Source organism: Felis catus, chromosome X, assembly GCF_018350175.1.
Source record: "Felis catus isolate Fca126 chromosome X, F.catus_Fca126_mat1.0, whole genome shotgun sequence".
Taxonomy (NCBI): domain Eukaryota; kingdom Metazoa; phylum Chordata; class Mammalia; order Carnivora; family Felidae; genus Felis; species Felis catus.
The window spans coordinates 125,086,448-125,228,153 of NC_058386.1; the positions used below are offsets into that span (position 1 = coordinate 125,086,448).

Genomic DNA, 141,706 nt, shown 5'->3' on the forward strand with positions numbered 1-141,706 from the left:
ATGTCTCCTAAGACAAGGCAAACAAAAGCAAAATTAAATTATTGGGACTACACCAAAACAAAAAGCTTTTGCACAGTGAAGGAAACGATCAACAAAACAAAAGGGCAACCTAATGAATGAGAGAAGATATTTGCATGTTATATATCTGATAAGTTGGTTAATATCCAAAATATATAAAGAACTTATAGAATTCAACACCCCCTCAAAATAATCTGATTAAAATAGGCAGAAGACATGAATAGACATTTCTCCAAAGAAAATATACAGATGGGCAACAGACACATGAAAAGGTGTTCAGCATCACTAATCATCAGGCAAATACAAATCAAAACAATGAGATACCACCTCACACCTGTCAGAATGGGTAAAATCACAAACACAAGAAATAACAAATGTTGGTGAGGATGTGAAGAAAAAGGAACCCTCATGTACTGTTGGTAGAATGCAAACTGGTGCAGCCATTGTGGAAAATAGTATATAGACTCCGAAAGAAGAAAGAAAGAAAGAAAGAAAGAAAGAAAGAAAGAAAGAAAGAAAGAAAACAGAATTACTGTATTATGCAGTAATTCCACTATTGGGTATTTATCCAAATTAAATTAAAACACTAATTTGAAAAGATGTATGTACCCCTATGTTTACTATAGCATTATTTACAACAGCCATGATATGAAAGCAACCTAAGTGTCCATCCATAGATGAATGGGTAAAGAAGATATAATACACACACATACAATGAAATATTAGTCATAGAAATAATTAAACCTTTCCATTTGCAACAACATGTATGGATATAGAGAGTATAATGCTACATGAAATAAGTCAGTCAGAGAAAGACAAATACCTTATGATTTCACTCATATGTGGAATTTAAGAAACAAAACAAAAAAAACAAAGGAAAAAAGAGAAAGAGAGAAACCAAGAATCAGACTCTTAACTATAGAGAACAAACTGATTGTAACCAGAGGGGAGGTGGGGGGGATGTGTGAAATAGGTGAAGGAAATTAAGAGTATATTTATCATGTTGAGCACTGAGTAATGTATAGAATTGTGGAATCATTATATTGTACACCTGAAACTAATATAACCCTGTATGTTAATTATACTTGAAAAAATGATGTAATCACACCAAGTATGCTCTTCAACCACAATGGCATGAAATTAGAAATTGATAGCAGAAGTACAAGTGAAAAATTCACAAATATGTGGAAATTAAACAACACATTCCTACATCACAACTCAAAGAAGAAATCACAGAGAAATTACAAAATACAGCAAAGTAAATAAAAATGAAAGTACAATATATTGAAATCTATGTGATGCAGCAAACAAGTGATCAGAGGGAAATTATAGCTGTAAACACATATATTAAAAAAGAAAAGGATTTCAAATAATAACCTAAACTTCCACCTTAAGAAACTATAAAAGGAAGAGCAAACTAAACCCAAATATACTGGAAAGAAGGAAATAAAAAAAAATAGAAATAAATAAGGAATAGGAAAACAACAAAGAAAATGAGCAAAACCAAAAGCTGTTTCTTTGAAAAGATCAACAATATTGACAACCTTTAGTGAGACTGGCCAAGAAAAAAATAGAGAAGTCTCAAAATACTAGTATCAGGAATGGAAGAAACATTACTAGCAACCCTGCAAAAATAAAAAGGATCATAGGGAATACTGGTGAAAAATTATATGCCAACAAATTAGATAAGCTAGATGAAATTGAAAAATTCCTAGAAAGACACAAACTGCCAACACTGATTCAATAAGGTATTAAAAATATGAACAGAATTATAACTGGAGATTGAGTTAGTAATCAAAAAACTTCCCACAAAAATAAAGCCCAGAACCAGATGGCCTGACTGATGAATTCTAACAATTAAAGAATAATTAAAATGACAACCTTTTCAAATCCTTCCACAAAAATAGGAAAGAACACTTCCTAACTCATTTTATGAAGTCACCATTATCCTGATACCAAAACCAGACACAGACATCAGAAGAAAAAGAAAGAAGAAAGAAAGAAGAAAGAAAGAAGAAAGAAAGAAAGAAAGAAAGAGAAAGAAAGAAAAAGAAAGAAAGAAAAGCTACAGGCCAATTTCCCTAATGAATATATATATGAAAATATCCCCAACAAAATACTAGCAAACTGAATCTAGCAGAATACAAAAAGATAATACATGACCAACTGGGATTTATTTCAAGAATGCAAAGTTGGTTCAACATACAAAAATCAATTAATGTAATGCACCATATTAATAGAATAAAAGGAAAAGCCTATATAATCACCTTAATAGATACATGAAAATCATTTGAAAAAGTCCAAAACCATGTCATGATAAAAACAGTAAAACACACATACACACACAAACTAGAAGTTGAAGAGAACTTCCTCAATTCAATATGGAACATCTAGGAAAAAACCCACAGCTTACTTCATACTCAATGGTGAAAAACTGAAGGCTTTTTCTCCAATATCCTGGAACAAGGCAAGGATATTTGCTCTCATAACTTCCAGTCAACATTGCTCTGAAGGTTCTAACCAGTGAAATTAGACACAAAATGAAATAAAATATATCCAGATTGGAAATGAAGAAATAAAACTATCTCTACATGTTTATGACATAATCTTATATAAGGAATACAAAAAAACCTAATAGAGCTCATAAATAAATTCAGCAAAGTTGTAGGCTACATCAATATATAAAAATCAGTTATATTTCTATACACTAGCAATAAACAATATGAAACGAACTGAAGGAAACACTTTTATTTACAGTAGCATCAAAAAGAATAAAATACTCAGCAATAAATTTAATCAAAGTGAAAGACCTGAACCCTGAAAACTATAAAACATTGTTGAAAGGAGTTAAAGATCTACATAAATAGAAATACATCCTGTGCTCATAGATTAGAAGACTTAATATTGTTGATAATATTATCCAAATTGATCCAAAGATTAAATGTATTCCCTATAAAAATCCCACTGGCTTTTTTTTTTTTTCAGAAATGGAGACACTAATCTTCAAGTTTGTATAGAACTTCAAGGGACCTCTAATAGCTCAAATAATCTTTAAAAATATGAACAAAGAAGACTCAACACTCCCTGACTTCTAAACTTAATACAAATTTAGAGTCATCAAGACTGTGTAGTACTGGCATAAGGGTAGACATATAAATGGAATAGAATTTAGAGTCAATAAATAAACTTATATGTCTGTGGTCAATTGATTCTGACAAGGGTGCCAAGACCTTCCATTAGAAAATAATAGTCTTTTCCACAAATCGTACTGAGATGACTGGATAGCCTCATGTAAAATAATGAATTTGGACTCCTATCTCACCTCTTATACAAAAATTAACTCAAAATGCACCAAACACCTAAATGTAAGAGCTAAAATTATAAAACAGAAAAAAAAATAGGTATAAACCTTGTGGCCTTTGATTAGGCAATGTTTCCTTAGAAATGACACCAAAAGCACAAGCAACCAAGGGAAAAATAGATAAACTGGACTTAATCAAAGTTTAAAACTTTTGTGCATCAAAGAACACACATCCTCTAAGGATACTGTATGTGCTGATGGCAGCAGCCAGTGAAGGACAAAGGCAGATATTCTTCGGGCAGTCTGGAGTCTGGAGGAACATCTTTGCCTTAGCCCAGGAAGAGCTGCACTTTTGCCACTAGTCTCAACAGGGGCAACATTAGCAGCCAAATGATCTGCCTTTTTGTACAACCCCCAAGAGACAGCCATGGGGCATTTCCTTTTGAGGACTGCTGTGGTGAATTCCTAGCTCTAGGAAGCTTATATTTACTATTTGCCATGGGTAAACTGTGAGAATCCATGTCACTATACTGAGTTACTACATCTACTTATTTTTGTTATTATATCGCTATCCACTGTGTTTCCTATTTCTATCAATTGTTTTTATTACTTTTTCCCACATGCCATCTCAAAAGCTGTGATGGCACTACAGAACATTCCCCCAAATGATCCTAGGATAAAACACGAAATGTTTTTGTGAACATAAATATCTCACAGTGATGCTGGTCTATCATCATGTGATACATCCAGGAGAGACTGATAGAAATGTTGTGAACAATTCGTATAATAAATATGGATACAAAATACCTTTTTGCCTTAGAAGAGAACAGTCATTTGTTAAATACTCAATTTCACCTTGTCTAGTGAACCAGCATTAGGTTCTCAAGTCTGGCTTTACAATGTCCCATTGTTCTAGCATTCTACATAAAAATTTGAGAAAACTGTTGGGGCACCTGGGTGGCTCAGTTGGTTTAGAGTCTAACCTCAGCTCAGGTCATGATCTCTTGGTCCATGAGTTCGAGCCCCACATCAGGCTCTGTGCTGACAGCTCAGAGCCTGGAGCCTGCTTCAGATTCTGTGTCTTACTCTTTCCCTGCCCCTCCCCCATTCGTGCTCAGTCTCTCTCTCTCTCTCAAAAATAATAAACATTAAAAAATGTAAAAATTGAGAAGACTGTGAATAAGAAGTGTGGGGTGGAAAAATGAAGACTTTGACACTTATCTAGGTGATAGGCTAATAAGAGTCTCAGAAAAATAGCCAGTGGATATCTTTTCCATTGATAAATCTGGTGCAGAATTATGTATACTTGCGACTAGCATAGCCAGGGAGCAAAAGGAAGCCCCTATTACTAATATCCATAATTCAACAGAAATGGACCTTTGGGCAATTATAAATCCATCAGGGTCCCCTTCCGTCTCGTGTCAAAAAGTCACACACACTGGATACCCCAACTACCTTAAGCAGTTCTAGTATTAAAAGAGAAATTATTTAAAATGTCTCCAGAGAAAGAAGTACCTTCTTCATGGATCTGGAATAAGCTCGTTCTGTCTTCTGGTTAGACTGTACATCATGACAGAGCATTGATCCCACTGTAACAACTACAAGAAATCAGATGGTCAAAGAAAGTCACATATTTTTAAAGGACATTTGAGAGTTCTGGGTGTAATGAAGTCTAAAGTAACTAAATTCCAAAGAGAGACAAGCACATACCAGGGGCCATTGTCCTCTCTGGCAAGAATTGGCTTGGAAGTGAGAGAATTGGGTCAGTCATGGGCTTAAAAAACTGCTAGGATGAGGATCTGGTAATGACTGTGTGGCCTGGATAGACAGATTGAAATCTGAACAAGCCCCAAATGCATAGCTAGTTCTCCCAATCTATGGATTCTCCCAGTAGGTTTTTTAAATATATAGTGATATAAGTAATATAGCAAATTAATGTCTCTACCAGAATTAGGGGTGGGGGAGAAAGTTGGAGTTAAGTCTATAAAAGCAGAGAGTTACACTCTGTCATCTCAGTCGATCCTTGTGTTTCTCAGGAAAACAGTTCCAATCTTTCCCTTCACATCCCCTTTTTCCACACCAATGCTTGCCTCACCACATCCTTCTATTCCTACATCATTGTGTCCACTACTGGAAGATTACCATGTGTCCAGTTTGAGGTAAAGCTCCATGAATATGCTGGAAGAAGAGTGTTCTTTAGTTTTTAAAGTTTGTTTATTTAAGACAGGCAGACAGTCCAGTCTGAGGTAAAGCTCCATGAATATGCTGGAAGAAGAGTGTTCTTTGGTTTTTAAAGTTTATTTATTTAAGACAGACAGAGTCAGTGTGAGTTGGGGAGGGGAAGAGAAAGAGGGAGAGAGAAAATCCCAAGCAGGCTCTGTGCTGTGGCATGATGCAGGGATTGAATTCATGAAACCGTGAGATCATGACCTCAGCTGAAACCAAGAGTCAGACGCTTAACTGACTGAGCCACCGAGGTGCTCCTGAAGAGTGTTCTTATTGTCCAATTTACAGATGATGGAAAGAAATTCTCAGTAATTTGTGCAAGGCCACCCAGCCACTAGGTGAATCCAGCTTTGCCTGATTCCAAACCCCACAATCTCCAATTCAGGGCCTGCCTAAGAGGTGAGAGCTGGTTTTGCAGCATAAGAAGCTGTAATTAGGCCTTTGAGTTAGGAACAGCCAGCCTGTGTCTGTTATTGATGTTTCTGGCATGATGGGGTTAACCTGTGAATGCAAAGTGGCACGAGGGACATTGGCACCCAGCTAACCACCCACTCCCATTTTCCAGGCCCCATTCACAACCATTGAATTTTCTCTCTACTAGCTTCACCCAACCTTACCTTCCCACACCCCTATTAAACCATTTTGTAGCTGGAGGGCCAAAGGGTGTGCCTGTTGCTTCTGGAGGCTCCAAGGCTTGTCACATCAAGCCCTAACCAAGCAGGTCCCGTTGTCACGGCAACACGGATGCCTCTTCTCCTGCTCTCCTGATCCTGGCATTTGCCCTGCACTGAGATACCGAGATCTTGTTCCCTCATCCACCTGGGGATTCTGGGAACACCGGGAAGCCCACGTGGCCTTAGTACCGAGGACTTGGGAGACCGGCTGGACTGTGCAGTCCTGGGCAGTGCAGCTGAGGTGCATTCTTCTGATCCTGTCGCTCCAGGGCTTTGAGGTGGCCTCCAGAGTCGCCCCACAGCTCGCAGGTGGCGTGTCCCTGCCCAGCAGCGCCTGCAGAGTCAGAGAAAGTGAGCCGGAGACCAGGGGCTTTGCTCCAACGGGACCCTGGAAGTACCGAGCGCCTTGGGTAAGGGCTGGATCTCTGCCAAGGAAGGCAGTGGGGGCAGGAGGCGGAACCCAGTCGGCGCTGGAGGGGAGGGGTGGGAAGAGCTCCTGACTGCGGAGGGCGGCTCCAGTTGCAGAGGGGCAGGTGCTGGTGGGAGAGGGCGGGACCCGGTGTCTAGGTTGCCCAGGCAGAGCAGGGGTGCCCTGGGTCCAGCCCTAAGAAAGAGAGGATGGGAGGGCTCCTGGCTGTGGGGATCAGGAAGGGAGGGCTCCCGGCTGCTGCGGGGTTGCAGACGATGGTGGGAGGGGCTCCGGCTGCAGTGGCCCCAGCAGGCGGGGCCTTGTCGTGTCGGACAAGGCGAAAGGGGACCTTCTCCTTGCAGAGGTGAAGGGCTGCATGGTGGGGGTTCTGAGTCGTGGCCTGGAAGACGTGAACTGGCCAGGGAGGAGATCCAGGTCGGTGTGGGGGGCGGTGCGGTGGGCTGTCTGGCACCAGTGTCCCTCTCTCCCCTTTGCACCCACAGGCCTCCCCTGCAGAGCCTGCGACAGTCTGCGCGCCCCTGTGCGATCGCGCCCCTCCCCCGCAGGTATCCGCGATGGCACTGGCTATGCTTCGTGGCTGGTGCAGGTGGATGGGCGTGGATGCTCAGCGCTCGCTGCTCATCCTGGGCATTCCCCACGACTGTGAGGACCAGGAATTCCAGGAGGCCGCGCAGGCTGCCCTCCAGCCCCTGGGCAGATACCGAGTGCTGGGCAAGGTGTTCAGAAAGGAGTTCAGATCCAGGGTCGCCTTGGTGGAGATGGCTCAGTATTTAAACCGAAGTGTGATCCCCCGACAAATACCAGGCATGGGAGGACCCTGGACTGTGGTCTTCCTGCCCCAGGCCCCAGAATCAGAGTCACAGGATACACCCAATTTCCTTGCACAGACCCAGAGGCAAGCAGGGGTTGCCCTGGCAGGCGAGGCAGGAGCTGGGGATGGGGCAAGAGCTGGAGGCAAGGCAGCTTCTGGAGGCAAGGAAGGAGCTGGAGGCGGGGCAGCGGCTGGAGGCGGGGCAGGAGCTGGAGGCGGGGCAGCTTCTGGAGGCAAGGAAGGGGCTGGAGGCGGGGCAGCAGCTGGAGGCGGGGCAGGAGCTGGAGGCGAGGAAGGAGATGGAGGCGGGCAGCGGTAGGAGGCGGGGCAGCAGTTGGAGGCGGGGCAGGAGCTAGAGGCCAGGAAGGAGCTGGAGGCGGGGCAGCAGCTGGAGGCGAGGAAGGAGCTGGAGGTGAGGAACGAGATGGAGGCGGGCAGCGGCAGGAGGCGGGGCAGCAGTTGGAGGCGGGGCAGGAGCTAGAGACCAGGAAGGAGCTGGAGGCGGGGCAGCAGCTGGAGGCGAGGAAGGAGCTGGAGGTGAGGAAGGAGGTGAGGCAGGAGCTGGAGGTGAGGAAGGAACTGGAGGCGAGGCAGCGGCTGGAGGCGGGGCAGGAGCTAGAGGCGAGGCAGGAGCTGGAGGCGGGGCAGCGGCTGGAGGCAGGGCAGCAGGTGGAGGCGCAGAAGGAGCTGGAGGTGAGGAAGGAACTGGAGGCTAGGCAGCAGCTGGAGGCGGGGCAGGAGCTGGAGGCAAGGCAGAAGATGGAGGCGGGGCAGCGGCTGGAGGCAAGGAAGGAGCTGGAGGCGGGGCAGCAGCTGGAGGTGAGGAAGGAACTGGAGGCGAGGCAGTGGCTGGAGGCGAGGAAGGAGCAGGAGGCAGGGCAGCCACTTGGGCCAGGCAGGGCCTGAAGAGGAAGCAGGAGAGTCAGATGAGGAGGGAGCCGCTGGGGACGCAGGAATTGCAGGTTTGTTAGGATCTGTGAGTGTGGCAGGAGCTGCAGGTGAGGCGGGACCTGCAGGTGAGGAAGGAGCTGTGGGTGTGGCAGGAGCCATAGGTGCGGGAAGATCCTGGACCCAGCCTTGGAGCCCGGTCTGGCAGCCTGTGCTGGAAAACAGGGCCTCTATGAAACTGAGAACCTTTCCTGGAATGGAAGAGCCACACCGAGAAGAAGAGTCCTTTGAGAGCTGGCTGGATCACGCCAGAGACACGCTGTACCTGTGGTGCCACATCACAGAAAGGGAGAGGAGGAGGAGGCTGATGGAGAGCTTGGGTGGCCCCGCACTGGATCTCGTGTGCGGCCTCCTGGCAGAAAACCCTGACGTCCCTGCACAGGATTGCCTGGCCGCGCTGGTCCAGGTGTTTGGGAGGAAGGACACCCCCACGACCGCACGGCTGAAGTTCCTGACCTGTGGCCAGCGGCCCCAGGAGACTCTCTTTGTCTATGTGATTCACCTGGAAGGCCTGCTGCAGTCGGCCGTGGAGAAGGGGGCCATCCATCCCAACCGTGCGGACCAGTTACGCGTCCGGCAGGTGCTGATGTGGGCCCGCCCCAACGAGATGCTCGAGAACAAGCTGAGGAGGATGCGGCTGGACAGGAGACCACCTGGCTTCCTGGGGATGCTGCGGCTCATTCAGGAGACCGAGGCATGGGAGGCCACCGCAGCTAGGAGTGAGCACTTGCAAGTGGAAGAAGGGGCCCGTGTGGGCACCGGAGGCCTGGCCGCTGTCTGGGCCAGTGGAGAGGTTGCCGAAGCCTCCCCAGCCAGGGAAGATGCTTCCCAGGCTGCCCTGGCCAACCTAGGGGCCAGTGAGGCCGTTCCTGGCAGTGCCGAAGCTGATACGGCTGCTCCTGAAGCCCATGATGTCGCCAGGGCAGCCCTCGTCCCTGAGGAGGCCCCCAAGATCTTCCCTGCCATGCAGAAAGATGAAAATGCTCCCGCCTCTGCGGGCCTAGATCAGGCAAGGCCCTCAGAGGCCCCTGGGGGCCCCACCCCTGCCCAGATGGGCAGCGCTTCCAGGGAGGGCCCGGGAGGTCCTGGCTGTGAGCCGGAGGGCCTCGCCCAGGCAGGAGACCAGGAGGCTGGGGAGCCCCTGGAGGAGGGGCCCAAGCCCATCCCAGAGGAGTCGGAAAACGAGGACGGGGCTGGGGAGGTGAGGCCCCCCAAGTCCTCCTCGGGCAAATAGGCTCAGAAGGCCCAGGGGCCCCCTCTCCTCTCAGGCAGCAGCGCTCTGGAGGCAGGGGGAGGCCACGCCAGGGCAGCAGCCTCTCCCCACATGGAGGCAACAACCCACCCAGCCCAAATTCCCAGGACCCCATCTTCCCAAGGCACCCTGGCCACCACCATCAGCCCTTCCAACGGACCAGGATGACCATACTTGATGCAGAGTGGGGCAGGGAGAGGTGCCCCCTCCCATGGCAGCTCCACCCCAGCCCCAGCCCCAGCCCCAGCGCGAAACCCTGCCAGTCCAGGCAGCCAGCCTGGGAAGCACCCCTGAGTGGCTGGCCCTAGCCTAGGTGAGGGGCACCTGAAAATGTGTGCCACCCACACTGGCCTGGGAGATGTTAGGGGCCGTCTCAAGGGTGCCGGCCCCTCGGGCCGCCCAAGAGGGGGACCCTCATTCACTGACCCGTGGAGCTCGTCACTCCACGCTCTGAGAAGCCCACTTGTGCCTCTGTAGGCCCCTTAGTGACCCCCCCCCCGTGTCAAGTGGCACCCCCAGCTCCCCCTACACGCACCCTAGTTACCATTCCCGTGCAGAGCCCTGAGGTGTGCAGGAGCCCGCGGCGGGTGTCCTGGCCTGACGCAGCAGCCACCTCTCAGCCCCGGGTGTGTGGCACGAGCTTCAGTGCGAGCCCAGGCTCTGCTCGCTGTCGTGCGGTGTCGTGAGCTCAGCCCATGCTTCCTCGGTGTAGGTTTAGGCCAACTGCTGCTTGTTCTTGTGGAGATGTGTGTGTGTTCTTATCTGAGCAGCCGCCCCCACCCCGCCCCGGAGACCTGTCGAAGCCCAGTCCCAGGAGATGGCGGGAAGGACAGAAGAAGGCATGGCTGGTGCTGACCCCGCGACCTCAGGAAGGAGGCACTGGACCAAGGACAGAGGTGGCCTGCGGGAGTCTCCGTGGAAACCGTGCTGTGATGTGCCACTCTCTTGTTACTTGTGACTGAGTTTCTTTGGCTTGTCCGAGTGCCCCATGCTGCGTTTTGCAGCGTCCTGTGGCTGTTCTGTGCAGGCCATAGGGCAGGTCCAGGCCCCAGCATGTCGGCCAGAGGGGAGAGTGCCCTGGAGTGAGGGGCCATGGCCAGCGTCCGTCATCCTGGCCAGAGGCCGATCGTGGGGCCCTCAGGAAGGGAGGCTATGGCGGGGGGGGGCACGGTGTTGGGGGGAACAGGGGCACCTCATTTGGGACCCCAAGAAGGGGGGGGGGCTGTGACCTGTGGGCTGTAGTGGCTGTTCGGCGTTCCTGTCTGTGTTGTCCCTGCTTCTCTTCAATGGTTTCAGCAAATGTTTCTGTTCAATAAAGTTCATTGAATGTTTCAGCTGAGTGCTGCCTCTGCTGTGGGCAGTCGAGGAAAGGGTCACCTGGGGTTGGGAGAGGGAGCCAGAGAAAATATTCTTGTTCGGCACCCATGGGAGGCTTCTCCAGTGACAGGGTAGGGTAGGCACTTTGACAGGAAAAATAGGATGTTTTTGAGGGCCGTTCTATTTTACAGGTGAATTACAAAGTTTTGCGGTCCCATTGGTCTTCATCTTGGGATGATCCTGTCACCTTTGAAATTGAGCGGAAGTAGTCATGCTTTTTCTTCCCTTGACTATGCTAAGGGAGTCACTGGCATCCAGTTCCTGGGATTGAATATTGCTTAAGGTGTGTGATGCATGGAGTGGGGCCATGCGACCAAGAGCTGTCGTGCTTCCAAAGCCTATAGCATCCTTGGTGAGAGTGCCAGCGTTCAAAAGTGATAGGATTTTTGGAAAAAAAAAAAAAAAAGAAACCCAAATGTATTTTAATTTGAGGTATTGTAAATGTGAAAATCTCAGCATGCAACAACATTGACAATACTTACTGAGCAACCGATTAGACACTTGTGGGGTTTCTGGAAAATGGGTACATTTTCCTACCCCCTCCACCTGCAAAAAGACTTGCTCTCAAGGCAAAGAGAAAGTTGGGGCCGCTGGGATGCACAATGAAGGAGGACCCACACTAGCTGCGGGCGGGGAAGGCTTGCTGTCTGCAGGGGTCATGTTCAAGGATGGGGGAGGGCGGGTAGTTGGGTTTCACACTAAGGGCAGTGGGAAGCCGTCAGACCATTTGGGTGAGCCCGGTGTCCCAGGAATTTGCCACTGGATGTGCCAGCTGTGAAAGGAGCAGAAAATGCCAGGTTGGCACTCTTCCAGCCTCCCTTACAGCTAGGGCCTGGGCCCATGAGCAGGACCCATCAATCAGATGAATCTGGGGCCAGAGACGGGAACGAGTCGGGGCCCCCCAGATTGGTCTCAGGCGGGCTGGTGGCAGTAGGGGCAGTGAGACCTGTCTCCCGAGGAGCAGCCACAGCCGTAGGTCTCACAGCGGCATCCACGTCCGGCATCAGGGCCGCAAGTCACAGTGTCTGTGCCCACTGCCACAGGAGTGCCTTCAGCGCGGCCCAGCAGTGCGATTCAGACCTTTGTTCCTCTCTGCAAAGCCCCCAAGCCTGGCTTTCCAGCCCTCCGCAAACAGCCGCGAGACACCTGCTATTCAGCTCATTTGTGCTGCCATCAGCTGCAGTGAGATGCGATTGCTAAAGACTCCGCGTGGTACGGGAGCCCCCGATGACACCTGCTAGAAGAGCATCCAGTGTCCGCACAGGAGTAGGTGTTTGTATTGCAGTTCCTGCTGGGCAGCTGGCAGTTGGGGCCATGTCTCGTGCCTCCAGGGCAGGTTGGGGGTAAGCAGGGTGGGGGAGCGCAAGGTGTTGGCCCCTGCCCTGGGGTATGGGACAGCGTGGGTGGGCCTTGGCCTCTTGTGCCTTGGGGCTGAGTGCTACAGCTGACGTCCGAGGGGGAGCCAGTCTGGTGGAGAGCGGGGAGCCCCCGGTTTGGGGTGAGGGCACACGTCCCTGCCTGAGAACCCCTCCCAGGCCCAGGTGAAGTTTGTGTGTGAATTAGAGGAAGACTCCATTGGCTGACAGCAGCCAGCTGAGGGGGCCGAGCAGCCTGGTTGCTCGGGGGAAGTCCTGACCCCAGTTCCCCGGAGCTTCCGGTGCTTCACTCGTGTCCCAGATGGGGTGGTCAGGGACATCCTCACAGGCCTCGATAACATCTTCCACGTTTCCTTCTCAGTTTCCTTCCTGTGCCCTCTGTCTGGCCCACAGTGCAAGTCCGTGTCGGTCTAGCCCCTTCCTGTCCCTGCCTGTACTCTGGGGCGGCTGGTAGAGTCCTGAGGAGTGCGGGGTGGGGGGGGTCCTCTGCCCCACCCGTCACACCCTTTCCAGGTGTGTGTGTGGGGGGCAGATCCATGGCTGACAGTTGGCTAAGGGGTGGCAGCTTGGAGAAAGGACTGCCCTCCCTGAAGCCTAGTGCAGACGCTGCTGACACCCCCACCTGGCCCCCTTGCCTATTCCAGTCCCAGCCCAGCTCCTGTCTGTACAGGGGGTGACCGTGTTCAGCAAAGGACCAGTAAGACCCCGCTATGGAGTGCCCTGAGCAATGAAACAGAGGGAAGCCTGCTGGCTGCTTGAGTGGGGGGTGGGGGGACGCGGCTTTGTGCCCCTGGAGGGCACTCAGGAGCTGGCCTTGAGCAGCTCCCCAACAGCGGCTTGGCGTGGGGGGCCGAGTCTTGCTCTGCGCACACGTTCTGGTGGCCACACGACTTCAGGGGACAAGTCCACCAGGGCGGGGCTCCAGAGACCGTCCTGGCAGCCAGGTGCCCAGGGAGCCAACAACTTCCGGGTATGCGGGGATCTGGGCTGAGGGTGGCTTGAGGGAGACCTCGGTGAGCCTGTGCCCAGTGGCCACGTCGCGGGCCCCAGAGCCGTCTTTTCGAAGGTTTAGGGCTGAGACGCAGCGCACGCCTGTTCCCGTGGTGGCCAGCTTCCCTCATCGTCGTGCTAAGTTGCCGCTCTTGCCGTCTGGTGCGTTCCAGATGTGCTGGGATCCAGGTGGCCTCGGGCAGCTTGCCAAGAGGGCTGCACCAGGAGCTCAGGCTTCCGCTGGCTCCAGCGGTGCGGCGGGGGCAGGGGCGGCGCTGCCTAGCTGTGCTCTCCATGGGACTGGCCCTGGGCAGGTGCCCCTCAGGGATCCTCTCTCCCAGCCCCGCCCACCAGCACCCGAGGAGACAGGCGCCCACAGCACTGTGGGAGGCTCAGGGAGCCAAGGCACACGTCCCTCGGAAACAAAATGGGTGACCCCTCACCACACAGGGGCGTGTTGTGGAGGGGCAGAGGAGGCAGGGAGGCACCCCCAGACAGAGGACAGCATTTATGAGGTTTACCGTGTCCACTGGGCTAAGCTGCAACTAGTTCTCCCAGAATTCCCTGCCCCGTATGGTCCGGTCCGGGTTAGGGTTGACCCCAGGAGCAATCTGCACAAGAATTGGAAGGGAGAGATGAATGAAGCAAGGGTATTTACAAACATACTCCTGAGGCCAGTATAGCAGTGAGGCCAGGTGTTATGGCCCTGCTGCTGCCACCGAATTGCCTCCTTCCACTTCTCCAAGTGCTGGGCCAGGGGTGAAGTGGTGGGACACAGATGTGGCTTCCAGTTTGTTCTTGACCCCTGCGGTGCTCACCCTCTCTGCTTCCCTCACGCCAGCTCTGCTGAGATCAGGCCCCAAAGGAGCGGCTCCCCTGACCGAGAGGGGTGTAATCCCTGTGCCACATCATCTGTATCCCTTAGGGAGTGCGTTCTGATCTCGCAGGAGCCTCAACCGGCAGGCACACCGAGGCCCGGCCTTGAACCAGGCCCTCATCCACCCGGCTCACGGAGAACTCCCTGCCTGGGGGCTGCCCTGCCCTGGCTGCCCCCAGCCCATGGCTGCTGGCTCCTGGTTGCCCCTTGCTCCACTGTGTCCTCCCGGGGCATGCTTTCATGCCTCATTGTCCTTCTTACTTTTGCCTGCCAGGGGTTGCTTCTCTGTTAACTTATTCCGAAGTGAATGAGAAGGTCCACAATCGAATGCCCTGCTGGGTCCTGGTTTAAGAAGAGCTCAGACTCAGGAATTGCCCAAGAAGCCTTATCTTGCCCGTCAAAAGGGCCAGAGCCAGTACAGAGCCCCCTGGTGACCAGCCAGGGGTGCTCTGCGCTCATGCCTAAGTTTCAGCTGCCTGCAAAAGATACCCACTTGAGAAAGGAAATTCCTTCAAGGCCTTGGGCTCTTTGCCTCTCTAGTCGTACAGAAGAATGATGGGCTGGCTTCGCTTCAGAGACAGCTTCAAAGAGAAAAATGGCATTGGGAACCGCAGCAACTCCAAACCACAAATTAGGACGCTCTCCAGGCAAACACTGCTATGTCTGGACGGGGTAGGGAGCCAGCTGGGTCAGCGATGCCTCCTCAGGAAGGGAGCAAGAATCAGACTGCTCGCGAGTCAGGGGTCACAGTCTGCAAAGTCATAGAAAAATAGAAAACGAATCTCTGGTTCGAGTGATGAAACTGAGGGACAGGCCGCAGGAGTGTGGAGCGTCACTGCGGAGACCCAGTCAGGTAATGTGGAAGCTAGAGACGGTGTGGACGTGTTGGCAAAATCAAGCGTGTTCACAACCCATCGTGGGTCCTATACACGAACTGGCAACAGCAACAGTTACACACATAGTAAGAGGAGGAAAGGAACAGAAGCAAACAGCAGATGAAAGGCACATCACAAGGGGAAATTGCACAAAACATACAGGAGGACTCGAGACAAAACAAAACACAAAAAACCTCCACAGGTGCAAAGCAATTCCAGAAAAGATGATTTCTCAAAAGAAAAGAGAATTTATTTTTTCAATTTACTTATTTTGAGAGAGAGAGAGAGAGAGAGAGAGAGAGAGGAAGAGAGAGAGCGGGAGAGAGAGAATCCCAAGTAGGCTCCGTGCTGTCAGCACAGAGCTCCCTGATGTGGGGCTAGATCCCAAGACCCTGGGATCATGACCTGAGCCGAAATCAAGAGAGGAACGCTTAGCCAGCTGAGCCACTCAGCCGCCCCAGAAAAGAGAATTTAAAGAAATGATGAGAAAATAGAAGGAAATGAGAGGAAGGTAGCAGTACTCAGAAAAGAATTGGAAGAGGGAAATACAAATATTACTGAGATAAAAGCCACACTAAGAGCAATTCACACTTGGAGTAAATACAACCAAGGAGACCACATACACAATGGGCACCTGGAGACATATTTGTCTTGTACAAAATGAGAGCAGAGGCTTGGAGAGAAGCTAGGCAAGGAAATATACGTGTGTGTGTGTGTGTGTGTGTGTGTGTGTGTGTGTATACATATACACACAGGCAAAAAATTGGTGTTTCTATAAAAGAGAACAATAAAGAGACATGATGCAAATCTTAGAATTCTTGACAATATAAAAGTCATCATGTAGCACAAACCGGAGGTAGAAAACTGAGGGGTGGGAGGAAGAGCCTGGGATGATTTCTTTACCTGTTAGAGCAGAGTCACTGGATACTGTGCTGGAACATGAAATCAAGCATAATGTTTCCAGTATTTCAAAAAGCTTAGTGTTTTCCATAGTTTCATTCCGTAACTTTTGTGAGATCTTTTAGGAGCTAAGACTTCTGGTAAAGAAACATTTATTACAATTTCAGCAATTCTTTTCAGCTTGTTTTTTCCTTTGTTCGCAAACGCTTGTGTATTTGTGTGTAACATATTTATTTATTTATTTATTTATTTATTTATTATTTATTTATTTATAAATGTATTTGTATTTAATTTAAAATTTTTTTTTTAATGTTTATTTATCCTTGAGAGGGAGAAAGAGAGACAGAGTGTGGAGGGGCAGAGAGAGGGACACATACACACACACACAGAATCTGAAGCAGGCTCCAGGCTCTGAGCTGTCAGCACAGAACCTGATTTGGGGCTTGAACTCATAAACCATGAGATCATGACCTGAGCCAAATTCGGACGCTTCACCAAGTCGGCCACCCAGGTACCCCTATGTATTTATATTTTACAGAGAGGAGAGAGAGAGAGAGAGAGAGAGAGCACTTGAGCGGGAGAGAGGGAGAGGGGGAGGGAGAGGGAGACGGAGAGGGAGAGAGGAAGAGAGGGGGGAGAGGGAGAGGGAGAGAAAGACAGAGAATCTTAAGCAGGCTCCAGGCTAAGTGTGGAGCCTGACACGGAGCTCCATCCCATGACCCTGGGATCGTGACCTGAGCCGAAATCAAGAGTCGGACGCTCAACCGACTGAGCCATCCAGGTGCCCCTTGTGTGTAATACTTCATATTAAACAGTGCATGTGTCATGACTCCATTTTTACCGAGATATAATACACTTACCCTTTGAGTGTACAATTCAGTGTATTTAGTGCTGTATATTCACAAAGCTGTATGGACATTATCTCCCTTGACTTCCAGGACACTTCCATTGTTCTAAGAGGAGACTCTGTGACCATTATCCGGCACTCCCCATTCCCTGCTGTCCCAGCCCCTGGAACTTACTGATCTATTTCTGTCACTGTGGATTTGCCTGTTCTGGACATTTCCTATCAATGGCATCATACACCATGTGGCTTTTGAGCCTGGCTTCTCTCACAGAATATACTGGGTGATCCTATTTTGGGGAAATAGTTTTGTCTCCCCTACCTCTTCATGCATCTGTGCATCTTTCTATCATTGCACATCTGGGGCAGTGTTAATGATGGGAATTTCTGGGTGCCAGGATTTGGGCTGGATTCGATCTCCTCTCTGGACTTTTCTGGAACGCTTGACTTGTTCCGCCATGAACGTAACCTCTTGTTTCCTCTCCTTGCTAGTTGCCTCATGGTGATCTCTGTCTCTTGCTTATTTCTCTGGGAAGTATTTCCCGTATCCCTTCTATATGCACTTGTCACCTTAATGAGGACAGGGCCTGGGACACAGTAAGAAGCAGGGAGAATGGAAAGGGGTAGGTGGCTGGACTGGGAGTCCGCCAAGGTGCTGAAATAACAGCACTTCCTGATAGATTGGTGAGGGACGTGAGCTTGTGGTTGGGGGAGAGAGAGGCGTGGATGTGCTCCTAACCTGGGCTTTTCTCAAGTTGTGAGAAGGAAGGGCCCTGGGCTAGGGGCACCAGGAAGCCATTGGGCCAGAAGTCAAACAATGCCTTACTCAGCGTGCCCTGCTGGAAATGGCCTCTGCCACCACACCGGCATGTATGGCCACAGGCTCATCGGGTCTGTCTTTGTAGGCTCTTTTCTAGATCAAGGTGGCTTTTGTGGCTGGCCTGGGAAACCAGCCCTGAAGGAGCACATGATTTCTGTGAGGAAAGAAAGAGATTGGAGTCTCAACAAGCTACTCTTGTGTCAATCTGCACTTGGGGTGTGTGTGTGTGTGTGTGTGTGTGTGTGTGTGTGTGTGTTAGAGAGACAGAGAAAGACAGACAGACAGAGAGAGAGAGAGAGAGAGAGAGAGAAGAGGGAGAGAGAAGAGGGAGAGAGGAGAGTGTGTGGGAGCTTCCCATAGATGGATCCAGGCACTCTCTATGGCAAACCAGCACTTTCCAGAGCCCGGTGGGGCCCTCCCACAATGTCACGCCTCATCAGCTCTGGAACTGCATTGGGTGACAGAACACGCAGGAGGCCAGAGTTGTTATTGCTCCATTCCCCAGCAGCCTCCCAGTAAGAGACGGGAGAGGGCTCTGCAAGCCCCCTCTGCTTCCAAACAACAGCTGCACAAGCTTGGCTTGGCTTGAAACTTCCCAATGTGTGCAGAGGGAAGCTAGCGCTCTTCCCTTTTCTGTCTGTCTGTCTGTCTCTCTCTCTGCGACACACACACACACACACACACACACATACACACAAACACAAAGCCTAGAGACCCTGGAGGAAAGCTGAGACCCCACTGGGTACAAAGTAACCTTGTGTGGCTTTTAGTCAAAGCCAAGAATGATCTAGCCCTTCCTGTTCTGTTTCCTAGACAACGCGTTTTGTGTAATCATGGTCAAGGCAACGTACATTTCTGCTCAGAATCAAGGTCGCAGTACAACACTAATTCACCACGGCAACAGCAGACTGCTCCTGTGACATGGGTGATGGGATTTGCAAGGGAAAAACCACATGCAGAGAGCTGCTTCCCAGCCAAGTGATCTCGCCTTTAGGTACAGTGAGTCTGCACCACGCAATAGGCTTTACTCCGGTGGAATCTGGAATCCACAGCCTTAAAAGGCACAGAATCCTTTATAAGTTCAACGGAAGTAATTGGCCTGAGAGAGCCAGCCAGGCAGACGGTGCCACTGGTAACCGACATGTCACAACAGGAGCCATCCTACCTGACCTGGCTTTAGGCGTTTAGTTCCATCTGAAGATTCATACAAGTCACCTTGGCCTTTGTAAACAAGCCTGCGCTGCTCCCGGTCAAGTTAAGCATTTGATCAACTCTTAACAGCAGTTCACTGTGGGACTAAAGGCACCCGCCCTTTGTGGGTCTCAGACGAATGAGTTCTGACAGACAGTGGTTCTAGAGCAAAACGTTGTAGCTTAAGATTTGATCTCGCTCCTAATTTCTGGGCCCAAGGCCAATTGTCAGTCACCACCTAGCTCGCACTTCTCTTCTCTGGCCGTGTGTTCTTTGTTTTGGTAAGTGTGGGTCTGGGGCCACTATGCAGTCTGTGGGCCACCTGCTTGGATGAGGGAGACAAGGACGAGCCGGGGAGTCCCACAGGCCTGTGGAGTCACAAATATCACCTAGAATGGTCTCCTGTGGATATGCCTCAAACCCACCCCCACCCCAATGAGGAGATCTCCCTCCCCTCCCCTAGGAGTAAAGGCTGAAAAGAGAACATGGGCAGGAAGGAGGGCCACCTGGGCATGAGGCTGGCCACGCTAGGTGAGGACTTGGGGACTATGGTTGATGTGCATGTGTGTGTTGCATGTTGGGGAATCTGGTGGAGGAAGTGAGTGGCTTTATGTACTCTCGATGTCGCTGATATTAGAACTAAGGACAGCAATTCTCCGTCACTTCTCCTGTCTGTCCCAAGGCACTCCAGACTTTTGAACTATAATGGGGTCCTATGGCAGTGGCATTTCCTTTCTTTCTTTCTTTCTTTCTTTCTTTCTTTCTTTCTTTCTTCTTTCTCTCTCTCTCTCTCTTTCTCTTTCTTTCTTTCTTTCTTTCTTTCAATCTTTCTTTCTGTCTGTCTTTCTTTCTTTCAAAATGGTTTATTTATTTTTGAGAGAGACAGCGTGAGTGGGGAAAGGTCAGAGAGAAGAGAGCGACAGAGGATCCAAAGCGAGCTCTGTGCTGACAGCAGTGAGCCCGATGCGGGACTCAGACTCATGAACCACGAGATCATTACCTGAGCCAAAGTCGGATGCTCAACCGACTGAGCTACCCAGGCGCTCCAGCAGTGGCATTTTCTTAAAGACCCCCACCCCCACCCCCATCTATTGTGGCCAATGAAAAGGCTCAGGTAGCCATGTTGAATTAGCGAGCCCTCAAAAATACATGCGCATGACAATCCACAGATATCAGGGTGGGTGTCCCTTGGCCCTGATTCAAGTTAGGATCTGAGGGATGGAGGAAAGCCATTTCTTTGGTGCCTAAGGCATGACATGTTTCTCAAAGCTGTACTACCTGAAGATGAAGTGAAATGTAGAGGGTAGCAGGGCTCCCACGCTGCAGCGTCCAAGAAAGGGGGATTGTGAGGGCTATCTTCTCAGGGCTCCGGGGGCCCTGGGTCTTGCCTGGGGCTTTGAAGGCCAGTTTTAAGTACCCCCTCCAGGCAAGGGCAGGCTACGGGGTATCTGAGGGACCTTTGGAGGCAGAGAAGTGGTAAGAGGCGTGGCTGCCTTCTCTTTGCATCTCCAAGTGCCCCAACTGGAAAGAAGGTGGCCCAGAGGAGGTAGCTGGCACATTTTGTCAGCATAATCACGCAGCCCAGCAGGCTGGCAGCCCCACTGGCCACCGGTGCCCTTGCCTCCTCAGGCTGGGTCATTTTCCCACATTTGGGACCCCTTCTGCCACAGACACCCTCTCCAAAGTGTCTCCCGCCTTGCCTCTGTTACTGCCTGCAACATCGTGGGCCACCTGTGTCTCACTCGCTGTCCTTAACCTCCTTGGGAGCTCCTCAGAGCCCAGGTAATCTCTCTTCCACCTGGAGGCACCATTTTCAGAAGCCTTGCCTTGGTGGTTTCTATTTCAGGACCCCGAGGCTTCAAGGTTGAGAACTGGCTCGCAGTCAGTGAGCACAGTTCCAAAGGTAGCGGGTGGGAGAGTGGCCACTGGTGACAAGATCTTTGATCAGCAGCTTGGCTGATGGAAACATATGTTCTAACCTAGAAAGTCCCGTGACTCAGGCCAGGGTGGCCCAGGAAGGGCCAGAGGCAGCCTCTGTGGCCACAGGGTCGAGTGATTAAAGCCACCCTGCTGAGAAACCCTCTCAACTCCATTGCTTTGGTTACCAACTTTCCGAAAGTTACATTCCGTTCAGATCTCACGGTTCAAGGAAATCCCGAAAGCACTTTGTAGCACTTTTCCACATTTCGCTTTTACAAGCCCTCCCTTTACTGATTCTGCCTGTGGGTGGGGCTTAGAGAAGGCCTCTGAGCAGTTGACCTTGAATCTGAAGCCTGAAGGATGAATAGCAGGGGCAGGAGAGGATCCCGTAGAATTGGGATGCGCGTGCCAAAGCCTCATGGGTTGCATACGCGGGGCCGCAATGAGGCATACGTTAGGAAACTGAGGCTCACGTCGGTGAATGCTGTGCCCGAGATGGTACCATCAGGGAGTGGCTCTGCTGTGTTGGGTTTTGCGACAGAGTCCTGCTCTGCTCAGAGCCTCTGTCGCCAGCATCATTACTTCATGACCCCACTGTCTTCCTGGAGAGATGCCCCTTTTACTTTTGCGACTGTAAGCTCGGCGAAGGCAGGGAATGCATGGCCCCCTAAGGCACCCCCAGCTCCTAGCCATTTGTGTCCTCAGGCTGGCTTGCATAGTAAGTATCGTTCAAAGACACTGACATTGGTGGGGCATCCGCTTTGGCCAGCCTGGGCTGGGGATTTGGGGCATAGACGTGGTGCTCGGAGTTTGGTGGGAGAGAAGGACTCTCTCAGCGACTACAGAGGTCCATTGGGAAATCTTGCCTGCAGTTGACTGTATCAGACTCACCCCCTGACTCCCGTCGGTTGGCACTGAGATGCTGGGCACCCATCCTTTCCCCACTCCCTCTCTGCACTGGACCTGCATCACCTCCTTTGCTCTTGTCCTTCCCGGGCCTTCTGCCGTGCCGATTACCCTTGGCCTTCGTACTTCCTTCTCCTCCACCTCCTACCTCAACTGAGGGGCCACCACCTTACGCTCCATCTCTTGCCCCACGTACCATGGGGGCAAAAGAAAGGGCTGGTACCCTCTTTGCCCTACAGTGTTACTTCCTGTACCTGCATTCCTCCATCCACGTGTGAAATCTGGCCCTTCTAGGCTCACCTCATCTAGCTAAATCCATCTTGAGTGTCCCTGTTGTTTGTGTCTAGCCTCCCCTCCTACAGCTGCCTTGCTTCCCTGCTGTAAAGGGCGCAGCCCTGGGCCTACCGCCCTTCCCCCACACCCCAACCTCTTCTGCCTAGGTGCCTTCTCTGGGCCCATACCTCCTCCTTCCACCCTCCCACTCACCCTTGCTCCTCTACAGTCCCTTGAGCTTGATGTGAGCCGGTGCCAGTCCCTGCCTCCACCCACCTTTGCCCAGCCCTTTCCAGGCTCCCTTTCTTCACTGCCTGGGATTCCAGGGTTGCTTCTCTGACGACCTCCTCAGCATCTCTGCCTCCCATGTGCCTGGTCATTCATCCCAGTGATTGAGCACCAACTGTGTGCCAGGTGTTCTGCTCGCTGTTGGGATACAGCGGGGACCCGGGATCGATCAGCTCCCTGCCCTCGTGGATGTCATAATCTAGACATTGAAAAGTAAGCCCACAGTTACATGTATGGTTAGAAAGGGTGATAGCTGCTATGTAGGAAAATGCCAGGCACCTGAGATTAGAAAAGAGTCCAAATGTAGCCTAGGAGAAGAGGGAGGTGAAAAAGGGATGCTGAGGAAGTGACCTTTGTGCTACAACCTGCAGAAAGGGGAGGAGAAGCGCCCCCATCTTTTGAGTATGAGCCTGCTGGAGCCATGTGCTCAGCTGTCTCTAGCCAGGGGCCAAATCATGATTTGTATTTTGTATTTTTGTAGCCTTTTGGTACATACCTAATGGTGCCATTGCTGGATCATAGAGTAGTTCTATGTTTAGTTTTTTTTGAGAAACCTCCATACCGTTCTGTAGAGTGGCTGCACTGGTTTGCATTCCCACCAACAGGGCAAACGGGTTCTCCTTTCTCAACATCCTTGCCAACATCTGTTGTTTCCTGTGTCGTTAATTTTAGCCATTCTGTCAGGGCCTCTTGGAATGTCACTGACACAGGAAACTACTCATGAGGGTCTCATTCGGTGTGCCAGTGGGTGGTTTAGGCATGGGCGTGGGTGGATGCATGGTCTGTGGGGGTCTAAAGCTTATGCAGTTTGGAGGGCCTTCTGTAAGAAAAAGAATGTAAAATTATAGCGATGAAATTGTTAGGGCCCATCTCAGCACCTGGAGCTTAGACAGTCGGCAGTGGAGGTAGTAGGAGTTCAGCCTTACTAGGCCAAGATCCAGGTGTTGGCGTGGCCACGTTCCCTCTGGAGCCTCTAGGAGAGAATCTATTTTCCCGGTCTTTTCCAGCTTCTGGAGCCACATTCCTTGGCTCGTGGCTCCTTCTTCCATTATCAAAGCCAGCAGCAGAGCATATTCAAATCTCTCTCTGCTTCCATCACGTTGCCTTCTTACTTCTGTCTTTCAAATCACCGTCTTCTAAGGTGATCCACGTGGTTGCAGTTCGGGCCCACCTAGATGATCCAGGATCACCTCCCCATCTCAAGTCCTTAATTCAATCACATCTTTAGTGCTTTTTTGTTTGTTTGTTTGTCTTTGTTGCCATCTAAGGTCACATTCACAGGTTCCAGGGATTAGAACGTGAGGATTTCTGGCTGGGCGGAGGGGAGGAGCTACCACATGTTTACTGGCCTTGGCCACACGGGCCCTGAGCGTACAGGAGGGACGGAAGCTTGGGCGCATGGCCAGGGCAGAGCCTGCCCCCTCTGGAAAATTCTGCTCTCTGCCAGGATTTACAGCACAATTCAAAAGGAATGTAAGAATTGGGGAACAGGCCGAGAAGATTTAATCCCTGTAACAGCTGAGCCCCATGTACCTAGAAGTTAATTATGCATATTTGGGAATAGGGAAGGATTGGGAAGGCCCTGGCCCAGCTGGAATCCAATGACCTCAGAATCACATTCCATGGAAGGAAAGGCCACTGCAGTCACCTAACAGGGATGAAGTTGGTGAACGGATCAGTCCACTGGGGACGGCTTAGGGGCTCAGACAGGCTTGGGGGAGGCCTCTCGTAACCGGCTTATTACCTGTTTAAGTTGCTTTTCCTGCTTCCTTGGGTTAGTAAGCATTAAGCAATGTCTACTTGGGCACCAAAACGGAGGCCCCTTTTTGATCTCAAAAGGGCTCTGTGCACCCTCTACAGTTTGTCCCCCCTGTCAGCTTCAGGTTCTCTCTGTCACCCTGGCTCAAGGCTTGAGGGTCTTTTCTCCTACCTCCTTTCCTCTTGCTGTTTGGCTGATTCGCCTTTCCCGTGTGTCACCCTCTCCATCTCACTTTGCTCACATGTCCCCCCTCTGTCCCCCGGACCACTGTGACGGTCTCCTCTGGCTTGCCTAGCCTCCAAGGTCAGTCTCCCTCAAAGCCCTCGCCGCCCAGAAGCAAAGAGGTCCTTGACAAGTGTGAGCCGCATCTTGCCCTCACACTTAAAGCTGCCCGGTAGCCCCTTGCTGCCGCCAGCAGAGAGGCCAAGGCTGGCAGTAGGACTGGCCCCAACTCCCCAGCTCTGGAGGCCAGAAGTCTGAGATTGACATGTGGGCAGGGTTGGCTCCTCCTGAGAACTTTGAGGGAGAATCTGCTTCTCCCTGTTTGGGTGGTAGCGGCAATCCTAGGCATTCTTTGGTTTGTGGCCATTTAACTCAACTCTCTTGCCCCCGCTTTCGCACCGTCTTCTCCTGCGTTTCTGTGTGTGTCTTTCTCCTCTTCTACATCTTATGTGGACACTGGTCATTGGGTTTATGGTCCACCCTAATCCAGAGTGACCACATATTGATATCCTTTACTTAATCACATCTGTAAAGACCGTATGCTCAAGTAAGCTCACATACACAGCTTCCGCGTGGACACGTCTTTGGGGGAACCACCCTTCAACTCTGTCACAGGTGTGTGAGTTTTCTGATCTGCATAACAAATTACCAAAAACTTAGTGGCTTAAAACAGCACACATTCATTATCTCCCAGTCTCCCCGGCGTATAAGTGTGGGTGTACCTGGTCCTCTGCTCAGGATGCCATCAGGCTGTGATCCACCTGCTGGCTGGCCGTGTTCTCATCTGAATGTGCAGGCTCAGTGCTCCTGGAAGCAGCCCCTAAGTAAGGATGGATGGAAGGAAGGCTGAATTTTAAAAAAAATCACCATTAAAGAACCTAAAGCAGTATTCAAACGTTTCCCAGAAAAAAAAATAGGCTCCAGGTATTAAAAAAAAAAAAAAATCCCCGAGATCTCAAGGATTTCCTAACTTGTACAAACTGTTCAAGCTACAAGAAAATGAGGGAAATCTACCAATTCTTTATGTTTTATTTTATATTTGAGAGACAGAGAGAGAGAGAGAGTGAGAGAGAGCACAGGACGGGCAGAGAGACAGAAACAGAATCTGAAGCAAGCTCCAGGCTTGGAGCTGTCAGCACAGAGCCTGACGCGGGGCTCCAACCCATGAGCCGTGAGATCATGACCTGAGCCGGAGTCGGATGCTTAATGGACTGAGCCACCCAGGTGCCTCCCAAAATGTATTTTGATGAATATAGTATGACATAAAAAGTATAGGAAGTGTAGGAATTTATAGGTAAAAAATGCTAAAGAAATTATTAGCAACTTGAATTCAGCAACCCAAACCACCGGTTTGTACATTTTAGAAGGATGGCTTGTTTGGTGTATGAATGATATCTCAATAAAGTTGCTATGAAAACATTGAATCCAGAAGTATATTAAGCACACACACGCGCGCGCGCACACACACACACACACCCACACACATTGCACACACACACGCACACACACACACATTACAACTGAATAAGATATATCCCACGAACACAAGGATGGTTCAGCGTCAGAAAAAAATATATCATCGTCATTCAATGAATATCAAATTAAAAGAGAAAAATCATATTACCATCTCAATAGATCCAGAAAAGGGATTCGATATAAAACAATACTTATACCTGATGAAAAGTCTTATCAAACTAAGAATGGAGACACCTTCCTTAACCTAATAAAGATTAGCTACCAAAAAGCCGACCGCAGCATCGTCCCTGTTAGAGAATAAATTCCCTCTGTCTGCTATCACCGCTGCTGTTTGCCTTTGCACTGGAAGTACCAATGCAATGAGAAAAAGAAATGAGCAGGATTTACAAAAGGAGACTAAATTACCAGCATTTGAAAACTATTGAATTATTGGAGTCTATATTACAAAAAAGACAGAAGAGAATCAATCGACAACTTGTTAAAATTAATAACAACTGCACCAAGGTAGCCAGATAGAAGATCAGCATATATACATCATTAGTATTCTTTTTTTTTTTTAATTTCAATTTTACTTAGTTAACATACAGCAATATTGGTTTCAGGGGTAGAATTCAGTGATTCATCACTTACATACAACACCCGGGGCTCATCACAACACACGTGCTCCTTAATGCCCGTCACCCATCTAGCCCGAGATCTCCCACCCACCTCCCTCCATCAACCCTCAGATTATTCTCTGTCATTAAAAGTCTCTTGTTGTGGCCAGGATCAAAGAGGTTTTTGCCTGCTTCCTCCTCGAGGATTTTGATGGCTTCTTGTCTTACATTTAGGTCTTTCATCCATTTTGAGTTTATTTTTTGTGTCTGGTGTAAGAAAGTGGCCCAGGTTCATTTTTTTTCTGCATGTCGCTGTCCAGTTTTCCCAGCACCGCTTGCTGAAGAGACTGTCTTTATTCCATTGGATATTCTTTCCTGCTTTGTCAAAGAGGAGCTGGCCACATGTTTGTGGGTCCCTTTCTGCGTTCTCTATTCTGTTCCACCGATCTGAGTGTCTGTTTTTGTGCCAGTACCATACTGTCTTGATGATTACAGCTTTGTAATACAGCTGGAAGTCTGGGATTGTGTCGGCTCCTGCTTTGGTTCTCTTTTTCAAGATATCTTTGGCTATTCGGGGTCTTTTGTGGTTCCATACACATTTTAGGATTGTTTGTTCTAGCTCTGTGAAGAATGCCGGTGTTATTTTGATAGGGATTGCACTGAGTACGTAGATTGCTTTGGGTAGTATTGACATTTTAACAATATTTGTTCTTCCTATCCAGGAGCATGGAATCTTTTTCCATTTTTTTGGTGTCTTCTTCAATTTCTTTCATACGCTTTCTATAGTTTTCAGTGGATAGAGTTTGGTTAGATTTCTTTGGCTAGATTTATTCCTAGGTATTCTGTGTTTTTTGGTGCAATTGTAAATGGGATCAATTCCTTGATTTCTCTTTCTGTTGCTTCATTGTGGGTGTATAGGAATGCAACCGATTTCTGCGCATCGATTTCATATCCTAGAACTGCTGAATTCATGAATCAGTTCTAGCAGTTTTTTGGCGGAATCCTTTGGGTTTTCCATATAGAGTATCATGTCATCTGTGAAGAGTGAAAGTTTGACCTCCTCCCGGCCAATTTGGATGCCTTTTATTTCTTTGTGTTGTCTTATTGCAGAGGCTAAGACTTCCAATACTATGTTGAATAACTGTGGTGAGAGTGGGCACCCCTGTCTTGTTCCTGACCTTAGGGGGAAAGCTGTCAGTTTTTCCCCACTGAGGATGATATTAGCATTGGGTCTTTCATATATGGCTTTTATGATCGAGGTATGATCCTCCTATCCCTACTTGCTTTGTTTCCCTTTCTTTTCTTCCCCTCCCCTTCCCACGTGTTCATCTGCTTTGCCTCTTAAATTCCACATATGAGTGAAATCATATGGTAGAGGTCTTTCTCTGACTGAGTTGTTTCATTGAGCATAAGATAAATCATTCATCTTCTTAAATACTACCAATCACCTAGTAGAAAACGAGACAGAGACAAAGGAGATACAATTCACAAGAGCGATACCAATGACAAGGTATCTGGGAGTCAACCTAACAGAAAATGTGCAACACCTTCATGGAGGTAATTATCAAAATTAAGTGAAGGATGTAAAAGTCCGCCTAAGTAAATATTTGAAGAGACATACTATACTCATGAAAGAGGAAGCTTGGCGTTGCAAACATGACAATTTTTATCCAAATTGATCTCTGAATTAAATATAAATTCAATAGATTTGTGGGAAGCTAACAAACAGATCCTAAAATTTATATGGATGAGTAAAGTGGTAAAGATCGTACAGAATGTTTTTCAAAAGAATGAAGAAGAGTATTTGCCTTACCAGATAGTAAGAAATTTCTCAGCTCGAGTAATTAAAGCAGCCTGGTATTGGCTCAGAAAAAGGAAGAGACGTTTCCATACCTTGTATATGACAGAGGAGGCATCAAGAGTAAGTAGGGAAGGAGAGTGTCCTCAATAAACGATGATGGGACAATTCAGTGCTCCACACGGACAAAAAATAAAACACATTCTTCTCTTACTCTATTGTCAAAAATCACTTCCAGAGGAGTTAAATATATAAAGGTGAAAACCAAAATTCCAATACCATTGAAATAAAATACAAGACAGATGGCCTTGTAGTAGGAAATTTTCTTAAATGAGACATAAGAAGCACAGAGGCAAAGAGATACATCTCACTATGTCAAAATTAAAAATCGTATTGATGAAAGTCACCATTAACATGGCTTATAACCAAATGACAGACTGGAAGAAGACATTACCAAAGTATACACCAGACAAAGAATTCATCTCAAGCCTGAATGAAGAACTCCTACAGATCAGGAGGAAAGTGACAAACCATACAATGGAAAAAATAGGCTAAGATATAAGCAGAAAAGTCACTGAAGAAGAAATGAAAATAGCCAATACATCTGTGAAAAGATATTAGATATGATTAGATATCATAGGAATATAAGTTAAAATATGAACAAGTTACCATTTGTATTCCCTAAGTTGACCACATAAGTTTCTTTTTTTCAAATTTTAAGTTTATTTTTAAGTTTATTTACATATATTGAGAGAGAGCAAGCACAAGTGGGAGAAGGCCAGACAGATTGTGACACAGAGAGAGAGAGAGAGAGAGAGAGAATCAGAAGGAGGCTCCTTGCACTATCAGCCCAAGCCCTATGCAGAGCTTGATTTCACAGACTGCGAGATCAGGACCTGAGTTGAAACCAAGAGTCTTAAATATGGAGAACAAACAGAGGGTTACTGGAGGGTGGGGTTGTGGGAGGGGGGATGGGCTAAATGGGTAATGGGCGTTAAGGAATCTACTCCTGAAATCATCGTTGCACTGTATGCTAACTAACTTGGATGTAAATTAAAAAAAAAAAAAGAGTCTGCCACTTAACCAACTGAGCCACCCAGGTACCCCGCCGAAAGAAATGTCAAATGCTGGCCGAGTGCATGGAAGATGGCATTTTCTTACATTTCTGAGGGAGGATGTAAATTGATAGAACCATTCTGGAGAACAATTTGACAATAAACAGTAAGATAAGAGCAAATGCTATGATACACACTTGAGAAACTCTTGTCCACTTACACATGGAGACATATGCATGGATTTGCACTGAGGCATTTTTAAAATAATAGGGCGAAATTGGAAACAATCTAAACATCCGTCTGGAAGAGAATAGATGAATAAGACATGTTTTAATTATATGATGAAATGCTGTACAGAGATCCATTCGTTCAAGTGTATTCCAGTCAGTGAATAAAATAAAGTCTGTGTCCTCATGGAGCAGATACTCTGAAGGAAGGAGGCAGACAATGAACATGTATGTATAGATTATCAGAGGGTGGTAAGTTTATCCTTCAAAGCAGCAATCCCACTTCTAAGGATGTACTCTTAAGATCGGCATTTAGCGATATGAAAAGACATATACACAATGTTACTTATTGCAGCTTTGTTTGTACTTGAAAAATATTGGAAAGTTGGAAACTACCCCCATGTCTAAATACGGAAGAGCGATTGAACAGGCTATGGTATATACATGCAATAGAAGACTGAGCAGCTATAAACAAGAATGAGGAAGTTCTCTGTGAATTGATATGGAGTGGTTTTATAGGGGTCATCGTTGAGTGGAAAGGGCAAAGTGGAAAGATCATCTATAGTGTGGTGTCCTTTGTGTAATAAAGACGGGGAAGTAAGGAAAAACACACACATCCGCTAGCCATTACAAAAAGAAACACGGAAAGGATAACCCAGAAAACAAAGAAGTTGGTTACCTACAAGGGATGGGGAAAATGGAGCAGGAGTACAAGAGGGAGTTGTATTTCTCCGAGTATGCCTTTTTGATTAGTTTCGACTTTTGTGAGCACGTGAATGTTCTTCATATTCAGGCAGAAAAATCAATGGGAATGGGAAGGGGAAAAAGCTTAAAACGGCAAGCAAATGAACCTGTCTATCGAGTGCAAACTATAATCACATTGAAAGGGAAAGAAAACACCAAGCAACTCGTAAAAGCTATTTTTGAAAACTCTTTTCTTAATGTGTATTTATTTTTGAGAGGGGAGAGGGGCAGAGAGAGAGAGAGAGAGAGAGAGAGAGACAGAGGATCCATAGCGGGCTCTGTGCTGACAGCGAAAAGCCTGATGCAGGGCTCAAACTCACGAACCGTGAGATCATGACCTGAGCCGAAACCAAGAGTCGGACGCTTAAATGACTGAGCACCCCCCCCAGGCACCCCAAACTCTTTTTAAAGCTTATTTGATGACCTACTCTCAGTCTTGGGCAAGGTCGCAGAGGCAAGGGGGACTGCCCAGAGATTCCAAGCTCTTAGTGGGTTTGTTTTTGGCACTGGGGAGTTTGAAGCAATTTTGAAACTATCTCTGATGTATTGTAGGATTGGGCAAGTGAGTAAATGTTGGGAGCCAGGGTTCTCACGGGGGAAGAATGGAGATACAAATATGAAATGGAGGAAGACAAGAAAGAAGCCTGTGGACATATATGTTAACTAACTAGAATTGAAAGAAAAACTTGAAAACAAGAAAAAGCCTGTGGGGAGGGCTTTGGAATGAAGGGATAGACGTGTATGTGTGGATATGTGCATATGTATATGTAAATGTAAATAATGTATGTGTGTATACTTTGAGGTACATGCATACATTTCTCAGCTCCTGCCGCTGAAAAGGCCCACCCAAGCAATCACATCTTGGTCCCTATTACTACTCCTCACTGAAAGAAACCAGGGATCCTCAGAAAAATGGCTAATCTCAGAACTGGGGCAGAAAGTACGGAAGGGCTCAAAAAATGCTGGTGGTGTGTAAAAGGGACACTGGAAGTAGCTTCAATGAGCTTACACTGGCTAAATCTGGGACAGTTTGAGCATCAGATAATAAAGGACAGTAATGAATTACAAACCATTGAAAAATGGAAACTTCTGAGTGCAAACCAATAATCAAGAGATAAACGAATAAATGAATGCTTATTCTTGCTTTTGTTTCCCTTGCCTCAGGAGACACCTAGAAAGAAGTTGCTGTGGCCACTGTCAGAGAAATTACTGCCTGCGTTGCTCTCTTCTAGGAGCTTTATGGTTTCAGGTCTCACATTTAGGTCTTTAATCCATTCTGAGTTTATTTTTGTGGCTGGTGATAGAAAGTGGTCCAGTTTCATTCTTTTGCTGTAGCTGACCAGTTTTTCCAACACCATTTGTTGAAAAGACTGTCTTTTGTCCATTGGATATCCTTTCCTGCTTTGTCAAAGATGAACTGACCATATAATCGTGGGCTTATATCTGAGTTCTTTATTCTGAAAAACGCTATTGGTATTTGAATAGAAATTGCGTTAAATCTGTAGGTTGCTTTGAATAATACAGCCATTTTAACAGTATTTGTTCTTCCAACCCATGGACTAGAATATCCTTCCCTCTCTTTGTGTCATCTCCAATTTCTTTCATCAGTGTTTTGCAGTTTTCAGAGTATAGGTCTTTCACCTCCTTGCTTAAGTTTATTCCCAGGTATTTTATTATGTTTGGCACAATTGTAAATGGATTGTTTCCTTTATTTCTTTTTCTGCTTCTTCTTTATTAGCATATAGAAATATACAGAAATCTGTGTATTGGTTTTATATCCTGCACGTGGTCACATTTTTTCCCTTTCTCCTTTGTTTGTGTGCATGAGGAACCAATTGGGGTCCATATGTGGAACGAGATGATTTTAAGTGTCTTTTAATCTGCAGGTTCTCCTTCTGGCTCTACTTTTTTCTTGCAACTTATTTGTTGAGAAAGTCGTTTTGTTTGGACTATAGAGTTTCCACGGTCTGAATGTTGCTGAATGCATCTCTGTGCATGCAGAGTTCCTCTGAACTTCATATTTCTTGTAAATTAGTAGTTGGAATCAGAGGGCTGATCATATTTGGGTTCTATATATATATATATATATTTTTTTTTTTTGGTAGCAATACCAATTCATATGTGGAGTTGGGAGACCTTAATGTACCTCTCTGAGTAATTGGCAGATGAAGCACACAAAATGTCGGTAAGGATGTGAGTTTGAACCATTGGTAGCTTAATCTAATGAGCAAGTACAGAACATTGCACCCAACTGCAGACTGCACATTCTTTTGGGCACACATGGAAACTTTACACAAAACTGACCATGTGCTGGGACCTAAAGCAAGTCCCCAGATGTTTCAAAGGATCAAGATTACTCAGAGCATGACCTCTGACCACAGTGTAATTGAGCTGGAAACCCATGAGCAAGGGGGGGGGAAAGAACAAAACAGCAGCTTCTGACATTTGCATGCTGGCCGAGCGCTCACAGCCAGGTGATGTTGTTCTCGTACTGGACATAAACAATCTCACAGAATACCCAACCTCAGACAAGGTTGCTCTGAGATCATGATGAAAAGAGATGAAGCAAGGCTACCTCGTACATTTTTCTCAGCACAGATGAAGCCAAGGTCAATGTGCACCCCACAAATACCAAACACCTCCCTCCTGCTTGGCTAATATGGCTGCCTGCTGCTGGTGTCCCAATCACAGCTTTAGCCTTGCTATAATCTGCCCTCCCGGTAAAGGAGATTTATTGAGAGCTTCGATCACAGAATTGCCTTTGCTTTCTGACAGCATCTAGAGCAAACCCTTGCCTCCTTGGACTCTCCCCAAGATCACACAAAGCCCAGATGTTACAGTAGGTTCTGTCTAATACACTCTTTCTGAGATACCCCTCGGTTCTGCATGGTGTGCTCTCCCTCAGTGCAGAGTAATTGACCCAACTTGTTCACCTACGGACGGGTTCCCCAGGGGTCTTTGGCAGCAGAGAATTGACACTCATAGCAAAAAGATAACGAGAAAAACCCTCACACGTTTAGAAAGGAAGAAATAAATGTTTAAATAACCTATGGTTCAAAGACAACAACATGATGGAAATTAGGAAATAGTTTATTGAATGATTAAAACATTACTACACACGTGAATCAGTAAGCGGTCTGACAGGAAGCACACGGCACACGCAAGCTAAGTAATTTGAGGAGAGTCACATAAAGGGGTTGGGATGGCTTTGTAATGTGTCAACTGAACTACGCTTCCCAGAATTCCCTTTCGTCTAGGTTTCGGTTCAGGTGGGCCATAGGAGAGATTCTGATGGAAGGTTTGGAGAAGAGAAGGGAGATGCATGGAACTGAGAACGTTCTAATAAAGAGAAGATTGAAGGAACAAAATAACAAGACCAATACAAATAGCACGATATAACAAATGGATCAAAGGCTTGGACAGACATTTTGTTTTGTTTTGTTTTGTTTTTTACAGTAGAAGAAACCCAAATGGTGTACAAATATAAGCGCTCAACTTCATTTATCATTACAGAGCTTAATGCCACCGGGAGATAGTACACACCCACCAGATTGGTGGAAACTAAAAAGTCTGATGATTCTAAGAGTTGGCAAGGCCATGGAACAGGCAAGCTTTCACATACTGCTGATGGGAGTGTGTGTTGGAAAACTGGCTGGCATTTTGTAGAAAAAATGAAGGCGTGCTTCTTCGAGGAGCCAGCATTTCAACACCAAGTGTACAAATTCTGGAGAAACTTGTGTACCCTGGCACCAAGAAGCAAGTGTAAGTGGTTGCGATGGGTTCAACAGTGGCCTCCCAAAAGATATGTGCGCATTCTAACCCCCAGGCCCTGTTAATGTGATCTTATTTGGAAAAAGGGTCTTTGCAGTTGCGATTAATTTAAGGATCTTGAGATGAGATTATCTTAGGATGTGTGGGTAAGCCCTAAGTCCAGTGACAAGTGGATGCCTCACAAGAGAAAGGCAAAGGGAAATTAGAGATAGACAGAAGAGGAGAAGGCTACGTGATCGGACAGGCAGAGGTGGAAGTGATGTGACTTCAGCACCCAGGACTGACTCCCACAGCCACCAGAAACTGGAAGAGGCAAGGAGGGATCTTCCCCTAGATCTTTCAGGGGGAGCACAGCCCTCCTGACACTTTGATCTTGGACTTCTGGCCTCCAGAGCCGAGACAATGAATTTCTGTTCTTGTAAACCACCATGTTTGTGGTGCTTTGTTATGGCAGCCACAGGAAACTAATACAATGGCTTGCCACAGAATTTGTGTGCCGAAAACAGCCCAGATATCCAGCAGGGATAGAATAGATAAATAACACTATGGTAAAGTTATGCCATGGAATACTCTATGAGAACACAAAGGAATAAACTCCCTATACACTACAGCATGTTTACAATTTTAAGCACATACCACTGAGTGAAAGGAACAAGACATAGAAGGATACATGTATTAGAATTGCATTTATGTAAAGTTTAAAAACAGGCAAAAAGTAAACCATGTTATTTATGGATGGATGGATGTTTACGTGGCAAAACTCTGATGAAAAGAAGGAAAGGGTTACCATAGAAGTTAGGGAGTTGATTGTGGGGAGACGCGCTGGGGCTGGAGAGTGGGGCTCTAGTTCTTGATCTGGGGATGGTTACAAGAGTATGTTCTTTTATGTAAAGTACAGGAAATGCATGCAAACCAGATAGGATTTACACCTGTCTCTGCGTCTGTGCTGTACCTCACAATCTGACAGGTTAAAACATGAAAAAGCAGAATTAAAATGATGGCTATTTGCAGATGATATGTCTTCTATATCTGGAAAATCCAATGAGAATCTGCTCTTAAAAAATGTTACAAGGACTTGTAAGAGGAGTACAGTAAGTGGGCCAGGACAAAATCATTGAGACAAATGACAAGTTAGAAGACATAATAAAAGAAAAGTCCCTGCTTAACAAAAAGGAAATAAAGTATGTAGAAACAAGTTTAAGAACTATGCAGGATCTACGTACAGAAACATTAAAATGTTCCTCAGAGACATAAAAAGGCCTAAATTAATGCAAAAGTCTACTCTGTTCTTAGAAAATTGTAGCCTTATAAAGGTGGAAAATCTCCCAACATCAATCTATAAATGAAATATGATCTAAAACATTTTATGACAACAGAGTTGTTTGGAACTTTTCAAGATGCTTCTAACATTAATATAGAAAACTAAAGGCATGAAGATAGCCAGAGATGTTCTTAAAGGAAGACTATGAGAGAAGCACTGGTCCAATCAGATATTAAAACATAATAAAGGGACAGTAATTAGAAAACAGTGTGGTACTGGTGTAGGAATCAAATGACAGAAAAATAGAAAAAAAATAGATACTCTAAAATACGCATAAATACAGACAGGAATTTAGTATATGGTAAAATGTTATTTCAGTTCCCTGGGGGGAAAATGGATTCTCAGTAAATGGCGTTGGGACAGGTGGGTGGTCACCTGGCGAAGTATACAGTTGGATCCCTATTCGCGATATACAGCACACTAAATTTCAGACAAATCAGACTTAAAGATTAAAAAAGTGAAACTATAAAAATACTGGGAGAAACCATGTTAGATTTAAGATATGATGTTGGAGGAGGAAAGACTTTTTAAAGTACAATTTAGGGGCACCTGGGTGCCTCAGTCGGTTAAGCGCCGACTTGGGCTCAGGTCATGATCTCACGGTTCGTGGGTTCGAGCCCTGCGTCGGGCTCTGTGCTGACAGCTCAGAGCCTGGAGCCTGCTTCGGATTCTGTGTCTCCCTGTCTCTGCCCCTCCCCCCTGCCCCCTCCCCAAAATAAATAAACATTAAAAAAAATAAAGTACAATTTAGACCTCAGAAGACCAAAAGAGCAAAGCTTGGTTCGTTCAATACACAAAAACAAAAAAGTTTCTTTAATACAAACATTGCTGTCACAAAGGCCAAAGAAAACGATAAATCAGGAAAGTTATTTGCAACTCATATCAGAGACAAGGGGGCTAAGTTCTCTATGATATAAATAGCTCCTACAAAATAGTAAGAAAAATGCCAACAACTCAAGAGAAAAATGGGCAAAAGCTGTGAATGCAGCTCACAGGAAAGAAATACAGATGACTTCTAAATAAGAGAAATCAAAATTAAGACCACAATGAGATATCCTTTTTTCAGTTATCAGGTTGGCAAAAGTAGAGCCGTTTGCACGTATACATGATTGACAAAGGTGTGGGCAAAGAGAGCAGGCATTCTCTTGCACTGTTAATTGGGGTTGGAGCTGTGGCACAACTTCTATGCAGGTACTTTGGCGACATCCATCAAAATGACAAATACATACACCTTTGGCCCCAGCAACTCCACATCTGGGAATTTATTCTACAGATATAATTGGATACATGTGAAACGATAAAGAAATATTGATAGACACCAAAGAGAATGAAGAAACTATGTACTGATATGGAACCACCCCCATCATACATGTTAATTTTAAAAAGGAAGGCAATGGTGGGGCACCTGGGTGGCTCAGTCAGTCAAATGCCTGACTTCAGCTCAGGTCATAATCTCACAGTTCGTGGGTTCGAGCCCTGCGTCGGGCTCTGCGCTGACAGCTCGGAGACTGGAGCCTGCTTCGGATTCTGTGTCTACCTGTCTCTCTGCCCCTCCCCCTGCTCACGTCCTGTCTGTTTCTCTCTCACAAAGAAAAAAAAACATAAAAAAGAAGGCAATGGAGAAGGTGAATAATGTGCTGGCATTTGTATAAAACAAGAATGTGTGCGTGTGTGTGTGTGTGTGTGTGTGTGTATGCATAGAATATTGATGGATAGTTGTTGAAGCGGGGTGATGCATAGAATATTGATGGATAGTGGTTGAAGCTGGGTGATGGGTACATGGAGGTACCAAATTATACTATTTGCTGTTTATGTGTATGTCTGAAAATTTTCATAATGTAAAGTAAAAAGTACACTTAGAATAACAAAAATAAAAAGAATATCTCTAGAAGGGTACACAAGAAACTAATAACACTGGTTACCTCCACAGGCATTAAAACACAGGAACAGTGATGATGGAATAACAGACACGCAACAGTGGTTGTTTAAACACAGAGTTTATTTTTCTCATGTATTGAGATGTTTGAAAGTAGACTGGCTTAGGTTAGTTCCTCAAGAGCATCAAAAGAAGTCTTTGTGATTCTTTTAGTATTTTCCGTACTGTACCAAGAGAGTTGCTGAAGCTCCAGCCATCGAATATGTGTATGCAGGTTGGGGAAAGAAAAAAGGGCAAAAGAGGACCAAAAGGGGGAAGTTCCCACTAATTCAGATCACTGTAAGAAACTTTCTAGAACCCTTACCCAATGACTTCCACTCTCATTTCATTGGTCGTCCCTATCTAGAAGGGAGGCTGGGAAATGTAGTTTGGAAACTCGGCACATTGTTACCCCCAACAAACTGAGAGTCTTGTTAAAAAAGAAATCATGAGAAGGGTCAAAATAAATAGATTAAAAAATGCTAGAAAAATACTGACAGAAAAAAGCAGGTAGAGCAATACTATCCTGTAAAATAGAATCCAAAGCAAAATTCTTCCTAATAGACAAATACAAATATTCTTGTAAAGAAAAGACATAAGGCCAAAGAAGTTATGACAGGGACAAACGTTTGTGCCCAACATGGCTTCATAATATATGAAGCAAAAAAAAAACTGAAAGAAATTCAAAAAGAAGTGGACGTAATCAGAGCAGAAAAAGACTTACTGTACTCCTATCAGGAATTAACAGACCAAGGAGACGAAATACAAGTAAGAATATGGAAGATTTGAGTAACAGAAGTCATGAGCTCCATGTAAGAGATATACGGTGTATATATATAACCGCCCTTAGAATCAGAGAATACAGATGCTTCTCAGTGGTATATGGAACATTATCCAAGAGTGATTATGTATTTAGTCACAAAGAAAATCCCAACAAGTTCAGAAGCAGAAATCATATTAATTGAATCCAAAACATTAAAGTTAGAAGTTCTTGACCAAAGGAAAGCCACTGACCCTGAAAATAATGACTGATGAAACAAATGCACTGCAAAAAGCTAGAGAATAGTTAAGTAAGCAAAATTTAAAAACGCACAAACTTATGGTAATTTTGGTCAAGAGAAAAGAATGTGAAGAAATGAATAAGTATCGTAAGAAACAGGGTGGGCTATAACTTTAGAGGCAGATACAAGTTTTCTAAACAATTGGAAAAGAACACATATGCATACAGCTTCATATAAATGAACTGGAAAATGTAGATAAGATGGGTACCTTGAGGGAAAATAGAAATGATAATAATAATAGGTCAAGAGGTGTGAGATCAGAATAAACCAATATCCACAGAAGAAATTTAAAGATAGTCAAAGATGTATCCTTTAAAACGTCATCAGGCCCAGGTGGTTTTGTTAAATTCTAGTAAAACCTAAAAGAACAGGTAATCATATTGCCCAAACCCTTGTCTGCACTGGAAAATATGGAAAGCATCCAAACACATTCTTTGAGGCTATCATAACTCTGACTACCAATTGGACGGAGCTAGCAGAGTAAAAGTTCTGTGTAGACCAATCTTTCTTATGAAAAGACACTAACTCATATCCCTTATCATGCCCAAGTAGGGTTTTCCCCAGGAATGCAATGCTAAATTAATACTGACAGAGTTGTTAACGTAATTCACCTTATTACTGGTTAAAGAGGAAACATAAATGTATTATCTCAATTGATGTAGGAAAAACTTTTGAGAAAATTCAACACCAATTCATAGTATCCTTGCTACTCTTCCGTAAAGGAGTCGTCCTGATTACTGTGAAACAAGAAAGAAATACAGGATGAATGTATTGGTGGAGAAAAACCTAATTATTTAGAGATGTTATGCTCATTTGTCTAGAGAATCTTAAAGAAGGACCTGGAAATCATACGAGAGCTTTTCACAAGCAATTAGCAATTAGCAACTGACAAATATGTTATACAAAAACAAAAACAAAAACAAAAACACAAAAATAAAAAACAAAAAAAACAAAAACAAAAACAAAACAAAACAAAACAAAAAAAACAAAAAACCTCCTGATCCCATGAGCAACACAAACTATTGAATGCTTTGGACGAAAATGTATTAAAATGCCTAAGACAGATGTGAAGAACAATACAAAAACTCACTATAGGACATAAAAGCAAGCCTCAATAAAAGACGAGATATATCATGTTCTTGGAAAGAAAGACTCAACTTTGAGAGATGTCGGTTCCTCTGAAATTAAGCTATAACTTCAATGCACCCCAATAAAAATCCCAAGAAGATTTTAATGGAAACTGATAAGCTGGTTTGTAAATCCACTCTGAAGAGAAATGCACAAGATAGGCCCTAAAATTTGAAAGAAAGGTATCAAAACATATTATAATGTTAGAGTAATTGAAATAGCATTGATGCAAGAATCAGCATACTAATTGATGGAATGACAGAAATTCTAGAAATACACTGAAGAAAATTTGGCACTTTAGTGTCCATCCATCCATCCATCCATCCCTTAATTCATTTGACAAACAGTGATTGTCTATGATGTGGCGGATACTGTTTTAGGGGTAGATAGAACAAAACCTTTGTTCTCATAAAAGTGTGGCGCTTATAGTCTACATAATTAATTTGGCATTTTAGTTAACAGGGGAAAGGATGGTGTTGGGCAAAACAGTAGATTCTAAACAGATCCCATAGATGAAAAGAGATTCCTAAGTGATTAAAAAATCTAAACATGAGAAGAACTGTGACAATAAAACTATAAAAAATTATTAAAAAAAAACTAGAGAAATTTATCTTTCTAGTCTTCGGATAAAGAAGATGCTGAAGCGAGCAGACACCATAGAAGAAAAACGCGATACATTTGACAGCATGAAGAGGAAAACTACAACGTTTGCATCGCAATAAAAGCACTATAAATTAAGTTAAAAATAAGTGACAGTGTGGAGGAAAGCATATGCAACGTGTATAACAAATGAAGGATTCAGGTCAAGCATATAAAAATCCCTACAAGTCAATATGAAAAATGACAAAGAATAAGAACAAGCAGTTTGCGGAAGTGTATGAATGAACGATAAATATTTGAAAAGATGGCCACCCCGACTACACTAGTAATCATGAAAAATGCCAATGATGACAAGGAGATATAATTTCTGGCAATCAGTATTGGCTACTGTGTGTGTGTGTGGGGGGGATGGGAACTCTTGTACATGCTTGGTACACACCCTTTTGGAGAGAAGTTTGACAGTATGTATTTTTCAAATGCCTGTACCATTTGAACCCACTTCTGGGTATCTATGGGGGAGACTGTTCATTGTCTCTGTGCAAGGCTGTTCTTCCCGGGTGCTGGGTGGCTCAGCTAGACTGTTTCCCAGGCTCCCTTGGGGGCAGGTATGGTGGCCATGGGAGTAAGAATTCACCAACGGAATGCAAGAGTGAGGGGTGATGTGTCCAACTCCTCCCTCACCTGCTCAGGGGACAAGTGCTCACCCTGGATGCGCACCGTTGTCCTCCCTGCACTTCACAGGATCCAGAGCACAGATACACCTGTGCAGGAGCTGACCCAGCAGTCAAGGCAATGCCCTCGAGCTGAGCTCCTGGGCGTGGTTCCTGGACCACTGCTCAGCCACAAGGTGCCCTTAGGGTCCAGGATGAAGCGAGTCCATCAGGAGGAAGTGTTGTGAAGCTTTTATAGCAACTCAACATCACCATGATATCTTTATTGCATTTTACAAAAGCCTTGGGCAAAATGGATTGGGGGTGGGTGGGTGGACATAAACTGGTCTTTCACCACAAATGGTTTGAGAAGCACTGGGCTTCCTGAGTGACGGCGTGGAACAGAGATGTCCCTTCAACCTGGAGTGCTCGGCTGACCCTTATGAGAGCGAGTAACAATGTTCAGTCTTCTCTAAGCCACTAGCTGCATCATTGGTGGTCTCTTGGTTGGAGCCATCTAGCGCTGCCCTCCCTGACTCAATCTTACAGCAGTGTTCGCGCGTGCGCATGTGTGTGTGTGTGTGTGTGTGTGTGTGTGTGTGATGGGGCAAGAGTGTCCATGCGGCATTGTGCCCATCAGCGGAACCCCGCAGGACCCCTAAATGTGCACCGAGGAGGGGAAGCTGGGAACAAAGTCTGCTATATCCATGCTGTGGAGTACAGAGCTATAATTAAAAACTCTCTCCCAGGCACGCTTCCTTATGGATCTTCTGGGAAAGGGGGAATTGGGAGAGAGGGCAAGTTGCAGAATAAGCGTAGAGTATGAGAAACTCTCCAGTGTGTCCGTACATATATGCATGTAAACATGCAGGAAATGTCGGGAAGGATCTTCCGGGAAAGGGGGAATTGAGAGGGGCCTAGAGAATGGCTAAAAGGAGCTTTTATTTTATTCCTATTTGTTTAATATTTTAAAATGAGAATTATATTCATGTTTTGCTTGTGTATTTAACAATAAATTTAAAAGCATATAAAATAGAGAGTGTTTATGTGTTGTTAATAATAATACGACACAGAATAATTCCTCACTCGCTGGTTTGGTAGACTCGCATAGTGGTTTGGGTTTCCTGCTTTTTAACGTGCCCTCGGTTTCTGGCCCCCTCGCTCCTGCCCTCAGTTTCACTCAGCTGCTCCGGGACCCTCCACTTCCCTGAGGACCCCATCGTAGCACTGAGTAGAACGACTTTCAGAATGGGATGCATCATTCAGTTGTTTGATTCCACGTAGGCCGTGAGTGTTTTCGGAAAAAGTCCTATGGAGAATTCTCATTTTTGCCAGGATGAAATAAAGCAGAACTTCCAGGAGGAACTATGTCCCAACTTGTATACAACTGTTTCTTTGAGAAATCATCTCTGATCTTGAAATAATAAAGAATGTAACACATGAAGAAAGGAACCAAGTTTCAGGGAAAAACAAGGCTCTTAAAACACATTTGATCTCGACTAAACACCCTTCACACCAGACTTTATAACGTGCTTTAGGGACATAGTTGCTGTCACAAGGACTGCTATAGTAACTAAACACAAAGATTTTCTGAGATTTGACCAAACTGTTTATCCTAGGGACAAAGTTCCTTCTGCAAAACATGCTACTGAAACTTTTCTTCCGAAGTCCAGTGGGCTGCTTGAAAAGCGTCAGGCATCATGCAGCTGCTGGCGTAAAGCCTGAGAGCACATGGCGCGGGAACCCGAGAAACAGGTGCCGGCAGCTAAGACCATGGCCCCTGTCGCGGAAGGCCGGCCCTGACAGTCGGAGGGTGAAAGTGGACGACAAAATTATAATAACAGTAGCATTCGGAGACAGAGTTCCAAATTCTTCTTGAATTTGAGAAGTTCACTCCCTGATAGTGACAGTTGGCCAAATGCATCTCCCACACCTTCCTGAAGTTCATCCTCCAGGCACCTGCCAAGTCCGACCATCTCCAAGCAGGATATCCTGCTACCACCACCAAAGTGGCTGTCCTGGAACACACAGAGGCCTGGAAAGAGTTGGATCTGGCCGGGTCTCCTGCTCCCTCTAACACGCCAGGGGCTCCGGCACCCTCCCTCCTGCCCTTGGCGCCTCCCCCCCACCCCAGCTCCCCTGGGCCCTCCTCCTTCCCCAGGGTGTAGGGTCCTGCGCTTCCCCGGCCTCCGTGTCTCCCCATCCGTAAAGGGGACCATCGGCGCCCAGCTGGGGTGGCGGTGGTGGGGCGTGAGCCAAGGAGGTGCTGCAGGGGGTGGGGAGCGGGCGTCCCCTGCTCCCCAGCCCCCCGAGACCCATCCTGACGGCCAGCGTCCGCCTCCCAGCCCCCGGAAACGTCCCCAACCTGAAAGTGCTGCAGGATCCTCTGGGCGCACCAGTCCCCCAGCTCCGCGTAGTTGCCCGCCAGCTCCTCGTCCGCCTCCCCCAGCTGGTCCACGAGGTTGAGCAGCAACATGGGCACCGCCATGGACTCTGGATGCATGGACTTTGGATGCATGGGGGCCAGGCGGGCACGGGGAGCCCCAAGCAGGTGGTGACTGGGGCCAGCCGGATAACGGTGTTATTCCTTGGCCTGCAGGGAGGTCAGGAGGCTGCTGGGACATGTGGCATCGACTGACGATTCCGGAACTGCGCTGTGAACCCTGCATCTGCCCAGTGAGGGTCAGAAAGAACCAAGGGGAAGAAAGTAGTCTCCCTGTGTGTGGTTAGATTATAGAGTTTAAATCTGGAGACAAAAAATGGAGGAAACAGGCCCCCTGCAGCCCCGCAGGCAGTGGGTCGCAGTGAGTCGCAGTGGGTTGCAGTGAGTCGCAGTGGGGGGGGGGCACCCCAGCTCCTTTCTGGATTGATTCAGGCTGCAAAACCAAACGCTCTTCTTCTCCTGGGCCTCTTCGCCTGGCTTGGCTCAAGGAACAGAAACCGCTAAACTCTGTACAGTGCAGCCTTGACAAAAATAAATGAAGTCTCAAAGAGCGCACATACACATTCAAGGATAACGTGCGTCCACCTTTTGGGTAGAAGAGGTCTAGTCAACCCACGACTTTCTATGCAAAAGTACTATGATGGGGGCCCGTGCGGTTACCACTTACGGGTCAATGCACGTATTCTCGGGCTTATGGTAACCAACAAGCGATTCCGTTCAGAGATCCAGTAGCGGCGACTGGACGTGGGTGTGAGGTCCTTACCCAGTGACACCAAATGGCGGTAGTTCTCCAGCAACACTCTCTTGTAGAGGGGATCCTTTGACTGAGGTCCAGAAGCTTCCATCCTGTCTTGATGAAGTACACGGGCACGTCTTCAAACGATACCGGCACCTAAAGTGAGAAATTCCTGGGGCTGCAGGGGAATTCAGCCCCATGGGTCACAGGATGGGCGGGCGGCAGCCAAACATGGGGTGGGGGTGGGGGTGGGGACTCAGAGAACTCAGCAGCTAAGGGGAGACTCGGGGTTGCCAGAGCTGTGAGGCTGGGGCATGATGAGGGGGCGGACGGAGACGGTCAGGCAGCCCCGCTCACCTTGGGTCCGGCCTTCAAGAGAATGGCTGCCATCGCGGGGGTACATACAAGCTCAGGGGATTGGCAAAAGCCAAGTGCGAGATGAGGCCCGCCCTAGTCCAGCACCACCTCATCCAGGTTAGGTCCCAGTCACAGCTGCTGGCGCGCAAGACTCGAACACATCTTTCTTGGGGGACACAATCCAACCCATAACACTTTCCCAGACTGAGCTGCCGCCCTCTCCCCTCACCTGGGCGGTGGGCCGCCAGACAGGGAGTCCTGCCCACCTCCGGCGAGCCTTGGCTTCCTCTTTCTCATTCCTTTCTTCCCATGGGGGCAGGACCCCTGCACCCCGACTTTCCAGCCATCCCCGGAAGCTCCACTGCTGACCCCTTTTCCTCTCAGGTCAGGGTCCTCACAGAAAAACTCCCAACACACACATACCACTCCACCTGTAAACAACCTCAGTGTCAAGGAACAGAGGAAGACCAGGCTAGCGAAACGCGCTATGGAGGGAGCCACGATAGCTAGGGGAGGGGTGCTCTCTGAAGGAGTCACGTTCAGGCTGAGAGCCGAAGGCTGCGGGTCAGCAAAGAGGGTAGCAGGCTAAGGGCATGGCTCATATCTGGCCCTTGGGTGGGCCCAAGCCGGGCGGTCCCGGGGCTGAGACTGGGGCCGGGGTGGGGGTGCAAAAGGGGAGAGACCACGTGTGTGCCTTGGGGACAGGAGGCAGCGGGGGCTCACACCAAGGGCAGGAAGAGTCTGTCAGGGACAGAGCGGGCAGTGTCTGATTCCTCCGCATCGGCTCTCAGTGCCAGGAAACAGCGGGGCCGAAGAAAGTTTGCTCCAAGGATGTGCTCCGCACCCAGCTGGAGGCCAGAATGTGCAATTCCCCGGTGGGGAAGCGGAAGAGCCAGGCAGTGGCTGGTGGGGAGCGGGCCCAGGATGCTTTTGCTGCATGGGTGACTCCAGCTTATTCATGCTACAGGAGAGAGGATGGGGGGACGGGGTCCCGGAGCATTTAAATTGCCGCAAGGTCCCTTATCGCCAGTGACGAGCTGTCAACCAACACTAGCCCAGAAGAAATAAACTCATGCGTCTGATGAAGACATTTACATTAATCAGATGGAAAGAATCCCTTAAGGCGGAGTGGACGCGAAAACCGCCGGGTGACACGCCTCGGAGGCGTGGATAGCCGCACGATGTCAAGATGTCTTCCCCTGCTTACCGCTGGTCCCGAGACAGAAAGCTAAGCGAACGGCTGCTGGACACAGGTCGGACAGCCCTCCTGTGACGATGCCACCCCAGGGAGGGCACAAGGCTCTTGCCAAAGCTGGACCCAATTCTAGTGCAGCCTTGTGCCCCCACACCCGGTTTATAAAGGATACTGGGGACAGAGGGACCACTTAAAGACACTAGCTACAAGGGAGCAACCGGCCCAATCTAGAAGGTGGGCTGTTCCCGGTCCCCTGCGTGTCTCAGCGCCAGGGGGAAAAGACGAGGCCGGGGAGAGAGGCTGCTTCAGATGAAAAGATAACCAGACGGCCAATGGTCAAGTGTAACAAAGTCCTTGATGAGATGCTGGCGTGAAGGAAAGAGGAGTCAAAGGCAGTGGGGGCCTGGAGGGTGACTGTGCAGAGGCTCTCAGACGACAGCAGGAGCCCGCGCCGGGCATGGGTTGGATGGATAACGGCCCTGGGTCATGGGAGGAAATGTCCTTCCTTCTTGAAGCACGTAGGGAGAAAATGGTATGCACGCTTCCTGTAAACTATTTCAGCAGAAACAAAGGAAAGGGAAAAGGAGGGAGAGAAAGAGAGAGCGAGAGAGCGAGAAAAGCAGGGAGCGAAGGATAGAAGGACAAAGGGAGGGAGAAACCGAGAAAGAGAGAAACAAGCAAACAAGGCAAGCTGGAGGCCGCCGCTAGCCCCGGGGGGTGGGCACCTGCGCTGCCTTAGACTGTCCTCTCGATTTCGTCTGTTTGTTTGCTTGCCGGTGTTCAAAATGAAAAGGGAGGGGCACCCGGGTGGCTCAGTCGGTTAAGCCTCCGACTTGGGCTCAGGTCAGGATCTCACGGTTCGGTTCGTGAGTTCGAGCCCCGCCTCGGGCTCTGTGCTGACGGCTCGGAGCCAGGAGCCTGCTTGGGATTCTGTGCCTCCCTCTCTCTGTGTCCCTCCCCTGCTTGCGCTCTGTGGCTCTCTGTCCCTCTCAAAAATAGAGAAAGATTTAAACAAAATTAAAGAAAAAAAAAAAAAAAAAGAGGCAGCCAGTGGGCTTCCGTGCTGGTGCCTCCAGAAGACCAGGAGATGGGGCTATTTCCCCAGGAAAAGAACACAGAACACAAACTCCAGGAAAGGCAGGAGGCGACCCCACACAGGAACTGGGATCAGGAACTGGGGCTTCTTCATCTGTGAGGAGGAGTGGCGCCAGGCCTCTTGCCGTCAGGCTTCTTCCTTCCTGGCGGACTTCCTCTGAGGCCTGGCACTTCCAGACCCCGGCTGCCTCCTCCTGGCTCCGGCAGCCTTCCCTGGGGACCTCAGCGCTTGCAGCCCGCTGGGTGGGTCGGCCCCAGGGCCCTGGGCCTAGGGAGGCCGCAGGTCACCCCAGGGCCTTCCACGCTGCTCCACCCAACAAAGCCCTCTAAGGATCATCTGAGGATCAGCCTTGCAACTGGGGTCTCCCCTGTCCTGGGCGGTGGGGGGCGGGGGCGGGGCAGAGGCTGAACTGATGGTAAACAGGGCCACCTCCTAATGGGGTTCTGTCCTTGCCTGCTCACGGCCCTCCCCGGGGTGCCCATCTGACTCAGAGTAGACCCATGTGGCCCCTCCTGGCCTCGCCCTGCCCCCCTCCCACCTGCTTGCTCCCTCTGCCCCTGCCACACCGTCCTCTGCGCATTCCCTGCCACACACCAGTCCACTCATACCTCAGGCCCTTTGCACTGGTTGTTCCCTCCGCCCGGTACACGCTCTCATCTCCTTCAAGGTTTTCTGAAATACCTTCATCTACTCAGACTTGCGACCCAACCCCTCACCTCCTTCCCTCTGCTCTAGTTTCCCCAGGGCACTTACCACCGATGAACACACTCTAGCATCCTTCATTTAAGATGTTTGCTGTCCTGTCGTGTGCGCCCTGCCACTAGGCCTGGACCCACGTGGGGCGAGTTTTGCCATTTTCTTCCCTGCCATATCGCCAATGCCTGCAGGGGCCTGGCCCGCAGGGGCTGCCAGGCACACATCTGTGGGACTGGAGGACTGCGGGAGCTCCTTCCCCGCTCAGCTCGCTCCCTCCCTCTCTTGATCTTGCGGGCCCTCCATCCCACCCCTGGCTTCCTCTTCTTACACCTTCTTCTGGGGAGCTCCTCACCACCAACGGTCTCACCAAAGGGGGGGCACCACCGCCCCCCGCCCCCTTGATAGCTAGCGGCCAGGACACGTCTGGGACCCTTACCGCCTGTGCCTGCTGAGTTCGCCAGGTGCCCCTGAGCAGGAGTGCCGCCACCTCGAATTGCCGGCCTGCCCAGCGCGCGCGCACACACACACACACACACACACACACACACACGGGCGCAAAATCCAAACTTACCCTTCCGGGGGCTCCCTTGCCAGCTCCAGGATCAGAGGCGAATGGCAGTCGATAAACATAGGCTGCTTTCCAGGGGCCCTCTCCCTCGCCCCATGGCCACCTGCCTGCCGAGACGCCCCCCCCCCCCCCCCGCCTCCGCAGGGTCCCGCTCTGGGCCGCCACAGCCCTGCCAGGCCGGCATACTGGGGCTCCGCGGGCCGCTGCCAGGCTGTCGGTCCTAACCCCCGCCCCCGGCAAGCCCAAGGCCAAGGCTGCCGCCTCCGAGAAGCCCTCGGGGACAGCGGCCCCAGGAGATGGCGGGATTCCCCGCCCGGTCTCGACCTGGTACCTGGGCGCCGCTCTCAGGAGGCGCGTTCTGCGAGGCTGTCCGTCCTCTTCTGTCTAGAGCCAGGAGCAGGGCCTGGAGGTGGGCGGGGAGCGGGCGGGGCCGGGGCGGCAGCGGCGGCGGTGGCGGCGGCGTGGGAACCAAGCGCGGCGGGTGGGGGGCATGGAGCATGCGCGTCGCAGCGGGAGGGCGGCTGGGCCCCGCGCCGGTCCCAGCGCGCCCCACGGGGGATCTGGCCTGATTGCCAGGGCACCCCGGGGCACTTCTGCTTCCCATCTGGGCTGCTTCCAGGACTTGAGTAGCAGTGGCCGGCCCGCCGTGCCCCCCCCCCCCCGCCGCCAAGGGGCCAGGGGAGGGGCGGCATTGGCCGAGCACCTCCCGTGGGTCAGACCTCGGGAGTTTTGAGTCCATCCAGTCATCTGTTCATCCATCTGGGATCCATGGGATGCTGTGGGGGCACCCAGTAAGAGACCAACGCACTTAAGCCAGGAGGGCAAAGAGGAGAAAAGGGGGTGCACTGAGGGGGGACCTTGGGGAAGTCCGTGCGCAGACAGATGAAGGAAAGAGCCGCACCCGTTTTCCATCTGCCGCCCCTGCCCCCCAGACCCTTTCGTGACCACTGAGCTGGGCTGCAGGTTGGGCACCGGGCTCTCCATTTTCCGACAGGTCACCGTCCACGTGGCAGAGCCAGGATTGGAATCCAGGGCTGACTCCGGACGCATGCTCCACTGATAATGGGTTACTTGAGGTCAGGACTATGAAAGAGGCTGGCAAAGAAAAGCAACGAGGAAGAACCGGCGAACTGCGTGTCTCACCCACCCAGCACCCCCCTAACACCCCCCTCCCCGCCCCCCCCCCCCCCCCGCCGGGGCGGGGGGCTGGGAAGTGAGTATGAGGTGGGCACCCTTTCTGCCTCTGAGCGGTACCCCTCCTCACAAAAGCAGAGCTCGGGCATCTCTTGTTTTCAAATGGCCCTAGGCCCTGGCCAGGAGAGCCTTGGTCTGCAGCCAGAGGCCTTCAGCTACTTACCCCTGGCTCAGGGGGAGAGCTGGGACACTCACTCAGGGTACTTGTGGCTGCAGGGAGCAGGCCTCGCAGGAGGCCAAGGGCAACACAGCTTTGGGGGCCCTTCCCCGGAACAGAGGCAGAAGAGTCCCCTGTGGTCCTTCGCTGCGGGCTCTGACCCTCCCCCGGGGAGACTGGCTGGGCAGGCCTGGGCCTGGGCTCTTGAGGTCTAGTTGGGTGTACGGTGGCCCCTGAAAAGATGTGTCACATCCTAACTCCTGGAACCTGTGACTGTGACCTTTTTTGGAAAAAGGGTCTTTGCAGGTGTGATGAAGTTAAGAATCTGGAGGTCATCCTGGGTTCTCCAGGTGTGCCCTAAATCCAATGACACGGGTCCTTGTGAGAGACAGAAGAGACACACGGAGAGAAGCCCGCACGGAGGCGTAGACAGGGGATGGAGGCGTGCGGCCACCAGTCCAGGAATGCGGAGAGCCCCGCGAGACCCGGAGAGGCAAGAAAGACGCTCCCCTGCTCCCAGCTTTTGGAAGGAGCGCAGCCCTATTAACACCCTTAAGTTTGGCCTTCCGGCCCCCAGAGCCACGAGGGCGTGCACTGCTAGAGGTTTAAGCCACCTGGCTCGTGGCAACTCACGGCAGCAGCCCCAGAAAACCCACATCCCAGGGAATGGGCTGAGCCTGCTGAGGGAAAGGGACTGGGCCTCTCCGCCCCACATCGGCTGGCAGTCATTGGATGGCGGAGGGTGGGACAGACTCAGGGAAGGTAGCCCCTTTGGCCCGGAACATTCAACCTTTATGGAAGGATGGGCGTGAGAGCAGCAGGCCAGGAGCAGGTTCTAGGAGTGCGTGCCAGCACCCACTGTGGAATGGTTGTAACAGGGCTGCGAAAACAAAGAAAAGAGAGACGATGTGTCATTGTGTTCGACCGTTTGGGCTTCTCACGTCGGCGGTGGTGGCATTACTACACTTAGCCTGGACAGCGTCAGAATGCCTAAAGCAGAGGTGATAGACCTACGAAGAGAAACTGGTAAGCCCACCGTTGTAGCAGGAGGAAAATTTCCCTTCTAGCCTTTTTTCAAGTTTTTTATTCCCAAGAATTTCAAACACACGCCGAGCCCGAGCCCGGAGAGCGTAATAGGACAGAAGTCTGTGGACGCCCCGGTCGGCTCCAACAGTGATCGGCACAGGGCCGTCCTGCTCCCTCTCTCCTCCCATGTGCCTCCCCTCATTGTGGGAGGAGGGTGAACCTTCCTGGAGAGAGGCAGCCTTGCCCACTGCAGGCAGGGGATGGTGCCCTGAGGGCAGCAGGTCCCAGGGACCCCAGTGGGGAAGGGGACTGAAGAAGGAGTCCAGGGGAATCTAAGTCATCAGTGGAAGTGAGTGAACCTCTCGCTGGGGAGGGTGGGGTCTGAGCCAGGTGCAGGGAGGCCAGGCCCGAGGAGGCCGTGGGGCAAAGTCGCAGGTGGCTGGCCTGGGGTGGTGCCTGCGGGAGGACGCCACCCGTGCCCCCCATGCCACCTACGCTGTGGCCGACCTGCTCTGCCAGCCCATTCCTCCCATGGAGGAAGGCGGTGCGGGGCCCGTGCAGGGCCTTGACACCAACTGAGGGTGACAGACAGAGCCCGGGATTGACATGGGAGGTGAGCTGGTTTGTGGACAGATGGACAGCACAAGCTGTTTCTATGCAGGTCCCCGCACCTGCGCACCCCTGTGGTGAAGGTGGCATGCATGGAGCGGAGCCTGCGGGTGGAGGAGGGGGCGGTCCAAACCGTCCTGCTGGGAGACGGGGCGGGGGGGGGGGCCCTGGGGTGTGCGGTAGCTGGGAATGCGCGTGGCAGTCAGCGTGCCGGGTCACGGAGGCTGCTCCTTACCCGGCGCCAGGGTCAGAACACTGAGTGGCTCGTGCGGGGGGAGATGTTATGTCACATGGGGGGCCAGTCCTCATACCCTTGGGGTCCCTGAGGTTTGATGGGGCGCTCGTAGCGAGGATGGTGGGGGCAGTGGCGTCGGGCTTGGGTGCCAGGAGGGAGCAAAACCCTCCCTTCCAAACAGCCCACCTTGGCCTTTGTGGGCTTGAAGCTCAGGCTGGAGCTGGGGCTTTGCCGATGACGGCATTGCTGCTCTGGCCGCTGAATCTCCCAGAGGGGAGCCAACACTTTTCCTTTGCTGTCCTTCCTCAGTGTGGCCACCACGGTCCCTCAACTGTCCCTTCCAGTATGGCCACCCCGTCCCTTCACTGACCCTCCCAATGTGCCTACTACCACTGTCCCTTGATGCCCCCCCCCACACTCTGTGTCCTTAGGTGCTACACTGCCCCAAGAGCCAGCCTCCTTCTTAATTTTTTTTTTTACATTTATTTTTGAGGGACAGAGGGAGACAGAGCACAAGTGGGCGAGGGGCAGAGAGAGAATGAGACACAGAATCCGAAGCAGGCTCCAGGCTCCGAGCTGTCAGCACAGAGGCCGACGCGGGGCTCGAACTCGTGAACCACGAGATCATGACCTGAGCTGAAGTCGGACGCGCAACCGACTGAGCACCCCCAGGCGCCCCGACCCAGCCTCCTGGTAGCATCGAGTCTTGGCTCCGGAGTCAGGCTGCTCTCTGTGTTCTGGGGAAGGTCTGTCAGCAGCAGTTGGGACCACGTGCTTCCTTGACCCTGCCCGAAGAAAGAGAAGCCCTCCTCCTCACACAGAATGTGAGTCCTCTCCTCCCACCCTGCTGGGCCTTGTGGGTGGTGGGCTGCCCAGATCACTACTAGTTGCCCTAGGGATGCCATGCGCCGCTGGCCGTGGACCAATCAGACCTGCCTCTGGATTTGGGGATTGGGGGTTATCATGCCCTGAGCTGTGTGAGGGAGGGACAGACACTGAAACAAAAAAGGGGGTCCTCAGAGCAAAGAAGTAAGGGCGAATGGCTGCTGGGAGAGCAGCCAGCAGTGTCCTGTCTCCAGGCATTCCTTTGGGCGGCAAGGGCTGTGGCCAGAAGGGTCACCAATCATAGGGACCTGCGAGAGCTATCCAGCTTTTCCGAGGTGTGCTGGCGGACGGGAGGCCCACCTTCCAGCAGCCTAGGGCAGCTACTCAGCCTGAGGTCGACCTGCAGCCAGCTGCACCTCGCCCCCCACTGCCTGTTCCCACTAGGGGCCCGTCCCCAGGCCTGTGTGTACACTTGGGAGGAGGGGCAGGTGAGACACGTCTGTAGGTGGACTCATCCCCGGGCCACCTGGAGCTTTCCATAATGCCCCACTCTTTCCCTAGCCCAGACGTCTCCTCAGAGTCCCTGCCCCTTCTATCCAGCTGCATTCTAGACATCGCCACTTGGATGCGTGCAACTCACATGTCCAAAATGCAACTCACGCTTTTCTGCCCAGGCTGGTGCTCTCCCTGAGCCCCCAGCCACAGTGAATGGAATCCCCATGTGAAAGGCCCAAAATTGAGGATGTGTGCCTTGTTCACCTTGAACCTGGGGCTTGAACTCAGAAACCGTGAGATCATGACCTGAGCTGAGGTCGGACGCCCAACCGACTGAGCCACCCAGACACCCCAGGGAGTCTTTCTAAAGAAACATGACAGTGGAAGGAAAATTTGATTTTTTGGTTAGAGATGAAGAACGCCAGAAATGGTAAACATGTAGGCAACTATTGAAGAATACTTATTTGCTCTCAATATCTTTGTCACACGTATGACCATGTCGAGTAGAAACTATACTAGCGTATTGTAGGCTTTATAATAGAGGTAGACGTAACACATATGGCAACTACAGCATGAGGGATGAGGTAGAGGGCGAATGAATCTATATGGTGGGAAGGTTCTTACGTTTACGTAAAGTGGTACAACACTAACCTCAAGTAGACAAGTGAACGGTTAAGGGTATGCGTTGTAGTCTGTAGAGGAATCACTGTAAAAACAATGCAATGCAAAATGATAGCTGCCTAAAAAAGCCGTAGATAAGTTACGGTGGAATTTTAAATAATTCATTATCTCAGGCAGGAAAAGGGGAACATAGGAACAAAAATAGATGGACAGACAGTGCTACAGACTGAATGTTCGTGTCCTCCCCCAAATTCACATGTTAAATCCCAATCGCAGCGAGTTAGGAGGTGACTTTGGGAGGTGATTAGGTCGTGGGGAGGAGCCCTTGAATGGGGTTAGTGCCATCCATCATAAGAGAGGCTCCGGAGAGGTCCCTCACCCACTCCTGTGGACATGGGCAGAAGATGGCTGTCTGTTAACTGTGAAAGCGGGCTCTCACCCGACACAGAATCTGCCAGGACCTTGATCGTGGCCTTTCTAGACGCCAGAGCTGTGAGAAAGAAATAGTTTGTTGTTTATAAGCCACCCAGTCTGTGATATTTTGTCACAGCAGCCTGATGAGCAGACTGAGACGGACAGTAAGAAGACACACCTAAATCCAACCGTTCAAAAGGTATAGTCAAAGTTAACGGGTTAAACACTGCAACTGCAAGGCACAGATTGTCAGAATGAAGAAGGAGCGAGGATTTTGCTGTCTACAGGAGATGCAATTTGAAAATATGGGGCGCCTGGGTGGCTCATTCGGTCGGGCGTCCAACTCCGGCTCAGGTCATGATCTCGCAGTCCGTGAGTTCCAGCCCCGCATCGGGCTCTGTGCTGACAGCTCCGAGCCTGGAGCCTGCTTCGGATTCTGCGCCTCCCTCTCTCCCCGCCCCTCCCCCGTTCATGCTCTGTCTCTGTCTCAAAAATAAATAAACATTAAAAAAATTTTCTTAAAAATAATAAAAATAAGGACTCCGATATGTTGATAGTGAGAGAATCCCACATTATATAGCATGCAAATAGTAAGCCTAAGAAAGTGGGAATGGCTCTATTAAATTAGACAAAACATATTTAAAGGCAAGACTATCGCCCGACATAAAAGGTAATGATGATGTAAGCATCAATTAATCAGGAACACAGAACTGATAGACTTCCTTGCAGCCAATAAAAGGGCTGCCAAATACATGAAACAAAAGTTGACAGAATCCAGAGAAAAACAGACTTTCCCACAAGTATAGGTGGAGATTTTAACATGTCTGCCTCAGCAGTTGAAACAGCTAGATCCGAAATCAATAGAAATAGAGAATATGTTTGTGACCTTACCAACCACCACAGAAAGCCACCTCTGAAGGAACTCTGCCCGATTCGCCACGATGAGCCCTGGGTCTGCAGGTCTGTCCCTCCGACGCCACCGCCTTGTCGGGAGGCCATCGTAAGGGTGCAAAGTGAAGGCGGGGAGCCTTCTGCAGGCTCCGAGCCTTGGAACCTCGAGCCCCCACGGCTCGCGAGGCCCAGTCGCTACAGTAACATTTTGCCTCCTCACGTGCTCTCCTGGTCCAATCATTTGCTCCGTAAAGAGCGCGTCGCCGAGAACTTTCTAGCTTCTCGGCCTGGGGGCTTCTGGGAGAGCTGGAAGCCCGCGTGGCCTTCGCACCGAGTGCTTGGGAGAGGCGGCCACGCAGTTCCCGGCTCTGCGGCTGAGGCGAGTTCTTCAGACCCTTGTGAGTGGGAGCGTGGGGTCGGTCCCCCAGCTGGAGAAGGTAAGAGGGTGGGCGCGGGCCGTGTTAGCACCGGGGCTTCGGAGTTCCCGGCTGCGTCGGGTGCGGGTGCCCGGGCGGGGAGCCGAGGTGGGTGAGGATGGCCGGAATAGAAGGCTCGTGGGGGGGGAGGGTGCCCCGAATAGAGGCCTCGTGGCCCGAATAGAGGGCTCGCGGGGGGAGGGGGGCGGTGGCCGGAGTAGAGGGCTCGTGAGGCGGCGCCGGTGGCCGGAGTAGAGAGCTCGTGGTTGGGGGGGAGGGGGCGATGGCTGGAGTAGAGGGCTCGTGGGGGGGGCATAAGCCTGAATAGAGGGCTCCTGGGGGGGGCCCGTGGGCCGAATAGAGAGCTTGTGGGGGGGCGCCGGTGGCCGGAGTAGAGAGCTCGTGAGGGGGGGGACGGTGGCCGGAAAAGAGAACTCGTGGAGGGGGGGGTGTGCGCTGGTGTCCGGAATAGCGGCCTTGTGTGGGGGCTGTGGCCGGAATAGAGGCCTAGTGGCCGAATAGAGGTCTCGTTGGGGGGGGGGGGCGTTGGGCGGAATAGAGGGCTCGTGGGAGGGCGTTGGGCGGAATAGAGGGCTCGTGGCCCGAATAGAGGGCTCGTTGGGGGGGGGCATTCGCCTGAATAGAGGGCTCCTGGGGGGGGCCCGTGGGCCGAATAGAGAGCTTGTGGGGGGGCGCCGGTGGCCGGAGTAGAGAGCTCGTGAGGGGGGGGGACGGTGGCCGGAAAAGAGAACTCGTGGGGGGGGGGTTCGCGCTGGTGTCCGGAATAGCGGCCTTGTGTGGGGGCTGTGGCCAGAATAGAGGTCTAGTGGCCGAATAGAGGGCTCGTGGGGGGCGGGGGGTCGTTGGGCGGAATAGAGGGCTCGTGGGCGGGCGTTGGGCGGAATAGAGGGCTCGTGGCCCGAATAGAGGGCTCGTGGGGGGGGGGGCATTCGCCTGAATAGAGGGCTCGTGGGGGGAGGGGGGCGGTGGCCGGAGTAGAGGGCTCGTGAGGCGGCGCTGGTGGCCGGAGTAGAGAGCTCGTGGTTGGGGGGGAGGGGGCGGTGGCTGGAGTACAGGGCTCGTGGGGGGGCGGTTGCCTGAATAGAGGCCTCTTGGGGGGGGCCGATGGTACGAATAGAGGGCTCGTGGGGGGGGCATTCGCCTGAATAGAGGGCTCCTGGGGGGGGCCCGTGGGCCGAATAGAGAGCTTGTGGGGGGGCTCGTGGACATAGTAGAGGGCTCGTGTTGGGGGGGGCCGTAGCCGGAATAGAGAACTCGCGGGGGGGGGGGGTGCGCTGGTGTCCGGAATAGCGGCCTTGTGTGGGGGCTGTGGCCGGAATAGAGGCCTAGTGGCCGAATAGAGGTCTCGTGGGGGGGGGGGGGGGGCGTTGGGCGGAATAGAGGGCTCCTGGGCGGGCGTTGGGCGGAATAGAGGGCTCGGTTGGGGGGGGCATTCGCCTGAATAGAGGGCTCCTGGGGGGGGCCTGTGGGCCGAATAGAGAGCTTGTGGGGGAGCGCCGGTGGCCGGAGTAGAGAGCTCGTGAGGAGGGGGACGGTGGCCGGAAAAGAGAACTCGTGGGGGGGGGGGGTGTGCTCTGGTGTCCGGAATAGCGGCCTTGTGTGGGGGCTGTGGCCAGAATAGAGGCCTAGTGGCCGAATAGAGGGCTCGTGGGGGGCGGGGAGCGTTGGGCGGAATAGAGGGCTCGTGGCCAGAAAAGAGGGCGGGGGGGGGGGGGGGTCCGGAATAGAGGCCTCGTGAGGGGGGGGACGGTGGCCGTAAAAGAGAACTCGTGGGGGGGGGGTGCGCTGGTGTCCGGAATAGCGGTCTTGTGTGGGGGCTGTGGCCGGAATAGAGGCCTAGTGGCCGAATAGAGGGCTCGTGGGGGGAGGGCGTTGGGCGGAATAGAGGGGTCCTGGCGAGAAAAGAGGGCTGGGGGGCTGTCCAGAATAGAGGCCTCGTGAGGGGGGGACAGTGGCCGGAAAAGAGAACTCGTGGGGGGGGGGGTGCACTGGTGTCCGGCATAGCGGCCTTGTGTGGGGGCTGTGGCCGGAATAGAGGCCTAGTGGCCGAATAGAGGGCTCGTGGGGGGGAGGGGTGGGCGGAATAGAGGGCTCGTGGCCAGAAAAGAGGGCCGGGGGGGGGGGTGTCCGGAATAAGGCCTCGTGAGGGGGGGGACGGTGGCCGTAAAAGAGAACTCGTGGGGGGGGGGGTGCGCTGGTGTCCGGAATAGCGGCCTTGTGTGGGGGCTGTGGCCGGAATAGAGGCCTAGTGGCCGAATAGAGGGCTCGTGGGGGGCGGGGGGTCGTTGGGCGGAATAGAGGGCTCGTGGGCGGGCGTTGGGCGGAATAGAGGGCTCGTGGCCCGAATAGAGGGCTCGTGGGGGGGGGGGCATTCGCCTGAATAGAGGGCTCGTGGGGGGAGGGGGGCGGTGGCCGGAGTAGAGGGCTCGTGAGGCGGCGCTGGTGGCCGGAGTAGTAGAGAGCTCGTGGTTGGGGGGGAGGGGGCGGTGGCTGGAGTACAGGGCTCGTGGGGGGGCGGTTGCCTGAATAGAGGCCTCTTGGGGGGGCCGATGGTACGAATAGAGGGCTCGTGGGGGGGCATTCGCCTGAATAGAGGGCTCCTGGGGGGGGCCCGTGGGCCGAATAGAGAGCTTGTGGGGGGGCTCGTGGACATAGTAGAGGGCTCGTGTTGGGGGGGGCCGTAGCCGGAATAGAGAACTCGCGGGGGGGGGGGGTGCGCTGGTGTCCGGAATAGCGGCCTTGTGTGGGGGCTGTGGCCGGAATAGAGGCCTAGTGGCCGAATAGAGGTCTCGTGAGGGGGGGGGGGCGTTGGGCGGAATAGAGGGATCGTGGGCGGGCGTTGGGCGGAATAGAGGGCTCGTGGCCCGAATAGAGGGCTCGTTGGGGGGGGGCATTCGCCTGAATAGAGGGCTCCTGGGGGTGGCCCGTGGGCCGAATAGAGAGCTTGTGGGGGGGCGCCGGTGGCCGGAGTAGAGAGCTCGTGAGGGGGGGGACGGTGGCCGGAAAAGAGAACTCGTGGGGGGGGGGGTGCGCGCTGGTGTCCGGAATAGCGGCCTTGTGTGGGGGCTGTGGCCAGAATAGAGGTCTAGTGGCCGAATAGAGGGCTCGTGGGGGGCGGGGGGTCGTTTGGCGGAATACAGGGCTCGTGGGCGGGCGTTGGGCGGAATAGAGGGCTCGTGGCCCGAAGAGGGCTCGTGGGGGGGGGCAGTCGCCTGAATAGAGGGCTCGTGGGGGGAGGGGGGCGGTGGCCGGAGTAGAGGGCTCGTGAGGCGGCGCTGGTGGCCGGAGTAGAGAGCTCGTGGTTGGGGGGGAGGGGGCGGTGGCTGGAGTACAGGGCTCGTGGGGGGGCGGTTGCCTGAATAGAGGCCTCTTGGGGGGGGCCGATGGTACGAATAGAGGGCTCCTGGGGGGGGCATTCGCCTGAATAGAGGGCTCCTGGGGGGGGCCCGTGGGCCGAATAGAGAGCTTGTGGGGGGGCGCTGGTGGCCAGAGTAGAGAGCTCGTGAGGAGGGGGACGGTGGCCGGGAAAGAGAACTCGTGGGGGGGGGGGGTGCGGGCTGGTGTCCGGAATAGCGGCCTTGTGTGGGGTCTGTGGCCAGAATAGAGGCCTAGTGGCCGAATAGAGGGCTCGTGGGGGGCGGGGGGCGTTGGGCGGAATAGAGGGCTCGTGGCCAGAAAAGAGGGCTGGGGGGCTGTCCGGAATAGAGGCCTCGTGAGGGGGGGGACGGTGGCCGTAAAAGAGAACTCGTGGGGGGGGGTGCGCTGGTGTCTGGAATAGCGGCCTTGTGTGGGGGCTGTGGCCGGAATAGAGGCCTAGTGGCCGAATAGAGGTCTCGTGGGGGGGGGGGGGCGTTGGGCGGAATAGAGGGCTCCTGAGCGGGCGTTGGGCGGAATAGAGGGCTCGGTTGGGGGGGGCATTCGCCTGAATAGAGGGCTCCTGGGGGGGGCCTGTGGGCCGAATAGAGAGCTTGTGGGGGGGCGCCGGTGGCCGGGAAAGAGAACTCGTGGGGGGGGGGGTGTGCTCTGGTGTCCGGAATAGCGGCCTTGTGTGGGGGCTGTGGCCAGAATAGAGGCCTAGTGGCCGAATAGAGGGCTCGTGGGGGGCGGGGAGCGTTGGGCGGAATAGAGGGCTCGTGGCCAGAAAAGAGGGCTGGGGGGGGGTGTCCGGAATAGAGGCCTCGTGAGGGGGGGGACGGTGGCCGTAAAAGAGAACTCGTGGGGGGGGGGTGCGCTGGTGTCCGGAATAGCGGCCTTGTGTGGGGGCTGTGGCCGCAATAGAGGCCTAGTGGCCGAATAGAGGGCTCGTGGTGGGGGGGGGGCGTTGGGCGAAATAGAGGGCTCGTGGCCCAAATAGAGGGCTCGTGGGGGGGGGGGGATTCGCCTTAAGAGAGGGCTCCTGGGGGGGGCCCGTGGCCCGAATAGAGAGCTTGTGGGGGGGCGCCGGTGGCCGGAGTAGAGAGCTCGTGAGGGGGGGGACGGTGGCCGGAAAAGAGAACTCGTGGGGGGGGGTGTGCTGGTGTCCAGAATAGCGGCCTTGTGTGGGGGCTGTGGCCAGAATAGAGGCCTAGTGGCCGAATAGAGGGCTCGTGGGGGGGGAGGGGTGGGCGGAATAGAGGGCTCCTGGCCAGAAAAGAGGGCTGGGGGGGGGGGGGGTGTCAGGAATAGAGGCCTCGTGAGGGGGGGGACGGTGGCCGTAAAAGAGAACTCGGGGAGGGGGGGGTGCGCTGGTGTCCGGAATCGCGGCCTTGTGTGGGGGCTGTGGCCGGAATAGAGGCCTAGTGGCCGAATAGAGGGCTCGTGGCGGGGGGGGGGGGGGGGGGGGGGGCGTTGGGCGGAATAGAGGGCTCGTGGGCGGGCGTTGGGCGGAATAGAGGACTCGTGGCCCGAAGAGAGATCGTTGGGGGGGGGGCATTCGCCTGAATAGAGGGCTCCTGGGGGGGGCCCGTGGGCCGAATAGAGAGCTTGTGGGGGAGCGCCGGTGGCCGGAGTAGAGAGCTCGTGAGGAGGGGGACGGTGGCCGGAAAAGAGAACTCGTGGGGGGGGGGGGGTGCGCTGGTGTCCGGCATAGCGGCCTTGTGTGGGGCCTAGTGGCCGAATAGAGGGCTCGTGGGGGGGAGGGGTGGGCGGAATAGAGGGCTCGTGGCCAGAAAAGAGGGCTGGGGGGGGGTGTCCGGAATAGAGGCCTCGTGAGGGGGGGGACGGTGGCCGTAAAAGAGAACTCGTGGGGGGGGGTGCGCTGGTGTCCGGAATCGCGGCCTTGTGTGGGGGCTGTGGCCGGAATAGAGGCCTAGTGGCCGAATAGAGGGCTCGTGGCGGGGGGGGGGGGGGGGGGGGGCGTTGGGCGGAATAGAGGGCTCGTGGGCGGGCGTTGGGCGAATAGAGGCCTCGTGCCCCGAATAGAGGGCTCGTGGGAGGGGGCATTCGCCTGATTAAAGGGCTCGTTGTGGGGGGGCTCTTGGCCATAGTAGAGGGCTCGTGTTGGGGGGGGCGGTAGCCGGAATAGAGAACTCGCGGGGGGGGGGGGTGCGCTGGTGTCCGGAATAGCGGCCTTGTGTGGGGGCTGTTGCCGGAATAGAGGCCTAGTGGCCGAATAGAGGGCTCATGGGGGGGGGGGGCATTCGCCTGAATAGAGGGCTCGTGGGGGGGGCGCGTTGGGCGGAATACAGGGCTCCTGGCCAGAAAAAAGGGCTGGGGGGGGGGTGTCCAGAATAGAGGCCTCATGAGGGGGGATGGACGGTGGCCGGAAAAGAGAACTCGTGGGGGGGGGTGCCCTGGTGTCCGGAATAGCGGCCTTGTGTGGGGGCTGTGGCCAGAATAGAGGCCTAGTGGCCGAATAGAGGGCTCGTGGGGGGGGGGCATTCGCCTGAATAGAGGGCTCCTGGGGGGGGGGGCGTTGGGCGGAATAGAGGGCTCGTGGCCAGAAAAGAGGGCTGGGGGGGTTGTCCGGAATAGAGGCCTCATGAGGGGGGCGACGGTGGCCGGAAAAGAGAATTGTGGGGGGGGGGGGGGGTGCGCTGGTGTCCGGAATAGCGGCCTTGTGTGGGGGCTGTGGCCGCAATAGAGGCCTAGTGGCCGAATAGAGGGCTCGTGGGGGGGGGGGCGTTGGGCGGAATAGAGGACTCGTGGGCGGGCGTTGGGCGGAATAGAGGCCTCCTGGCCCGAATAGAGGGCTTGTGGGGGGGGGGGCAGTCCCCTGAATAGAGGGCTCCTGGTGGTGCCCGGTGGCCAGAGTAGAGGGCTTGTGGTCGGGGGCGGGGGGCGGTGGCCGGAACAGAGTCCTCGTGGCACGAATGGAGGTTGGGGAGACGGTGGGCATGCTTCCGGGTGAGGGGAGAACTAACGCGGACGCCCGTGGCGGTGTGGGAGCGGGGCGGGGGCACCCGAGGGAAGGAAAGATTCCACAGTGTCGGAGGCCCGAGAGGAGGCCTGCTGGCTGAGGGGCGTCTGGTTGGGCGCTCCAGTGGGGCTAATATCTAAGCTTGTGAGGAGCAGGTAAGGAGGGCTCCCTGGTGCCAGAGGCTGGAGGCCTGAGGGGAGCACCGCTGGGGAGGACGGTGGCGGGGACGATTCCCTGGTGGGGTGGTGAGAGGGCAGGGCTGGCCGCTGGGCGGTGGCGGCTAGCTTCGGGGGCTAGGGGGAGAGAGCTCCTGACCACTGGTGTCGGGGGTGCGGGAGAGGAAGGGTGCCCGGTGCTCAGACTGGGTGGGAGGACTAACGGCTACTGGGAGTGGCGGAAGGGGAGGGGGAGGAGCGCCCTGCTGAGGTGGGGGGGATGGGGAGGAGCCTAGGACTGGGGAGGCGTGGGGGGGGGGGGAAGCTACCGGGCTCTGCGCGGGGGAAGGGGGAGCGGGGAAAGAAGGGCGCCAACTGCCCCTGGCAAGAAGGGGGCGCCCGCTCGGGTTGTGTGCGTGTGTGTGTGTGTGTGTGTGTGTGTGGGAAGGGTCCCTGCTGGCAGGCGCTGGTGGGAGGACTCCTCGGTGTGGGGAGGCTAGAGGGGGCGGCTAAGGTGGGTGCGCGACTCGGAGGGCCACAAGGGAGGGTGACTGGCTGAGGGTGTGGAGAGCAAGGGAGCGAGGGGTAACGGTTGGGAGGGGGGACGGAGAGCTCCGGTTGTGAGGAAGTGGGAGAGGAAGGCTAATGTCTAAGCGTGTCGGGGAGCCCTGCTTCCAGGGACTAGATGGGTGCTGCCACCCTGCTGTGAGCCTGGGTGCGGGGAGGGGGATGGGCTGGAAGGTACTGCACTGACTGGCCCAGGGTGCGTGGGGGAGGGGTTCTGGGGGGGGTACCGGGGGGGGGGGCCTCGGGTCGCCTCCGAGATGGGAGATGGAATAAGGATTCTAGCCGTGGGAGGGGCAAGACCTTGTCCTCCACAGAAAATACAGATTCTTTACAAAAGTGCTTTGCACATTCACCCAGATACATCATATGTTGGGCCATAAAAAAGTCTCCATGAGTTTTAAAGGATTGTGTTTTTACATAATAAGTTCTCTGGTCACAGGGGAGTTTTATTTAAAATTAGTAACGGTAACGTATTTTTAAATATTTGGAAACTCGTGGCTCAAAGAAGAAAGCACGAAGGAACTTGGAAAATATTTCAAACTGAATAATAAACCCAAGACTTACTGAAATTATTGGGAGGCAGCTAAAGAAGCAATCAGAAGAAAATGTATTGTTCTAAATATTTATATTAGAAAAGAAGAAAGGCATAAGGTCAATGACCTAATGGTGCATTCAAAGAAACTATAAAAAGAATAAAGTAAATGCAAAATTAGCTGGCTGAAAAAATGCTGTAACTAAGAAAAGAAATCAGTACTAGAAAGCAAATTATCGAGACATTTAACAAAGCCATATGTCGGCTTCTGTTTTTAAGAGAGACACAAGGGGAGCCTGGGTGGCTCACCGATTAAGTGTCCGACTCTTGGTTTTGGCTCAGGTCATGATCACACGGTTTGTGAGTTGAAGCCCCACAATGGGCTCTGTGCTGACAGTGCAGAGCCTGCTTGGGATTCTCTCTCCCCCTCTCTCTCTGACACTCCCTAGCTCTCTCTTTCTCAAAAATTAGTAAATAAACTTAAAAATAATGTAATGTTTTCATTTGAGACAGAGAGAGAGAGGGAGGGAAACTGAGCGCAAGCAGGGGAGAGGCAGAGAGAGAGGGAGACACAGAGTCTGAAGCAGGCTCCAGGCTCAGAGCTGTCAGCACAGAGGCCGACGCCAGGCTCAAACTCGTGAACCAGGAGATCATGACCTGAGCTGAAGTTGGACGCTTAACCGACTGAGCCACCCAGGTGCCCCAAACCTAAAGAAAATTAAAAAAAGAAATTTTTTTTTGAGAGAGAGAAAGAGGGAGGGAGAGAGAGAGAGAGAGAGAGAGAGAGAGAGAGAGAGAGAAGGGATGGGGGAGGGGCAGAGAGCAAGGAAGACACAGAATCTGAAGCAGGCTCCCACCTCTGAGCTATCTGTCAGCACAGAGCCCGACATGGGGCTTGAACTCATAAACCATGAGATCATGACCTGAGTCGAAGTCGGAGGCTTAACTGAGCCACCCAGGTGTCCCCCCCCAAATTTTTTTTAAAAGAGAAACAAAAGTGGTAAAGCCCTGTTGAGTGTAATCAAGAAAGAAGGAAGGGAACACTACCAGTATCAGGAATGAAAGAGGGCTATCCCTATAGATCAGACAGACATCAGAAAGAGAAGGGAGAGAATATTATGGAAAAATGTACATAAAAAATTTGAAACCTTGACATATTCCTCGGGAGAAACAGCAATTCTTAAAGGTGATGCCAGAAAAAAAAAAAGAAAAGGTGACTAGCTCTGTATCTAGTAAATAAATTAGTATAGTATCAAAAAAGTTTTTGGAATATCAAACAAAACAGGAGGAGAGGCAGAGGGGGCCACCAGTGTGAGGAGGATGGGCTTGGCTGTGCGGTGAGGGGGGGGGCGCTGTGTGCTCTGGACACACCCTTCGCCCCTTTGCACTCACAGGCTGGGGCTCACGCTGCGACAGTCTGTGCCCCTCTCCAGTCATTTCTCTCCACCCTCAGGTTGTGAGCAGTGGCGATGGCAGTGGCAGTGCTGCGTGACTGGTGCAGGTGGATGGGCGTGAATGAGCAGCGCTCGCTGCTCATCCTGGGCATTCCCGACGACTGTGAGGACCAGGAATTCCAGGAGGCCGTGAAGGCTGCCCTCCAGCCCCTGGGCAGATACCGAGTGCTGGGCAAGGTGTTCAGAAAGGAGTTCAGATCCAAGGTCGCCTTGGTGGAGATGGCTCAGTATTTAAACCGAAGTGTGATCCCCCGACAAATACCAGGCATGGGAGGACCCTGGACTGTGGTCTTTCTGCCCCAGGCCCCGGAATCAGAGTCAGAGGATACACTCAATTTCCTTGCACAGACCCAGAGGCAAGCAGGGGTTGCCCTGGCAGGCGAGGCAGGAGCTGGGGATGGGGCAGGAGCTGGAGGCAAGGCAGCTTCTGGAGGCCAGGAAGGAGCTGGAGGCGGGGCAGCAGCTGGAGGTGAGGAAGGAGGCCAGGCAGAAGCTGGAGGCCAGGAAGGAGCTGGAGGCGGGGCAGCAGCTGGAGGTGAGGAAGGAGGCCAGGCAGAAGCTGGAGGCCAGGAAGGAGCTGGAGGCGGGGCAGCAGCTGGAGGTGAGGAAGGAGGCCAGGCAGAAGCTGAAGGCCAGGCAGGAGGGGAGGCAAGGTCTGGAGGCGGGGCAGGAGCTGGAGGTGAGGAAGGAACTGGAGGCAAGGCAGCAGCTGGAGGCGGGGCAGTGGCTGGAGGTGAGGAAGGAAGTGGAGGCAGGGCAGCCTCTGTGGGCCAGGCAGGGCCTGAAGAGGAAGCAGGAGAGTCAGATGAGGAGGGAGCCGCTGGGGACGCAGGAATTGCAGGTTTGTTAGGATCTGTGAGTGTGGCAGGAGCTGCAGGTGAGGCGGGACCTGCAGGTGAGGAAGGAGCTGTGGGTGTGGCAGGAGCCATAGGTGCGGGAAGATCCTGGACCCAGCCTTGGAGCCCGGTCTGGCAGCCTGTGCTGGAAAACAGGGCCTCTATGAAACTGAGAACCTTTCCTGGAATGGAAGAGCCACACCGAGAAGAAGAGTCCTTTGAGAGCTGGCTGGATCACGCCAGCGACACGCTGTACCTGTGGTGCCACATCACAGAAAGGGAGAGGAGGAGGAGGCTGATGGAGAGCTTGGGTGGCCCCGCACTGGATCTCGTGTGCGGCCTCCTGGCAGAAAACCCTGACGTCCCTGCACAGGATTGCCTGGCCGCGCTGGTCCAGGTGTTTGGGAGGAAGGACACCCCCACGACCGCATGGCTGAAGTTCCTGACCTGTGGCCAGCGGCCCCAGGAGACTCTCTTTGTCTATGTGATTCGCCTGGAAGGCCTGCTGCAGTCGGCCGTGGAGAAGGGGGCCATCCATCCCAACCGTGCGGACCAGTTACGCGTCCGGCAGGTGCTGATGCGGGCCCGCCCCAACGAGATGCTCGAGAACAAGCTGAGGAAGATGCGGCTGGACAGGAGACCACCTGGCTTCCTGGGGATGCTGCGGCTCATTCAGGAGACCGAGGCATGGGAGGCCACCGCAGCTAGGAGTGAGCACTTGCAAGTGGAAGAGGGGGCCCGTGTGGGCACCGGAGGCCTGGCCGCTGCCTGGGCCAGTGGAGAGGTTGCCGAAGCCTCCCCAGCCAGGGAAGATGCTTCCCAGGCTGCCCTGGCCAACCTAGGGGCCAGTGAGGCCGTTCCTGGCAGTGCCGAAGCTGATACGGCTGCTCCTGAAGCCCATGATGTCGCCAGGGCAGCCCTCGTCCCTGAGGAGGCCCCCAAGATCTTCCCTGCCACGCAGGAAGATGAAAATGCTCCCGCCTCTGCGGGCCTAGATCAGGCAAGGCCCTCAGAGGCCCCTGGGGGCCCCACCCCTGCCCAGATGGGCAGTGCTTCCAGGGAGGGCCCGGGAGGTCCTGGCTGTGAGCCGGAGGGCCTCGCCCAGGCAGGAGACCAGGAGGCTGGGGAGCCCTTGGAGGAGGGGCCCAAGCCCATCCCAGAGGAGTCGGGAAACGAGGACGGGGCTGGGGAGGTGAGGCCCCCCAAGTCCTCCTCGGGCAAATAGGCTCAGAAGGCCCAGGGGCCCCCTCTCCTCTCAGGCAGCAGCGCTCTGGAGGCAGGGGGAGGCCACGCCAGGGCAGCAGCCTCTCCCCACATGGAGGCAACAACCCACCCAGCCCAAATTCCCAGGACCCCATCTTCCCAAGGCACCCTGGCCACCACCATCAGCCCTTCCAACGGACCAGGATGACCATACTTGATGCAGAGTGGGGCAGGGAGAGGTGCCCCCTCCCATGGCAGCTCCACCCCAGCCCCAGCCCCATCCCCAGCCCCAGCCCCAGCACGAAACCCTGCCAGTCCAGGCAGCCAGCCTGGGAAGCACCCCTGAGTGGCTGGCCCTAGCCTAGGTGAGGGGCACCTGAAAATGTGTGCCACCCACACTGGCCTGGAAGTTGTTAGGGGCCGTCTCAAGGGTGCCGGCCCCTCGGGCCGCCCAAGAGGGGGACCCTCATTCACTGACCCGTGGAGCACGTCACTCCACACTCTGAGAAGCCCACTTGTGCCTCTGTAGGCCCCTTAGTGACCCCCCCCATGTCAAGTGGCACCCCCAGCTCCCCCTACACGCACCCTAGTTACCATTCCCGTGCAGAGCCCTGAGGTGTGCAGGAGCCCGCGGCGGGTGTCCTGGCCTGACGCAGCAGCCACCTCTCAGCCCCGGGTGTGTGGCACGAGCTTCAGTGCGAGCCCAGGCTCTGCTCGCTGTCGTGCGGTGTCGTGAGCTCAGCCCATGCTTCCTCGGTGTAGGTTTAGGCCAACTGCTGCTTGTTCTTGTGGAGATGTGTGTGTGTTCTTATCTGAGCAGCCGCCCCCACCCCACCCCAGAGACCTCTTGAGCCCAGTCCCAGGAGATGGCGGGAAGGACAGAAGGCATGGTTGGTGCTCACCCCATGACCTCAGGAAGGAAGAACTGGACCAAGGACAGAGGTGGCCTGTGAGAGTCTCCACGGAACTGTGCTCTGATGTACCACTCTCTTGCTACTTGTGACTCAGTTTCTTCGGCTTGTCCAAGTGTCCCCTGCTGAGTTTTCCAGTGTCCTGTGACTGTCCTGTGTAGGCCATAGGGCAGGACCAGGCCCCAGCATGTCAGCAAGAGGGGAGGGTGCCCTGGCTAGCATCCATCATCCTGGCCAGAGACTGTGGGGCCCTCAGGAGGGGAGACTATGGGTGGATGCCATCATGTTGGGGCAAGCAGAGGCACCTTGTTTGGGACCTGAAGAGGAGGGGAGCCACGACCTGTGGGCTGTAGTACCTGTTAGACATTCTTCTCTATGTTGTCATTACCTCTCTTCAGTGGTTTCAGTAAATGTCTTCAATAAAGTGCATTGAATGTTTCAGCCGAGTCTGGCCTCTGCTGTGGGCAATTGAAGGAAGGGCCTACTGGTATAGGAGTGGGGTCAACAGTGGCCTGGTATCCCGAGTTGGTAGTGCGGTATGGTGGAAGCATGGTCCAAGATAGGGTATGGGGTGCCTCATGTGTAAAATTTGTCACCACACAGGAAACAGTGGCTTATGGATCCTGTAAGGGAACTAAGTAAGCTAAATTTTGTCCATCAATAGGAGTCTGGTGTGTGCCGGCAGCAGCTCATTTAATGTCCTGAGCATACACTGAACGCTATGGAGATAACTAGGCAAGACACTGAAAGAAGGAAAAAAAAAAAATATATATATATATATATCGAGGGAAGAGAGAGGGACAGAGTGTGTGAGTGGGGTAGGGGCAGAGATGGAGGCACAGAATCCAAAGCAGGCTCCAAGCTCTGAGCTGTCAGCACAGAGCCCAAGGCAGAGCTCAGCTCAGGAACTTCAGGATCGTGACCTGAGCAGATGCTTAACCGATTGAGACATCCAGGAGACCCAACAGAGATATATATTGAGTAGCTCCTGGTTTTATTCTCATCAACTCAGTCTCTGCAATTAATGTTCTAGAGCCTTCACGATATGTTTGGAAAACAAGGAGATTCTGGATTGGGAAGAAAAATGGTAGAGATTCCAGCACTCCTTCAGGAGTCTGGGCAGCCTGGACACAAGTCTGGCTTCCTGCGTGCGCTCCTTACTGGCGCGCGTCTGTTCGCGTGCGCTTATTGGAGCGAGACAGCGTCTTCTGTGCGCCTGCGCACTGGGCCGAGCGCGGTGAAGCTGGTGTGCGCCTGCGCGCACCGCCATTTCCTGCAACTGGAAGCTTGGGTAACTTTGCCCATCGGAAAATGCGACAGCCCACAGAGCGAAATGGCTGCCCTGGGGGAGAACGGCCTCAGTGTAGCTTTTCTTGCTGCCGTGCTGATTCCGGCCGCTAGATGGTGCGCGAGGATCACAAATGGGCTAGGCCTACCGTCTGGGAGGCTCCCTGGGCTCTTGCTGCCCTTGCCCTGCTGGCCCAGTGGGCTCTGGTGGTGCCACCGACCTTGGGGTTGAAGCAGCCCCTCTGACCACGTGTGGACGGACCATCGCCACAGTCCAGGCGGAGGCGAGAAAGAGGGAGCGAGCTGGGTGCCCGTAAGGAGCTGAACAGGGCACTGGTGGTCCCCGCCTGTTTGGCAGGGTGCCCCGGCCTCTCGGTCGTTTCTGGCCACTGGCCACTGATCTTCAGAGCTGCCCAGGGGCAGGGGCTGTGGACATACGGGGAGGGCAGCGGATCCTCCACCCATGAGGGAACCTCCTGGGCAGATCTGCCTGGGCAGGGCTCTGGGGTTCTGTGGAAAGGCAGCTTAATTCCCAAGAGTTGGGTGAGGAAGGGTGATGGGGGTGGGCAAGGTGATCCTGCAAAGCCGTGGAGCCTTACGTTTCCTAGGTCCTGAGATCATGTGGGCCTTTCTTTTTTAATCAGTAGAAACTGAGTTACAAGAAAAATTAAGGGATTGTAGTGGTCATAGAATTACAGAGCTAGGCTTCTTATGTTTGGGATTTGTGCTCCTTTCATTCCCTGTACAGTTTCCATTTCATAGATAGTTCTTAACTGCCATGGCCTTGATGAGCCTAGTGGGAGAGTTGCTGTGGCAGTCAGACTGCATGTGAGGGAGGAGTCAGCTAAGGCTGAATGATTCTCCAAGTGTCTCCTAAACAATCCTATCTTATTTTACTTCCTGCCTCCCTGATATTTGTAATGGTGCTCCAACACTTCTATTCTATTTAGAAATCTACTATTCTTGCTCCAATTCTTGCTCGTCTGTATCATGTAATTAAAGCTCAGTTGTTATACTTGAGGGGACTTCATGAGTGACTCTCCTGTTGTCTTTATTTTCATGGAATCTTCTTGATGGCATTCACACTAAAGCAAGTAGTTTCTGTTAACATTGGTACCAAGCAGCTGAGAGGTCTTAATGTCATCTCCATTTCCATAAGTGCTGCCTTTCAGCCTTATTGCATTTTTATGTTTTCTAGAAAAATCTCTCCCTGACTTAAGACAGACACAGTACAGGCCATTTTGAGGCTTATCTTTCAAGTTCTAAGAGCCTCCATTTCTCAAAGCAGAAGCAGTGCAGGAAGGGGCACTGCTCCCAGCCTTTATTCCCCCTAGAAACTAGCCTTTCCTTTTCAGATGTTTCCCTCTTCACCCTGTGCTTCATATCTGGGCAACCTTGTAAGAAAGCCTGGGTGCTCCCTCCTTTGGCACCAGAGAGAGATTGGAAACAATCATGCCTCTGCCTACATATGGGAATGCTCACCCTGGCCCCAGTCACTTCCTTGCTTTCACAAGCCATTTTGCAACTGCTTGAGAGATCTTTCCCTCTTCAGAATCCTCAATTATGTAAGTAATGAACCTTTTTTTTTTTTTTTGGCCTCTTGGTATGTGTGTTTTGTCATTAGTCTCAACATCCAAAGGAAATTTTAGGTGGGGGTCTATCTGTCTCTTGGAAACCATAACATTGTTAAAATCCATGTCAAAGTCTAGGCAACTGCACCCCCCCCCACACACACACAGCCAAGAAAGTGAATTACAAACAATGTTACAGGAGGCATGGTGGAGATTAGACCCTTCATATCTTAAAGATCTGAAGGATACTGAGGTGGTTGTACCCCTCGTATTTCCATTTGCTTTGCCAGTCTGAATACGCTATACTTACTGCCCGAAACTTCACCAAGTAATAGTCCCAGTTATAGATGCTGTGTGCTGGATGTGGTAACATTGCCCAAGCAGTACCTAAGGCTTTAGGTACTAAAACAACGAAGTATAGAAGCAGATATTGAGGCCACTCTTGCTCTCATTAAAGTAGGGTGTGTCTCCACCTCTGGTAGGAATATGTTAGTGGGTCTTGTGGTGGCGGTGATAGTGGTTGAGATTTTTGTTCTTGTTGTTTGTCTTAATGTTACAGCTGTTTCTACAAAATAGTGGTGGAGTAGTAGCTTTATTTTAATTCTGGAAAGCAAAAGGACATAACTAAAACCTTTTACCAATGAATATTTTAAGACCCATATGTCAACATTTATGGAGTGACTTATACACTTTAAATTAAAAGTTTTTAATTTAAATAAAATAAATTTATTTACACTTTTGTTAAAAAAAATAAGGCCATAAGGTATATGGCCATTGACCTAACAAATGCATTACTTTCTATCCCAAGCAATCAAGCAAAGAGGATAAGAAGCAGTTCTTAATTATGTGTACATGCAAAGATCTTTAATTTATAATTTGTTCTATGACTATGTTACCTCTACTACCCTATGTCATACCTATCCTCTCATAATATAGTCAGAGATGTGGATCAACTGAACAGCCTATAGAACATCACTACATCACCCATATCCATTACACTGACACCATTATACTGATTGGAGAGGATGAATAAAAGGCTTCTGTAAGATATAATGTGTTCCAGAGGGTGGGAGATAAACCCTGCAAAGATTCTGAAAGTCACCAATTCAATGAAGTTTTTAGGAGTCCAGTAGTCAGGGGCATGCCAGGATGCCTCCTCCAAAGTAAAAGACAAATCATGTCTTGAATCCTCCACCAAAAAGAAAGAAGTAATGTACCTGGTAGGCCTCTTTGGGTTCTAGGGACAAAACATTCCACCTCCAGGGGCATCTGGGTGGCTCATTCAGTAAAGCATCTGACTTCGGCTCAGGTTATGAGCTCACAGTTCATGAGTTCCAGCCCTGTGTCAGGCTCTGTGCTGACAGCATGGAGCCAGGAGCCTGCTTTGAGTTCTGTGTTTCCCTCTCTCTTCTCTCTGCCCTACCCCACTCATTCTCTCTCTCTCTCTCTCTCTCTCTCTCTCTCTCTCAAAAATAAATAAACATTAAAAATTAAAAAAAAACTCCACACCAGGATTATTGCTCTTGTCCATATATCAGGTGACACAGAAGTCTGAGATCTTTGAGAAAGGCAGGGTGCAGGAGATTAATCTACAGCAGGTCCTGGCTGCAGTGCAAGCAGTCACTTGAACCATCTCATTTGGCCGACCCCATGGTGTCAGAGGTATCAGCAGGGGACAAGGATGCAGTATAGAGTTCAAGGCCTGCCTGTGTAGGAGAATCACCACCCCGACACCTGGGGTTCTAGAACAGGGTTATGCCATACACCTTTCTAGAAATAGCATCTGATGTGTTTCTGGGCCTTGGTAGAGACCGAATGCTTGACTATGGGGCTCCAAATGACTGTGCATCTGGAACTTCCTATTATGAACTGGGACCTATCAGACTCATAAAGTCAAGATCAGATGGCCCATCAGCAATTAACTGTATGATTAAATGGTATGTCTGGAATACAACCTGGGCAGGAAAAGAGGTGTAGTAAGTTCTGTGAGTAGTAGCTCAGATACTCATATTATCCATCACAGTTACAAGATAGCCTTTATCTCAGCTCACACCTATGGCCATATGATCCTGTATTGGCTTGGTATTTGGGTACCAGTTGAAAGCGAATGGTTTCTGCATTCTAGATATAGCCAGGGATGCCCCTGAAAGAAAATGGAGAAGGAAGATCTTCCCAATGAGTGGAGGTAAAACAGAAGTACATCATCCTTTTTGTAGAAATAGCCCAGGATGAGACTATATACAGGCTCCTGAGCAGTGGCCAATGGCCTAGCTCAGGTCCTGGAAGGAAAAGAATTGGAAGATTGGAGACAAGGAGGTCTGGCATAGAGGCCTATGGCTATATATATGAGAGTGGGCATGGAGAGAGAATTTTATATTACATACTAATGCTCACCAGAAGACAACACTTAAAGAGGAACTTAGCAGCCAGTTGGAAAAAAAAAGACTTTTCAAGTTGATGTTAGCCACCCTTCATCATCATCCAGCCTGGAATGGACACAATGGACACATAAATGGAGTGGCTGCAGTAGGACAGATGGAGACTGCTCATGAGTCCAACATCATGTAATCCTACTTATCAAGGCCTATATTGCCACTGCTGGCTATGAATGTCCAATCTTCCAGCAACAGAGACCAATGTTGAGACCCCAATATGGCACCATTCCTCCATGTTTACTACATGTTTGTCCCTTATATCTTGGAAGGAACATTGGTTCTTTCTTACAAGAATTTTAACCTATTCTGATAATGGGTTTGCCTTTCCTGCTGGCAGAACTTCAGCCAGCATCACTATCCAGGTGCTTTCAGAGTGCATGATCTTCAGGCCCATAATGCCACACAAGATAGTATACTACCAAGGGATATACTTCAGAAAGAAAAATGTGTGTGAGTGGGCCCACGGGCATGGGATCCTCTGGTATCACCCACTACATCACCCGGAAGCTGCTAGCTTGGTAGAATATCAGAATGTCCTGCTGAATGTGCAGCTGAAGCACAAGCTTAGAGGTAATACTCTCTAAGGATGGACTACCATCCTCCAAGATGCAGTATATGCACTGAATCTAAGACTTCCATGTAGTACTGTGTTCCCAGTGGGAAGAATACATGGGTCTGGAAACCAAGGGATGGAAACTATAGTGCCCTCACTTTCCATCTTTCCCAGTGACCTACTCAGGGGTGGACCTTCACATATTCCAAGCTCTGGACTGTGCAGAGGTAGAGGTTATGGCCCCTAAAGAAAGTGCACTCATACTAGGTGACACAACCAGAGTCCTGTTGTGTTTATAGATATGGCTGCTGCCTGGGTATTTTTTTATTTTCTGTGTCTAGAGACCAGTAAACAGGAAAAGTCACTATTTTTGGCAGTGGTAATTGACACCTATCAAGGAAGGGGTAGAACTGCTGTTACAATGGGGGCATAGCAGAATATGTGGGGAACCCAGGTGATCTCCTTGGTTGACTCTTTGTATTCCCTTGCCCAATTATGACCATGAATGGCCAAGTGTAGCAATTCTGGTGTGAGAAGAGTATGGATACCAGGTACTCAAACCCCTCAGAGATGAAGGAACATCACCAAGACTGAAGAAATGATAGGTGAGAGTGAGAAAAACCTAGAACGAATAGTGGAGGAGGGAAATAATGAGTACCTATTGCAGCTACAAGACAAAATGTATCAATGGGGTTGTACTTTGTCCCACCAACTTCTGTCTTCTAAGTTTACCTTCAGGAAGAGAGGCCCATGGGAATAGTGTAGAAACTTCTCCTTAAACAAATGGAGTAGTGGGTCTGTGTGGCACAAGGGGTGGACTGTGGTAGCTGTGGAAGTTCACTACTTAGATATCACTTTAAGAGAGGAGTACATTAAGATGACTGCATCAAGGTGCAACATTTTCAAGATTCACTGCAGCATTTGAGCAGAGGCCATGCTATTCCCAGGCAGCTCCCAGTCAATGACTTACCACAGCAGGACTACTGGAGTAATTTCTGCTCAATGTGGAACTCTCTGTGGGCCAACTTTGTACCAGATTGCCCAGTTGGGCTGGCCAAGGATTTTTCAAAGTAGCACCACAGTATGAGGCTCTTTCTTCCAATCCTTTTTCCATCTCCCTTTTCTTCCACACGTGAGACCTTCACTGTAATCTGAAGGTCTTCCTGACCTCTCCTGTGCCCTCTCCCCTTTATCAATAAATCTTTTGCACTTATAATTCCATCTTGGCTTTCTGGAGGGTCAAAACTGACACATATGATTGGGAAGGGGTAGAGAGAACCCCTCCCTCTCCTTCATGGAGGAAGTAGGGGGAAAAAACAACATACACTTTCCTCCTACAAATTCCATTTAAAATAACTTGGAAATATCTGATCTTTTCTTAATTAGCCTTGATATGATGGTGCTTACTGAAGTGGTTTTGCCATCTTTTAGTAAATTCAACACTGTAGGGTGTTTGAGGGATTTGGGGGCTGATCAGGAAAAATATATGACCAAGAAAGGCAGTCACACAACAAACTTTACTGGGCTGCACTTGGACAAGGTTGCACACCCTTCATAGCATGAGACCATCCAGAGGCTTATGGGTAGACTAGGGGGCCACCATCCAGAAAAGGAGGAGAACAAGGTAACTTCCAAGAGAGAGAAGATCAGGCAGGGTGCATAAGTGTCTTGGTGATGGGGAAACATCTTTGGAATCAGACAATTCTGAAGAACAGCAGTAGTTTGGGGTCTTTATAACCACCAGCCTTCATTTTATCAATGGATAGCAGATGTAGGGTAAGGAGTCCTGGAATATACAAAGAAGACAGACCCTAACTGGCAAAAATCTGCTTGTTTGGACCATTTTTAAAACAATTAATTGTGTAAAAATTAGACTTTTGCACCAATGGGCTTTTGAACTGACAGGTCTCAGCCTGCAGTGAAGAAATAAAAAACCTATAAGCCAATGCACATAGGCCATGTTAGGCTAACTTACATAACAAGCATTGTGTTATGTTTCCACTGAGACTAGAGACTGTGCAGGGATTTAGCACCTCGTATCCTCAGATTTGGGTGAAACTCCTGTGGAAATAGGCAACAGTCCCTCTAACATTCTGTTACATATTCAATAAATACTGAATAGCTATGGTCTGCCCTACCTTGCTCCTGGTGCTAGGGATACAATGGTTAACAAAACCACTCACGGTCCCTGATGTCACAGAACATTTAATTGCTTAAGGAATTGCACAAATACATATATAATTATTGTGTTAAGTGCTTAGGAAGGGTAAGTACTACAAAATTGTGTTAGAGAGGGACCTAAGTTAGATGGGGGCAGGGTGTCAGGTGAGGTGCCCTTGGTGAAAGGACATAAATGGCGAAACCTGAAGAAAGAGTAGGAGTTGGCCAGACAAAAGGTGAGGGAGGTCATGCTCTGGAAAAAAGAACACAACATGCAATGGGAACAAAAGTGACCTTGATCTCAGCCACTGTCTCCCACTGACACATCCCAGGCTTTGTCATCTCCTGTAAGTATCTCCTTGAGAATCAATGGTTCAAGCATCCCACTCTCTGAGCACAGATCTCCTACTGTGATCATTTTCTAACCTCTTCAGGGCCTTCAGACATTGAATCCTCTGATTTTTCAATGTGTCAAACTTATCTTTTTTTCACCTAATCTTTTAATTTAAATTGCTTTATTCAGGTGTTTTTGACATGCACATACCTTTTGGGATGAGCACTGGGTGTTGTATGGAAACCAATTTGTCAATAAATTTCATATATAAAAAAAAGTGCACAATTTGATTAATGTTGACATATGTATACACCAATGAAGCCATCATCACAATCAAGATAATAAACATTTCTATCCCCACAAAGCTTCCTCATTCCCCTTTGCAGTCCCTCCCTTCTTGTGATTAAATTCACTTATTACTTCTAAGAGCTTTCTTGGTAAATTCTGAGATTTTGTACATAGAAATGTCTGTAGATAAAGACAGTTTTACTTCTGTTCCAATAATGAATGCCTTCTTTTTTGTACCATGAGACACAGTAAAGAAAAGTACTTAGAATGGCTTTCTGCTTAGCTACTTAGCTTATTACTGCACATAACTTGAAAATTCAGCATAGGTCTTGAGGGGAAATCCTGCGGTGTGACATACTCAGTCACCTGCCTCTACCTTCTCTTTGCAATCTTGGCTTTTTTGTTCTTAACTCTATGATGCAGCAATTGCACTACTAGGTATTAAACAAAGAATACAAAAATACTAATTTGAAGGGACACATGCACCCTAATGTTTATAGCAACATTATCTGCAATAACCAAATTATGGAAAGAGCCCAAATGCCCATCAACTGTTGAATGGATAAAGAAGATGTGGTATATATACACAATGGAATACTACTCAGCCATCAAAAAAGAATGAAATCTTGCCATTTCCAATGACATGGATGGAGCTAGAGTGTATTATGCTAAGTGAAATAAGTCAGTCTGATGAAGACAAATACCATATAATTTCATTCATATGTAAAACTTAAGAAACAAAACAAAAAAGCAAAGGGAAAAAGAGAGGGAGGCAAACCAAGAAACAGACTCTTTCTTTAAAAATTTTTTTTAATGTTTATTTATTTTTGAGAGAAAAAACATGAGCAGGGGAAGAGTAGAAAGTGAGGGACATGCAGAATCTGAAGAAGGCTCCAAGCTCCAGGTTCTCAGCATTCAGCACAAAGCCTGGCACGGGGCTTGAATTCACAAACCATGAGATCATGACCTGAGTCGAAGTCGGACACTCAACTGAATGAGCCACCCAGACACCCCAGAAAAAGACTCCACCAGAGAGGAAGTGGGTGAGGGATGGGTGAAGTAAGTGATAAGGATAAAAGAGTGCACTTGTGATATCACTGGGTGATGTATGAAAGTGTTGAATCACTATATTCTACACCTGAAACTAATATCACACCGTATATTAACGAATTTAAATAAAAACTTAAAAAACAATCTTGGCATTCTAAGTCTCCAATTTTGTCTCTCTAGCCATGTGAGACTGCTGAAATGTCTCTTGGTTTTATGGTTCTCTACTGTTTTCATCTACCTAGGTGACACCTGTATTCTCAGCCTCTTGCACTGTACACAGAATTGGCAAATGCCCCCAGTGGGAAGAAAAGCAGCAAAATGTCAGTTCACCTTTCCATGGTTCTCCTCTCCTACATTTTGGCCCTTTGAATCTCGATCAGTTCAATAGTGCTCCAATGGCTTTAAACTGAACTTTTTTTTTCATGTGTTTTTGTTTTTACTATTTAAAAAAAAAGTTTTGGGGCACCTTGGTGGCTCAGTCAGTTAAGTGTCCAGCTCTTGATCTAGGCTCAGGTCATGATCTCACAGTTCATGGGTTCAAGCCCCACATTGGGCTCCACACTGACAGCACAGAGCCTGTTTGTGATCCTTTCTCTCCTCCGTGCCCCTTCCCCACTCATGCACACACTTTCTCCCTCAAAATAAACATTTAAAAATAATTAAATATATATATATATATATATATATATATATATAATGTTTTGATTTGCATTTCCCTGATGATTGGTAATGTTGAGCATCTTTTCCTTTGTCTTTTGGCAACTTGTATGTCTTCTTTGGAGAAAATGTTTGTTCAGGTCCCCTGATCATTTTGAAATCAGATTTTTTGTTTTGCTCTTGAGTGGTATGAGTTCTTTACATATTTTTAGATGTTAACCCCTTATTGTATATATGATTTGCAAGTATCTTCTCCTATTCAGTAGGTTGTTTTTTTTGTTTTGTTGGTGGTTTCCTTCACTGTGCAAAAACATATTATTTGGTGTAGTCCCAATTGTTTATTTTTGCTTTTGATTCCCTCGCCTGAAGAGGCAGATCCAGAAAAATATTGCTGATGCCAATGTCCAAGAGTTTATTGCTTCCATTTTCTTTTAGAGTTTTATAGTTTTGGGTTTTACATTTAGGCCTTTAATCTATTTTTTAACTTTTTAAAAAATGTTTATTTATTTTTGAGAGAGAGAGCACAAGTGGGGAAGGGGCAGAGAGAGAGGGAGACACAAAATCCGAAGCAGGCCCCAGGGTCTGAGCTATCAGCACAAAGCCCGATGCAGGGCTCGAACTCACCATGAGATCATGACCTGAGATGAAGCCGGAAGCTTAACGGACTGAGCCACCCAGGTGCCCCATGCCTTTAATCCATTTTGAGTTTATTTTTGTGTATGGTGTAAAAAAGTGGTCCAGTTTCATTCTACTGCATGTAGCTGTCCAGTTTTTCCAGCACCATTTGCTGAAGAGACTGTCTTTTCCTCATTGTATATTCTTGCCTCCTTTGTCATAAATTAATTTATAATATAAGCATGGTTTTATTTCTGGACTCTCTATTCTGTTCCATTGATCTATGTGTCTAATTTTGTGTCAGTACCATGCTGTTATGATTACTATAGCTTTATAGTATAGTTTGAAATTTGGAATGTTGAGACCTCCAGCTTTGTTCTTCTTTCTCAAGATTGCTTTGAAAGGGACTAAAAGGTACAAACTTCTACTTATAAAATGAATAAATCACAGCGATGAAAGGTACAGCATAGGAAATATTGTCAATAATATTGTAATAACCTCGTATGGTGGCAGATGGTAACTACCCTCATCATGGTAAGCATCGTGTAATGCATAAAATTGTTGAATCAAATGTTGTATATCTAAAACTAATATAATATTGTATGACAATTATAATTCAATTAAAAATAAACAATTTTTATTAAATATAACACATATGCATAAAAATATCATGTATGATGTATATCAACACTTTAAAGACCAATAGAAAACTGAACAACCCATGAATCCACCATGCATGTAAGCTTCAGGAACAGACCCCTCCTTGACCCTCTTCATTTATATTCAGTTCTAGTCCACCCTCATGCCACTACCCTACATTACTGTAAATTTTAAAGTTTCATTTTAATTGAGATATAATTAACATATAACATTCTGTAAGTTTAAGATATAAAGTGTTGATTTGATATACTTATATATTACAATATGTTACTGCCTTAACCTTAGCTAACACCTCTATCATGTCACATAATTATAATTTCTTTTTTGTGGTGGAAACATGTGTCACGTTTTAATAGGATTTTCTTGTTCTCTATAGGAGCATTTGTTGGCCAAATGCTACCTTACCATTTATCCTCATTTCCTCTACCACCATCCTCATCCAAATTATGACCATAACTCCCATGTTAGTGCAGTAGCCTCCTAAATTGATGTTGCATCCACTTTGCCCCCTTCTTATGTGTTCCTCATATAGCAGCCAGATTGTTTTTTCTTAAAATTTATTTTGAGAGAGAGTGAGGGCACAAGCAGGGAAGGGGAAGAAAGAGGGAAAGATAGAATCCCAAGCAGGCTCCACGCCATTAGTGCAGAGCCTGATGCAGGACTTGAACTCACAAACCATAAGATCATGACCTGAGCTGAAATTGAGTCGGACGATTAAACGACTGAGCCACCCAGGCACCCCAGAATTATTTTTTAAAGACAGATCAGATTATGTTAATTCCCTGCTCAAAACCCTTCAAGTTCTTCTCACTGTTTTCTTAGCATAAAATGAAAAATGTTGTTAATAAATGGCATTTGCTGAGTTGTGATAATGTCCAATGTACCAGACACTACATCATTTGACTTTTACCGTAATGCAAAAGATTATTTAATTTACATTATTTACCTCATTTATACTTATGGGGAAGCAAAAATTTGTAAGTTTAATTTAATTGCTGAACGATACAGTTAGAAGTGGTGGAGCTGGAATTCCAAGCTAAGCCTTTTCAACTATAAAGTATGTTTTTGTTTTGTTTGTATTTTATTTTATTTTATATTTTATTTTATTTTACTTAAGAGAGAGGGCACAAGTGAGGGAGAGTGGCAGAAAGACAGAGAGAGAGAGAGAGAGGGAATGTTAAGCAGACTAAGTTTGGAGCCTGTCGTGGGTCTTGATCCCACGACCTGGGATCATGATCTGAGCCAAAATCAAGAGTCAGACACTCAACAGGTTGAGCCACTCAGGTGCAACCAGGTGCCCCCAGAGCATGTCTTGAAGCAGAGAGAGAGTCCTGAATGAAGTGGCTTATTTTGTACATTTTCATCTCTCTGTATGACAGAAACAGAACCAATAGGGAATATATAGATTACATAGATAGATAGATAGATAGATGATAGGTAGGTAGATTAGATTAGATAGATAGATAGATGAATGATAGATGATAGAGAAAAGAAGGAATTGGCTCATATAATTGTGGGGTGGGAGCTGGTGAGTCTGAAATGTTCAAAGCAGGAAGGTAGGCTAGAGACCCAGGGAAGAGTGAATATTGCAGCTCAAGTCTGAAGGCAGTTTGGAGAAAATTTTCTTTGTCTTTGAGGGACCTCAAGTCTTTTCTCTTAAGGCCTTCAAGTATTTGGACGTGGTCCACTCAGATTTTTGACAGTAATATACTTTATTCAAAGTCCACTAATTTAAATGTTAATCACATCTAAAAATATATTCACAGAAACATTTACATAGATATTTGACCAAGCAACTGGGCAGTATAGCTTAGTCAAGTTGACACATAAAATTGACCACTGTACTCCCTGACTATATTTTCATGGTAAAAATTTAAAACAACAAGAGGTATGCTGAAGAAATACTAAAAGTCACACTTCCAATTCTGTTCCCTTCCCTCCAGAAGAGGTGAGCACTGTCAATCTCTCAGTGAGCATTCTTCCAGAACTCTGTCCCCTCAACACTAATACATAGAAACATATATGTATATATAATTTGGTTTTATTTTATTTAAATAGGATCATTATTTTTTTAATTTTTAACTTTTTTTATTTTTTGAGACAGAGAGAGAGCAAAGTAGGGCAGAGAGAGACAGAGACACAGAATCTGAAGCAGGCTCCAGGCTCCGAGCAGTTAGCACAAAGCCTGACATGGGATTCAAACTCACAAACTGTGAGATCATAACCTGAGCTAAAGTTGGATGCTTATCTGACTGAGCCATCCAGGTGCCCCTAAATGGGATAATTCTATAAGTATTGTTTGATGTCTTGTTTTCCCTCTTGAATGGTAATTCATATATATTTATCTTTTTTTTAGCTTGGACAAACAAAACATTTATCCAATGTTTATAGCATTGAATGATAAAATTGAATAAAAAACAAAAAGAATCTCTTTGACTCCTTCATGAACCTCACTCATCTCCTCAAAGGTAAATGCTGCTATCATTTGGTGTGTACCTATGAAAACCGTAGACAGAATACTATATACACAGGTGAAGATGGCAGGGTTTGACTCTGTCCCTTTCATGTGCTTTCTTCTTGTCCATTCTCACTCCTGCATAAATTATATTAATGGCATGATATGACTTTGAGATTATGTCATGTGACATAATCTATATACAAGAGAGAAGCTTGTTTGACTTGCAAGTGTGCCTCTATAAACCATGTGAAAAACCTAAATCTATTCTTATGTAGGACTGTCAGTGACTGGCAGCTGTAGAAATCACCCTTTCTCTACAAAGCCGGAGTCAAGTACTATAAGCACCCAGATTGGCTAGGTATATAACTGTCAAGAATAATTTTTCAACTATAAAGCCAAGACTTTCATTGTGTGGATTTATTAGGCACATAATTATTATTTATTATCTGCAGGAGCTTTCCAAGAGAAAATATCAGGGGAATGGAGAGGTGAGCCCAGTGGGTTGGACCAGAGCAGGGGCATGAATTGGGACCTGTGGCAGGGTGAATAAAGACCTCAAAAGATAGTAGGTTCTAATTCCTGGAGCTAGAAAATATTACCTTATTTGGGAAAAAGGATTTTGAGATATGATTAAGTTAATGATTTTGACATGGGAAGATTATCCTTGGTTATCCAGATGGGCCTAAAATCCAATCACAACTGCCCTTAGAGAGATAGTAGAGATCTCCCCCCCTCTCTTACACACACACACACACACACACACACACACACACACACAGGAAGAGGAGGAGAAAGTTATGTGAAGGAGTAGAGACAGATTAGAAAATACTGACCTTGAAGATTGGAGTGATGTGGCCACAAGCCAAGGAATGCTGGCAGCCAAGAGAAGCTGAAAGAGGCAAGAAAGGATCCTCCTCTAGAGCATCTAGAGAGAGCTTACAGTTGCCAACTTTGATTCATCCCAGGGACACTAATTTTGGACTTCTGTCCAACAGAACATTGATAGAATAGATTTCTGTTGCTTTACACCACCCAGTTTGTGGTGATTTGTTAAAACAGCCACAGTAAATTCATACAGGACCAAATCCAACTTTTCAAGTGTCAGCCACAACTTCCATACAGCCAATGTTAAAGATTAGGTGGTCATAGAGGACTTAGGAGCTTTGGAGAGGGAACCACCAATATGCTTAGATCCATAGGCTCCAGGGCAAGAGGGCTAGGGAATTATGCATAAACATTTTTATTTTGGGGATCTCCATGTGACTGAGGAATGGAAAGAGAAATTGAATGGGAAACTGAGGTGTTAGATCAATGTGTACTCCTTTGTGAGTAGCTCGTGAAGTACACAAAAGAGGGAAACAGTGAATAGAGTTACAGGATCCTCAGTCTTTTAGGAAGCACTCCAGGGGAAAGGCTTAGTCAGAGGTCAATGATTATAGGGACTATGTTAATGAAGTCTTAAGTATTAGCACTCTAGCTAAATCAAGGAGCTGGATGTATCTACATTCACAGTGATGAACAACAATTCCAGGGGACATAAAATGGTCATGCATGGCAGGATTCTGTATAAATGGACACAGAGACTTCCTGGAGGTCAGGGTGACTTAGATCACCTTAGACAGCCCATGGCTATGTGTAAGTCTCAGGAGAAGGAGAACAGGCATACAGAGTAATATTTATTGCTATTTGTACTTTGTTTAATGCTCTTTTTATCAATTTTATGATCTTGAAAGCAACCAGTTAATAGTTATAATAATTTTTAAACATTTTTTGAGTATAATTGTTACACATGTTACATTAGTTTCAGGTGTACAACTTAGTGATTTGACAAGTTTATACGTTTGCTATGTTCACCACAAGTGTAGCTATAATCTGTCCTATTACATCACTATTACAATATTGACTATATTCCTTACACTGTGACTTTTATTTCCATTCTGTTTTCTTTGGTTTGGGGGTTATTATTTTATTTTTAAATTTTTCTTAAGTTTTAATTTAAATTCCAGTTCGTCAACATAGAGTGTTATATTAGTTTCAGGTGTACAATATAGTATTCAACAATTCCATTCATCACCCAGTGCTCATCACAAGTGTACTCCTTAATACCCATCACTTATTTCACTCATATCCCTCCACCTCCCCTCTGATAACCATCAGTCTGTTCTGTATAGTTGAATATGTTTCTTAGTTTCTCTCTCTCTCTCTCTTTTTCCTTTGCTCATTTGCTTTGTTTCTTAAATTCCATGTGTGAGTGAAACAATAGGGTATTTGTCTTTCTCTGATTGACTTATTTTGCTTGGCATTATACTCTCTAGTTCCATCCATGTCATTGCAAGTGGCAAATTTCATTCTTTTTTATGGCTGAATTATATATAATAATATAATATAATATAATATAATATAATATAATATAATAAATATATATCACATCTTCTTTATCGATGCATCAATTGATGGACACTGGGCTGCTTCCATAATTTGGTCATAGTAAATAATGCTGCTATAAACATAGGGTTGCATGTATCCCTTTGAGTTAGTGTTTTTGTATTCTTTGGGTAAATACCCAGCAGTGGGATTACTAGATTGTAGGGTAGTTCTATTTTTAATTATTCAAGGAACTCCTATACTGTTTTCCACAGTGGCTGCACCAATTTACATTTCCATCAGCAGTGCATGAGGGTTCCTTTTTCTCCACATTCTTCCAACATTTTTTACTTCCTGTCTTTTTGATCCTAGCTGATCTGACAGGTATAAGGTGATATCTAATTATGGTTTTGATTTGCATTTACCTGATGATTAGTAATATTGAGCATCTTTTCATGTGTCTGTTGGTCATCTGTATGTCTTTTTTGGGAAAATGTCTACTCAGGATGCCCATTTTTTAATTTAATTATTTTTGGGGGGTTTTGAGTTGTATAAGTTCATTATACATTTTATGTATTTTGGATATTAACCCCATCTAGTAGAACATCTCTTTGTTTTGTTGATTTCCTTTGCTATGCAAAAGCTTTTTATTTTGATGGAGTCCCAATAGTTTAATTTTGCTTTTGTTTCCATCGCCTTAGGAGACATATCTAGAAAATGTTGCTATGTTCAATGTCAGAGAAATTGCTGCCTATGTTCTCTTCTAGGAATTGTATACTTGCAGGTCTCACATTTAGGCCTTTAATCCATTTTGAATTTATTTTTGTGTATGGTGTTAGAAAGTCATCCAATTTCATTCTTTAAGTGTAGCTGTCCAGTTTTCTCAGTACCATGTATTGAAGAGACTCTCTTTCCCATTTCATATTGCCTACTTTGTCATAGATTGACCATATTAGTGTTGGTTTATTTCTGCTCTATCCTGTTTCAGTGATTTATGTGTCTATTTTTGTGCCAGTACCATGCTGTTTGGGTTACTACACCTTTGTAGTATATCTTGAAATCTGGGATTGTGATACCTCCAGCTTTGTTCTTTCCTAGGATTGCTTTGGCTGTTCAGAGTCCTCTGAGGTTCCATACAAACTTTAGTATATTTGTTATAGTTTTGTGGAAAATGCTTTTGGTATTTTTATAGGTATTTAATTGAATCTATAGGTTGCTTTGGGTAATATGAACGTTTTAACAATATTAATTCTTCCAATCCATGAGCATGGAATATCTTTCCATTTGTTATGTCATCTTCAATTTCTTTAATCAATATTTTATAGTTTTCAGGGGACAGGTCTTTCACTTCTTTGGTTAAGTATATTCCTAGATATTTCATTCCTTTGGGTGCAGTTGTAAATGGGATTGTTTTCTTAATTTCTCTTGCTGCTACCTTGTTATTAGTCTATAGAAATGCTACCAATTTCTGGGTATTAATCCTACAACTTTACTGAATTCATTTATCAGTTCTAGTAGTTTTTTGGTGGAATCTTTAGGATTTTCTACATATAGTATCATGTAGTCTGCAAATAGTGACAATTTAGCTTTCTCTTTACCAATGTGGATGACTCTCACTTATTTTTCTTGTCTGATTGGTGTGCTAGGTCTTCTAGTACTATGTTGAATAAAAGTGGATATCCTTGTCTTATTCCCGATCTTATAGGGAAAGCTTACTGTTTTTCACTGTTGAGTATGACGTTAAGCTGTGGGTATTTCATATATGGCCTTTATTATGTTGAGGTTTGTTCCTTCTAATCTCACTTTGTTGAGTTTTTATCATGAACAGATGCTGTATTTTGCCAAATGTTTTTTCTGCATCTATTGAGATGATCATGTGATTTTTATCCTTGGTTTTGTTGATGTGGTGTACTATGTTGATTGATTTTCAAATACTGAGCCATCCTTACATTCCTGGAATGCATCTATGTTCATTAGGGATACAGGCCTGTAGTTTTCCTTTTTTTGTGGTGTCTTTTTATGGTTTTAGTATCAGAGTAATGCTGGCCTCTTACAATGTATTTGGAAGCCTTCTTTCCTCTTTTATTGTTTGGTATAGTTTGAGAAGAATAGGTATTAGCTCTTCTTTAAATATTTAGTAGAATTCACCTGTGAATCTATCTCATCCTGGACTTTTATTTTTGGCAGTTTTTAAAAATATTACTGATTTAATTATGTTACTTACGATCAGTCTGTTCAGATTTTCTATTTCTTCCTGGTTCAGTTTTGGGAAATTGTATGCTACTTTTTTAAAGTTTATTTGTTTTGAGAGTGGGGGTGGAAGGGCAGAAAGAGAGAATCCAAAGCAGACCCTGCACTGCACAGAACCTGACACAGTACTCAATCCCACACCATAAGATTACGACCTGAGCTGAGATCAAGAGTCAGTCACTTAACCGACAGAGCCACCCAGGTGCCCTGAGATTTTGTGTCTAAGAAATTATCTGTTTCCTCACGGTTGTCCAATTTATAATTCATCTTCTTTAAATATTAATGATAACCTTGCTCAGTAGAGTATTCTTGGCTGTAGGCTTTTTCTTTTCAGCACTTTGAATTTATCATGCCACTCCCTTCTGGCCTGCAAAGTTTCTGCTGAAACATTAGCTGATAGCCTTATAGATTTTCTCTTTTAGGTACTTATTTGTTTCTCTTTTACTGATTTTATCTTTATCTTTAACCTTTGACATTTTTATTATGTGTGGTGAGGTGGACTTCCTTGGGTTAACCTTGTTTGGAACTCTCTGTGCTTCTTGGACTTGGATGTCTATTTCTTTCTCTAGGCAATTTTTCAGTTTAATAATAATAATTTAAAGAAGACTAATGGCCAGGGTTCCTGGATGGCTTAGTCAGTTAAGCATCTGACTTCAGCTCAGGTCATGATCTCTCCGTTTGTGAGTTTGAGTCCCACGTTGGGCTCTGTGCTGACAGCTCAGAGCCTAGAGCCTGCTTCGGATTCGTGTCACCCTCTCTTTATTCCTCCCTCCTCTTGAAAATAAATAAAAAATAAAACAACAACAAAAAGAAGGCAAATGGCCAAAATACCTCTGAATGAACATTCCTTTGCTGTTTATGATTTTAAGAAAGTGACTTTCTTCAAACCTTTAAGCATTGGCTAAAAACCTAAGAGAACACTTAAGAAATTTATATAAATTACCTGCCTAGTATTTCAGGCTCTCTTTCGTGTTCCATACACCTTTAAAAGCAGGCAGAAGTGGAAGAGATGTTTGAACTGTCAGGGTCTCAGTGACCCCAGGCTAGACTCCAGGACTGTGCTGGTACTAACACCCCCCACCAGTACGGGGTGGTAGTCCAGACAACATGGCCTCTGGACTTGGAAAGGGAGGAGGGGTCTGAGAACTGCTTTTTGCAGGTCTGCCCTGATCCCTCTCCCCCTACACAGAATCCAGAATATCTGGGGAGGTGCTCTTCCCACAGGATGATGGGGAACAGAAGAACCTCTTCCCTTCATACAAGGAGTATGTGTGTATAGATCATATATACCATCCACTGACAGGATCATATGGTTCTTATCTTTTCTATTATTAATGTGATATATCACGTTGATTGATTTGCGAATGTTGAACCAGCCCTGCATCCCAGGAATGAATCCCACTTGATCATAGTGAATAATTCTTTTTATATGCCGTTGAATTCGATTTGCTAGTATCTAACTGAGAATTTTTGCATCCATATTCATCAGGGATACTGGCTTGTAGTTCTCTTTTTTTACTGGGTCTCTGTCTGGTTTAGGAAACAAAGTAATACTGGCTTCATAGAATGAGTCTGGAAGTTTTCCTTCCCTTTCTATTTTTTGGAATACCTTGAGAAGGATAGGTATTATCTCTGCTTTAAACGTCTGGTAGAACTCCCCTGGGAAGCCATCTGGTCCTGGACTCTTATTTGTTGGGAGATTTTTGATAACCGATTCAATTTCTTCGCTGGTTATGGGTCTGTTCAAGCTTTCTATTTCCTCCTGATTGGGTTTTGGAAGAGTGTGGGTGTTCAGGAATTTGTTCATTTCTTTCAGGTTGTCCAATTTGTTGGCGTATAATTTTTCATAGTATTCCCTGATAATTATTTGTATCTCTGAGGGATTGGTTGTAATAATTCCATTTTCACTCATGATTTTATATATTTGGGCCATCTCCCTTTTCTTTTTGAGAAGCCTGGCTAGAGGTTTGTCAATTTTGTTTATTTTTTCAAGAAACCAACTCTTGGTTTCGTTGATCTGCTCTACCGTTTTTTTCGATTCTATATTGTTTATTTCTGCTCTGATCTTTATTATTTCTCTTCTTCTGCTGGGTTTAGGCTGCCTTTGCTGTTCTGCTTCTAGTTACTTTAGGTGTGCTGTTCGATTTTGTATTTGGGATTTTTCTTGTTTCTTGAGATAGGCCTGGATTGCAATGTATTTTCCTCTCAGGACTGCCTTCGTTGCATCCCAAAGCGTTTGGATTGTTGTATTTTCATTTTCATTTGTTTCCATATATTTTTTGATTTCTTCTCTAATTGCCTGGTTGACCCACTCATTCTTTACTAGGGTGTTCTTTAACCTCCATGCTTTTGGAGGTTTTCCAGACTTTTTCCTGTGGTTGATTTCAAGCTTCATAGCATTGTGGTCTGAAAGTATGCATGGTATAATTTCAATTCTTGTATAGTTATGAAGGGCTGTTTTGTGACTCAGTATATGATCTATCTTGGAGAATGTTCCATGTGCACTCGAGAGGAAAGTATATTCTGTTGCTTTGGGATGCAGAGTTCTAAATATATCTGTCAAGTCCATCTGATCCAATGTCTCATTCAGGGCCCTTGTTTCTTTATTGACCGTGTGTCTAGATGATCTATCCATTTCTGTAAGTGGAGTGTTAAAGTCCCCTGCAATTACCACATTCTTATCAATAAGGTTGCTTATGTTTATGAGTAATTGTTTTATATATTTGGGGGCTCCGGTATTTGGCACGTAGACATTTATAATTGTTAGCTCTTCCTGATGGATAGACCCTGTAACTATTATATAATGTCCTTCTTCATCTCTTGTTACAGCCTTTAATTTAAAGTCTAGTTTGTCTGATGTAGGTATGGCTACTCCAGCTTTCTTTTACTTCCGGTAGCATGATAAATAGTTCTCCATCCCCTCACTGTGAATCTGAAGGTGTCCTCAGATCTAAAATGAGTCTCTTGTAGACAGCAAATAGATGGGTCCTGTTTTTTTTTCCATTCTGATACCCTATGTCTTTTGGTTGGCGCATTTCATCCATTTACATTCAGTGTTATTATAGAAAGATACGGGTTTAGAGTCATTGTGATGTCTGTATGTTTTATGCTTGTAGCGATGTCTCTGGGACTTTGTCTCACAGGATCCCCCTTAGGATCTCTTGTAGGGTTGGTTTAGTGGTGACAAATTCCTTCAGTTTTTGTTTGGGAAGACGTTTATCTCTCCTTCTATTCTAAATGACAGACTTGCTGGATAAAGGATTCTCGGCTGCATATTTTTTCTGTTCAACACATTGAAGATCTCGTGCCAATCCTTTCTGGCCTGCCAAGTTTCAAAAGAGAGATCAGTCACGAGTCTTATAGGTCTCCCTTTATATGTGAGGGCACGTTTACCCCTTGCTGCTTTCAGAATTTTCTCTTTATCCTTGTATTTTGCCAGTTTCACTATGATATGTCGTGCAGAAGATCGATTCAAGTTACGTCTGAAGGGAGTTCTCTGTGCCTCTTGGATTTCAATGCCTTTTTCCTTTCCCAGTTCAGGGAAGTTCTCAGCTATTATTTCTTCAAGTACACCTTCAGCACTTTTCCCTCTCTCTTCCTCCTCTGGGATACCAATTATGTGTATATTATTTCTTTTTAGTGTATCACTTAGTTCTCTAATTTTCCCCTCATACTCCTGGATTTTTTTTATCTCTCTTTTTCTCAGCTTCCTCTTTTTCCATAACTTTATCTTCTAGTTCACCTATTCTCTCCTCTGTCTCTTCAATCTGAGCCGTGGTCGTTTCCATTTTATTTTGCATCTCGTTTAAAGCGTTTTTCAGCTCCTCGTGACTGTTCCTTAGTCCCTTGATCTCTGTAGCAAGAGATTCTCTGCTGTCCTCTATACTGTTTTCAAGCCCAGTGATTAATTTTATGACTATTATTCTAAATTCACTTTCTGTTATATTATTCAAATCCTTTTTGATCAGCTCCTTAGCTGTTGTTGTTATCCTGGAGATTCTTCTGAGGGGAATTCTTCCGCTTGGTCATTTTGGATAGTCCCTGGCGTGGTGAGGACCCGCAGGGCACTTCCCCTGTGCTGTGGTGTATAACTGGAGTTGGTGGGCGGGGCCGCAGTCAGACCTGATGTCTGCCCCCAGCCCACCGCTGGGGCCACAGTCAGACTGGTGTGTGCCTTCTCTTCCCCTCTCCTAGGGGTGGGATTCACTGTGGGGTGGCGTGGCCCGTCTGGGCTACTTGCACACTGCCAGGCTTGTGATGCTGGGGATCTGGTGTATTAGCTGGGGTGGGTAGGCAAGGTGCACAGGGGCAGGAGGGGCAGGCTTAGCTCGCTTCTCCTTAGGTGATGCACTTCAGGAGGAGCCCTGTGGCAGCGGGAGGGAGTCAGTTCCGCTGCCAGAGGTTTGGCTCCGCAGAAGCACAGAGTTGGGTGTTTGTGCTGAGCAAGCAAGTTCCCTGGCAGGAACTGGTTCTCTTTGGGATTTTGGCTGGGGGATGGGCAGGGGAGATGGCGCTGGCGAGCGCCTTTGTTCCCGGCCAAACTGAGCTCTGTCATCAGGGGGCTCAGCAGCTCTCCCTCCCTTTGTCCTCCAGCCTTCCCGCTTTCCGAGCAGAGCTGTTCACTTATGACCGCCCAGACGCTAGGTCGCGCTTGTTGCCGGAACACAGTCCGTCAGGCCCCTCCGCTTTTGCAAGCCAGACTCGGAGGCTCTGCTTGGCCGGCGAGCCGCCCCTCCGCCCCGGCTCCCTCCCGCCAGTCCGTGGAGCGCGCACCGCCTCACCGCCCTTCCTACCCTCTTCCGTGGGCCTCTCGTCTGTGTTTGGCTCTGGCGACTCCGTTCTGCTAATCCTCTGGCGGTTTTCTGGGTTATTTAGGCAGGTGTAGGTGGAATCTAAGTGATCAGCAGGATGCGCGGTGAGCCCAGCGTCCTCCTAAGCTGCCATCTTGCCGCTTCTCCCCATCAATCATTTCTTTCATGCATTGTGTCTCTGGTGTTGTATCTAAAAAGCCATTGCCATGCCCAAGAGCATCTAGGTTTTATCCTATGTTATCTTCCAGGAGTTTTTTTTGTTTTGTGTTTTACATTTAGGTCTATAGTTCATTTTGAGTTTATTTTTATCAAGAGTTTAAAGTTTATGTCTAAATTCTTTTTTTTTTTGCATGTGGGTGTCCAGTTCTTCCAGCACCATTTGTCTAAAAGACTATCTTTGCTCCTTTGTGAAAGATCAGTTGACTATGTTGGTTTATTTATGGGCTCTCTATTCTGTTCCATTATTCTGTTTGTCTATTGTTTTCCCAATACCACACCCTCTTGATTACTCTAGTTTTATAGTAAGTCTTAAAGTTGGGGGTCCCTGGGTGGCTCAGTCGGTTGAGCATCTGACTTTGGCTCAGGTCATGATCTCATGGTTTGTGAGTTCAAGCCCCACTTTGGGCTCTGTGCTGACAGCTCAGAGCCTGGAGCCTGCTTCTGATTCTGTGTCTCCCTCTGTCTCTGCCCCTCCCCCACTCATGCTCTGTCTCTTTCTCTCTCACTCTCAAAAATAAACAAACATTTTTAAAAATTTAAGAGTTGGGTAGTGTCAGCCCTCCAACTTTGTTCTCCTTCAATATTGAGTTGGCTATTCTGGGTCTTTTGCCCCTCCATATAAACTTTAGAATCAGTTAATATCCACACAATAGCTTGCTGGGATTTTCATTGAAATTGTGTTCAATTTACAGACCAACTTGGGAAGAACTGACATCTTGACAACATTGAGTCTTCCTAATTTTTTTTGTATGTTTTGCATCATTTTCCTGCTTAATGGGAAGGAACACATAACCTGTAATATTATAGTACTGAGAATTGGGCATGGAATGGTGCTTTGAATGGAGATCCTATTGAACCAAATATAATGATGTTATAAGGAGAATTGAATGGAAAATAAGAATTAACAATGGAACTGCTTGTTTCTAAGTAGGAGGAATATGGGTAATTTTTCATGAGAAAGACTATGAGTTTTTTCAGACATCTGGGCCCTCATGAAAAATGTAAATAGAGATTTTGTATACTGATGTGCCATTTTGTATACTGATGTGCCATTATGTTTTATACAATTTTTAGGATTATCACTGTTATGGTGAACTTTGGATTTTGGAATTTGGAGCCCCTTGGTATTTTTCCAGTGGGAATATGGGATTTTTTCCCTTATTTCAGGCTGGTCTATGCTGTCACATTTACTTGACTTGGCTTCTTGAGGTCACCCTGATGGCCACTCTAGAATATATGATGACTAGAGGGTCCCCATGACTGAGGTTGAACTTGGCACTTCTGAGGAACACACAGGAGGCACAGAGATGTAGGCTAGACAATGTTGTGTAGCCTGTCTTTGGGATGATGAAGGCGGATTGCCTCGTGGAGGCAACATATTGGTGTTACCCACTTGAAATCAGTAGTGTGTAGGGCTAGATTTGGACAAGCTGGAGTGTCTTTATCTTGGCCAATAGTTCTTGTAGCTAATCACTATACTGTAAACCTTCACCAGCTCATGAATACATGAGGTTTTGTCCATGCCTGCCTAGTGCTGATTGAGTCCCAACCTTGGGCAGTGATCTTATGTATGAGTGAGAGTGATGACACGTTAGTAGCTGGTTCCAGACTTTTCATTTCTAGTTCTCTGGTCTAATAACCCTGAAAACTCTAGAAATGTTGGGTTTCCTGTCAGTCCTTGAGGGAGGTCTTCAATTTTCATTTTTGAGGGGTCAGGTTACGAAAGGTTCCAAATTCATACACCAGTATAGTTTTCAATCCAAGTACTCCATTCAGGGGCTTAGAATTTCTATTCTAAACTAAAATAATTTCTATTCTAAACTAGTCTTTCACTTCTAACATCACCTGTGGTTCTTAGCAATCAAAGCAGATGGAGGTGGAAACATACTCAGTGAATTTAGTCATCCCAGCATGCATGCATGCTCTTAATTGTCATGACAAAAATTTCAATATACAGAAAGTTCCTTTTAGTCCCATAAAGAAATGAGTCACAAAACCTAAACTCCATACTTCAGTGACAGAGTAAACTTAAATCAGTATCTCAAAAAATAACAACTTTCATAACTGGCATTTCATAAACGGAGTTGTAAGTGTCCTTCCCCCAATAAGGAACATATTAAATATAAAACCTCACTATTACATCTAAAACCTCATATTACATCTCAAACCTCAGCCTCAATGACATGGTGAAGAAAGGAGAGGCCAGGAGATTACTGGAAGCATAGGAGGAATTTTCCTGAGTGACTGAGTAGTGGTTCAGGGATTCCCCAGAATGTGGATGGTCTTTCGCAAAAACAGTATTTACTGAGCTGGGTCTGGAGATGCCAGGTGTAGTTTGGCCTCCAAAAAAATTCACTTTGAGCATGTGTTTGTTCGTTTTGCAAATTAAGTGTTGAACATGTAAGGTCATATATGTACTTGGGTCCCTAAAGCTAGTAGGCAGCTAACCCAGACAACTTCTAGGCCCTGGACAGACTAGTTGAAGAGCTAAAATCTTAAATGCATTAACATCATTAGCTGCCAATCATCTGAAGTGGCAGTTTCAGTTCCCTATCCCTGCATAGGATCCAATGTCAAATCAGGGTGCCTCCTCTAGGTCTGACAGCAAGGCCAATGCTCACATCTAGAAACTTTTCAGGAGTAGTGTCTTTGTTGCCACTAACAATAGGCTAGAAATATATCTAGTTAGACTGGATAATACTAAAGGCTAATTTGAAAAAGAAGTAATGAGAATCCTTGAAATTTTTGTGTTTCCCCAAATAACAAAAAATTCCAATAGAAGGGATGATGACACTGCGGATGACTAGAGTCTTGAAAGTTAAAACTGAGTAACTCTCTTAAGAAAAAAAAGAAGTGGAAACCATGAAGAAAAGAGCACCAACAGGATTTCCCAAAAACAAAACAGAAGAGAAAGGGGATAGAAGATGGCGGTGTAGGAGGACGCTGGGCTCACCGCGCGTCCTGCTGATCGCTTAGATTCCACCTACACCTGCCTAAATAACCCAGAAAACCGCCAGAGGATTAGCAGAACGGAGTCGCCGGAGCCAAACGCAGACGAGAGGCCCACGGAAGAGGGTAGGAAGGGCGGCGAGGCGGTGCGCGCTCCACGGACTGGCGGGAGGGAGCCGGGGGCGGAGGGGTGGCTCGCCGGCCAAGCAGAGCCCCCGAGTCTGGCTGGCAAAAGCGGAGGGGCCGGGCGGACTGTGTTCCGACAACAAGCGCGACTTAGCGTCTGGGAGGTCATAAGTGAACAGCTCTGCTCGGAAAGCGGGAAGGCTGGAGGACAAAGGGAGGGAGAGCTGCTGAGCCGCCAGACTATAGAGCTCAGCTTGGTGGGGAACAAAGGCGCTCGCCAGCGCCATCTCCCCCGCCCATCCCCAGCCAGAATCCCAAAGGGAACCAGTTCCTGCCAGGGAACTTGCTCGCTCGGCGCAAACACCCAACTCTGTGCTTCTGCGGAGCCAAACCTCAGGCAGCAGATCTGACTCCCTCCCGCTGCCACAGGGCCCCTCCTGAAGTGGATCACCTAAGGAGAAGTGATCTAAGCCTGCCCCTCCTGCCCCCGTGCACCTTGCCTACCCACCCCAGCTAATACGCCAGATCCCCAGCATCACAAGCCTGGCAGTGTGCAAGTAGCCCAGACGGGCCACACCACCCCACAGTGAATCCCACCCCTAGGAGAGGGGAAGAGAAGGCACACACCAGTCTGACTGTGGCCCCAGCGGTGGGCTGGGGGCAGACATCAGGTCTGACTGCGGCCCCGCCCACCAACTCCAGTTATACACCACAGCACAGGGGAAGTGCCCTGCAGGTCCTCACCACGCCAGGGACTATCCAAAATGAGCAAGCGGAAGAATTCCCCTCAGAAGAATCTCCAGGAAATAACAACAGCTAATGAGCTGATCAAAAAGGATTTAAATAATATAACAGAAAGTGAATTTAGAATAATAGTCATAAAATTAATCGCTGGGCTTGAAAACAGTATACAGGACAGCAGAGAATCTCTTGCTACAGAGATCAAGGGACTAAGGAACAGTCACGAGGAGCTGAAAAACGGTTTAAATGAAATGCATAACAAAATGGAAACCACCACAGCTCGACTTGAAGAGGCAGAGGAGAGAATAGGTGAACTAGAAGATAAAGTTATGGAAAAAGAGGAAGCTGAGAAAAAGAGAGATAAAAAAATCCAGGAGTATGAGGGGAAAATTAGAGAACTAAGTGATACACTAAAAAGAAATAATATACGCATAATTGGTATCCCAGAGGAGGAAGAGAGAGGGAAAGGTGCTGAAGGGGTACTTGAAGAAATAATAGCTGAGAACTTCCCTGAACTGGGGAAGGAAAAAGGCATTGAAATCCAAGAGGCACAGAGAACTCCCTTCAGACGTAACTTGAATCGATCTTCTGCACGACATATCATAGTGAAACTGGCAAAATACAAGGATAAAGAGAAAATTCTGAAAGCAGCAAGGGGTAAACGTGCCCTCACATATAAAGGGAGACCTATAAGACTCGTGACTGATCTCTCTTTTGAAACTTGGCAGGCCAGAAAGGATTGGCACGAGATTTTCAGGGTGCTAGACAGAAAAAATATGCAGCCGAGAATCCTTTATCCAGCAAGTCTGTCATTTAGAATAGAAGGAGAGATAAACGTCTTCCCAAACAAACAAAAACTGAAGGAATTTGTCACCACTAAAACAGCCCTACAAGAGATCCTAAGGGGGACCCTGTGAGACAAAGTCCCAGAGACATCACTACAAGCATAAAACATACAGACATCACAATGACTCTAAACCCGTATCTTTCTATAATAACACTGAATGTAAATGGATGAAATGCGCCAACCAAAAGACATAGGGTATCAGAATGGATAAAAAAACAAGACCCATCTATTTGCTGTCTACAAGAGACTCATTTTAGACCTGAGGACACCTTTAGATTGAGAGTGAAGGGATGGAGAACTATTTATCGTGCGACTGGAAGCCAAAAGAAAGCTGGAGTAGCCATACTTATATCAGACAAACTAGACTTTAAATTAAAGGCTGTAACAAGAGATGAAGAAGGACATTATATAATAGTTACAGGGTCTATCCATCAGGAAGAGCTAACAATTATAAATGTCTATGCGCCGAATACCGGAGCCCCCAAATATATAAAACAATTACTCATAAACATAAGCAACCTTATCGATAAGAATGTGGTAATTTCAGGGGACTTTAACACCCCACTTACGGAAATGGACAGATCATCCAGACACACGGTCAATAAAGAAACAAGGGCCCTGAATGAGACATTGGATCAGATGGACTTGACAGATATATTTAGAACTCTGCATCCCAAAGCAACAGAATATACTTTCTTCTCGAGTGCACATGGAACATTCTCCAAGATAGATCATATACTGGGTCACAAAACAGCCCTTCATAAGTTTACAAGAATTGAAATTATACCATGCATACTTTCAGACCACAATGCTATGAAGCTTGAAATCAACCACAGAAAAAAGTCTGGAAAACCTCCAAAAGCATGGAGGTTAAAGAACACCCTACTAACGAATGAGTGGGTCAACCAGACAATTAGAGAAGAAATTAAAAAATATATGGAAACAAGTGAAAATGAAAATACAACAATCCAAACGCTTTGGGACGCAGCGAAGGCAGTCCTGAGAGGAAAATACATTGCAATCCAGGCCTATCTCAAGAAACAAGAAAAATCCCAAATACAAAATCGAACAGCACACCTAAAGGAACTAGAAGCAGAACAGCAAAGGCAGCCTAAACCCAGCAGAAGAAGAGAAATAATAAAGATCAGAGCAGAAATAAACAATATAGAATCTAAAAAAACTGTAGAGCAGATCAACGAAACCAAGAGTTGGTTTCTTGAAAAAATAAACAAAATTGGCAAACCTCTAGCCAGGCTTCTCAAAAAGAAAAGGGAGATGACCCAAATAGATAAAATCATGAATGAAAATGGAATTATTACAACCAATCCCTCAGAAATAGAAGCAATTATCAGGGAATACTATGAAAAATCATATGCCAACAAAGTGTACAACCTGAAAGAAATGGACAAATTCCTAAACACCCACACTCTTCCAAAACTCAATCAGGAGGAAATAGAAAGCTTGAACAGACCCATCACCAGCGAAGAAATTGAATAAATCATCAAAAATCTCCCAACAAATAAGAGTCCAGGACCAGATGTCTTCTCAGGGGTGTTCCACCAGACGTTTAAAGCAGCGTTAATACCTATCCTTCTCAAGGTATTCCAAAAAATAGAAAGGGAAGGAAAACTTCCAGATTCACTCTATGAAGCCAGTATTACTTTGATTCCTAAACCAGACAGAGACCCAGTAAAAAAAGAGAACTACAGACCAGTATCCCTGATGAATATGGATGCAAAAATTCTCAATAAGATACTAGCAAATCGAATTCAACGGCATATAAAAAGAATTATTCACTATGATCAAGTGGGATTCATTCCTGGGATGCAGGGCTGGTTCAACATTCACAAATCAATCAACGTGATACATCACATTAATAAAAGAAAAGATAAGAACCAAAGATCCTGTCAATCGATGCAGAAAAAGCATTTGACAAAATCCAGCACCCTTTCTTAATAAAAACCCTCAAGAAAGTCGGGATAGAAGGACCATACTTAAAGATCATAAAAGCCATTTATGAAAAGCCCACAGCTAACATCGTCCTCAATGGGGAAAAACTGAGAGCTTTTTCCCTGAGATCAGGAACACGACAGGGATGTCCACTCTCACCGCTGTTGTTTAACATAGTGTTGGAAGTTCTAGTATCAGCAATCAGACAACAAAAGGAAATCAAAGGCATCAAAATTGGCAAAGATGAAGTCAAGCTTTCACTTTTTGCAGATGGCATGATATTATACATGGAAAATCCAATAGACTCCACCAAAAGTCTGATAGAAGTGGTGATACATGAATTCAGCAAAGTTGAAGGATGCAAAATCAATGTACAGAAATCAGTTGCATTCTTATACACTAATAATGAAACAACAAATAAAGAAACTGATCCCATTCACAATTGCACCAAGAAGCATAAAATACCTAGGAATAAATCTAACCAAAGATGTAAAAGATCTGTATGCTGAAAACTATAGATAGCTTATGAAGGAAATTGAAAAAGATATAAAGAAATTGAAAAACATTCCATGCTCATGGATTGGAAAAATAAATATTGTCAAAATGTCAATACTACCCAAAGCTATCTACACATTCAATGCAATCCCAATCAAAATTGCACCAGCATTCTTCTCGAAGCTAGAACAGGCAATCCTAAAATTCATATGAAACCACACAAGGCCCCAAATGGGCAAAGTAATTTTGAAGAAGAAGACCAAAGCAGGAGGCATCACAATCCCAGACTTTAGCCTCTACTACAAAGCTGTCATCATCAAGACAGCATGGTATTGGCACAAAAACAGACACATAGACCAATGGAGTAGAATAGAAACCCCAGAACTAGACCCACAAAAGTATGGCCAACTAATCTTTGACAAAGCAGGAAAGAATATCCAATGGAACAAAGACAGTCTCTTTAACAAATGGTGCTGGGACAACTGGACAGCAACATGCAGAAGGTTGAAACTAGACCACTTTCTCACACCATTCACAAAAATAAACTCAAAATGGATAAAGGACCTGAATGTGAGACAGGAAACCACCAAAACACTAGAGGAGAAAGCAGGAAAAGACCTCTCTGACCTCACCCGTAGCAATTTCTTACTTGACACATCCCCAAAGGCAAGGGCATTAAAAGCAAAAATGAACTAATGGGACATCATAAAGATAAAATGCTTCTGCACAGCAAAGGAAACAATCAACAAAACTAAAAGGGAACCAAAGGAATGGGAAAAGATATTTGCAAATGACATATCGGACAAAGGGCTAGTATCCAATATCTATAAAGAGCTCACCAAACTCCACACCCGAAAAACAAATAACCCAGTGAAGAAATGGGCAGAAAACATGAATAGACACTTCTCTAAAGAAGTCATCCGGATGGTCAACAGGTACATTAAAAGATGCTCAACATCGCTCCTTATCAGGGAAATACAAATCAAAACCACACTCAGGTATCACCTCACACCAGTCAGAGTGGCCAAAATGAACGAATCAGGAGACTATAGATGCTGGAGAGGATGTGGAGAAATGGGAACCCTCTTGCACTGTTGGTGGGAATGCAAACTGGTGCAGCCGCTCTGGAAAACAGTGTGAAGGTTCCTCAGAAAATTAAAAATAGACCTACCCTATGACCCAGCAGTAGCACTGCTAAGAGTTTACCCAAGGGATACAGGAGTACTGATGCATAGGGGCACTTGTACCCCAATGTTCATAGCAGCACTCTCAACAATAGGCAAATTGTGGAAAAAGCCTAAATGTCCATCAACTGATGAATGGATAAAGAAATTGTGGTTTATATACACAATGGAATATTACGTGGCAATGAGAAAAAATGAAATATGGCCTTTTGTAGCAACGTGGATGGAACTGGAGAGTGTGATGCTAAGTGAAATAAGCCATACAGAGAAAGACAGATACCATATGTTTTCACTCTTATGTGGATCCTGAGAACCTTAACACAAACCCATGAGGGAGGGGAAGGAGAAAAAAAAAAAAAAGAGGTTAGAGTGGGAGAGAGCCAAAGCATAAGAGACTGTTAAAAACTGAGAACAAACTGAGGGTTGATGGGGGGTGGGAGTGAGGGGAGGGTGGCTGATGGGTATTGAAGAGGGCATCTTTTGGGATGAGCACTGGGTGTTGTATGGAAACCAATTTGACAATAAATTTCATATATTCAAAAATATTTTAAAAAATAAGTCATGTGTAAAAGAAAGAAAAATATGTAGCTGAATGGATAAACTATGGTGCATCCAGACAATGGAAAATTATTAAGCATTAAAAAGAAAGTTATCAAGTCATGAAAAGACATGGAAAAATGTTAAATGTATATTACTAAATAAAAGAAGTCAATCTGAAAAGGATATATACTTTATAATTCCAGCTACATGACATTCTGAAAAAATCAAAACTGTGGAGACAGTAAAAAGATCAGTGGTTGCTAGGATTTAGTGGGGAGGAAAGGATGAATGGGCAGAAGACAGAGGATTTTTAAGGCAATGAAACTACTTTTTATAATATTATAATGGTGGATATATGTCATTATATTTGTCAAAACCCAGAGGATGTACAACACCAAGAATAAACTTAATGTAAACCAGTTTGAGTAATTGTAATAAATGTATCACTGTATTGTGAGATGTCAATAGTGTAGGGGGTTGTGTGTGTTGGGGAATAATGAGTATACAGGAAATTTCTATATTTCCCACTCAATTTTGCTGTGAACCAAAACTTGCTCTAAAAAATAAAGTTTATTAATTCAAAATAATGCAAAATTATGGCTGCATAACTTTTTTTATAATTACATCTGCAATGAATGACTTTCATTGCAAATAAGGCCACATTCTGATATACTGGAGGTTAGGATTTCACCATATGAATTTTGGGAGGATATAATCCAACATATAGCAATCTTAAATAATTAAGGGGAGTAATTTCTGTCTATACATGCATTCTCCCACAGAAATTTATTATAGTCCACAGCAAAAACTTCATTGACCCAAGAATGGTAATTCAGAGGAAGTATTGTAATCTGACTGTGTGTAAACATTTAGAATGTTATTGGCTGTGAGTACCCAAAATACGATTCAATGTCAGCCATGTGAGTGAGCCATCTTAGGTTTCCAGCCCAGTTATGCCTGCATATCATTAAATTCCCAGCTCACATCTTCAACCACATGAGAAACCCTAAGTGAGATCCGCCCAGCTAAACTTTCCCCTAGTTCCTAACTCACAAAATTGTGAGCAAAATAAAATGGTTGTTGTAAGCCAGTATGCTTTGGGTAATTGGTTACCAATTGGTTACCAACAAAAGTAACTTAAATAGAAAAAGTTTCCAGATTACACAAAGAACTCCTATGAAGCATAAAAATGAGAAACTTCCAATAAAGAAATGGGAAAGATTAGTAAGAATTTCAAACAAAAGGAATCAGAATGGACCCCTAACTAAGGTATTAAACCTCATTTATAATCAGAGAAATTCAAAGTAAAACATAAGAAATAACAATTGGCATCCCTCTAAATTGGCAACATTTAAGTCACGTAATATGTTGGTGATGATGTGGAGATTGATAGAGGTATAAATTGGTATATCAAACTGAAGAACAGTTTGACAATGTATCTTAACACTAAAAATAGTCTTTGACCCAGCAATGCCACTGCTAGGTACATACCATAGTGAAACTCTCCAACAATATTTTAGAGAAGCATTATTTGTGATACTAAAAATGAGAAACAACTTAAATATCCATCAATGTGAAAACTTATAAGTACATTTTTGTATACACACACACACATACACATACATACACCCCTACAATGGAATATTATACAGAAGTGAAAATTGATGAACCGAACTTGCATGTATCAAAATGGTGATTCTCACAAACAATGATTAGTTAACTAGATGGGTGAATACCAACAATATGATACCATTTATACAAAGTTTAAAACATGAGAACACAATACTTCCGCTTGTTTAAGATAAATTTATTTGCAGTGGAAATACAAAAGAAATGCAAATGCATAACATTGCTTCCCTCTATGGGGCAGAGAGCAAGAGGCTATTGGGAAGGAGTATGCAAAGAGGTTAACTTCACTGGCAGTGTTTTACATCTTAGGTAGTAGGTATCAAAGTATTGGTTGTACTTTTTATGACCTTTTGTATGTTTAATGTTGTAGAATGTATTTTTTATAGTATTTACTTACCAGAAACTCTGGTAAAAAAAAAAAAAATCCCAGGTCTATCTCAGACCCAGCAGATCAGACTCCCCAGAGGTAGGGCTCAGGAATTTGTTCTCTAAATAACCCTGACACTACTGGTCTAAGCTAGGAGAAGGCCACTCCAGTGGAGGTGGCCTCCTTCATGCTCTATTATACTTTCCACTTTATAAGTGGAATTTATCTACCAGTTCCTCAATTTTAGTGCCTTTGTGCTAGAACCATGCAAGGCAATGGAGACATAAAAGCAAATAAGATATTTTTACTGGCTTGAAAATCCTTCTATGTAAATAGAAGAGACATTAATCTTTACCATCCTTTGAGCACAGAGTCAAGGAGGCCCTAAAACCAGAGGAAAGGTTATCTCCAATTACAAAAGGGTTCAAAAAGTTTCAAACCAAGCATATTGAAATATATCACTTCAACCCTGGTGTCTCCAAATCACTCTTTCCTGACATCCAGGATATCCACAGATCTGCTGCATTGCACCTGGCTGGGACCTCTACATGCCTTTTCCCAGAGAAATTCTGAATGTCCCCTTTTTCCTTGGAGATGCCTTTGCGTCTCCTCTTGATGTCTCATAACTTTGCCATTTACTCATTGTGTCATTTTGGGCTGGTTGTGTTCCTTCACTGAGACTCATTTCTGCTTCTGTAAGTTGAGTAGATGGTTAAGTCCTCTGAGTGACAAAACTGGGAACTGTATGTAGTCTTCCAGATAACTATGCTATTTCATTGCCATCCCAGGATCACAAAAAGCTGATTTGGAAATTGGCAACCAAGTGTTTTATAAAAGACATGGATTTTGAGTAACTTAGATGTTTTTAAGAAAAAAAGATACACATGGTAGACTTTCAAAGCACCCTTGAGTAGTCCCATTCCATATGCCATAGAAAGTGAATCACCACTTTTGAGAAAAACAATTTTTAACAATTTTCCCATTTTCCTACATGATTAAATAGAAGGAAACGTACAAATCTAAAGTTGAGCCAATTTACTCTCTAGTAAATATGAGGAGGATTTTTCCTCCTCACATGGACTGTGAGTGGACAGAAATAAGGGAAGTAATTCTAATGTGGATGACATAACCAGAATAGAAATAGTCCTAAGTCTACTCAAAGGGTTATGGGGACCAATTTAGAATCTAATTTCAATTCCACCTGCATTAAGGTGCATGCTTTTGTATATGTCCCTTCACCTTTCTGAGCCTCATGAGTCAAATAAGGATGCTAATACCTACCTCTCAGGGTTCTGGTGAGCGGTAAAAGAAATAAGTTTTATGAAGTCATGGTAGGAACGTTTATCCAGTTTGAGCAGAGAAAAGCACTTAGAGGTCATTATTACACGGTCCCTGTCAGGCAAACAGAATGCATCATCACAATGTGGAGTGGGAATGCAAGTGAACAGTTCTTTTTTTATATATTAAATATAATTTGTCAAATTAGTTTCCATACAACACCCAGTGCTCATCTCAACAGGTGCCCTCCTCAATGCCCATCACCCACTTTCCCTTCTCCCCCACCCCCATCAACCCTCAGTTTGTTCTCAGTATTTAAGGGGCACTTGTACCCCAATGTTTATAGCAGCAAGTGAAGAGTTCTTTGCCACACCCAGTACAAGGTGTCTCTCCAGACTTGGCTGGATGGGTGAGCCTAACCTGGGCATCCACCACAGGTCCCTCCTTCTGTAGCTTGGGAGAACTCTGCACACAGGAGGTGAGGATGTAGTTGGCAGAGCAGGCAGGAGCACAGACCACTGGACCTTTTGCCTGAAGGGCAATCATTCCTTTCCTCTTTCTGATACCACTGGGACCCTACAGATGCAGTACAACCCACAGCCCACTGCCATCATGAAAAGGCAGGTCCAAGGGATTGGGCTCCAAATGGAGTGCTTTCTTTTCCAGACAGTGGACTTGCAGCACTCAAAATGGAAAAGGACCAAGCAAACCAGTACGCTGGGTCACCCTCTTTGGGGCAGGGCCCTGGCACTGGGGCAGCGACGCATCTTGGCCCGTCGTGTGCCCACAGCGGCCACGGCCCCCGCGCGAGTACGGGGACTGCTGACCCCCGGTTGCGGTGGTGTGTGCGAGCGCTCATGTGCGCAGGTGGCATCTATTCCACGTAGTAGCACCCGGACGAAGTGCTTCTCGCCTAGCTGGGACAGGACCCGTTCTGGGTGGAGTGGAGGAGGGGCGGAAACAGGTGAAGGAGCCCCAGAACGCGCCCCCATCCCGCGCTCCACCCATGCCAGAATGCAGCGCTGGCGGGCGCATCTCGGGCCTGCCCAGCGGCTCTCTGGTGGGCACCCGGGGATATGGACCCCTCGCCAGGCTGACGCCCCGAGAGCATGTTCCGGGAGGGGCGGGAGGTGGGCAGGGTTGGGTCTAGGATGGGGGCACTGGCTCTCGGGTCCCCAGGATCCCCACCTGTGCCAGCGCCCCCTCGGGGGCGGGGGAAGGAGCAGGTGACGTCACGCGCAGTCCCGGGGTGCCCGCGGCGGTGGCCACAGCCTGGCCGCGTGACCCGCGCGCGCCAATGGCCCGGCGGTCTCCGGGGCGACGCGGAGGGTCCGCGCTCCGCCGCCACTGCGCCCCCGCCCCGAGTCCGCACTGCAGAGAGTGGTGGCGAGCAGGCGCCGGCGCGCTAGCCCACGTGCCGCGCTGAGAGAGGGACAGGGAGAGGAAGAAGGAGAGGGAGTGAGAGGCAGCCAGGAAAAGAGGGGCGCACGACCCCGCTGCCGCTCGGCGCAGCCCCTGCGCCCCACCTGCTGGGACCTCGACGAGGAAGGACCCCGACCCAGAGGAGGGTAGGTGCCAGAACCGGGGAGGGTGCGCTCAGCCCTCCGGGAGACCCGCCCGCCTGCCGCCTGCCCTCCGCCCGCCCCAGTAGGACTGCGGCAGCCCGCGGGGGCGAGAGGGACGCGGTGGGGAGGGGGCCGTGGCCCCGGCGGGCGGGTGGAAGGCGGGGCAGGGGTCTAGCCTGGGCTGCAAAGGCACCGCCCCGGGGGAGGAGGGTCACCTGGGGGGTGGGCGCGGCGGGGCGGAGGGGGGGGGCGCTTAACTTCGCTCTCACCTCGTTTGTATTCACAGGCTGTGGAGATCTGGGCTGTCTGCTGTCGCCCTGGGAGTTGGCCTGATACATGTGCACCACGCAGTGATCATTATCCCCTAAATTAGGCTCCACAGAGATTGGGGACATGCCATTGACCCTGTTGCAGGATTGGTGTCGGGGGGAACATCTGAACACGCAGAGGTCCATGCTTATCCTGGGGATTCCTGAGGACTGTGGTGAGGATGAATTTGAGGAGACTCTTCAGGATGCTTTCAGGCACCTGGGCAGGTATAGGGTCATTGGCAGGATGTTCAGGAGGGAAGAGAATGCCCAAGCATTTCTCTTGGAGCTTGCCCAAGATATTGACTATGCTTTGATCCCCAGGGAAATACCCGGAAAGGGAGGGCCCTGGGAAGTGGTTGTAAAACCTCGGAACTCAGATGGGGAATTTCTCAATAGACTGAACCGCTTCTTAGAGGAGGAGAGGCGGACAGTGTCAGATATGAACAGAGTGCTTGGATCAGACACCAACTGCCCTGCTCCAAGAGTGGCCATATCACCTGACTTCTGGACCTGGGCCCAGACCCTGGGGGCAGCAGTGCAGCCTCTGCTAGAACAAATGTTGTACAGAGAACTAAGAGTCTTTTCTGGGAACACTGTGTCCATCCCAGGGGCATTGGCCTTTGAAGCCTGGCTTGAGCACACCACTGAGGTGCTACAGATGTGGCAGGTGCCTGAGGGTGAAAAGAGGCGGCGGCTGATGGAATGCTTGCGGGGCCCTGCTCTGCAGGTGGTCAGTGGGCTCCGGGCCAACAATGCTGCCATAACTGTGGAGGAGTGCCTGGCAGCCCTGCAACAGGTATTTGGACCTGTGGAAAGTCGTAAAATCGCCCATGTGAAATTTTATAAAGCCTATCAGGAGGTGGGAGAGAAAGTCTCCAGCTTTGTGTTGCGTTTGGAACCCCTGCTCCAAAGAGCTGTAGAAAAAAATGCAGTATTGCGAAGAAATGTGAATCAGGCTCGCCTGAAACAAGTCTTAAGTGGGGCTACCCTTACTGACAAACTTCGAGACAGGCTTAAGTTGATGAAACAGCGAAGGAAACCACCTGGTTTTCTGGCACTGGTGAAGCTCCTGCGTGAGGAGGAGGAGTGGGAGGCCACTTTTGGTCCAGAAAGGGGGAGGCTACAGGGGCTGGATGCAGGAGTAAGGGCATCTGCCAGAGCCAATGCTCTCAGAGCAGTGTCTTTTGCTGCCCCTGGCAGCACTCTTCAGGCCAGGCCTTCCCAAGGTTCCCGGCGCAGGAGAGGCAGAGGACAGCATCGAAGGGGGCGTGTGCTAAGGGCCAGCTCCCGAGGTTCAGGAAAACGGAAACATCACACATTCTGCTATAGCTGTGGAGAAGATGGCCACATCAGGGCACAGTGTAGCAACCCTCCAAACCCGCTCTTGGTAAAGCAGAAGAGACAGGCTGCAATGGAGTCGGGAAATGGGAACAGGGCTTGGGAAAAGAGCCATCCCAAGCCCAAAGCCAAGTAGGCTCAGGAGAACAGGGCACCTCTTCTTATTTCAGGCAGAGGAAACAAAAGAGATATTGGAAAAAGGGAAAGGGGCAGCCTACAGAAACAGCAGGGGACTTGAGTGGGGTAGAGGGGCAAAGAAGCCATGCCCAGGCTGAGCCCCCTCATCCTCTGCCAGATGAAAAAGACTCCACTCACCAAGCTACATGGGACTCAGTGAAGGCCAACAGTGCACTGAAGAGGTGCCAGAGACACAACTGGGGGGTTGCCCCACCCAGCACATGGGGTGCACCAGCTGCAGGCAAAGACCCCAACACAGCAGAGGCTGAAGAAAGTAGAGCTGGGGACTCATTCATCAGCCCCATCATCTGGCCACCCCCAAATACCCACCCTGTGGGCTCTGAGCTAAAGATGCCAACTGGCCCGCAGGCCACGTGGGGCCTGGAGGAGCCTTCCCCAGGACCAGCCCTGCCTGAAGGAGTCATCTTAGGCAAAGAAGAGCTGTACAACAGACAGGTAATGCCCCAGACAGGAGGCCACATGGTCCAGCCTGTTTTCAAGATTATCTATCTACACTATTCTAGGGGACCCCCAGGAAGGCAGAGCCCTCAAGCCCCTGCACAAGTGAGGGCAGGAGAACCAAAGGCTCTGGGAGCCTAGCACCAGCCTACAGGCAGTTTCCTTCTGCTGCAGCCTGGAAGGGCTATAGGGGCAAGGAGAGCAAAAACTACAAGGAGAAGATCCTTGGGCCAGAGCTTCAGCTCAGCCTGGCAGGTGGGAGTACTGGTGCTTGGTGGGCCAGTACCTCACAGCTGGCTTTGGTGTGAGTGTGTAGCAGAGAAACTTTGGTTCCAAAGCAGGAGGAGGAGGAAGAGAAAGAGAAGGAAGTGGAAGAGGAGGAGGAGAAAAGGGTGTAGGAGAGAAGGAAGAGAAAGAGGTAAAGAAGGAGGAGGAGGAAAAGGTAGAGGAGAGGAGGAGGAGGGGGTAGGGCTTGGTGGTGGGAGGTTGTTCTGCTTTTGTTTATACAGTGCCACTGGAGACCAGGAGCCTGCAGGCAAGGAGGCATGGGACTGGCCTGGTGAACGACAACTCAGCAGCTGGCAATGCCAAGGCCAGCACCAAACCCTGTCAATTCAGGCAGCCAGCCTGGGAAGCACTCCTGAGTGGCTGGCCCTAGCCTAGGTGAGGGGCACCTGAAAATGTCTGCCACCCACACTGGCCTGGGAGATGTTAGGAGCCATCTCAAGGGTGCCGGCCCCTCGGGCCGCCCAAGAGGGGGACCCTCATTCACTGACCCCTGGAGCACGTCGCTCCATGCTCTGGGAAGCCCACTTGTGTCTCTGTAGGCCCCTTAGTGACCCCCGTGTCAAGTGGCACCACCCCTCCCCCGCTCCCACTACACGCACACTAGTTACCATTCTCATGCAGAGCCCTGAGGTGTGCAGGAGCCCGCGGCCGGTGTCCTGGCCTAACGCAGCAGCCACCTCTCAGCCCGGGTGTGTGGCACGAGCTTCAGTGCGAGCCCAGGCTCTGCTTGCTGTCGTCTGGTGTCGTGAGCTCAGCCTCTGCTTCCTCGGTGTAGGTTTAGGCCAACTGCTGCTTGTTCTTGTGGAGATGTATGTGTGTTCTTATCTGAGCAGCCACCCCCACCCCACCCCAGAGACCTCTCGAGCCCAGTCCCAGGAGATGGCGGGAAGGACAGAAGAGAGCATGGCTGGTGCTCACCCCGTGACCTCAGGAAGAAGGAACTGGACCAAGGACAGAGGTGGCCTGTGGGAGTCTCCACGGAAACCGTGCTCTGATGTGCCACTCTCTTGTTACTTGTGACTCAGTTTCTTCGGCTTGTCCCAGTGCCCCGTGCTGCGTTTTCCAGCATCCTGTGACTGTCCTGTGCAGGCCATAGGGCAGGACCAGGCCCCAGCATGTCGGCCAGAGTGGAGAGTGCCCTGGAGTGAGGGGCCATGGCCAGCATCCGCATCCATCATCCTGGCCAAGGGCCGATCGTGGGGCCCTCAGGAAGGGAGACTATGGCAGGAGGGCCATGGTGTTGGGGGAAACAGAGGCACCTCATTTGGGACCCCAAGAGGAGGGGGTCCGTGACCTATGGGCTGTAGTGGCCGTCAGACGTTCCTCTCTGTGTTGTCATTCCCTCTCTTCAATGGTTTCAGTAAATGTTTCTCTTCAATAAATTTCATTGAATGTTTCAGCTGAGTCTTGCCTCTGCTATGGGCAATTGAGGGAAGGTTCACCTGGGGGTGTGGGTGTAGAGGGGAAACAGTTGCCTGGTCAACATGAGAGTATGTGTAGGATAAGGTCCATGAGAGCTTTGAAATGTCTTAATTGCAAAAGGTGGCCAACATTTAAGAAACAGTGTCTTACGGACCTTGGCAAGGGAATGAAGCTAAGCAGAGCCAGATGGTGCCAGTGACTAGGATGCTGGTGGGAGTGTGTAGTGGCTGTCTGGATTCCCAGGGAACTTTCAGGAATAAGGGAGGGTGAGGAACAGCAGGCAGTCGCCAGAGACTCCAAGATCCCTCACTGCCTCGTTGGGGCTCAGGGCATCCAGACCTGGAGCATCAAAATCAGGCCAGCCTGTGTCAGTGTATCTGTAAGTGTGTGTAAAATGTAATTGTGTGAAAGTATGAGTGTATCAGTGTGTGAATATGTGCCTATATGTGTGTCAGTAAATGTGTGTGAATGTGTGATCAACTATGTAAGTCTGTGAATGTGTTAGTAAATGTATGTAAATGTGTGTGTTGAGTGTGAGCATGGGTGAATATGTGTTAGTTTGTATGTGGATGAGTGTGTGTGACTATGTGAGTATGTAGGTATGTGGATGTATGTTTATATACGTTAGTATCAGTGAAAATGTGTGTCATTGTGTGTGTATATATGTGAATGAGCAAAATAAGCATGTGTGAGTGAATGTATGTGAGTATGTATAATTGTGTACATGGGTAATGTGTCTTGTGTGTGTGTGAGTATGTGTTTGTGAGCATGTATAAGTTTGTATGTACATGACTATGTGTGAGTGACTGAGAGTATGTGGGTAGCCAAGTGTATATATGAATGTTAGTGTGTATAAGTGGATTTGTGTCAGTGTATATATGTGAGTGTGCATGAATGTGTTCATGAGTGAAAGTGTCTGGTGTATGAGTGTGTGTGTGCATATGTATGAGTTTGTGTGAGGTAGTGTGTGCATGAGTATGAGTGAATGTGTGCTAATGGGGGAGTGTACATGTGTTAGTGTATGAGTGAACAAATGAGAAGATGTGTGAGTTTTGTATGAGTGCATGTGTCAGATGGTGGTTTTTTATTTCTTTGAGGAATCAAAGAAAGTTGGAAGAAGGCAGAACAAGGCACATGTCACTGCTTCACAAAACAAGAGCAAGACTTCTGTTGGTGCCAACTGATGAGTGGTACAGCTGGGCCTACTATGCAATCATCCATCTGCAGCCCCTGGTACATTACTGTTATCAAGGTGTCTACAGCTATGTGTGTTACTAATATTGGTGTGTGATCAAAGCCTATGTGAACATCTATTTGTGTCTTTTTGTGGACGTTTGTTTTCCTTTCTCCTGAATAAATACCTAGCATTGAAATTACTATGCCACAGAGTAGAGCTATGTTTATAAGAAACTCCTCACAGATTTGCAAAGCTTTTATGACAATTTGTATTCCCATCAGTAGTATCTCTTTCTTGGGCTTCTCAAAAATTTGGGGTTGTCAGCTTTGAACTTTTAGCCATTCTGGTCAGTGACTCATAGTGGTATCTCATTGTGATACTAATTTGCATTTTTGGGATGACTAATGATATGGAGCACTTTTTGTGTGCTTCTTAGCTATCTTCCTCAGTGAACTGCCTATTCAAGTCTCTTGCCCAGTTTTCAAGTAGGATCCTTTCCCTTGTTTTATTAGTGGCTTGTGCAAATTGTCAAAACACTTTGGATATAAGCCCTTTATAAGATATATATGTTGGGACTATTTTCTACATGTTGTGTCTTGTCTATGCATATTCTTAGTGGTGTCTGTTCATAAGCAGATGGATTTAACTATGATGAGGTCCATTGCATTATTTATTTTCTTCTACAGTGACTAGTTTCTGGGTCCTGCCTAAGAGATCTTTGCTTGGCCTACATTTACAAATGTTTTACAGAAAACATCTGTTTTCCTCTAGAAGCTCTGTAGTTTTAGCTTTTGCATTTATGTCTTGAGATGTACCTAAACCAATTTTTGTATTTTAGGGGATGTGTGGAGTCAGGATGCATTTGAAAACTTTTCATTTTGACATCGATTTTATTTGGAGTGTTGGTCAAAAATCAATTAACTGTGTACCTGTGGGTTTATTACAGTTTTCTATATTCCCTCTTCTGTATTTTTCAGTTATAGAGTTTCCATTTGTTTCTTCATTATAGTTATCATTTCCCTGCTGAGACTTTTACTCATTGGTTCCTTCATTATATTCATGCTTCTCTTTCAATTCTGTAGCATATTTGTTTCCAATTGCTGTATTTAAGTCTTTATGTGTTAACCCCATCATCCTTGCTATTTCTGAACCTACTGGTACATTTCCCCCTTGGTTATGGGTCATGTTTTCTTCCTTCACATATCTAGAAATTTTGCATAGAAGTCTGCCATTTGGTTGTTAGGTTGTTAAGTGTCTTGGTTTTGTTTACCTTATTTCTGGGTTGAGTTTTGTTCCATCATGAAGTTTGTTTACTTACAGACCAGAATGAGCTTCTTAAGGCTCATTTTTAGGCCTTGTTAATATAAGTCTTGTAGAGCTACATGAACCATTCTCCTAATGTATGGCCTTACTGGGTTCTGTGATGAACATCTGGGGACTTCAATATGGTCTCTCCGCTCTGGCTGCTGGGAACACTGTGTAAGGTCTGGTAGTTCTCCATCTTACAGCTCCTGGAGGGTGTTCTGTGCCAAAACTTGTAATGTCTCAATCTGAACATGCAGCATTAGTATTCAGTCATAATCTCAGTGAGAGCTTTGTGCAATACTCTGGGCTCTGTCTATGCCCAGTTCCCTTCTCTCTACTATACTGCTTGCAAAGTGGGGAACATAAAAATCCACAACTCAGCAAGACTTCCACATGCTATTTGGATTTCCCCTCCCTTTGCCATAGACTGTAAAGTACCTCCATACCAAAATCTGGGCTGATCTTTGACCCCACCTTGACTGTTTGCCTTCTCTCAGGCCTCACAATCCTGGTAAGCTCCTCACAGCCAAGACCCTTATCCTGTAGTGGATGGAGTTGAATGGTCAGAGGATATCTGGTGTCTGGGGAAAAGGCTGGTGTAGACGGGGTCTGGAGTGATGGATAGAGGGGCAAGAAGAGGGAGCAGTTCCACAGGGAAGTTGTATGGGGTTATGAAGTTCCTGTGGTACCCATGCTAACTTTGGACTTCTGTTCCACATGTGAAGTAGGCAACCAGAATCTCAAATGAAGTATCACTTCCCCAGAAGTTTTTACAGGAGAGGGATAACATGCTCATGTCTGTGAACTAGAGAAGTCAGTGAGAAAGCAGTGTTGGTGATGGACTAGAAGGAGCACTTGTGTTATATCAGAAGTGGCTACCGGGATTCAGCTGGTGAGTGAAATAAGTGTTATCTACTGAGGTTGGAGGAACATCAGAGCTGGGAGTCAAACAGATTCCTGATGGACAGGATCTCTTTGCAGTTCGACTTGGGCCAAACTTCTCCATTGGAAAACAGCATTTTACCTAGCCATCTCCTACTCCTTAGAGGGAGATATCTTTCTCAGCTAGTATCTGCTTCTCTCTAAATCAAAAATACATGCCATGGGGGCATTCGATGTCCCCCAAGAGGGAGGGCCTAGGTTCTGTCTGGAGGCCATGTACTGGTAGCTGCCTTCTTGTGTGAGTTGACCTGAAAAGGCTCAGTTCTGCCAAGGAGTATGTGAATACCACAAACTCAGGCAGGATCAATTTGGCCCAACTTTGCCCCATTAGGTCATCCCAATTTAGGCCAGACACCTTGCTTACAGTTGTCACTGCTAGTGACAAGTGTCTTACTGGATTGCTCACAACCTCTTTGCCTACAGGGAACACTTCTGTGTCATTCCCTTCAGGGATCCTGATCACGGGCCTCCTCATACACGCCCTCAAGATTTGAAGAAATTATAGTCTGGTTTCTCTGTGGCTGACAAGAGCTTTGGGGAGACAAAAAGAGGCCACCAACAAGAACACAGAGGAGGAGCCTAACCTCAGAAGCCCATCAGGAGGCAGGTGACAGATCAACACAGAACAGCAGATACACAAGGCCAACACCAGCCAAACCCTAGAGTTTCCTTGGCAACTAGGGTCCCAACCCTCCCATGATATGTGGGCAAGCACTACAAAGGCTTCAGAGCTAGTGCAAAAAAAAGAAAGCCAAGAAGTTCCTATAATATCCCCTAGGATATGAATTCAAGGGGAATAAAGCTTTCCCAGGTGTATTAGGCTCCTTGGGCTGTAGTAAAAGTTACCTTGAACTGGGTGGCAATTTCTCAAAAAACAAAAATTTATTGTCTCAAAGTTCTGGAGGCTAGAAGTTGGAAATAGAGGTGTCAGCAGAGTTTGTTCCTTCTAGAGATGCTAAGAAAGGACCTGTTCCATGTCTTTCTCCAAACTTCTGGTAGCCTTGGTATGTGGCAGCACAAAACCAATGTACACAAGCATTATCTACCTGTGTATGCCTCTGCATCAAAATCTCTACTTAAAATTTTTTAAGGTTTACTTATTTTTGAGAAACAGAGAGAGTGTGAGCAGGGGAGGGGCAGAGAGAGAGGGAGACACAAAATCCGAAGGAGGCTCCAGACTCTGAGCTGTCAAGTGCAAAGCCCGACAAGGAGCTCAAACACACAAACTGTGAGATCATGAGTTGAGCCGCAATTGGACGCTTAGCAAACTGAACCACCGAGGCGCCCCTCAAAATTTATACTTTTTAAAAGAGCATCAGTCATATTGGATTAGAGGCCCAAACTACTCAATTTTAATAAATTACATCTGCAATGACCCTATTTCAAAATAAGTTCCCATTCTAGCAGAGAGGGTATGCCTCACTGGTAGAACATTTAACGGCAAAATAAGTTTACATTATGAAAAATTACGGGTTAGGACATCACCATACAAATTTTGGGGGAACACAATAAGTCCATTCTACTAGGTAATCCAAAATATAGCCTCAAAGAGTATGGTTCAGATAGCATTAACCATAGTAACAGATACAATTAATTTTTAGCAGAATATTCCTTTTTTTCTCTTGGGAGGCAATCCGCATGGTGGTAAGAGTCCAGTCTCTGGCACCAGACTGCCTGAGCGTCTGTCCTAGATTTTCCATTTATAGTTTTCACTCTCTGGCCTTGTTACTTTACCTGAATAACGGGAATGATACTAAAATCTAGGCTCATAAACATTAAGAGTTAAAACATGTGTCTTAAACACTTGGACAAGAATGTGAGGCAAATCTCCTCCTGAACCCGATACTCATTGTCACTTGCAGATCATTCTCCTCCCCTCTTCCCTAAAAAACACCAAACTTTAACCATCCTGTCATCAGACTCTGCTAACTTCTACCTTTCCCTGTAGTCATTGACTAACTCCAAGTCAGTATCCCTCTTTTCTTGCAGACTATAGCTCCTGGATGAATGTTTCCTCTCCAAGCCATGAAGAGGATGGTTCTTTCCTTCCCTCTATCTCCTGTTTATCTTTCCTCTTCAGTTCTTCTTCCTTTCCTGGCCCTGAAGTGTTTCAGTTCTCAGGTTCCCTTCTCTGCCTTGTGTTTAGTTCACACTACACTCTCCCTGAATAATCTCGTTCTGGCTTCAACTATGACCTTTAACAATGTCTTCCAAATCTCTACCTCTAGCTTCTAACTCTCTCCCAAGTTTTCAATACAAATTTCTAAGACTACTGAAAATTCCATGAGTATCTTATTTTTAGTGTGTCCAAAATCAAACATTAAACATTATTTCCCTCACTACCCTTGAAATCCCTTCCTAAAAAGTAAATACTTCAACTACATCTCTTCTCTCCATGCTTTGCAACTGTGCATCTCCATTGCTAGGATTGCTTTAATGTAAATTTAATCCAACAAATATGTAGCAAGCATCCACTACAGTGTCACACTCTATCCATTTAAGTCCCAAACCTGTACTGGCTGCCTCTCGTATACTGGCTCTCTTTTGTCTTCACATTTCCCTCTAATGACAGCCCTGGTTCTCTGTGCTCCTTCTCAGTAAAACTCTTCCATAAAGTCATCTGCACAGTTTTTCTCTTCCTCCTTCACTCACTCCATGGGGACCATTTGAACTCCTGGGAGTGGTGAAGGGGTAAAGATGCACTAAGGAAAGAGGAAGCACATGGGCCACATGAGGATAGCCTCAGGGTTACAGAGTCCCAGGCCTTCAGAGTAAGCAGGTTGCAGTGACATTTCCTCATTGTACAGATGGGGAAACTGAGGCCCATGGAGGAAATGGACTTGCTCTATGTCCCACAGTGATGAGACGGCATAGCTAAAGCTGAAACATGCTCATTTCCCTAGTTCTTAAATATATACCATGCTACATTCAATTATTATAGTGAATTCCTTTATGGTTTTCATGGTTTTTGCCCCACAGTAATAACATGATATATTATATGTAAAAGAATGTAAACGGTCCACATTTATGTGGAACAAAATATAATAGCATACCATGGACCTCTTACAGTCCCACATGCTCTATTCCTCTCCCCAGCCGTACCCACTGTCAATGATAATAACGATAAAAAGAATCACACTCCAATGAACTGCCTCTGGAGAGTTTGCTGCACTTTCTCAGACTCATTTGCCCTGGAGGTGAACTTGCCTTGGGCCAGCCCCTCTCAGGCTGCAAGCTCACTCTGCCAGACCCACCACTTGGCTCCCTTTTATTGCTCATGGAAGGTTCTTTGGGTTATTTTGTCCTAAGAGACCTCAGTATGTCCCAGCAAGACTCCTCAGTTTAGAAATGACCTTTCCTCCACGCCCTATGATCTTGATATTTCTCTTCCTCTCCCTTCCCCTCACCTCTCTGTTTCTGAATGATAACCATAGCCCTGTGGTAATCCAAGGTAGGTGCCTGGGACCAAATTCTCACATCTCCTTCTCTCCCTTACCCACATTTACTCTGTCACCAAGTTCTGTCCATTCAGCTTCCAACAGTCTTCCAAGCCCACCAACTTCTATCTCCATGGCTACACCATAAGTCCAAGATGCCAGTATCTTTAGCTTAAACTACTGACTGCATTCACCTCCTATTTGGTCCTCTTGTGACCTTTCTTTCCCGTTCCATCTTTCTTTCCCAAAGCAGCTAGAGAGATCCTTTAAAAAGTAAATACAAACCTGTTACATCCCTCTCTTAAAATATGCCAGGCTGGGGCTTCATATCACTCTTGGAAATGAATCTTGACCTCTTCTCATGGCCTTCTGCCTCACTGACCCAAGTGCCTATCTGACCTCACCTCATGCTGATCCCTTACTCTGCTCCAACCACTCAGATCTCCCAGTTCTAGGGACTCACCAAGCTCTCATGTGCTATTCCTTCTTTTGGGAGTGTTCTTCCTCTCCAGATGCCCAACACCTCCCCATCATTCAGGTCTCCATCTAATACCATTGCCTCCGCAGATGACGTAGGAAGATTTATTTGGTCATAAGTCTCCCTTCCCTCCCTGTCCTTGCCATGGTTCACTGTAGGTAGAAAATACTTCCATGCCCCACTCCTTTGGGCTTTGATTCATGACTTGCATTGGCCAATGAAATGTGAACGGAGATGAGGTATACCATGTCCAGCGAGAGGCTTCAATGTGATTGCGTCATTTAGCTTGCCATAGTCTACCCCTGCCCTAAACCATCAGGAGACCCCGCCTTACTCAGGTAGCCACTATTCCTTCCATTTGGGTTCCAGAATGAGAAGACAAATGGAGCACACCTGAAGCTATGTCCATAAACTGATGCACACCACAACCAACCCAAAGGCCTGTGCATGAGAAAGAAATGTTATAAACCACTGAGGTGTGGTGACTGAAGTATTCCAGCAAATGCTGATGCATGCCTTGGGGTAGAAACACTTATTAAAAACTAGAAAATGAGGTGAAGGTGTAGATAGATGAACAGTGAAACACCCAGCTCCATTTCCCACCCAGCTCCCAGACCACTGGTAATAAGGTGAATATCTCCCAGGCAAAAGATGAAAAAAAAAACTTCTCCATTGAGAAAAAAAAAAAAAAAAACTAGGTCAAGAGAAGAGACCTTCAGACACTACCATGAGTAAATCCACCATAGGAAACCCAGTTCACCTACTTCTGACTCCACAACCATGGCCTCCAGTGAGTAAGTCTCTCTGACCCCTGTACACACAGAGCTTCTAATCAGTTCCAATCCATTAAGGGCCTTACTCTCTCTCTCTCTCTCTCTCTATATATATATATATATATATATACTCTTCATTTTGAAGTGAGTAAGAAGTGAATATTCATCAAAAGAGACTCCTCTGCCTTTGCAAAAGGGGGCTATAGTGTGAAGCTTGGGGCCTACCCAGACACACCTCCCTGGAGTGCTTCTGCATTGCTTCATGGCTACTGCCTCTCCATGCCACTGCCATATTTACCAAGGATAACTCACTATGTTCCCAACCACTCACTCCTTGTTTGGGTTTCTTCTGCACCCATTTTCCAAAAAGTAATCAGGGGGTCATTCTAAAATGCTTATCTCAAGGGGCACCTGGATGGCTCAGTTGGTTGAGCATCTGACTCTTAACTTCAGCTCAGGTCATGATCTCATGGTTTGTGGGATCAAGCCTCATGTCGGCCACCCCGTGTCAGGCTCCCCACTGTCAGCACGGAGCTTGCTTGGGATTCTCTCTCTCCCTCCCTCTCTCTGTCTGTCCCCTGCTCATGCTCTCTATATTTAAATAAATAAGAAAAATTAAAAAAAAATAAACTGCCTATCTGATCACGTCACTGCTTGGCTCAGAACACTCCAATGGCTACCTGACTCCTGTCCATGGCCTATGAGGTCCTTGCCTAGTCCTCCCAGTGCAGCTCCCACTCATGTCCCTTTCAGTGGTTCTACTCCAGGCAAGGGGCTTAGGCCTTTTTATATCTTGAAAACGCCTGTCTCAGAGGTTAAACCCTTGTTGTTCCTTTGCTTTCCCAGGCTTTTCCCCAGTACTCCCAAAATTTGGGCTCCTTTTCATCCTCTCACCTTCTTAAAGTGGCTTTTTAAACCACCCTGAATACAGTAATTCTTCTTCAATGCTTACTTTTCATCCTTTTGTTTTCATATTGACCATGATTTGCAATTATATAGATTTTCCCCTTGATTTATTGTCCATTCCCCTCATTGACTGTAAGGACCACTGGAGCAGGCCTCATTATGACATTCAGTTTGGAATCGCCAGCATCTGGTGCAAGTCTTGGACCAGAGAAGGCCTTCCAGAAATGGCTCTGAATGAAAGAGCAAGGTGGTATCAGTGTTAAGGGGGAAAGTGCTTGATGTAAGTACTCACTAGAGGGCAAACCACCATGTCTGTATGTGTGTGGTTGGGGGGAAATGGGGCAGGTTTATGCACAAATGAAATCAGAGTGCTTCTCTGCCCCACTGTCACCTTCTCTGCCTTCTCTCTGGAGCGTTTCTCTCCCCTGGCCACATCCCTGAGTTCCTGGGCTAAGGGCTGCAGCAAAGGCAGAGAGACTGGAGAAAATGGAGATGACTGGGTCCTGTGGATGGAGAGCAAAGATCTTGGAGAAAGCAGGAGCCCAAAGGGGCTGGAGAGAAAGAAGCAAAGGAGTAGAAAACTGTGTCCATCTGGGGAAGGAGAAGGAACTGTTCCTACAAATGGCAGGGGCTGCATGGAGGAGGCCCCTAGGCCCAGCTAGCTTCTCCCCACCCCTCCACCCAACAGTCCCAGCACCCCTGAGCCCCCACGATGGAAAAGGTGCACTTGGGCCCTCTTTGGGGGTGATGGCAACATGAAAGGGGAGCCTTGGCCCTGGGCAAGGCTGCACTGGATGGACTCGGTGGGACAGTGCCCTCTGAACTAGGGTGTTGCGAATGCCACCACCGCTCCTCTGTACTTGAATGACAGAGAAAAGGAAGACCCCCTTCCCCTGTCCACCAAGTTGTGCCTGGACACAGCCACTAAGAGCCTAAGGTTCCTCAGGAAGTCCTGGAGAGACAGGGACATGGCCTGAGGTAACAAGTCCCAGCTTGGAGCTGTGCAGCTGGAGCCCCAGGAGAGGGAGTTGTCCCAGATCCAGCAGGGGTGTGGGCGAGGGGGTAGGGCAGAAGGGGTTGTCCTGAGGGTTGTGCCTGAGGAGGCTGAGGGCCTCCAGCAACAGGCGATGTGCTCCGCTCCGGGGCAAGGAAGCACAGCCCTGGGAACACCAAGTACAATCTAAGGGGACAGGAGCTCCTTGTTTCAAACTGCATGGTTGCTGCAGGCTGAGGGGGTCGGTGAGAGGACTGGCAAGGGACACAGGGTCCACAGGGTCCGCGTATGTGGGCAGTGGCCTGGCCCTGATCACCCCGAGGCCCTGTGGCCTCTCTGGGGCCTTACCCAGGCCTCTCCCAGGGACCAGTTTCTGCCCCAGGAAAGACCCCAAAGGCTCTGGGACAACGTGGGCAAAGGCATCCCCTCGTGCCAGCTCAAACCCACTGGCCCCACGGGGGGCTCCCCATCTTCTTGTGCAGCCTCACCTTGCTTCCTGCCCATGTGCCCAGATCCCCTCCAATTATAAAGCTGTGCCAAGCCCTTTCAGTCCTGTTCCTTGGTCTCTACTAGGAAGTCTGACTCCCAGGATGGGGTGGGAGTGGAGATGGGGACATGAGTCCTGCCTGACATGCACTTCACACCTGAACCACTGATCTGCCTCCCCTCTGGGAGTCCATTTTGCCCTGGGCTTCCACAGAGCCTGGTGCTGGTCCCCACATCTTCTGGTCTGAGGACAGCCACAGCATCAGACGGAGGGCCTGGGAAGGACATGAGGGTCCCCCAAGGTCAGGTACGGTGGGATTAGAGCCCATGTCTGCAGGCCCCGTGTCTGGCGTCTGGTGTGCTTTCCGGAACAGGGACTAAGGTGAGCCGAAAGGCCTGTTCCACTTCTGCCTTAGCCCTTCTGTTGCTCTCTTCCTTTCCATTTCCAGGGGTCCTGGCCACCCTTGCTTGTCATCATGCTTGGACCAGGGTACCATGTGTGCAACAAGTTTGACCTGGCTAAGAGTGAGCAGGTGGTGTGCACAAAAAAATGGTGCACAAGGAGACACCCAGTAGGGCCCCAAGACAGGGAAGGGATGACATCCCAGGGGACGCCAGAGAGACATTCCAACACCTGCCCCAGCAGAAAGCTGGCAACAGGGCCATGCCTAGGAGCATGTGGGAGGTGAAGACTAGGGCACACCCCACTGGGTCTCTTCTGCCACTGTGTCTAGGAGTGCACGCTTGACTAAAGGCTTCAGAAGAGAAGCTGAGAATTCACCATCATCGCATCTCATAAGCATGCAGTTGCCGTGAGTATGTGACACATGTACATCCAACCTCTTTCTTGGAGGCTTTAAAAAGACATCGACGTTCTTGAGTTTTTGCTTTGATGGCAGAAGCACCACATACTCCCCACCCAGGGAGCATCCATCACTGCTCCCCATGTGCGGTATGTCTTTCATTCAGCTATTTCTCAGGGCTGTCACCATTAGCAATCTGCCGCGTGTCCGTCGGCTCTGCTTCCGGGACCGTCACTGCTACCCACATGCCTCGAGGTTCTTTCCGTTGTTTCCAGGGGCCGGGCTGTGTGGTCTTGCCAGCCTGACCTAGAATCCCAGCACATCCACTGAGGGGCTGTGGGACTTTGAGCAAATCTCTGCATCTTTCTGCACCCAGTTCTCATCTGGAGAAGAGGGGCCACAACAGTGCCCACCTCCCGCCAGGGCTCCTCTGAGGACTCTTGGAGAGAGCGCAGGCCCAGTTGCTCAACCCAGTGCCTGGCATGTAATGAGAATTGATGTTACTTTTAGTTGTTGTTTGTTTTGTTTTGTTTTCATAGTTAAGGCTATGCTATTTATGTGTGCAATTTCATGTTTTGGCTTTTTTCTTTAGCACTATTAACCATGTACCTCTGTTCTTTAAGTCTTTGTTTCTTTTTTTAACTTTTTAATGTTTATTTATTTTTGAAAGGGGGGGGAGGGGCAGAGAGAGAGGGAGACACAGAATCTGAAGCAGGCTCCGGGCTCCGAGCTGTCAGCACAGAGCCCGATGTGGGGCTCAAACCCACGAACTATGAGATCATGACCTGAGCTGATGTCGGACGCTTAACCGACTGAGCCACCCAGGCACCCCTGTTTTCACTGTTTTTAAGCTCAGAATATTCTTTCCTATCCAGAGCCGATGTAAGTACTCACTGGTATTTTATTCTAATATTTGTCTTTACATTTAGCCTTTAATCCTGTGGATACATATTTTAGAGTACGCCATGTGTTAACGATCTGCTCTGTTTTCCTCCAAATTGCTAAATGTTCTGATACCATCTCTGAATCATCCCTCCATGGTGATGACTGATGTTTCCTTCATTTATATTGTACATATGTGTGCATGTGTATACCACCTGTAGTCTCTTTCTAAACCATTTGTTTGTTTATTTTGACGCCACAGTGACTTGGTGACTCTACAGTCTAGAGTTCTATGTTGTAGCACTAGGAGAAGTGTGAAATTCTGGCATCAAGTGAACCCCAGTCAAAAATAGATGAAAAACAATTTGTAAACATGAAGTTTGTTGTGAAGGAAACCTATGGTGGCATTGTGTTAGTACCTAAGTTTTAGTTTGCTTTAATGAATAGAGTTCAGTTTTGTACCGTATTTTGGCAAGGAAACTTAAGCAAGGAGGCAGGAACTCCCTCCTCCAAATATACAACCCTGAGGGCCACAGCTCCCAGAATTTACTGTCTGAGCTGCCCCACTGGCGACAACATTCAATCATTACAAGGCAATCACTAAAAGGTCTACGTGTCTTAAGTGAACCAAGTGATTAGCAGCTATGTAATGTGAAACACACAGTTAGTGAAGAGAAAGGAACCAAGGAGCATTTGGAAGAGGCCCGGAAGTAGCCAAAGCTACTGGGAGTGTAGCACAATGACACAAAGCAAGTGTTTTTAAGAAAATATGCACTGTCCAACATAGAGAAGCACAAGAGAACAAGGATGAGGGCCAGCCAATGGGGACCTCCTTCAGGAGCAGGGGTCACATGTTAAGTACACATTGGAGGAATTTGACAAATTCCTTCACACTTCATATACTAGAAAAGGGAATAGGAGTAAGTATGAAGTTCTGATTCTGATGGAAGGCAGAGAATGCATGACTTCAAGAGGAAAGGATGAAGTTGCTGAAGGGAGAGAAGACATAATAATTATGGGGACAAGGGCATGAGGACAAATTAGGATGGGCTTCAGAGTGCAAGCAGAAGGGCATGCTTTAAAGAGGAAACTAGAAGGAGTAAGAGAATCCAAATATCCAGGTTAAGGGTCTATGGTTCGCCAGATCCCCTGTCATTAAAAGGGGAGCCTGAGGGAACAGGGGAATAAAACAATAAATGGCCAATAAGCACTTGAAAAAAAAGTTCAAAATTAAAACCGTTTTTCCCCTTTTCAAATTGGCAGAGATTTTAAAAACTACAGTACATGCTGGCAGGGTATAGGGACATATGCATTCTCATATACTTCTACAAGAATGTAAACTGGAAAGCTTTTTGACAAGCAATTCATAACACAAATCAAGTACCATGAAAATTCCTCTTCTAGTTATTCTAGAGGGAAAAAACAGAGCTGTGGAGAGACATTTAAATGCAAAGATGTTCATAACAGTGTAAGTGAAAAGGGAAAAAATTAAAATTTCCCAGAACACATAAATGATTAAAGTAATTATATATCTAGATGATGAAATAGTCATTAAATATCATGATTTTGAAGAATTTTTTAACTTTTTTTAAGAGTTTATTTATTTATTTTTGAGAGAGAGAGAATGCTCGGGAAGAGCAGAGAGAGAAGGAGAGAGAGAAAATCCCAAGCAGGCTCTGCACTGTCAGTGGAGAGCTTGATGCAGGGCTTGAACTCAAACCTTGTGACCTGAACTGAAACCAAGAGTTGGACGCTTAACCGGCTGAACCACCAAGGCACCCCTAAAGATTTTTTAATGATTTGTAAAACTGGTTATGATTATAAAATCAAACAAAAACCAGTATACATGACCATAATCTTTTGTAGTTATAATGTATAAGTACATATATACTTACATGTGTATATAAAAAATAATGGAAGGAAATACACTAAAAACATTAATAGTGCTTTCCTCTAACAAGTGATTTTATTTGCTTCTTTATACTTTTCTGCCTGTTAAAATTTTTTTCTGCAACCAACACAACATACTTTTATGATTAAAACAAACTCTGCCAACAAGAGACATTATTTACAAACAAGGAAGGGAGAAATCCCAGTTTCCTCCAGCCCTGAAGTTTAGAACTGCATGAAAGAATCAAGGTCCTATGCAAAATTGCCCACTGCCTTGAATAAGGAACCAGAAGAGACTTTTGTTCCAGAATGAGTATGGTGAACTTGGCCTTGAACAATAGGGAGGGGAAAGAGAGATGTAGAAAGCAGGATCTTGTATTAGTTCTAGAGGGTTCATTCAAACACAAGAGGCTTACATCCTACCAAATGAACACAGGTAACTTCCACATCTTAATTCAACTGAGATGCTGGGGGAGGAGGGGATTATGACTGGCTGCTCACAGAAGTTGAGTAGCTAGGGCATGGAGCACCTGTGTCTACCACCTTTGTGAGCTGGCAAGGGAAGGCACATTGGCTTAGATGAACCTGTAAGCTTCTGGAGCCAAACTGCACAGGTTTTATTCCTGGCTCAACCACATATTTGCTGTCTGAATTTGAACAAATCATTTAGTCTTTTAGGGCCTACGTTTCTTCACCAGTGAAATGAAGATGTTGGCAATTTCTACCTAAGACTTTTTATAAGATGAACTCAGCTATATTTGAAAAGTACATACCACTGCATGCCTGACACACTGTACATGCCATACAAGTGTTTGCTATTGTTATTATCTGTTGCCATTACCTGTGTACTAATTTGAGACGACCTAAAATACAAATGGTGAATGCTAAGGGGTTCAGTTCTAAAATGGGGAAAGTCATCAATCTGTGAGGGAGGCACAGAAGAAGTGAACACAATAGAGACTTGGGTGAAAATGAAGAAGTTAAAGGGAACCCCACATCCCAGTATCATCAATCTCCCTCACAGGCCTGGGGAAGCTTTTAGAAAATGTTGTCAATTACTTTTCTAAGATCAATTCACTGCATTTGGCTTTTAGTTAAAAATGATTCAGGAGTATCATGAGTTTAAAGGAAACAGCGTATTTTAGATGACTTGAACGTCACCATTTGCTCCATCAATGCCACTGCGAGGAATTTATCCATAAAAGATAGCCTGACAAGTTTGCAAAGATGTAACAGAAGGTTATTTGACTTTGGTGTTGCATAGAATAATGTAAATCTGGAAACAACCTCGTTATCAATAGTGGACTGGGGTAAATAGAGGACAACATGCTGGTAAAGTGCAATGCTATGCAGCCACTGAAGGGGATGAATACCCAGCTACACATATATATGCAATGACACGGAGAGCTGTCCACACCACACTATGAAGGCCAAATGGCAGGTAAAGGATCACAGCACGTACCTCAGAGTAGCCACATCTCCACAAGTAGTTGTGTGGGAAGAAAGGGATCAGAAGAATGCTTATACAAAGGTTGACGGTGATTGGCTCTGGGAGTTAGGCTTTCAAGACATTTGTGTTTTCTTCTGGATGTCTCTCTCATTTTTTTTTTGAGCACATATTATCTTTGTCATAGGCCAATCTGGGTAAAAAAATCTATTTGTTAAATGAATGAATGTCTTTTTAAAAAAACACAAAATGCAACAAATAGTTTTCGTTGTCACCCTACTTCCACCCTTTCTTTGGGGTCAACTTGCCTTAATTTAAAAAAAATTTAAATGCTTATTTATTTTTGAGAGAGAGAGAGAGAGAGAGAGAGAGCGAGTGTGAGTGAAGGAGGGGCAGGGAGAGAGAGGGAGACACGGAATCCAAAGCAGGCTCTGGGCTCCAAGCTGTCAGCACAGAGCCTGACACAGGGCTCAAACTCACACACTGTGAGATCGTGACCTGAGTCGAAGTCGGACGCTCAACCAACTGAGCCACCCAGGCGCCCCTCAACTTGCCATTATTAAACACGCTATTCTTTTGACTGGAATGTAAACGTCCTGTGAAGGAGAATGCAATTGGGAACACCTCACACAGAGTTATGAATGCTGAATGTGAGTAGGTAGCAGAGGCCAACAAAAACACCACACAGCATTTAGAATTCTTAAAATGTTCATTTTTCTTCTCAGAGCTAGAATTGCAAACCTTACTTCAATCCAGGGTCTCCAAATGGTCAGTTTTCACTTTCTCTGAATGGATCAGGTATGAGTACCTCCCATGGGGGATACAAAATAAACATAAAACTGCTCTCACTACCGGAAAGTGAAAAAGGCCTTGCACGCTTTTGCTAACCAGAAGGATATCAACTTACTTGGCTTTCACTCACTCACCTAGACAGAGGCTTCATGGCCCTTCTCCTTTAAGCATCCATGATTCCTCTGCTGCTCTAACTGGGAAATCATGTCTGGTTTGGGAATTGGAATCCCTGGTTTTTGAAAAATAAAGGGGACTTAGATATTTGTGCTAGGGTCACAATGGTGTCCCACAGATCCATTCCAATCACTTGGCTTCCAGGAGGAAAAGGTACTCTAGGACACCACACGGTGGTACCAAGAATATCTCCACAGGGTCCAATGTGACTTCCAAGAAGGACAGGAGGAAAGGAAGGAGGATGGGTATGGGGGCAGGAGTGGGAAACTCTCAGCTGCAAGGAACAACTAGCTTTGCCTTCCCAGATAGAATGGAAATCTGGTCATCTCCAATGGAATGTGATAGGAAAACCCCTGACCTAGAAGATCAGAGGACAGAGAGACCAAAGTCTCTGAGCACCATAAGGAAGTTTATCAACAACTCCATTTGTCACAGGTCTTGCAACAGAAAACAGAAACAGAAACGATCTGTTTCTGGCTCCATAAGAAACACAAATCAGAGCCCTGGCTCTCCAGCCCCGGCTCATAGGGTCCAGAGAAGGAATGCTGTCCTTACCGAGGGAGATCAGGGTCTTGTACTTCGCTGGTGTCCCATCCTTACCCACATCCTGCTGAGCAGGGGCCAGCTAACTACCACCCTCTTGACAAAAGTCTGAGGGCACATCTGTGAATATTACAGACTCCTAAAAGACCCAAACCATTCCTACTTACCATGAGCCTCCTTGGGGAAGGCTGGAGTTGGTAGCATTGTAGGAAGAGAAGATGGACAGGAAGGTCTCCTCGGCTCCAAGTCCGATGCCTACTGAGCACCTAGTGTATGTCTAGCTGAGTGTTTTACTCCATGGAAACTACAAAAAAAGAGTGGACACATGTCTCTCAAGAAGAAAGTCATTTAATCGGGAAGAAAACACTTAAAGCAGATTCCAATGAGCCCCTACATGCTGGGCATGGTGGAGATAGGAAATTCAGCAGCAAGGAACTGGCTTGATTTGCCCCGTGGTATATGCTGAGGACTCCCAATTCTAATCCCTTCCAGCCCCAGATCTCTGCCTGCTCAATAAATAATTGTCAGGAGAATAATTAAAACAATTTGATTTTGGGGTGTTGAGTTTGATAAGTTCTTTATAGACTTTGGATACTAACCCTTTATCCAAAATGTCATTTGCAAATATCTTCTGCCATTTGGTCAGTTGCCTTTTAGTTTTTCTGATTGTTTCCTCTGCTGTGCAGAAGCTTTTTATCTTGATGAGGTCCCAGTAGTTCATTTCTGCTTTTGTTTCCTTTGCCTCCAGAGACATGTCTAGTAAGAAGTTGCTGTAGCTGAGGTCAAAGAAGTTGCTGACTGTTTTCTCCTCCAGAATTCTGATGGTTTCCTATATTACATTTAGGTCTTTCACCCATTTTGAATTTATTTTTGTGTATGGTGTAGAAAGTGGTCCAGTTTCATTCTTCTGCATGCTACTGTCCAGTTTTCCCAGCACCTTTTGCACTGTTGGTGGGAATGCAAACTGGTGCAGCCACTCTGGAGAACAGTATGGAGGTTCCTCAAAAAGTTCAAAAATAGGGGCGCCTGGGTGGCGCAGTCGGTTAAGCGTCCGACTTCAACCAGGTCACGATCTTGCAGTCAGTGAGTTCGAGCCCCGCGTCGGGCTCTGGGCTGATGGCTCACAGCCTGGAGCCTGTTTCCGATTCTGTGTCTCCCTCTTTCTCTGCCCCTCCCCCGTTCATGCTGTCTCTCTCTGTCCCAAAAATAAATAAACATTGAAAAAAAAAATTAAAAAAAAAAAAAGTTCAAAAATAGAGCTACCCTATGACCCAGCAATTGCACTACCAGGTATTTATGCAAAGGATTTAAAAATACTGATATGAAGGAGCACATGCACCCCAATATTTATAGCAATGCTATAACAATAGCCAAAGTATGGAAAGAGCCCAAATGTCCATCAACTGATGATGAATGGATACACACACACACACACACGCACACACACACACACACACACACTGGAATATTACTCAGTGATGAAAAAGAATTAAATCTTGCCATTTGCAACAATGTGGATGGAACTAGAGTGTATTATGCTAAACTAAATAAGTCAATCTGAGAAAGACAAATATCATCATTTCACTCATATGTGGAATTTAAGAAACACAATAGATGAATATAGAGGAAGGGAAGCAAAAATAAGATAAAAGCAGAGAGGGAGGCAAACCGTAAAAGACCCTTAAATACAAAGAAAAAACTGAGGGTTGATAGTGGGGAGGTGGGAGGGTGGATGGGCTAGATGGGTGATGGGCATTAAGGAGGGCACTTGTTGGGATGAGCACTGGGTGTTATATATAAGTGATGAATCACTATATTCTACTCCTGAAACCAATACTACACTATATGTTAACTAACTTGAATCTCAATTAAAAAATATGAATGGATATAAAAAGAAAAAACAAACAAACAATTTGAGAATGAATGCCCTGATTACAAAGTCAAATGATTAGTTTTATTGTAGAGAGCATACAGCCTGCTGGAGCCACAGAGAAGGAAGAGAGATGGGGGTGGGGTATGGTGGGGGTAGTGATAATGGATTGAGAGTGGCTTTATGAAGGAAGTGGTCTTTAAGGGAGGGTAAGACTTGTAGGGGACAGTTCCCACATTTGGCCCATGGCACCAGAAATCCTTACAACAGTAGTTCAAGCCCCTTCAACTGCCATTGCTTTGTAGGGAGGCATCCCCACTGCCACAGCCTTCTGCTGGATTACTGTGATTGTTTTAGAACTGGATTTACTGCCACCTCTAATCTCATGTTCTACCATTCCATTGTCTACACCAGAGTGGCCATTCTGAAAAGCAAACCTAGGCCCAGCACGTTTATTTTTTAAAATCCTCTGCAAGCACTCCTTCAAAGATGAAACCACATTCCTTCAGGTGATATTCCAGACCTTTACCAACCTGGACCTGACCTACCTGTCTGTCCTCATCTACTCCAACTCCTGCCCACATAGACTCCATACTCCAGGAAAACTGTCCTTTTCACTGTTCTCCGAATACATATGTTACTATGCTCTTTTATGTTTCCAACGCTTTTGTAGTTGCTTTCAAACACATTCAAGTTCAAAGGTAATGACCATCTGGTCTTAAAAATATCCTCACTGTCTCCTTGGGGATTTAAAACATCTTGGGGGGGTCTAGGGGGCTCAATTGGTTAGGTGTACAACTCTTGATTTTGGCTCAGGTCATGGTCTCACGGTTCGTGAGTTCAAGCCCCGTGTCAGGCTCCATGCTGATAGTATGGAGCCTGCTTGGGATTCTCTCTCTCTCACTCTCTCTCTCTGCTCCTCTCCTGATCGCTGTCTCTCTCTCTCTCTCTCTCTCTCTCTCTCTCTCAAAATAAATAAAACTTTAAAAAAATTATAACACATCTAGAACCTCTTTACATGCATAAGTGGAAAAGGTGATATGATATAACAAAATAGATGTACAAATGGACAAAGATTAGAAGGAAATACACAAATTTGAAATAAGTCTTGTTGAGTAATAGAGTTATAAACAGTTTCTTTTCTTCTACAAGAAAAGATACGTTAGTGTTGCTTTAATATCTTGTTTAATGATTAAAAAACCCAGCAAGCAATAGTGTACCAAATGACAGGAAAGCTTTAAGGTAAAGAATCTGCTTTGGGGACAATTATTCAAGTGAAAGAGCACAGTGGGCTGGATTTACCACAGATGCCATCATGGAAGAGAAGAGTTTTGAGTAAAAAGTAGGAGGGAATGGCCTAAAGCACGTCACAACATCTAGAAGGAGCAGGAGGTCTTGTGCTCCAGAGACACAAACAAAGACTATAAAAGGGGGGTCAGGTACCAGAATGGAAAGGCTTTGGGAGTACAGGAAAATGGATGGAAGTCAGACAACTCCTAGACAAGAGATAATGTGACCATACTTGGGGCCTGGAATGGCCACCAATATCTAGAAATGGTACATGACTTGGTACCTGAGAACACACTGGTTCTGCTGCACAGTTACCAGAGCCATATTCTTGAGAGTGGAAGAGTGGTGAATTCCCAAGGAGCCTGTTATTCCTTTGGGAATAGCAGAAGTTTCTAAGAATAAGAGGAAGCAGGAATGAAAATAATATTTGTTGATTATCTACACATGCTAGGCACCATGGTCAGAAGTTACATATAGTAGGCTGTGAAACCTTCACAACAACCCTGTGAGGTATATACCTCTTATATCCTTTCACAACAGAAATGCATTCAGAGTGGTTCTAGAACTTGCTTAGCACCTAGCATGCAAGTGACAGAGCTAAGAAGTGCCTATGTATACTTCTGAGCCCCCTGAAAGGGAATACAGACAAAATAAAGTTAATCACATTGAACAGTGAGATCATGGGTGCTTTCCTGATGACCTCTGGTAGTTTTTCTTAATGTTGTTATAATAACATTAAAGCAATTTCTTTTGACTGTAAATGAAGAAGGAATTAGTTTGATGGATTCCTAGATGTACCCCCCCCCCTTCCATAACCATTAATGTGATCTGAAAGTTTAACAAATTTAAGTATTAGGATTAAAAGTCTCAAAAGGCGATTGTTATAATTTTTCAAGTAGTTTTTTAAAAGATAAAATAATAGGGGCACCTGGGTGGCTCAGCCTGTTAAGTGTCGGAAATCAGCTCAGGTCATGGTCTCAAGGTTGGTGCGTTTGAGCCCCACATCAGACTTTGCGTTGACAGTGCAGAGCCTGCTTCAGATCCTCTGTCTCCCTCTCTCTCTGCCCCTCTGCCTGCATGTTTTCTCTCTCTCCGTCTCTCTCAAAAATGAACATAAAATAAAATAAAATTATTAAAGCAAGATTTTTAAAACACTATACAGAAAGATCTTGAAATGTAAAAACAGCAATCATTTAACTCTATATCAACTTTTTACAAATCAGGGAATGAAAATATATGGACAGTTCCCTGAGAAGCAGCCAGAGGCCAGGGATCTTGGTTCAGACAGCTGAGCCCCTGAAGGGATTTATGTGCCTTGCCAACAGGGCAGGAGAGAATCTGGATGTTAGTGTTCCCAGAGGGAAACGAGTTTGCAGAGTGAAGCTTCTAGAGGAGGTGACTTTGTCAGAGTCTGCATTGTTGAGTCACGGGCATTTCTACAGGGGCTGACAGGGCAGATGAGCAAGCAGGCCAGGATTCAGCAAGGTCAGTACCCCACAGGCAAACAGAGCAGGTGTCAGTCCCTGTGCCTCCAAGCAAACCAGTCCCAAGAAGGAAAGACTATGGTTGGTGCTGCAAGGTCGATATCAGCTAATATGTTTATACCACACAGCCCAATGCTCACATCACATTCTAAAGGCAAACAATACAGTTTTATATAATGTGGACAATAAAGACTACAAAGGTTTATGCTCTGACTAGAAAATGCAACTGAACCCTGTTTACTCTCATATCTGTGAAAGAGCTGATTCCTTTAAGCTGCTTCTCTCTCAAATTCTGTGTCTCAGGTATGTAAATCATGTTTAACAAATAAGCCTAAAGTATGGAAAGCAATAGTCTTATTTAGATCTCAGAGTCTCTGAAAACCTTGTGACAATTCACATGTCCAACACAAGAAATGGATATAAACAAAACTTGAAATCTATTCATTTATTTTTGGCTCTAAATCCACTTCCCTGGTCTTGAGAAGAGTTGCACTGATATTAGATTTGTAGATCTGAAATTATATGCAATGTGAAATTAAAAAAAAACCTGCTACTTTGAAAATTGACCTAAACTTCTTAATTTGAAAATTGACCTAAAATCACAGGGAATAAACACCTTCTTTATTGTGGCTAATACAACAGTAAAAGACTAAACTCTCTTCTGCCTGTTTTCTTGCATCCAGTCAAAAACAACTAGCTGGCACCAAAAAGCAGCCATTTCCTCCAGGTCTCTGCCTGACCAGGTTGTGCCTCGTTAGTGGACTACAGGAAACCCTTCAGGAATCCATGACTGACTACTTGAGGCAACTGCCCAGGAAAAAGTGGGGGCCTTTTCTCTTTTACACAGTGCCAACGGCCTGGAAATTAGATCTTTGAAACCCTTCTTATGTGTAAAACGATGGATTCTTGGAGGGCTTCCTGAGGCCCGCTAAAGGCTTCTCATTTAGGTAATAAGGGCTGTGGTTGTGACAGCCTTTGAGCTAAAACAAAACAAAACAAAACAAAACAAAAACAAACAAACAAAAAAAACCCCGCATACACACACAAAACCACATCAGGTCACTTTGGGTCTTCCCTCCTCTAAACACCCTATAGACTTTCCCTAAAATACTAAATGTTTCCCAGCTTCCTGATGCACACGCAGTAAGGCCCAGCGAAGCTGACTACCAACAATATACACACCAACCTGGAGGACGTTATGCCTAATGAAAAAAACCAGACACAAAAGGACACATACTATAGATTCCACTTACTAGAGCAAGATCATAGAGACAAGAGAGTCAAATGGTGGTTACTGAGATGCGGAGTTAATGTTTAATAGAGACACAGAGTTTGGGAGGATGAAAAAGTTCTGGGGATGGACAGTGGTGGTGGCCGCACAACAATGTGGATGTGCTCAGTGTAACTGAGCTATACACATAACAATGGTTAGAATGGTAACTTCTGTGTTATATATATTTTGTCACGGTAATGTTTTTACAAGAGTGTAAACACCACCTGCGTTTCTTCTTACATATAAACTTTGATTTATGCCCTCACACACCTTCTACTCCAGCCTATCTTCTCATTAGTCCTTGGAAAATCTGTTCGTTTCTGTCCCTGAGCCTTTGTCATACTCTCCTCTAGCCTGGAAACACCCTGTCATTTCTACATCTCCAAATGCAGCTTAAATTTCTCCTTCTGTTTTTCCCCAGAGTACTTCCTGTTTAAACTTCTGATATGGGTAGTTAATCATGCAGTTTCTTATTATTTCATCGTTTCATACTCAGATCTTGTCCTGTTCTCTCTCCCCCAACAGTCCCTAAGTTCCCTCATGCTCGGGACTGGGTCCCACATAGTAGAGAACGCTGAGGCACAGAGTAGATCTCAAAGGTGTGATGAATGATTAAATGGTGGGTGGAGAAGAGAAAACTGAAGAAAGGTGTCCTATGGGTTCCATCTTCTTCCAAGATGGGAAATCTATGAGGAGTCTGAGGCTCAAGCTCCTGAAGGAAACTGGCTTGGCAGAGACACTGCAGGGCAGGGACGATAATACCCTCTCTCCCTAAGAACTGAGGGGGCCTTTCAGAGAGGAAAAAGAAATCCCAGCTCACCTCTAAACACCCTCTTCTTCTGGGTCATCCTTCCGGGGTAAGAGCAGAGTCCTGGGAAGGTAGTGCTGGAAGAAGAGGAAGAAACCGTGAGAGACTCTGGCCCTTCCTGCAGCAAGGTAAGATAAAAACTCACCTTGGATTGGATACTTCTCACCCATGAAATAGTGTTATCACCTATCCTACTTGCCTTACAGGCACTGGAGTTCAAAATGAGATAAGAGACATGGCAGTGCCTTGCTAAGGGGAAGCCAGAATGAAATAAAAGGAATGACTGAAAGCCTAAATAGCAGAAACCTTGGCAAGGCAGGATTTGCACTGCCAGGAAATAGGTGACATCTGAGCTACCCCTCTATACCCAGCTCCACTGGGCTGCACTGTCCAATGGGGCAGCCATGCAGTCATGTGGCTATGGACACTTGAAATGTGCTGAGTGTGAGTTGAGATGTGCTGTACAGGTCAAATACACGCTGGATTTTGAAGACTTAGTGAAGAAAAAAAGTGTAAAATATTTCACTGATAACTTATTATATTGATCACACATTGAAATGATAATACTTTTGGATATGTTGGGTTAAATAAAACACATTGTTAAAGTTAATTTCACCAGTTTCTTTTAACTTCCCATACGGCACACATGTACCTCGCATTATGTTTCTACTGGACAGCACCGTCCCCTACGGAATGGTGGCGGCTTGACATCTTCAAGGCAACCGATGCTCTCTCTGCACCAAACATCCAGTCTTGCAGTCCTTCGCACCTCCCAACCCCAAGCATCGGTTTTCCCCTCCCTCAGTCTGGGTAAGGGCTGATCCACTCCTTCAGTTGCAGCCCGAGGGGCTCTCCTCTCTGCCCCCACTATCTGAGTTGGTTCCTCCACGTCACTCTTCCCATATGAGCAGTGGCTCTACACCACGCCTTCCAGCTAGGGCTCCAACACTAAGCCATTTAGGTTCCAAGATTTGGGGCAGAGGGACGCTCCCGTGTGCAGCTGCAGTCACAGAGTGCATTTGGTCCTTGCGCCAGCTTACCTCCAGCGCCAAGACTCGCCGATCTCCTCCAGCAAGCTCTCATCCAGCCATCATATGCTCCAAGGCACGGCCGCCACGACAGTAACTTAGCCTCACAAGCTATCAAACTCACTCAACGACAGCAAAACCGCAGCCTCGGGAAGGCCACCAAGCCTTCCACAGGCACACAGGGCGCTTGCGCTCCACTCTGCAGCTGCAGCCACAGCCGCCTCCCGAGCTCCTCCTGGACCCGCAGCCGCGTTTCCGCAGTTGCTGCCTCTCAGATGTACGCTCCTAAGATCGCACTTTTAGCCATCTCTAGCCCCCAGGACAGACGGAGGCGGTCCCGCCCTCCCGAATGATCTTGGGAGTTGTAGTCCGCAGCCCAGACGCAGGCGGGGTCGACATGAGCACCGCCCCTCCACAGGTGGCTAGCTTGGAGGCCACAGCCTTGGCAGCTGCATCAGCTGCAAGGTCCTTGAGGACGAGAATCTCGGGGATGAGCCGTCTGGCGGCTCCTTCAGCCCAGCTGCCTGCTAACACACCTGCAGCCATGGGTGTCCTGGCAGGAAAGGCACCAGCGTGGTTACAGGACAGGTACTTGGTGTTCCAGCAGACTGCAGGGGACAGAGTGAGGTCCTGAAGATTAACTCTGAGTGTCTCTCGTGGGCGAGGCACTAGCCCAGTAGGGAGGCACTAGCCCAGGCTCAGGAGAACAGAGAACCCAGACAGGCACAGGCCGCACCCTTGGGGAGTTCAGCAATTACAGGGCAGTGAGTCTAGGTGCAAGGGTGCAGGAAACTACTGAAAAGGGTAGCCAACCCTTAGCCTACAGTAACAGTAGAGGTGGGGCCCAGTAGGTAACTTTCAGCCAGAAAAATGCCTGAGATACCCAGACCTCATCTCTGCAGAGCCCAATTCGATTCTGGGTCTATGGGTCACCTTCATGTATCAAAGCACTACTATAAGGAACAACACAATTTAGCCAGACAAAGGTGAAGGACTGTAAGGGTTAAATTGTAGTGTAAGGCTAACGCTTAGCTTGAAAAATAACAACTTTGTTCTGACCCTGAAGGTCAAAAGATAACAGCCTTGCTTTTACTCTTGTAAATCATACTTCATACTCTTGTGAATCAGGCTTTACCAATGAAGGAAACAAAAGCTCAAAAAAAGAGCATCAGAGACAAGGCCAAGGAGATCCACTGGTTGCAACTTAGCGGCAGAAAGTCTAAAATAATCACCTCATTCAATAACTGTTTCTAACTCATCTGGGAACTGTTTCTCTGTTCTGTTCCCAGATAACGATAAAACGATGTGATCGGCTTTAAAAACTCTGTACCCCGGCTGTTTGGAGCCACACTCTTATCAAGAGTGTTGGTCCCGATCGGTCGGCCTTGCCTCTCATTGTAATAGACTTTGTTGTGACTGTCACCGGTGCCCGTAGCATTCTGTTTCAGGAGTCGTGTGGATGCAACAGGACAAATACCAGTTACATCAATAATCTCCTTCAACACCCCTAAACATTATCCAATCTACCTTCAAACTATTTTCAAAATTGTTTACTTTCCTCCAGTTCTTTACCTACCACCATAGTCCAACCGAGTGGCCTACAAAAATGGGGTTCATGTGCCCCTGGGGATGTGCACACTTTCCAAGGGTTGGGTGGGTGAGGCTATCTTTAATTTCCACATTCAGGTGCTTAAGAGCCTGACACTTTGGTCATGCACTCTCTCCATCTCCACAATCACGTTTCGTGTACTTACTTTATAAAGGAAAGCATACTCATTATTCATCCTGAAATACTTATACTGACAACTGAACTATATAATCCCAGGAGTTAAAAACTCCAGTGGGTTGGCAAAATAAAGGAACACCACCAATCATTAGTTTGGAAAAACCTTCCATCAGTGAGTTAATGAAATCATCAAGAAATTCCTTAAGACTTGAATTTTCCTACCGTACACACACTAATTTCTGCTGGAAATGAGGCATGGTTCAAAAACATCAGTATTTTAGCCTGTGTTGAGATATTACGATTTCAGATATATTGTATGCTAGAGCATGGGAGTGATTTGACATCTAATGTGCCGTAATATTATTACTTAATTTATATTTTCTTAAAAACAGCCTTTTATTTTTCCCCGTAACAATTATTTTGCCAGTTATTCTTGAAACTTTTGCCTAGAACATGTAAATAGCTAGGGAAAACTACAATCAAATAACTGAATCAGGTTAGAACAATCATCATTTTGTGATTATCTGGACAATATTTAATTTAATTTAATTTAATTTAATTTAATTTAATTTTACTTTATTGTTTTACATCTGGAACATTTTCTAATGCTACCAACATTCAAGATACACTGAATAATATCAACAAATAAAAAGTTTACAAGATTTTGAGATAAATTAACTTTGTAAAATAGTTAAAAACTACTTTTACCAAATTGAATCGAGAAGTGTTCCAATTATCATTACCTATTTCACTGACAAAATGTTTTATGTTTTCCACCTCCTTTTATAAAACAAAAGGCCAGCTAACAGACTGATTAAATTTTAGCAGTACATCCATTTCTCTCTTTTTTTTAATGAAATTTATTGTCAAATTGGTTTCCATACAACACCCAGTGCTCATCCCAACAGGTGCCCTCCTCAATGCCCATCACCCACTTTCCCCTTCCATTTCTCTTTCTTAATGACATGAGGAAAGGTTGCCCATAATGCCTAGTATAATTAATGAAATTATTTCTGAGATTCACATGACTGTGATTTATTTATTCCCAAAGGACAACACTAGCATGAAAAACACACAAGGATGCATGTCATGCTTTCCGTTATAATGCCTTATTTGATAACATAAAATTTTAGTTACACGGGTGCCTGGGTGGCTCAGTGTGTTAAGCGTCCAACTCTTGATTTTGCCTGGGGTCATGATCTCGGGCTCTCTTGGTGAGTTTGGGCCTCATGTTGGGCTCTGCGCTGCCAGTGTGCAACCTCCTTGGGATTCTGTCTCTCCCTCTCTCTCTCTCTGCCCCTTCCCCGCTTGCTCTCTCCCTCAGAATAAATAAATAAACTTAAAAATTTTAGTTATAGTTCACATAGGTTTATCATACACTAGGTGATGAGAAACAGCCTTATTACCCAGTTTTACAATTGATTATAAAATGGATAAAGTATGTTACCTCTGTAGTATTTAAATCTCGATATTGAAGACTCTAGTAATATCTATATTCAAAGAAGTATCCTATCATGTATTTCTTAGTGGTTTAAAAGATGTTCTTCCAAAACTGAGGGTTGATGGGGGGTGGGAGGGAGGGGAGGGTGGGTGATGGGCATTGAGGAGGGCACCTGTTGGGATGAGCACTGGGTGTTGTATGGAAACCAATTTTTTTTTCAATATATGAAATTTATTGTCAAATTGGTTTCCAGACAACACCCAGTGCTCATCCCAACAGGTGCCCTCCTCAATGCCCATCACCCACCCTCCCCTCCCTCCCACCCCCCCCATCAACCCTCAGTTTGTTCTCAGTTTTTAAGAGTCTCTTATGCTTTGGCGCTCTTCCACTCTAACCTCTTTTTTTTTTCTTCCCCTCCCCCATGGGTTTCCAATTTGACAATAAATTTCATATATTGATAAATAAATAAATAAATAAATAAATAATAAATAATAAATAATAAATAATAAAAGATTTTTTCCAACTGCATATTAATTATGCAATTATTCAAATTGCCTAAAAAAAGTCAGACTGTTCTGACAGAAATTAAGGCTGATTTGCCTCGTTGGTGTGACAATGATGAGGGCTTTCTCCAACAAAGTTCCATGGCATATATTTCCCATATATTGAATGAGCTAGATCTGCAACTTTAAAGTTTCAGCAACAATATGTGGAAAATATGCATAAGGTAAGAGCATTTTTATCAAGAATTAATTATTGTCAAAACTGTATTTAAACTAATTTTCAGTGTGCCCAGACTTTTCTGAGCAAATCAGATGAAACAGAAATTTGTTTTCTCTTTTTTTCTTTTTTAAAATGTTTATTTATTTACTTTGAGAGAGACAGAGAGAGCACTATGCATGTGTGGGGTTGGGGGTGGGGTGGCAGAGGGACAGAGAGAATCCCAAGCAGGCTCCCTGCTGGCAGCCCAGAGCCCTATCCCACAAACCGAACCGTGAGATCATGACCTGAGCCTAAATCAAGAGCTGGTCGACAAGCGACCGAGCCACCCAGGAACCCCTCTTCTTCTTTTTTTTTTAATTTAAAGTTTATATTTATTTTGAGAGAGAGAGAGAGAGAGAGAGAGAGAGAGAGCACACGTGAGCAGGGAAGGGGCAGAGAGAGAGAGAGAGAGAGAGAGACAGAATCCCAAGCAGGCTCCACACTGTCAGCGCAGAGCCCAACTTGGGGCTCGAACCGACAAACTTTGAGATCGTGACCCAAGCTGAAATCGAGAGTCAGATGCTTAACCGTCTGAGCCACCCAGGCACCGTGAAACAGAGTAGTTCTAAGTAAAAGAGTAAGAGAGAGAATTTATAGCCATGTCTTTGCAAGGGCTTTTTGGTATGTCTCAGAAATTGTGAAACAAAGGACCGTAATGAGTGGAGGACCAATCCTTTTGCAGGCCAGGTGGTTTCCAAAGGGACTTACTTGAGTTGTCAGCTGATTGATAGGTCCTTAACTGATGATGAGAGATTGTTGTGCGATTGTTGGCTGACCTCACCTCATGGAAGGAATTCAAAGAATGAGATCACATAGCACATTAAATCTTTTTTTGCTCCCATCCTCTTTTTTTTTTTCTTTTCTGATTTTGGGTGTTTTTTTTTTTAATGGAGAATAATTGAAATACAATATTATATCAGTTTCAGGTGTACAACATAGTGATTTGACACTTGTATACATTACAAAATGGTCACCACACTAAGTCTAGTTACCATCTGTCACCATACAAAGTCGTTACGATATCATTCACTATATTCCTTATGCTGTACATTAAGTCCCCGTTGTCTTATTTATTTTATAACTGGAAGTTTGTACCTCTTCACCTATTTCATCCATACTCCCTTCACTCCCCTCCCCTCTGGCAACCATCAGTTTGTCCTCTGCATCTATGAGTCTGTTTCTATTTTGTTTTGTTGGTTTTGTTTTGTATTTTTAGATTCCACGTGTAAGTGAAGTCATACGCTGTTCATCTTTCCCTGTCTGACTTATCTCACTTAGCATGATACCCTCTAGGTCCATCCATGTTGTCACAAATGGCAAGATGTCCTTTCTTTGTGTGGCTGAGTAACATTTCATTACCATATCTTCTTTATCCATTTATCTATCGATGGGCACTTAGGTGGCTTCCATATCTTGGCTATTGTAAATAAAGCTCTGATGAACATATGCCTTTTTGAATTTGTGTATTTATTTCTTATGTTTTGATTAATGCCCAGAAGTGGAATTGCTGGGTCATATGGTATTTCTATTATTATTTTTTTTTTGAGGAAACTCCATACTGTTTTCCATAGTGGCTGCACCAATTTGCATTCCCACCAACAGTGCACAAGGGTATTAAAAATAGAACTACCATATGATGCAATAATTCCACTACTGGGTGTTTACCCAAGGAAAAAGAAGAAACTAATTTGAAAAGATATGTGTGCCCCTATGTTTATTGCAGCATTATTTACAATAGCCAAGATATGGAGGCAACCTAAGAATCCATTGATAGACGAATGAATAAGGAAGATGTAGTGTGTGTGTGTGTGTGTGTGTGTGTGTGTGTGTATCTGCATATTAACACAATTATTCTCACACACACACATATACACAATGGAATATTACACACCCATAAAAAGGGTGAGATCGTGCCATTTGTGACAACATGGATGGACCTAGAGGGTATTATGTTAAGTGAAATAAGTCAGGCTGAGAAACACAAACACCACATGATTTCACTCACATGTGGAATCTAAACAGCAAAACAGGGGCACCTGGGTGGCTCAGTCGGTTAAGCATCTGACTTCGGCTCAGGTCATGATCTTGAGGTCCGTGAGTTCGAGCCCCATGTCGGGCTCTGTGCTGACAGCTCACAGCCTGGAGCCTGCTTCAGATTCTGTGTGTGTCTCTCTCTCTCTCTCTCTCTCTCTCTCTCTCTCTCTCTGACCCTCCCCCATTCATGCTCTGTCTCTCTCTGTCTCAAAAATAAATAAACATTAAAAAATTTTTAACAATAAAATAAAAAACCAAACCAAACAAACAAACAAAAAGCAGAATCAGACCTGCAAATACGGAGCACAAACTGATGGTTGCCAAAGGGGAAGGAGGCGGGGGTGTAGGCAAAACGGGTGAAGGCGAGTGGGAGATACCGGCTTCCGGTTGTGGGATGAGTAAGTCATGGGAATAAACGGCACAGCATGGGGTAGATACTCAATGAGATTGTAATAGTATTGTATGGTGGTAGATGGTAGCTATACTTGTGGTGACTATAGCATAAAGGATAGAGTTGAGTCACCATGTTGTACATCTGAAAGTAATGTAACATTGTGTGTCAACTGTACTTTAATAAAAAAAATAAAAATAAAATAAAAGGTTTTCCCCAAAACTCCAAAGAAAACCTACAACTCCCCCCAAAACAAACAAACAAAAAATCAAACCAAACAGAAAAACAGTGCACGAGGCTTCCCTTTCCCCCACATCCTCTCAGACACAGGTTATTTCTTGTCTTTTTGACAGTAATCATTCTGACAGGTGTGAGGTGTTGACCTCATTGTGGTTTCGATTTGCATTTCCCTGACAGTTATTTATGTTGAATATCTTTTCGTGTGCCTCTTGGCCACCTATATCTCTTCTTTGGAAAAAAATGTCTACTCGGGACCTCTGCCCATTTTTTAATCAGATTGGTGGTGGGTTTTTGTGTTTGTTTGTTTGTTTTGTTTGTTTTTTGGATATTGAGTTTTATGGCTTCTTTATATATTTTGGATGTTAACCCCTTATTGGGTATATCAGTTGTAAATATCTTCTCCCCTTCAGTAGGTTGTCTTTTTGTTCTGTTGATGGTTTCCTCTGCTGTGCAAAAGTTTTTTAGTCTGACATAGTCCAACTTGGTTTGTTGTTGTTGTTGTTGTTGTTGTTGTTGTTGTTGTCGTCCTCGTCTGAGGAGACAGATACAAAAAATCACTAAGACCAATGTCAAAGAGCTTACTGCCTGTTTTCTTCTAGGATTTTTATAGATTCAGGTCTTGCTTTGAAGTCTTCAATCAATTTTGAGTTTACTTTTGTATATGGTATAAGAAAATGGTCCAGTTTCATTCTTTTGCATGTAGCTGTCCAGTTTTCCCAGAACCATTTATTGAAGAGCCTGTCTTTTCTCCATTGTATATTCTTGTCTCCTTTGTTGTAGATTAATTGAGCATACAAGTGTGGGTTTACTTATGGGCTCTCCATTCTGTTTTATTGATATATGTTTCTGTTTTTGTGCCAGTATCATCCTGCTTTGATTCCTACAACTTTGCAGTATAACTTGAAATCTGGGAGCACAATACTTCCAGTTTTGTTCTTCTTTCTCAAGATTGCTTTGGCTATTTGGGATCTTTTGTAATTCCATACAGATTTTAGGATTCTTTGTTCTAGCTCTGTGAAAAATGACATTCATTGGTAGTTTCGATAGGGATTGCACTGAATCTTTAGATTGCTTTGGGTAGTTTGGACATTTTAAGAATATTAATTCTTCCAGTCCATGAGCATGGTGTATCTTTCCATTTATTTGAGTTGTCTTCAATTTCTTTTAGCAGTGTCTTATAGTTTTCAGAGTACAGGTCTTTCATCTCCTTGGTTGACTTTATTCCTAGGTATTTTATTCTTTTTTTTTTTTTTTTGGTACAGTGGAATTTAGGATTGTTTTCTTAATTTATTCTTCTGATAGTTCATTGTTAGTGTATAGAAACACAACAGATTTCTGTATATTGGTTTTGTATCCTGCAGCTTTACTGAATTCATTTAATTAGTCCCAATAGTTTTTGGTGGAGTCTTTGGGGTATTCTATATACATATAGTATCATGTCATCTGTGAATAGTGACACTTCTACTTTTTCCTTTCCAATTTGGATGCCTTTTATTTCTTTTTGTTTTCTAACTGCGGTGGCTAGGCTCATCTGCTTCTTTAGATTAAAAAAAAAAAGGAAACAGCATTACAATTAAAGCAGAATCCTGCCCCATATTTGCACACATATTTGCATACTTCTCCATGAAAACATTAATTCATTAAAAAAAAAATCCCACCCACCTCTTCTAAAGACTCATTTCCAACCAAATTTTACTTTACATGTTGATTAATTATTTTTCAAAAGTTTTACTATCTTTGCTATTCTGAGCAACTGGGTGTCATGATCAACAATTGTGGTGATGAAAACTTCAAAAATGTGGAGTCTTAGCACAGTGAATAAAAATCACAATGAATAAAATAGCATTTCAACTTGTTTATATATTTTTGTTGCAAAGAAACACCATAGGGTTCCACAAAAGATGTTGAGGATAAAAGATAGATTACATTCAGATAAAACTATGTGAGGGAAGGGGGATGGAGATATAAGTTCATGGAGATGAAATGTGGATGTCAATTTTCCAACTTGATGGAGAGTTTTTTGGTGTATTTTTAAATAGATGATGATGGGTGTCAAATTGCCAGGATATTTAGATTTCATTGGATACCATCAAAGTAGTGATGTTAAGGTTTTGTTCTAAAATGTCAACACTTACAATGTAGCAGAAATGACACATTTACTATTTGGACTTAGAGTGAGATGTTTTAGTTGTCAACTTCCATGTGTGAGGGGATATACAGTTTCTCAGAATTGTTTGAGAGGGGTTGTGAGCAAACACTGACTACTTCCCGTCTAAGCTGTTCTCCTCTGCTGGATAGGATTCTACAGTATCCCACTAACTCGTCTCTCAAAAGACCACCTT

The 141,706-nt window shown here is 47.0% G+C and overlaps 4 protein-coding genes and 2 long non-coding RNA genes across 22 annotated transcripts; 3 read left to right on the forward strand and 3 right to left on the reverse strand.

The window, feature by feature from the left end:
* The first annotated feature begins 6,642 nt into the window (after nucleotides 1-6,642).
* Nucleotides 6,643-10,830, forward strand: LOC105259679 (paraneoplastic antigen Ma6F-like). The gene is made up of 3 exons (XM_045050985.1): nucleotides 6,643-7,639; nucleotides 7,980-8,171; nucleotides 8,459-10,830. Exons 1-3 carry the CDS (start codon nucleotides 7,204-7,206, stop codon nucleotides 9,640-9,642), a joined length of 1,812 nt encoding a protein of 603 aa, XP_044906920.1. The 5' UTR covers nucleotides 6,643-7,203; the 3' UTR covers nucleotides 9,643-10,830.
* Nucleotides 10,831-40,876: 30,046 nt separating this feature from the next.
* LOC123383329 (homeobox protein engrailed-1-like) lies at nucleotides 40,877-55,886 on the reverse strand. 14 transcript variants are annotated; one of them, XR_006592917.1, is made up of 9 exons: nucleotides 54,179-55,886; nucleotides 48,043-49,942; nucleotides 47,715-47,737; nucleotides 44,880-45,117; nucleotides 44,423-44,587; nucleotides 44,157-44,322; nucleotides 43,827-43,955; nucleotides 42,986-43,584; nucleotides 40,877-42,638 (listed from the first exon to the last, which is right to left on the reverse strand). XR_006592917.1 is itself a non-coding variant. In XM_045050568.1 (6 exons), the coding sequence occupies exons 2-6, from the start codon at nucleotides 44,935-44,937 to the stop codon at nucleotides 42,386-42,388; spliced, it is 870 nt and encodes a 289-aa protein (XP_044906503.1). In that variant the 5' UTR covers nucleotides 44,938-45,117; nucleotides 47,715-47,810; the 3' UTR covers nucleotides 40,877-42,385. The 14 variants fall into 14 exon arrangements, 7 of the variants coding, with proteins under 7 accessions (XP_044906503.1, XP_044906506.1, XP_044906501.1 ...); XR_006592918.1 differs by lacking the exon at nucleotides 44,157-44,322; XR_006592916.1 differs by having other exon boundaries at nucleotides 43,827-44,318.
* On the forward strand, nucleotides 54,478-67,051 carry LOC123383285 (paraneoplastic antigen Ma6F-like). Its single transcript, XM_045050399.1, has 3 exons — nucleotides 54,478-54,615; nucleotides 63,660-64,176; nucleotides 64,279-67,051. The coding sequence occupies exons 2-3, from the start codon at nucleotides 63,676-63,678 to the stop codon at nucleotides 65,719-65,721; spliced, it is 1,944 nt and encodes a 647-aa protein (XP_044906334.1). The 5' UTR covers nucleotides 54,478-54,615; nucleotides 63,660-63,675; the 3' UTR covers nucleotides 65,722-67,051.
* A 33,889-nt stretch (nucleotides 67,052-100,940) lies between these two features.
* Nucleotides 100,941-102,662, reverse strand: LOC109496647. Its single transcript, XR_002152843.2, has 2 exons — nucleotides 102,432-102,662; nucleotides 100,941-101,843 (listed from the first exon to the last, which is right to left on the reverse strand). It is a non-coding gene; the product is annotated as an uncharacterized LOC109496647 (long non-coding RNA).
* A 537-nt stretch (nucleotides 102,663-103,199) lies between these two features.
* PNMA3 (PNMA family member 3) lies at nucleotides 103,200-107,962 on the forward strand. 3 transcript variants are annotated; one of them, XM_023249129.2, is made up of 4 exons: nucleotides 103,200-103,996; nucleotides 104,280-105,691; nucleotides 105,813-106,275; nucleotides 106,788-107,962. In XM_023249129.2, the coding sequence occupies exons 2-3, from the start codon at nucleotides 104,387-104,389 to the stop codon at nucleotides 105,915-105,917; spliced, it is 1,410 nt and encodes a 469-aa protein (XP_023104897.1). In that variant the 5' UTR covers nucleotides 103,200-103,996; nucleotides 104,280-104,386; the 3' UTR covers nucleotides 105,918-106,275; nucleotides 106,788-107,962. The 3 variants fall into 3 exon arrangements, with proteins under 3 accessions (XP_023104897.1, XP_023104896.1, XP_023104895.1); XM_023249128.2 differs by having other exon boundaries at nucleotides 103,551-103,996; nucleotides 104,280-106,275; nucleotides 106,788-106,941; nucleotides 107,420-107,962; XM_023249127.2 differs by having other exon boundaries at nucleotides 103,551-103,996; nucleotides 104,280-106,275.
* Nucleotides 107,963-122,114: 14,152 nt separating this feature from the next.
* On the reverse strand, nucleotides 122,115-133,131 carry LOC109497094. Of its 2 annotated transcripts, XR_006593221.1 has the most exons (4): nucleotides 132,783-133,131; nucleotides 131,755-131,819; nucleotides 125,185-125,321; nucleotides 122,115-123,701 (listed from the first exon to the last, which is right to left on the reverse strand). It is a non-coding gene; the product is annotated as an uncharacterized LOC109497094 (long non-coding RNA). The 2 variants fall into 2 exon arrangements; XR_006593222.1 differs by lacking the exons at nucleotides 122,115-123,701; nucleotides 125,185-125,321 and adding an exon at nucleotides 126,154-126,212.
* Nucleotides 133,132-141,706: the final 8,575 nt, after the last annotated feature.

Excerpts from the sequence above, each read along its gene's own strand:
- PNMA3 (XM_023249129.2), top strand. The coding sequence starts at position 104,387 with ATGCCATTGACCCTGTTGCAGGATTGGTGTCGGGGGGAACATCTGAAC. Across the intron at positions 105,692-105,812 it reads ACCCTCCAAACCCGCTCTTG|GCAGAGGAAACAAAAGAGAT; the intron begins GTAAAGCAGAAG and ends TTCTTATTTCAG.
- LOC105259679 (XM_045050985.1), top strand. The coding sequence starts at position 7,204 with ATGGCACTGGCTATGCTTCGTGGCTGGTGCAGGTGGATGGGCGTGGAT. Across the intron at positions 7,640-7,979 it reads AGGCAAGGAAGGAGCTGGAG|GCGAGGAAGGAGCTGGAGGT; the intron begins GCGGGGCAGCGG and ends CAGCAGCTGGAG. Across the intron at positions 8,172-8,458 it reads AGGTGAGGAAGGAACTGGAG|GTGAGGCGGGACCTGCAGGT; the intron begins GCTAGGCAGCAG and ends CAGGAGCTGCAG.
- LOC123383329 (XM_045050565.1), bottom strand. The coding sequence starts at position 48,315 with ATGGGAAGCAGAAGTGCCCCGGGGTGCCCTGGCAATCAGGCCAGATCC. Across the intron at positions 43,956-48,042 it reads CTCCTGAGAGCGGCGCCCAG|GTGCCGGTATCGTTTGAAGA; the intron begins GTACCAGGTCGA and ends TTCTCACTTTAG. Across the intron at positions 43,290-43,826 it reads CCGCCATTTGGTGTCACTGG|ATGCAGGGTTCACAGCGCAG; the intron begins GTAAGGACCTCA and ends CTCACTGGGCAG.
- LOC123383285 (XM_045050399.1), top strand. The coding sequence starts at position 63,676 with ATGGCAGTGGCAGTGCTGCGTGACTGGTGCAGGTGGATGGGCGTGAAT. Across the intron at positions 64,177-64,278 it reads GAGGCCAGGAAGGAGCTGGA|GCAGAAGCTGAAGGCCAGGC; the intron begins GGCGGGGCAGCA and ends GAAGGAGGCCAG.